Source organism: Podarcis cretensis, assembly GCF_951804945.1.
Source record: "Podarcis cretensis genome assembly, chromosome: 11".
Taxonomy (NCBI): Eukaryota; Metazoa; Chordata; class Lepidosauria; order Squamata; family Lacertidae; genus Podarcis; species Podarcis cretensis.
Window position 1 is genome coordinate 16,790,810 of NC_137180.1, and position 144,179 is coordinate 16,934,988.

Here is a 144,179-nt window from a genome sequence, read left to right on the forward strand (position 1 = left end):
GTTGGACTAGTTGACTCTCGGGGTCCCAACTCTCCTACTCTATGCACAGAAAGCATTACATGTCGGTCTGTGCCAAGAAGCAGCAGCAACTAAACCACACAGAGCAAGGCTGCAGACATGCGCTCAGTAAGTGGGCACAGATCCCTGCAACTGACTTAGCCCGGAGTCTCCATGGGCCATATTTCGGTTGCCATATTTCAAACAGTGAATATCCAGACAAATAAACTATTTTTTTGGCATAGCTGTTGAACTTTTTTTGCAAAATAAAAATAGAAAAAATGAGTTTTGCCATATATCCGGATTTTGCTGGACATTTAAGCGATTTCCGGCCAGATGCTGTTTGCGATGGCAGAAGACTGCCTATGCCCGGTAATTTCTGGATGTTATGTATGTCAACACTAAGTAATGCAACCAGGGAACAGAACTGGATAAATTGCATGAAAATGACAGCTGTGGACTGGAAATAGGCAAATGATTCCATCTCATGAGTTTTTTGGGGGCAAAAAACCCAGGCTTTCTATATTTCATAAAATTCCTGAATCAAATCTGTTTGAGCGTTTTTTAAATAGAAAACCCACCAAAATGGTTGAGCTTTCTTTTGGGGAACAATCCCAGATGGTTGGCCTTTTGCCATACCTCCTGCTTTCCCGGCCCAAATCCCCCCCCCCCCGATCCTCAGAAAACAGGGATTTTCCTGACTCGTGGCAAGCCTGCTTTTGAAGTTCTTTCCCTGAGAAACAGGCTTGCCGCGCGCCCGGATTTCCCCGGACCCCTGCTACTAGAGACAGCTGTGCCGTGTCCGGGACATCCCGGACGCGTGGCAACGCCCGGCGAGAAGGGCGTTGCCTTCCCTAGCGTCACCTGCCGGGACGAGGAAAGCTCCTGTTGCTCGCCTCGCCGCCGATTGGACGCGCCTTCGCCTGGTCTGTGGGCGGGGTGCCCTACGGGCCAATCGCCGCCGTCGGAATGTGTTTTTGGGGGCGTGGCGGATCCTCTCCCCCTCCGCAGCCTCCCGGCCGGCGCGCAGATGGCTCTGGGCGGCGCGATGCTGCGGACGACGCTCCGCCTCTGCTCTCTGTCGCGACGCGTCCGCTCGGCCTCCGCCGCTTCCAGCGCCTCCATGTCGACGCTGCTGATCAGCCAAGGCCGCTACTCGTGGCTCCAGGAGCTGGGGCTTCGCGAGGAGAACGAGGGCGTCTACAATGGCTCCTGGGGAGGCCGAGGAGAGGTAGGCAGCCACGGGCGGGAGCAAGCCTGAAAGTCACCGCAGCCAAATTTGGAGTCCAATCCGGATTTGCAGTTCTCCATGTGCATAGACATCTGACTCTAGCAGGGTTTCCCGAAACAGCTTTATTCCTGTTATTCTTTTCATTTATATACCTTGCAACCAGCAGTGCCGGATTTACGTATAAGCTAAGCAAACTATAGCTTAGGGCCCCACTCTCTTGGGGGCTCCCCCAAAAATAAATGAAAAAAAATAATATTAATATACTTCTTAATTGTATTTCAGTACAAATACATATTTTATGTGCAAGTGGCTTTAGATGCCTATTAGGTCCATAAATTACCATATAGCATATATTCAACACAAAAAGCAGCAAGAATTTGTTGTTGACAGAGGACAGCTGGACATATAAAGGGCTCCATTACCTTCAGTAGTCTCACCAAACCTAAATCCGGCCCTGATTGCAACAATGATATAGCGATAATTGTAACATTTTCACATAACTGTAACATTTTCATGTTAAAATGATTGTAAAATTATTGAAATGTATAAAATTGAAAATCATGAATTAAAAAAATCCTCTTATATCTAATATGTTTTCAAAACTGCAGGTTTTTACGATGACCATGCCAACATCTTGATCTGTTTGCAGCTTGTTATTATTTAAACTTCTTTATAATTTTCATTTATATACATTGCAACAATTATTTAACTATAATTGTAACATTTTTACTTTTGACTCCCTTCGCCCTCTTTCTGCAGTCCCTTGCGTTTATTTTCATCCTTTCCTGCATGCTCCGAATTGTCTTATTATTTTAATCCTCTCTTCTCATATCTTTCTTATATATATTTTCAAAACTTCAGGTTTTTGCAATAATCCTGCCAATGTCTTGATCTGTTTGCAGCTCTCTCTCTCTGTATACTACAATTCCCATCATCCCTAACCTCTGGTCCTACTAGCTTGGCATGATGGGAGTTGTAGTCCTCAAAAAAGAGCCGACTTTGGGAAACCCCGCTTTAGACGAAGGCTGAAAAGACAGTGAAGATTAGCTGGAAGCGAAATACAGTGATTTATTGTAGTTAATTAACATGGGAGCGTTGGTAGCAAGTTAGCCTACGCTGGGGCATGTCTAACATGCCCCTGCAGTGCGATTTTTATTTGTAACAGACATCATCCCGAGACAGCACAATGGTGCCACAATTGCATTTCCCGGTAAATTGCAATTTCTGAAGTTCTGCGATGGCCAAATCCGGCTACAACCAGGTTCCTTTTGGAAGTCGGAATGTCCTTAGGCTTATGATGTGAGATTTGTGCCCGTTCATATTCTGTGGAAAAGGAGCCTGCCTTTTAATGTGTAACCTTTCGGTGGTTTTGAAACACACTTGATTTTGTCTCTTTTAATAAAAATGTTCCCCTTTACCAGTTGCCATAGTCCGTTTCCTGGCCGGAATCAGCAGGAGAAAGGGACATGTTAATCATTCATATTGTTGGACTGAGAAAATGTTTGTCCTTTGGCTGTGCTCCTACCTTTGGACCGTCTCTTTCTGGAGATGTTTGGGTACCCTACTTGGAGGGCTCCCAAAGACATCTAGCCTGGCCACTGTAGGTGGATGCTGGTCGAGAGGGAAGAATTCCAGACCTCGGAGGCCTTCCTTAGTTATTTATCATGCATATGTATAGCTTAATAATATTATCTTTAATAATATCAAGATACTATAATATCCAGAATATCAAACCATAAGAATACGGAAACATGCTACTTAGGGTTCTTGCCTGGTCTCTTGGAACTGCTTCTGGATCACCAAGCAAGAAAAAATTCATAATTGGCTGCTAACTCTTGTGCACATCTGCATAATAATAATAATAATAATAATAATAATAATAATAATAATATATATTTATACCCTGCCCATCTGACTGGGTGGGCAGCTCCCAACAGAATATTAAAAATACAATAAAATATCAAACATTAAAAACTTCCCTAAACAGGGCTGCCTTCAGATGTCTTCTAAAAGTTGTGTAATTCTTGAAATCCAAAGGGAGGGCGTTCCACAGGGCGGGCGCCACTACCGAGAAGGCCCTCTGCCTGGTTCCCTGTAACCTCACTTCTCGCAGTGAGGGAACCGCCAGAAGATCCTCAGAGCTGGACCTCAGTGTCTGGGCTGAACGATGGGGATGGAGACGCTCCGTGTATATTGGGCCAAGGCAAGGCTGCTGTATGCGGTGGGCAGAACAGCCCTATGCATAGTCTTAATAATCTACTTAATAATCTACATTGAATTCGGCCTTAAATGCACTCGGGAGAAGAAATATAATTGCCTCAATCCAGGGACGGGCAGCCGAAGGTTGCGTGTTTTGTGTGATGGTCCCATCTCTCGCCAGAGCAAGGCCGCTTCATAGGAATCAAAACTCAGGATCTGTGTATCATCTTATGGGTTTTCCCCATGACAGTACTGCCCAATCTGCTCATGCATGTGCCCAAAGCCTCCTTTGGTGTGCAGATTGTGGTTCTCATTCTGCTGCAGATCAGGGTGAGTGTATTTAGATTGAGATATAGGACCATCCATACTATGTAGAAGTGACTCTTGAACCTTAATCCTTAAAGCTAGAGAAGAAGATATGTTCTTGGTGACTAAAGGGCACATCTTTCTCTCTTTAGGTCGTGACAACATATTGCCCTGCAAACAATCAGCCAATTGCCAGAGTTCGTCAGGTAAGGTTCTTTCTTTCTTTCTTTGATCAAGTCTATAGATAAATGCTACACTGGAAATTTTTGCAATACTCTTCGAATAGCCAAAGGCTAGGTTTGGAATGTCAGTAGAGCTAATTGGGGAGGGGCTGTGGAAAAGTAGCTGAGAGCAGTGGAAGATGGAAATTTTATGGTTGTATGCTCCCTTCCTTTGCTGGGTTTAAATCACATGTGTTGAAATGGTGGTTGCGCCACAGAAATGGATTCGTGGTATATTTCCTCTTTTATTCTAAAACTTCAGGCAAACTATTTCCAAAGGTTCTGAAGCTTTTTATGTCCAAATAGCACCACCACCTTCCATAAAACTAAAATTTGCTGGTTGGGTACATTCTTTTTCCATTGGTGTTTTCTACAAGAGTCAAAAAATTACAAACGTTGTGACTCTTGTTTATTTAAAAAATATATCATTACAGGCCAGTATTGAAGACTATGAAGAAACACTAAAGAAAGCTAAAGAAGCCTGGAAAATATGGGCAGAGGTAAGTTTGAATTCCTTAATATTTTTCTGAAATACAGGCAGCCTCCCGTTTACACAGGGGTTATGTTCAGAAGCACCTCGCAGGTCAGTGAAAGCATGTGTAATTGAAACCCATTGAAAAAGCTTTCAAACACCGACTCCCGTTCTGCCCCTTTAGTGACGACGACAACAACAACAACAACAATTTATTTATACCCCACCCACCTGGCTGGGTTTCCCCAGCCACTCTGGGCGGCTCCCAACAGAATATTAAAAACACGATAAAACATCAGACGTTAAAAACGTCCCTAAACAGGGCTGCCTTCAGGTGTCTTCTAAAAGTCAGGTAGTTGTTTATTTCCTTGACATCTGGTGGGAGGGTGTTCCACAGGGCGGGTGCCACCACCCTCTGCCCGGTTTCCTCATGTTTCTAAGTCACTTCTGTGTTACACACAGTTGTGCATGCATTGAATGCGCGTAAACGGGGGACATTCTTTGATGAGCCACAGACTCATTAAACTCATTTTTATTAAGCAACGCCGTTAGATTCTTATGCGTTTGCCTTAATTGGTGTGAGTCCTCTTTCTGATGCTTTACGCCTTATGCTACCACTGTAAGCAGTCGCTATTAGAGTTGTGCTTTACAGGTGGCAGTTTGTGTGGTAGATCTGTGACTTCATTAGTACTGGAAGACTAAACTGTAACACCAAAATTTCAAAAATGCGGGTCATAGAAAGGGAAGCCACAACTTTTGAAGAACTAAAGACGCATTTTGGCACACTTGCATTTTTGAAAAGCATCTGCATCTCTCGACACATTTATTTCAATTGTCTTATGTATTCTCACAAATACACACACACACAAAATGGGAAGTGTTCAGAAGCATCTGTAGTTTTTGAAATACCAAATAAATTTTCATCGGATTTCCCTGGAATTCAGACAAGTTGTGTCACTCAAGGAATCTCCCACGATACTTTTTTAACTGATAGGATAAGTTACGTTGATACTTTCAATGGTGTTAATAAAGATCACCTCATCTGGATGCACGTTATTTAAACATACGGTTTTGGACAAAGTCCACAGTGTTTCGTAAGACTGGGCTTAAACCAGTTTTTCTCTTCTTTGCCTAGGTTCCTGCACCCAAACGAGGAGAAATTGTGAGACAGATTGGCGATGCCCTGAGAAAGAAAATCAACGTTTTGGGAAATCTGGTACAGTTTGCTGCTGCGACAGTAATCGCTCTGGCTGAAAGTTTTGGATCCATGTCTAAAATACAGCCGCGTCTGTAAAATAAGAAATGATACAGTTTCGCTTGTGTGAATACTGTCGGGTTGCAAACCCCGACGATCGGCAACTGAGCATAAGTGCTTGCAAAGTGCAGAGCTCTGCTTTGCCCTCACAATTCGATTCCAAACTGCGTGGGCCAAAATGGACCACCCAGCGCCATTTTGACAGCCGGTGATTGACTGCCCGCCTGTCAGACTTGACACATGGGAACTGGGAGGATGGGGATCCAGCCCACTGGTCGGTGCAGTTCCTTGCCTCTGATTTATATAGCCCTTAGTAGAATATTTCCTATTCAGTGATTGAACAGGACCAACACATTTCCTTAATACCGTCAGGTTTCTTTGGAGATGGGGAAGATCTCTGCTGAGAGTGTTGGCGAAGTCCAAGAATATGTAGATGTCTGCGATTATGCAGTTGGCTTATCCCGGATGATTGGTGGACCTGTCTTGCCTTCGGAAAGTAAGCATGTATCTTTCCCCTTTTTCTTTCTGAATACTTAGGTAAAGGTAAAGGGACTCCTGACCATTAGGTCCAGTCATGGCCGACTCTGGGGTTGCGGTGCTCATCTCGCTTTATTGGCCGAGGGAGCCGGCGTACAGCTTCCGGGTCATGTGGCCAGCGTGACTAAGCTGCTTCTGGCAGTGCACGGAAACGCCGTTTACCTTCCTGCAGGAGTGGTACCTATTTATCTACTTGCACTTTGATGTGCTTTCGAACTGCTAGGTGGGCAGGAGCAGGGACCCAGCAACAGGAGCTCACCCCGTTGCGGGGATTGGAACCGCCGACCTTCTGATTGGCAAGTCCTAGGATCTGTGGTTTAACCCACAGCGCCACCCATGTCCCTCTCTGAATACATACTGGATGTTATTAAGTAAACCAGGGCAGGAAAATCTCAGCGCTGTCAACTTTGTGGCTGCATTTCATGACTGTTGTCTTGAGCGTGTTTGCACAGTGAAGAAAATTTGTATTTTCTTGTACAGTGGTACCTCGGGTTAAGTACTTAATTCGTTCTGGAGGTCCGTTCTTAACCTGAAACTGTTCTTAACCTGAAGCACCACTTTAGCTAATGGGGCCTCCCGCCGCCACTGCACCGCTGGAGCACGATTTCTGTTCTCATCCTGAAGCAAAGTTCTTAACCTGAGGTACTATTTCTGGGTTAGCGGAGTCTGTAACCTGAAGTGTATGTAACCCGAGGTATCACTGTATTTTCCTCCAAGGAGCAGGCTGAGCGATGCCTTCATTGGTTCCAGCGGAATAAGTTATCATCCCTGTGGATCACCTTGTATAACTCCTCAAAATGCACAAATAAATGGGTTGCAAGTGTGAGATTCTCTTCGCCAAACCTTGCTTCCCCCTCAGAATACAAAACTAGAAAGAAATAAGCTCTTCTGGCAGGATTGCAGCCTTGAGATAACAACAGATATAACTTTCATTGCATGGCTAACAGTTGGGTGTGGACTTTTCAATTACTCGGCTAGGAGTGCTCCAATTTTCAGTGAGCAGAGGTGGGAGGTTTAACCCTTCCCTTGCGTTGAGAGAATGAAGGATCACACCTCCACTTCCCCATGTACTGTGGTCCTAGTGAAAATCCATGCAGCTGGCATTATGATTTTTTCAAGCAGCACAGGTAAATAGGTTGAAATGGATGTATTGAATAGTACATGTGAAATATGCGGCATTTATGGGTAACACTGGAAACCATGGAAAGGAAGTCAACGGGTGAAGAAATTTATGGTTTTTTTTGTTTTTGTGAAAAATCAATAAGTAAGATTTACAAAAAATATGATTTTTTCAAGCAGGTAGCAGTATACAGTTAAAGTACTTTTTTATCTTCAAAAAGAGATCTTATTTCAGATTATATAAAAGATGCCTGTAAGTACATTTTGGCTCAAAAAGTAACGAAATCGTCCAGTAACTGGTGACCTCTTAACTTAAAACAGGTGTTGCACCTTTTGAGTATATTTCATGGCTGTTGGAAAGCTGTACACCATGCTTGTAAAAACCACTAAATTGGGAGCAACCATTGAATTAGGCTCCTTTCGTGCTGGTTTGCGCTCAGTGCTGAAACCTGGTTTAATGCACTCAAACCATGGTTTCTCAGACTGGCTTGTTAAGCTAAGCAGAGTCTGTTGAACCAGCACCTATGTTTTGAACACAGCAATAAGGTCAAGATTATTTTAAAAGCGGAAATTTACCAAGTCAGAGTCGCCCTCCGAAGTATGCTGGAGGAGAAAGGGAGGGAGGGAGGGAGCCTGACCCTTTATTCAAGCTGGTTTTGGGCTTATCCGCTTGCAGAGCTCATTCTATGCAAACAGAGCTATTTTGTGCTTTGATGCGAAGGGCTCTGCTGTCTGATTATTTACTAAAATAAGCTCGGTGCCTAAAAAAACTTATCACAATAAGCTTTACGACACAGTGTGCTTGTGGGGATGGAATTTGGCTAATTCTTGTGTACACTGAGTTCCTTGGATAATGAGAAGGATAAATAGAATAAATGGAATTCTGTGCTCATCAAATGTCCTCTGCTTGGCTTTTTATTTGCAGGGCCTGGGCATGCCTTAATAGAACAATGGAATCCTTTGGGATTAGTAGGAATCATCACAGCTTTCAACTTTCCTGTAGCAGTTTATGGCTGGAACAACGCAATTGCCATGGTCTGTGGCAACGTCTGCCTCTGGTAAGTTGATCTGTCCTCCTTTATGGTGACGGTTTTAACTGGTGGCGTCTAATTTAACAACGGGTGCTGCGCCGTTTGAGTGTATTTCGTGGTTGTTGGAAAGCTGTGCACCACAGATGCAGAAACTGGGCATTGATGGATTCCAACTCCCATGAGCTCAGTCAGCATGGCCAATGCTTGAGGATGATGGGAGTTGTAGTCTAGCAACTGGCCACCTCATGAGAAGAGAAGACTCCCTGGAAAAGACCCTGATGTTGGGAAAGATGGAGGGCACAAGGAGAAGGGACGACAGAGGACGAGATGGTTGGATAGTGTTCTCGAAGCTACCAGCATGAGTTTGACCAAACTGCTGGAGGCAGTGGAAGACAGGAGTGCCTGGCGTGCTCTGGTCCATGGGGTCACAAAGAGTCGGACACAACTAAACGACTAAACAACAAAAAACATCTGAATGGCCACATGTTCCCCGACACTTCCGTATGCTAAGTATTTATTCGCCTACACAGCAGTTTTCTGGAACGTACTTAAAGCAGCGACTGTTTCCATTTCTTATTGAATCTCTGTTCAGCAGCTAAGATAGTCGCCTAGAATTACTGAGTCATATTTTTACAATGGAAAGATTATGATGCTCTTTTGGTTAGGTACCCTAGCTATCGGGCACTTGGGACCAAGTGAAGATGCTGGACATCTCCACCCTCTGCCTGGGGATCATTAGATCTCGGCTGTTTTCACACACTAGCAACACATTCTGTAGAATTCTATCTGTTATATTTTATCTGCACAATCGGAATGAATTTCAGGAACCAAAATGCTTTTTCTGTGCAGCCTGAGCAGAAGTGAATGAGATTATAGTTAATTGTTCTAGCTTATTTTAACTTATCCTACCCCACTGCTGTGCTTGCAGTTGGGAAGAATTTTCTTGTATTATGAATGGTCCGCGTCACCACTAAGAAAGAGGTAGGAACAGGCCAATATATAGTTGGACTGTCCCTGGATCAAGTGACTTTTTTTCTTTAAGTTCTCGAAGTTCCTAAACTAGCTGAAGGTTGTCATTTGAACTAGCCAGATGCTTAACTAAGAATCACAGTCGGTCCATCATTTGAAAAATAAGACGTTAGAGTCGTCTCGCCCTGAAATGGCAACAAGACATTCCATTTTGGCGACTGTAACCTTGATTTAAGGAGACATTTGGCATGTAGCTTATACATATTGAGTTTCTAACACTGTACCCAAGTCTTAAGTAACCAAACATTGGTGGCCTGTTACTTCAAAGTTGCATGTTCAGAGCTCTCTATGATTTTAGCACCTGGTTAAAGAAGAAGATGATGAAAAGCTGGTAATCTATTGCTTTAGGTAATTTTAGGTGTTCTAATGTAGCAGTTTATTAAAATATCATGCAATGTTCATTTTAAAATAGTTGGGAAGAATAATATTTCATGGTTTGTTTCCCTCCAAAGGAAAGGTGCTCCCACAACGTCGCTCGTTAGTGTCGCCGTTACAAAGTGAGTTTTCACTTACCTCTGTCACTAGAACCTCTGTGCTTCCTTTCTGTCTCCTGTTCATTCTTCTGCATTGTTTTAAGAAGCTGGTTGAGTGCCGCCTTCGCTGCTACTTGCATTCTGGGCTTCTCTGTTAACGTCTGAAATGAGAGGTCTATGCCAATCTCCCTAATTTGGTTGCATTAGGGAGGGATGCTGACAACAACAATAATAACAATAATATTATTATTTATACCCCACCCATCTCGCTGGGTTTCCCCAGCCACTCTGGGCGGCTCCCAATTGAATATTAAAAACACAATACAGCATTAAACATTAAAAACTTCCCTAAACAGGGCTGCCTTCAGATGTTTTTTAAAAGTAGGATAGTTGTTTATTTCCATGACATCTGATGGGGGGGGGGGGCGTTCCTCAGGGCAGGCACCACTACCCAGCAGGCCCTCTGCCTGGTTCCCTGTAACTTTACTTCTTGCAGTGAGTGAACTGCCAGAAGGCCCTTGGAGCTGGACCTCAGCGTCTGGGCAGAATGATGGGGGTGGAGATGCTCCTTCAGGTATACTGGGCCGAGGCCATTTAGGGCTTTAAAGGTCGGCACCAACACTTTGAATTGTGCTTGGAAATTTACTGGGAGCCAATGCAGGTCTCTCAGGACCAGTGTTATATGGTCTCAGCGACCACTGGAAGGTCGTGTATGAGCTGCCTCTTCTCCACATAGTTCCACATCTCATTTTGGGGTGGTTTTTACAAACCCTCCAGAACAGATTCAGGGGGAGAATGTGGGGGAAGGAGGGGAAAGTCCTGTTGACCAAGCCGAAGTTGTTCTGTGCATGCTTCCAGCTAGCTCTCTGTTGAATATGACCTTTTCGTCTGTGCGTTTGGCAAGGTGATGAAAAGAAAAATCTCACTATGTCCTGCATGTGTTATCCCTTTGCCAATGAACCATCAGGACATCTAATGAATCTTCTTTCTTTGTTTCCTAGAATACTTGCCCAGGTTCTGGAGGACAACAAACTGCCTGGTGCTATCTGCTCTCTGGTCTGTGGTGGGGCAGATATTGGGTAGGTGCAACGTTTGGTATTTTTATGCACAGTTTGGGAATATAGTCTGGTGAATCTTGTTAAATCTCTGTTAACCTCTTAACGGTCCTTTTAATCTACCGCTGCAAATGTTTCCTACTCTGTTGACTCATTGCATCAGAACAACAATGATGCTTCGCTTAAACTGTGATCTCCTTACTAAAGGAAAACCCATCCCCTCCGTAGACATAGATTTGACACGACCACGCTGTCCCCTGCATATCTGATCGGAAGTAAATTCCCCTGGGTATGGGGGGGCTCACTCCAGATAAAGGATTGCATTGTGCACCCACTACCCCAAATATGATAGCTAGAAATGTCAGCTTCACTAGGAAGTTGAATTTACAGGAAGAAACCACACCTGTCCCTGATCACTGATTCTAAGAGCCATTCTGAACCTTCCTCAAGGTTCAATTTTGCACACTTAAAAGGAATAGCTGTCTTGTGGCAACTTTGATGTGCTTTCTCTCCAGATACAAAAACTTTCAAATATACGTGCTCCATAATCTTTGAGTGGCAGAGCAGAACGCTAAAGTGGTGGTTTCGAAATTTTACCCCTTGGGCCATTTGAAAATCGCTGGTGGTCTTGGTGACCGCTTAATGATCTTTCTTGTTGGACCAGTTTATGATCTTTCTGCAATTGCGATAACTTTGGGCTAGATCCGGTATGAATTTTAATTGCGTTTTATGGCTGATATTTCTTTCAATTTGTTGTTATTGCTGTTTGCATTCCATAGACTTCTGATTGTGATGCGATCGAATGCAGTGTAGGAAACAAAAGAAGCAAAATGCACACAAGGCATGGGACGGCAGAAGGAAGCTTGTTCATGCTGTTAAAAATTCAGACTTTCCTTTAGACAAAGAGCGGAGTTGATGGCTGAGGAGTGTCACAGGAATTATATATTTGATTGGCACAAATGCAACGTGTTTTGAGAGTGAAGGACAGGGCTCCCGCTTCCTCCCACCCTAACGTACTTTCTCATTCTACCTGTTTTGCCACTGACTAAGAATCTTCCTCTGTAGCAAAGCGATGGCAAAGGATGAAAGAGTGGATCTCTTGTCCTTCACTGGCAGCACCAATGTGGGCAAGCAGGTAGCGATGGTGGTTCAGGAGAGATTTGGTAAGTGGCGTATCGTGATCCAGTATCTCTTCTGAATTCAAGGAGTCTTACAGTTTTCTATGTTGTCAACTGCCCTGTGTTCTTCAGGTGAGGGGCAGTACACAAATTCTAATAATAATAAAAATAATAGTAATAGTAATAATAATAATGCTGCTGCTGCAAGTAGAAAGAGTGCTGGCTTTGTTCCAGCAGAACTCTTCCTATGTTCTTACAAGAAGCATGCACAAGTCCTTTGTATGCACATAAAGGAATTCTGAATTGTGGCCTGCATTAAGGGTTTTTTTCAGCTTACAGAAGAAGCTGCTTTTTAAAACAACAACAACAACTTTGACTCTCCCTTCTTCTTTTCTGATCCTCTTTATTTATTTAGTCCATAAATTTTACACACTGCTTGGTTGTTGTTTTTATTTAAAAAAAACCCCCGCTCAAAGCGGCAAAGTCATTATGACAACTGGGCGTGAGGAGGGCATATTCCTAGCTAGGAATTGTGGGTAATGTTCACATGGCTTACTGCTTTTTTATTTCAATAGGACGGTCTCTGTTGGAGCTTGGTGGAAACAACGCTATTATAGGTAATTAATATTTTCATTAAACGTTAAAGCCGGTCTCTGGCTGAGTGAATGTGCATGGCCAATGACCTTGCTGCACGTACTTAGGATTTTCCTGGAAATTTGAGTCCATGTGGTTGACTGAAACCCAGGCTCTGCTTCATGATGAGCTGCTGGTGTTTACATTTAAGAGGGTGCTCAAAATATGTTTTGAAGTGGCACTTAATAGCCTTTCCTTTCAACTTCACTCCACCAAATGAAGGTCTTTTGCTTCATTTGTTACTTGCCACATTCCTGCCCCAAAATCCGCAGAGTCCTCTTTGGCCTCCTAATGCCAGCGAATAAGATTCCAGTGAAAAAACTGGGGTACCCTTGTTTTTCTTGAGCATAAAGTCGGGGGTCAGATGGCACCTCCAATTGCTTTGCAGCCTTTGCTACAGTTCCAGATCAACAGTGGGAGCAGAATGGTTGCAGAGCTGTTATATGTGGATTGGAGTTGCAGTTCAGCAACATTGAGAAGGCCAGAAGTTCGCTATAGAAGACGTTTTCTTTATCTTTTTTGTGCAATGTGTGTTTTGCACTACCCAGTTAAACTTCACTGTGTACCTGTCTCACCAGATCTGCGGGGAACTGGGCGATTTTCGATTCAAAGCAAAAGGGGGTTTTCAGCTGTTACTCAGAGTAAAAATTAGAGTTGAAATCAGTGGATTGAACTTCATTATGTTTGGTGATTTTAACTACTACCTACAAGTTTGTTAATGTGTGTGGCTGTTGGCAGTTCTGTACTCTGAGGCCTTTCAGGTGTTTTGCTAGACACGGGTGGCACTTTGGGTAAACCACAGAGCCTAGGACTCGCCGATCTGAAGGTCGGCTGTTCGAATCCCCGCGACGGGGTGAGCTCCCGTTGCTCAGTCCCTGCTCCTGCCAACCTAGCAGTTTGAAAGCACGTCCAAATGCAGGTAGATAAATAGGTATCGCTCCAGCGGGAAGGTAAATGGCATTTCTGTGTGCTGCTCTGGTTTGCCAGAAGCGGCTTAGTCATGCTGGCCACATGACCCGGAAGCTGTACGCCGGCTCCCTTGGCCAGTAAAGCGAGATGAGCGCCACAACCCCCAAGTTGGCCACGACTGGACCTAATGGTCAGGGGTCCCTTTACCTTTACAAGTTTTTTTATGTGTGTGGCTGTTGGCAATTCTGTACTCTGAGGCCTTTCAGGTGTTTTGCTATTGCCTATAAAGGCCATTGAATGCTTTCAGAATCAAAACCTGCTTCTCTCTTCCCTAATGCTTCTTTCTTTTTTGAAATCATTTTTATTTGGTTTTACAAGTACAAAGTTATAAAAATCCACACACAGAGATTCCTCCCAATCTTGGGACTTTCCCCCACGCCCTCCATGGAGTCCCATTTTGAACATTTACAACTGCATATTCTTCCATACTCTTAACTTTTATATCAATCCATCTTGTCCATGGTATTTGTTATAATAATAATAATAATAAATTTTATTTATATCCCGCCCTCCCCAGCCGAAGCCGGGCTCAGGGCGGCTAACAATAATCAAATAATCAAACAATCAAATAGTCACACGTTCAAAAATATTTCATTATAAAAATTAATTAAAATCAAATTAATGGCAACCGATTAAGCGAGATTCTGTGCAGGTTGCCAGAGGAGGGAGTCAGGCTGCGCCCTGACCAAAGGCCTGGTGGAACAACTCTGTCTTGCAGGCCCTTCGGAAAGATGTCAGGTCCCGCAGGGCCCTAGTCTCTTGTGACAGAGCGTTCCACCAGATTGGAGCCGCAGCCGAGAAGGCCCTGGCTCTAGTTGAGGCCAGCCTAACCTCTCTGAGGCCTGGGACCTTGAGGATGTTATTATTTGCAGACCGTAGGTTTCTCTGTGGGGCATACCAGGAGAGGCAGTCCCGTAGGTACGAGGGTCCTAGGCCGTATAGGGCTTTAAAGGTTAAAACCAGCACCTTAAACCTGATCCTGTACTCCACCGGGAGCCAGTGTAGCTGGTATAGTACTGGGTGAATGTGATCTCGCAGCGAAGACCCCATAAGGAGTCTCGCCGCGGCATTCTGCACCCGCTGGAGTTTCTGGGTCAGTCTCAAGGGCAGCCCCACGTAGAGCGAGTTACAATAATCCAGTCTGGAGGTGACCGTTGCGTGGATCACAGTGGCTAGGTCAGGGCGAGAGAGATAAGGGGCCAACTGCTTAGCTTGGCGGAGATGAAAAAATGCCGCCTTTGTTATAGCTGTAATCTGCACCTCCATAGAGAGGGAGGTATCGAAGATTACACCCAAACTCTTAACGGACGGTGCTGGCACTAATTGCACCCCCGCAAGAGATGTGAGTTGCCCCCTCAATCCCATTTCGTCCCGCCCCAGCCAGAGGACCTCTGTCTTCGAAGGATTTAACTTCAACTGGCTCCAACGTAACCATCCAGCCACAGCTTCCAGACATCTTGCCAGTGTGTCTGGGGCCGAGTCAGGATGGCCGTCCATCAACAGATAGAGTTGGGTGTCATCAGCATACTGATGGCAGCCCAGCCCAAAACTCCAGACAAGCTGGGCGAAACAAAACAAAACAAAACAAAACAAGTGAAATCAAAATCTTGCCAATGTTTCCATCTGCTTACAGTGGTCTCCTAAACAACTTATAAAGATTTTCCCATTCTTTTATAAAGCTTTTGTCCTCTTGGGTTCTGAGTTTTCCGGGCATCTTTGCCATCGCTCTTCCCTCATGCTTCTTGACTGACTGCTTCGTCTCCCCAGTTACATCTGAATTCTCCCCTTTCTGTATCTTCTCAATGCCTTGCAGTCTTCGAAGATGCCGACCTTCAGCTGGTCATTCCGTCGGCCCTCTTTGCGGCTGTGGGGACAGCAGGCCAAAGATGCACAACTGCCAGAAGGCTGGTAAGAAGCGCTGGGATTTCCGTGTCTTCTCCAAACGCCTGTTTGGATGGTAGTCGGACGCCTGCAGTGGCGTTAGGAACAGTTGTGGCTTGTGCCCAGGGTTAGATTTAGGTTTGGTGAGGCCCTAGGCTACTAAAGGTAATGGGGCCCTTTATATGTCCAGCTGTCATTTGTCAACAACAAATTGTCACTCATTTTCGTGTTGAATATATGCTATATTGTAATTTATGGACCTAATGGGTATCTAAAGCCATTTGCACATAACAAAATACAGTGGTACCTCTGGTTACGAACTTAATTCCTTCCGGAGGTCCGTTCTTAACCTGAGGTACCACTTTAGCTAATGGGGCCTCCCGCTGCTGCCGTGCGATTTCTGTTCTCATCCTGAGGTAAAGTTCTTAACCTGAGGTACTACTTCCGGGTTAGCGGAGTCTGTAACCCAAGGTGTTTGTAACCCAAGGTGCCACTATATGTATTTTAATATTAGATAACAGGTACAACAGCTTGACCTACATTCAGCTGTGCTGCACTGCAGTCTGCAGCCGCATGCTACATGTTGCCATGCAGCCAGTCCGTGCAGAATGTAGGCACCCTATATATGGAAATGAGCAAACCAGTGATATTTTAGGGAGCAGGCAAGCAGGCGGGGCCCATTACTTCCATCATAGGAGCCTACACAACCCAAAACACTGTTGCTGTATGTAGGTTGTATTTTATTTGTTTTTTAACTTATATTTTGAAAATGTACATCCAGATTTTTTTCCCTTTAATTTTTTGGGGGCCCCCAAGATAGTGAGTCCCTAAGCTATAGCTTGTTTATATTTAAATCTGGCACTGCTTGTGCCCATCGGGGCTGGTAGGATGGCAGACCAAAGGCTTGGTGGAGCCAGAGCCCAACAGTAGACAGAGCCAGGTAGTTATCGCTTTGATCCCCTCTTGCCCATCCTCCTTGCTGGGATTGTGCAAAGGGTGACACTTCCACTAAGGAAAAAGAAGCGAGTAAGCCTGGCTGACGACAGGCTGAGCTTGGTTTGTCCTAATGCAGGCAAAGGCAAATCCGGCCCTCCATATGTTTTGGGACTACAGCTCCCATCATCCTTAGCTAACAGGACCAGTGATCAGGGATGATGGGAGTTGTAGTTCCAAAACATTTGGAGGGCCGAGTTTGCCTCTGTCTATCCTAAGGTACAGTGGTGCCTCGCAAGACGAAATTAATCCGTTCCATGAGGCTCTTCGTATAGCGGTTTTTTCGTCTTGCGAAGCAAGCCCATTGACAGCTTAGCGGATTAGCGCTATTAGCGGTTTAGCGGCTTTTAGCGATCAGCTGTTAAGCGGCTTATCAGCGGATCAGCTGATAAGCGGCTTAGCGGCTTAGGAAAAGGGGGGAAAAGGGGGGGAAACCCCGCAGGAACTCGCAAGACATTTTCGTCTTGCGAAGCAAGCCCATAGGGAAATTCGTTTTGCGAATCGCCTCCAAAACGGAAAACCCTTTCGTCTAGCGGGTTTTCCGTCTTGCGAGGCGTTCGTCTTGCGGGGCACCACTGTATCAGTCTCCACCGATTAAGAGCGGCTGTTGTGTTTGTGCATGCCTGTTGCTCCCCTTCTCCTGCCTGAGCAACACAATATCTGTCCAGTTCCAGGAAGGAGTTGTCGTCTGTGTGCATCAGCAGTTTTAAGCACTGCTCACTCTATAAAGGTCTGACTGCCCGTAGAAACTTTTCAATGACGGACTTCCTATTGGCCGCCCGTTATGCTGGAAGGGAGCTCTTTCGCTTGAAACATAAAAAATTAGAAATTACTTGAAAGAAAACAAATAGGCCTAGGATTAAATTAAGTTATAATTAAATAAATGGGATTTAGAATGTTAAGAAAACTGAATAAGATGGACTATAATTGGAAATTGTTTTAGTTTAATAATGATATTGGAAAGCTGTTACTTTTAACTACAAGGAAACTCAGAAGGGAGGGACTTGAGGAAGTCAACCAAGATGCTTAAAAGGTTGGATTTGTGAAGAATTAAGTTTGTTGTTATTGTTTATCTGTTTAATGTTCCTCTTTTTTAAAAAAAAGAAAAGAAAAGAAAAAAGAAACTTTTCAATGAATCATTACATAACTATTAGGTATGTTCCTGTTGCATTATTATGTAATTTATGTGAAAATACTCCACATCATAATGATGGAATGCTCCGTTTGTTGTCGTTCATGTATGCCTTCCATCATCATTAATATAATAATAATAATAACAACAATAATTTATTTATACCCCGCCCACCTTGCTGGGTTTCCCCCCGCCACTCTGGGCGGCTCCCAACAGAATATTAAAAACACGATAAAACATCAAACATTAAAAACTTCCCTAAACAGGGCTGCCTTCAGATGTCTTCTAAAAGTCAGATAGCTGTTTATTTCCTTGACGTCTGGTGGGAGGGCGTTCCATAGGGCGGGTGCCACTACCGAGAAGGCCCTTTAGCAAAGAATGGAACCAGAAGAACTCTGGTTAATTCTGAAGCGATTATCTTTCTTTAAATTTGTCTCCAGCACAGTTTGGATTGGTGCGGTTCTGTAAAAATGATACATATTTTTTTTCAATCTTTCAAGCATTGGATAAATTTTGTTTGCCAAATGAGCCATGCTTAGCCAACAGATCACAGGCTTCATAGCAGCCTGGGGAAAATCCCAAATGCTCTTTTAATACTCTTTTTTTTTATTCCAAAACCATTAGTTCTAAACTCAAAGGGGGATTTTTGTAGAACAATATTTCCCCTCCTTCCCCCCTGACCTGTCTTCCAAATCTCCTATGGAGGGTCCTTAAGCTTTTCACGGTGTATTTTGGGATGTTGGAGCTGCAGGAGGAGAAAGGAAAGACCGGTTCTATTAATGGATGTCTGCTTGTGCGTGATGTTTGATGTCTCCCGTTATTACTGCTCGCTTTTGAAATAAGGTTATTTAAATTCTGATCAGATCTCCCCAGTTCACAATGAATAGGAAAATACAGTTCTGAATTGCAGGCTTATGCAAATGAATAAAACCCAATAGGTGAAGCAGAAATGTTGGCACATCTCATTTAAGTCAGCAGTTACTTAAAATCTCATGGGTTTTAGAGAGATTTAGGAGAAGTACCTAGCTTTCTCTTGATTGTGCACAGTGAAATAATTCCACGTTTTTTCCTTAAAGACCAAAATGTGCACTGTATTCGAAGTTTTTGATTATATGTTTTGACTCAAAGTGCTATTATTTGGCTTTAGGCAGACCGAAGATCTTCAAATGCTGTTTTATGGTTTGCCAGACCAATTGCCGCCTAAAGAAGAGCCCTTTGTATGCAAAAGGAACTGGATTCTAGAGCCTTTTGCTGCTGCTGTTTGAATATGTTGGGCTTTGTTAATTTCCGCTTTAAACGTCTTGGCAATTTTACCCCGAGATGGTGGAAGAATTTGCCAGCTCTCAAAAACGCCATCTGGTTGAGAAATAGAATGTGCATTTCTCAGTATGTATCTGGGGAGAAAGAGGAACTTGCCATAACTTAGTTTGATATTGAGGACATCATAAAAATGGAAGTACTTTACAGTCATATCTTGGTTTTTGAACAGCTTAGTTCTCTAACGCTTTGGCTCCTGAACACCACAAACCCAGAAGTGAGTGTTCCGGTTTGTGAACTATTTTTGGAAGCCGAACGTCCGATGGGGCTTCCACGGCTTCCGATTGTCTGCAGGAAGTTCCTGCAGCCAATCAGAAGCTGCACTTTGGTTTTTGAACATTTTGGAAGTCGCACTTTGGTTTTCGAACGTTTTGGAGGTCGTACTTCCAAGGTACGACTGTATTGGCATTTTCAACATTCGGAACAAACTTTTAGCAGCCCCGCTGCTCTCTGTAGGACCTTGGAAGTTAGCGCCTCTCTTGCCAATCTTAAACCTATTTTTTCTTCTAATGTTTTCTTAGTTTTTGCATGAAAGCATCCATGATGAAGTGGTGGAGAAACTTGTAAAGGCGTACGCACAAGTCCGTATTGGAGATCCTTGGGACGGTAAGAGCTCCTCTTTGCTCTGGGAACCATTGTGTGGTGGTTCTTGGTTGGCATTGGAGTTTGGGAGAACTGAACAGTTGCCCACTTCCCAAACTGCCATTTCGGGGGGGGGGGGGCTTTCTTCATAGCTCTTCCTCTGCCTTATGGGATTACCTGTGAGGTGTCTGAGAAGAAACTCTGTGCGCACACATTTGTGGGGGTTTTGAACCACCCAAATGCCTTGCCCAAAATGTTGCTTCTCTTGCTTAGGAAGGAGAAGTTGCATTTTGGCGCAAGAAAATTGCTTCAAGCAGCTCCAGCTTGGGCCAAGCGTAGCTAATCCGAACTTCTCTCTATATATATGTATATAATGCTTGAAGATGAAAGCCCAGATGACCATGTTGGCCCCCTAAAGAGGACATGTCCAGGTTTCCCCAGACATATGGCAACCCCGTTCCTCCCCACCTAAGCTTCCTGCCCCCCAGCCAAGTGAGCCCCGATACCGCTCTCGCGAGCTGGAGGGACTTCATTAAGCGGTTTAGCGGAGGCAAGGAAACCTTTTTGTGAGAAAGCTTCATCATAGCTAGAGGAAAGTTCCTGGTTTGCGCCTGTTCTCTAATATATCTCATATATATATCTCTAATTAATAATAGTAGCATAACTTGTTCCTCCAGTTTAATTCACTCTTATAAGCCTTAATTTTAACTCCCCTCCCACCCTTTCTCTGGTTTCGTATCTGTTGTCTTTTTGACTGCATTTTCTTATTTTACTAAATTATGTTCATTACTTTTGTCACGTCTACAGCTGAGTATTTCTTTTCCCTGGTCTGTTACACTTATTTTCTTGTTATAATATTTCCCCCATATAGTCTTTATATCATGTCCAGCCCTCTTTTAAATTCTTAATTGCCTTTTTTTCGAGAGAAGAATGGCCCCTTAGAATATTGGAATATATAGAACTTGGCGGCATAAAAAATAGATGAAGAAATATAGTGCAGTTCTCAAGACGACACAGCGGTAGGCATTGTGGTAAATGTGAGCTGTGGGCCCTGCTCAGATACACACTTTTCTTTTCTTTTTTTGCAGCGAACACCCTCTATGGCCCTCTGCACACAGAGCAAGCGGTGAAGTTGTATGTCGATGCCGTGGGTCAGGCCAAACAGCAAGGTGGCTCTGTGGTCTATGGTGGGAAGGTGATTAATCTCATAAATACTTGAAAATCTCTCTATATTTTCCCTGCAATTACAAAAAAAGTTAAAGCTGTCATCTTGAACGTGTTTCTCCCAACAATGGTACAGTGGTGCCCCGCAAGACGAATGCCTCGCAAGACGAAAAACTCGCTAGACGAAAGAGTTTTCCGTTTTTTGAGGTGCTTCGCAAGACGAATTTCCCTATGGGCTTGCTTCGCAAGACGAAACGTCTTGCGAGTTCTTGCGAGTTTGTTTCCTTTTTCTTAAAGCCGCTAAGCCGTTAATAGCCACTAAGCCGTTAATAGCCGCTAAGCTGCTAAGCCACTAATAGCCGTGCTTCGCAAGACGAAAAAACCGCAAGACGAAGAGACTCGCGGAACGAATTAATTTCGTCTTGCGAGGCACCACTGTACACTTTTTGTTTCTTGGAGGATAAAAGCTGCTTGCAGGATGGGTCGATGATTAGTTTTATTTCTGATCAGGGTTTTCTGGATGACGGATAATTTTAAAACAAAGCCCCACCGTAAAGCCTAAAAGGTGAAATTCCTTGGTAGTCGTACTCTGAATGCACCCACTGATATCCATGGGCTTTTCAAAGTTGATGGGGAATCGGCTGTCTTTGTGAGAGGTTACGAGTTCTGCTGAAAGCAAGCCATTTTAGTGAAATGCTCCAATGCAATCGCATTGGACCATCGGGCATTTTATGTATGACCTGTCTTGCCCGAAACCAGCTGGTGCCATTTTCTTCTCCACCTTTTCCATTCCAGGTTATAGATCGTCCCGGAAACTATGTTGAGCCGACCATTGTGACTGGCCTTCCACATGATGCGACGATCGTGCAGATGGAGACGTTTGTCCCTATTTTGTATGTGATAAAATTTAAGGTAAGTTTGGGTGTTAAAGACTCTCTTTCTTTACATGTTCAAAGGTGGTAGCGTCATGAAGAAGGGAGGGGAAATGAACGGCCCATAAAAATGGTGCTGAATTGCATGAGTCGGCCTCCAAGTATTGGAAACCTTGAAGTCCTTTCAAGTTTTGATTGGCAGCTGGCAACAGAACATTGAGTTGGTATATTTTTAAGATGACATTTATGCAGGGACATTAGTCACCAAATGGTGTTAAATATGTTGGCCATAGCATGGGTTGTGTCAGGCAATATATATTTTTTATAATAATTTTTATTAGATTTTCTGTTTTACAATTTCAAATAAACATTTTACAAACTGTAAAATACCCAGTGACTTCCCTTCTTCTCTCTTCATGGTTCATTTTACATATCCTACGTCCCTGTATATTTTACTATAACCATTCAACTCAGTTTTCCACTTCTACATCCATCTAAAATTATTTAATCTGTTGAATTTATCTTAATGCTGCCAGCATTTTCAGCTGTATACAGTTATTTTCCATATATTCAATAAATGTTTTCTAGACTTCTTTAAATGTGTGTTCTTCTTGCTCTCATATTCTATATGTTAAATCTGCATATTTTGTCAAATTGCTAATCCTCTTTAGTTGGGACCTCACTCACTTTCCATTTTTGGGCTAACAAAACACCGGCCGCATAATACATACATACATACATACATACATACATACATACATACATAAATGACCCTTTCTGACCCGGGAATTTCAGTCTGGGTTATCCCCAACAAAAAGGATTCTGGGGTTTTTTTGGGGGGAAAGTATTTTTAAACATTTTTTTCAATTCATTATGGATCATTTCCCAATACCCTTTTACCTTTTCACATGTCCACCACATGTGGAAGAACGTTCCCTCCGCTTCGTTACATTTCCAACACTTATCTGATTCTTTTTTTATAAATCTTAGCTAACCTACTTGGAGTTAAGTACCATCTATGAATCATTTTCAAATAGTTCTCTTTCAATGAATAACATGCAGCAAAGTTCAGGTCACTTTTCCAGAGTTTTTTCCCAGAGGTTCAGATCTATATTGTGTCCTGCATCTATTGCCCAGTGTGTCATTGAAGCTTTAACAAGCTCGTCTTTCGTTTCCCATTCTAATAGAAAACTATAAATTTTAGACAAAAGTTTATCCTTATTTTGCAAGAGTTCTTTTTCAAATTGTGAGCTTTGATCCAAAAATCCATTCTTTCAATCTAATTTAAACATATTGTGTAACTGGTGATCTTGCAACCAATCTGTAACCCAAGGTTTTCCTTGGGTTGTGTCAGAGATTTTGGGGCATCCTTAATTTTCCTCTCTGGAAAACCAGAGCTCAGGGTGAAAACTCTTGAGCTCCAACACACAAGCAGGAGGACTATGAAAAAGGAAGAACTGTGTTTTTGGGGAGGATGGAGCAGGGAGGAATTAGAGTGGTACTACTCTCACAAAACAACAACAGGAGGACTATGAAAAAGGAAGAACTGTGTTTTTGGGGAGGATGGAGCAGGGAGGAATTAGAATGGTACTACTCTCACAAAACAACAACAGGAGGACTATGAAAAAGGAAGAACTGTGTTTTTGGGGAGGATGGAGCAGGGAGGAATTAGAATGGTACTACTCTCACAAAACAACAACAGGAGCATTAAAAAAAGAGTAACATAAACTGATAATTTGGAAAGGAAGGGTGGGCTGGAAGAACAGGGAGCTGAGAAGCAAAGGAAATGAAGAAAATACTTTTGTCCGAAAGAACCCTTAAATGTTCAGTCCTCCAAGTCAGAGACAGAATTTGAAAAACCGCAAAGAGCCACATGAGACAAGGCTATATTCCTCCTCCAAGTAAGAGGGCTTAGAGAGTCTGGAAAATCCTTCCCTTCCCTCATTTATATGGAGATGTTAGTTTCATGTTGAACAGCTGCAGTGCCATGTTCATTTATAATAATAATAATAATAATAATAATAATAATAATAATAATAATAAAATTATTTATGCCCTGCCCATCTGGCTGGGTTCCACTCTGGGCGGCTCCCAACAGAATATTAAAAAAGCGATAAAGCATCATACCTTAAAAAATTCCCTAAACAGGGCTGCCTTCAGATGTCTCTTAAAAGTCAGATAGTTGTTTCCTTGACATCTGATGGGAGGGCATTCCACAAGGGCCCTCTGCTTGGTTCCCTGTAACCTCACTTCTCTACTCATTTAACAATGTGCACTTTTATTTCCAGACGGAAGAAGAAGTCTTTGCATGGAACAACGAAGTAAAACAAGGTCTCTCCAGCAGCATCTTTACCAAAGATTTGGGCAGGATATTCCGGTGGCTCGGGTATGGCTCTTCCCTTTTCTGTGGACAGAGGTGGGGATATTATATTGGAGGGTGGGATATTTACATCTGCTTCAAACATTGCCTAGATGAAATCTCCAACTCCAGATTCATTGTTGGAGATTGGTCCTTCTGGAGAATTGAGACTCACGTCTGCTTTGATAATCGATTTTCCTTTCTTTCCAGGCCAAAGGGATCAGACTGTGGCATTGTAAATGTCAATATTCCAACCAGTGGGGCTGAAATTGGAGGTGCCTTTGGTATGTCCCCCCCTTCCTGCTCCAAAAAAAATTGTTGAATGCTATTGGACCTACAGAAAGTTCCTAAATTTCCATGCGGGTCCATAGATAGGTGTGATCATAGTTCACCGATGACCTACACAATTGTGTCTGCTTTGGGATCACTCCAGTCTCCCAGCTTTAGTCCAGGGTATTGGTAGTGTATTTTGATGTACAGATTGATCCTGTCTGCCCCACCCCACCCCACCCCACCCCACCCCATGGTCAGGCTGGAATAAACTGGGCACCATCTAGAACAGTGATGGCCAAACTTGGCCCTCCAGCTGTTTTGGGACTACAACTCACATCATCCCTAGCCAACAGGACCAGTGGTCAGGGATGATGGGAATTGTAGTCCCAAATCAGCTGGAGGTTCAAGTTTGGCCATCACTGATCTAGAAGGAAGGGCTTCAGAGTTAGACATACATCAAACACAAATGTTCCTATTTATTCAACGCAAGTCAAAAAGATGCCTTATTCCAAGTTTTGGAGTAATTGTTTGTTGGAGTATTTGGAGTACAGTGGTACCTTGGTACTCGAACGGCTTGGCTCCCTAACAAATCGGCTTCTGAATGCAGCAAAAGTGAGTGTTTTGGTTTGTGAACGTTTTTCGGAAGCCAAACGTCTGACGCGGCTTCCGATTGGGTGCAGGAAGCTCCTGCAGCCAATCGGAAGCCGCGCCTTGGTTTTTGAACCGTTTCGGGAGTCGAACAGACTCCTGGAATGGATTAAGTTCGAGACCCAAGATACTACTGTACAATAGAACCTCTGTTTTTGAGTGTCTCGGAAGCTGAACAATTCAGAAGCCGAACGCTAAAAACCTGGAAGTGAATGTTTCCGTTTTCGGACGTGCCTGAGAAGTCAAACAGCTTCTGAGGCACGTTTCTCCATTTTTCTCAGTGGAATTTGCCGACTGCCTATTGTGCCTCAGTTGTTGAACGTTTTAGAAGCTGAACGGTCTTCCGGAACAGATTTTGTTCAACAACCGAGGTACCACTGTATTTGTAGAAAAAATATGCAGCCTAGCCACTCCTGCTCTTCAATGCAATTTCTGCACAGTGGTACCTCAGGTTACATACGCTTCAGGTTACATATGCTTCAGTTTAAAGACTCCGCTAACCCAGAAACATTACCTTGGGTTAAGAACTTTGTTTCAGGATGAGAACAGAAATTGCGCAGTGGCAGTGGGAGGCCCTGTTAGCTAAAGTGATGCTTCAGGTTAAGAACAGTTTCAGGTTAAGAACGGACCTCCAGAACGAATTAAGTACTTAACCCGAGGTACCACTGTATAAGGTTTTCGTTCTCTATTTGGAAGAATGTACTGAATATTGCTGGCTTCACGATGGAATCCCTGCTATCATGAGAGCTGTGAATTTGAGACGACGGGCATTTTCAGGAGGATAGAGGATGCTGAGATTGTTTAGCCTTCAGTGAGGAGAGGAAAGAGGCCGAATGTTTCTATAGTCTGTCTAGATGTGAGCTTCTTTGAGAAGTGCAACTGTGACTTTAAGGATGAATGGGAACCTTTCACAAAGTATTTGAAGATGCAACAAAGCGAACTGCACTCCTTGGCGGGTTTTGAATAAACATCCACATTTTTTTTTTTTTTTTTTACTGATAATAATTAGCTAAACAGTTGGAGGATCTATACAACACTGTGCAGAAAATAGCATTATTGGAGAAACCAAAGACTGGAACTGAGGGAAGTCGGGGGGTGGGGTGGGGGGATGGGTTTTGTGGGGGGAGGGGGGAGGAAAAATGGGGAGGGGAATAAGGATATGTTTTTGGAAAATATGTTTTGTTATAACTTTGAATAATTTTTTTTTTAAAAAAAGAGAAGTGCAAAGTGACATTCCTTGGTTTTCAACCTGCAACATCTCTTACCACCCCCTTCTCCCTAGGCGGTAATAAACACACTGGAAGCGGAAGAGAATCTGGCAGCGATTCGTGGAAGCAATATATGAGACGATCCACTTGGTAAGAGCTCAGGGGTTATGGCCATGTAAATATTATCCGAGTTGCCCTTCAGGGGAAAGCCAAATAAGCAAAGCAAATCACAATTTAGCCTTAACCGAAAGTCTAAAGGTGTAAAGGGGGGAAAGAACGCAAAAACGTAATTTAATTAACCGTGTAAAGATCCAAAATCAAATGTCAACATTCACCACTGCCTTCCTCCCTGCAGCTATTGTTTTAAAAGTAACAAACAAGGCATGCTAAACGCATGTGCGCATCCTCTAACCTGACCCTAATTTACAGAGAATTGGATTATTCTTTTGTGTCGTTTCTTTTCTTTTCTTTTTTTTAATGTCACATTCTTGGTTGAAAATAAAAAGTACAAAATCACAAGTGCACAGAGTGAGGTAAGACACGCAAAAAAGGAGAACAAGCAGGAAATAGTCCCGAGAGAAAACCAAACAGAAAAAGATACTGTGTTAAACAAAAAAAAGGGGGAAATTCTTATTGTAGTTAACCAGGCCTTAATTTCCTAGTGTTATTTCAATTAAGAAACCCCTACGCCTATATGCCAGAGTGTGGCTTGCTGTATGACTTGTTCCATTAGTGTGATAGCACAGCACTAGAGGGAGCTGTTATGTATAGCTTAATGTATATGCATAACTGAATTAATTATATCTGCATTATTCACGTCAGGAGTAAGTCCAACTTGTTTATTTCCATCTTACGTGTGTTCACGTGTACTTGTTATCCTGGCAACCTCAGAGTAGAGATGTGTACTGGCAGGAACTTTTCTGGGAGAAACTCTGTCAATGTTTCCCCCCCTAAACTTTGACATTAGTTTGTAGTTGCTTCAGGTTAATCCACATTCTCCTTATCTCTGTGAGAGTGTTTTTAGATCTACTTGGCTGCTGTGGGGAACAGGATTTTGGAAATAATAATAATAATAATAATAATAATAATAAAAATAAATAAATAAATAAATAAATAAATAAATAAATAAAGTCATACCTTGGTTTTTGAACAGCCTAGTTCTTGAACATTTTGGCTCCCGGATGATCGAAACCCGGAAGTGACTGTTCTGGTTTGCGAACGTTCTTTTGGAATCCGAACATCCGATGGACTTCCGCAGCTTCCAGTTGGCTGCAGGAGCTTCCTGCAGCCAATCAGAAGCCATGCTTTGGTTTTCAAATGCTTTGTTGTTGTTGTTAACAGCAGAGCAGCAACTTGCATCCCATTCAATGATACTAATTCAGGGATGGGGAGCTTGTGGCTTTCCAAATGTTGGGCCTCCCGATTCCCACCTGTCCTAGCCACCATGACCATTGGTCATGGATGTTGGGAATTGTAGTTCAACAAGATCTGGAGAGCTGCAGTTTCTCCATCACTGTGTCAGACAGATCAAGTGGTATGTGAGATAATCCTGAAGCCATATGATATGCTGAATGAAAATGCAAATACAATAAATGGTTTCTAAAAGCTGTAATGGAATACAGAATGGCAAAAGATGTTCTACGTTAAAAATGGCAGCAGAAAAACTAATGTTATACATTATTATTATTATTATTATTATTATTATTATTATTATTATTATTATGTTTTATTTCTTTATGTGAAGCATCCTGAAGTGATTTACAGTATAAAAATGTCTTTAAAAACAGTTAAAACAATTGCATATGCAACAATAATTTTAAAGAGCATCTAGAAACATTAAAAGCCCAATGTCTTCAATTTCTTTTTTTCTTTTTTAATATAATTTTTATTAAATTTTCTGTTACAATTTAGAATATTCATTTAAACCACCTTATAATATCAATGACTTACCTTTTTCTCTTTCCATGGTTCCTTTTGCATAGTATAAATCCCTGCATATTTTACATAAACTAAACCGTTCTGTATTCCATTAATACATTTATCAAAACTTATCTACACTGCTGAATTTATCTTAATGCTGCCAGCGTTTTCACATGTACACAATTTCCTCCCATATATTCAATAAACATTTTCCAGTCTTCTTTAAACATATGTTCTTCTTGTTCTTACATTCTGTATGTTAGATCTGCAAGCTGCGCATATTCCTTCACTTTAAGTTGCCATTCTTTGGTTGGGACCTTGCTTGTTTTCCATTTGGGAGCTAACAAAACACGGGCCACTGTAGTAGCATACATAAATAACCTTCAATTTCGATTGAATGGTTTGATCCACTAAGGTTATTCCTTGGCTTTTCCTTTGCTCCTATAACCTGCATATTTTAGTTAATGGCTGGGGCAACCCAGTCGAATGGGTGTGGTACAAATAAATAATAATAATAATAATAATAATAATAATAATAATATAATTATTATTAATAATAATAATATTTTTCAGTGACCAAATCTACTTTATCTGTTTATCTTTCAGCACCATCAATTACAGCAAGGATTTGCCTTTGGCTCAAGGAATCAAGTTCCAATAGCATCCTTGCAAATGTGCTACCCTGGCTGAACTTTGCGTTGAAGAATCAAGTCCCCGTCGATTTGAAATGTTGGACGGAACTCCCTGAAATCATGTGGCGTTGAGGAGACTTGACTGATCCAGTGTCCCCGGAGACATACCAAGGGTCCCTCGTGGCCCCTGGCCCCAAATCCCTTTGCCGTGATAGCCGTATCAAAAATGGAACCCCAAGTACTCAAAAGGGTACTCATTTTATGGAACCCCAAGTACTCAAAAGGGTCTGGAGAGGAGGAAGGCTAAAAAAAGCTGTCTTTGTGCTACAGTGTGAGGAGGACGGGAACATTCTCTTACTTCTGATCTCTCGGTGTATCACAACACAAATATACAGGCATACCTCGTTTCATTGCGTTTCAATTCAGGGCCCTTTGCATATATTTTTCCTGGCCACTTCCAGAGTAAGGAAGCCCCACACCCCAAACGCCGCCCCACTTTTGGCCGCAGAAAGGAGCTGAAGCCGTCCCCTCCCCCCGCAGCCAGGCGAGACGGCTTAATAGACTATAGTACGCTGCAAACATAGCTTTTATATGCACTGGGAAACTCCTCAGAATTGTGTGACTTGCTTTATATTGCAAATTTGGCTCGCCGCAATATCTCCGAGGTATGCCTGTATATCATGCACTCCGTAATCGTCTGCCTTCAAACCGCCTTGCCATTGCTCCTACTGCTCAGCTCCCCATCTTACACAGACGACTGGAAACAGATTTTGGGGGGTGATTTTTTCGTCCACCTCCTCCCCCCCAGGCCAATTTCGTCGACCCCCAGGTATGTCCCCGAGAGTTCCTTTCCAGAAATCCCAGTTAGGCAGAATATTTGCACACATTCTAATCATGTATCCTGGACTCTGGCGCTGTACTTGAGTTCCAGCGAAGCACCTGTATCTCTTTGAATCTTAGATCATGACCTACAAAATTCTACAACGCCGCCTGTGCCTGTTGCATTGGTCACGCACAACGAAACTGTGCCAAAGTGTATTGGAAGGGATTCCTGTGTAGCTGGTTGCAATGCAGAAATAAAACTTCTACATATCTTGCTATCCTGATCGACCTGCTTATTTATTTACATGGGATCTCCAGTGTGCTGAAAAGTAATAATAATAATAAAAATACTCTAGGATTAGGCAGAATTTTTGTGCTCACAGTGTGCTGCTTGTGGTGAGATGAAACTCCTTCCTTATTCTTAAAAAAACACTGTAAAACAATGGCTACTGAAGGCCTGTGATATTTCTATGCAGGTCCAGAACTGAGTTAAAACGAGTTCTATGTAAAAGTGTCTTCTTTGGCGATCACTCGTAGCCGAGTAAGATTGTCTTCCATGAACACAGTCTTAACAGTGAGTCCGTAAGTGACTGTGGAGGCCAATTCTTGATCCACACATCCTTCCACAGTGGGGAGATAGGTTTCTGGGTGGGAGTTGATCACAGTGAGGGTTTGCCAAGTGTGCCTTCCTCTTAGCACGTTTCTCCCTTTTGTCCTGAGTTTGAATGTCTTCAAAGCTCATGACACCTTTGGTCAAGGCTGTTCTCCAATTTAGAGTGCTCGCAGGCCAGTGTTTCCCAGTTGTCGGTGTTTATACTACATCTGTACAAAGCATAAGACCCAGGGGTCAGCAAACTTTTCCAGCAGGGGACCAGTCCACTGTCCCTCAGATCTTGTGGGGGCCAGACTGTATTTTGGGGGGGGATGAACAAATTCTTATGCCCCACAAATAACCCAGAAATGCATTTTAAATAAAAGCACACATTCTAGTCATGTAAAAACACCAGGCAGGCCCCACAAATAACCCAGAGATGCATTTTAAATAAAAGGACACATTCTACTCATGTAAAAACACACTGATTCCCAGACCGTCCGCGTGCTGGATTTAGAAGGCGATTGGGCCGGATCCAGCCCCTGGGCCTTTGTTTGCTTACCCGTGCATAAGACTAATGGCTGTTCACTTCAGTAGTAACTTCTTCCCAGTTTTTAATACCCCAGAGGGAAATACATACAGCTAAAGATACATTCGGAGGTGGAGATTATTATTGAACATGTGGTTGGGAGCAGGGCAGAGGAAGGAGATGCTTTGCCCCCCTCCCACATGTTTAATTGGGTTTCAAAAAAAAAAAAATCAGATTGGGTGGTGAGAGGGGCAAGGATGTGTTGGGTCCAGTCCTGCTGCTTCCTCAACAGATTCCCAGCACAGACCCTGCAGAAGCTGCCTGTTTCCCTGCTCCCTCACCACCCTTGGTCTCTCCAGATGGGCTTCCTCAACCCAATCCGGGCCAAGCCTGGACTGAACCCAATTTGGTTGGGGATATGGGCTTCAATCAGAATGGACACACAGCTCTAGGAAGGGACAGTCTTGCATACCCTCCGAGTGTCCTTTTTCAGGGACGGTCCTGGATTCACAGAAGCTGTTCCAGTTTCTTATTTGACCCTAGAATGTCCTGCTTTCCCTTAGGTAAAGGTAAAGGGACCCCTGACCATTAGGTCCAGCCGTGGCCGACTCTGGGGTTGCGGCACTCATCTTCCTTTATTGGTCAAGGGAGCCGGCGTACAGCTTCTGGGTCATGTGGCCAGCATGACTAAGCTGCTTCTGGTGAAACCAGAGCAGTGCACGGAAACGCCATTTACCTTCCCGCTGGAGCGGTACCTATTTATCTACTTGCACTTTGATGTGCTTTTGAACTGCTAGGTTGGCAGGAGCTGGGACCGAGCAATGGGAGCTCACCCCGTCACGGGGATTTGAACCGCCGACCTTCTGATCAGCAAGTCCTAGGCTCTGTGGTTTAACTCAGAGCACCACCCGTGTCCCTTGCTTTCCCTTAGGATGCCCCTATTTTCACCGGAGAAAGGTTGGAGGGTATGGTAGGGCGCTCCTATTTTCATGGGAGAAATGTTGGAGGGTATGGAGCTACGCAACCATACGGATGTTTTTAAATGCTTAATTGCATTTTTATATATATGTTGGAAGCTGCCCAGAGCGACTGGAGCAACCCAGTCGGATGGACGGGTTGTAAATAATAAAACTATGATCATGGTGGTGGTGGAATAGGACGTCCCTATTTTCATCAGAGAAATGTTTGAGGGTATGGTCTTGTTTGCAGAAAGTTTGGTTACCAGACCTTTAGGAGTTGAGGTTATTTCTGCATGCAGAGGAAGGAGGTGTATTGCGTCTAAAAAGCATTGCTGAAGAAATTCTCCAAGCTCAACATGCATCCAAAACTGCAGTTTGCTTGTCTTTGGCCTTCTGGTTCTCACTATTGCAGCTTTATCTATGCTTGAATGAATGCCTAGCAACTAGGTGAAGCCCAGGACATCTTTGTCACCATCAGTTTTTACAGTTCTTGTGGGCAATTCTGAACATCCTACAGTATCTGTAATTCTGATTAGGGATAATCAGTCCTTCTGATGGAAGGATGGTACAGTGGTACCTCGAGTTAAGTACTTAATTCGTTCTGGAGGTCTGTTCTTAACCTGAACCTGTTCTTAACCTGAAGCACCACTTTAGCTAATGGGGCCTCTTGCTGCCGCCGCACCGCCGGAGCACAATTTCTGTTCTCATCCTGAAGCAAAGTTCTTAACCTGAAGCATTATTTCTGGGTTAGTGGAATCTGTAACCTGAAGCGTATGTAACCCGAGGTACCACTGTATTTTTGCAGCTACATGTAAGCAAATTAGGCAGATGGGGGGGGGAATGTTTTGATTCTCAAAATTCCTTGGGGTGGATTTTTAGCACTACAATTCCCATTATCCATTTGACGGTTTGCCATCCTGGCTGGGACCAATGGGAGTCATCATCCGAAAAATCTGGAGGGCACTAGGATAGGGCAGGCAAATTCTACCTCTTGGCTTTACAGTGTCCTCAGGGAAGAACAGCACTTTGGTTTGCTAGATAGCTTTTGCAACCAGTGGGAAGAGCCCTTTCAAAAGCAGCCTTCAGCAAATATTCTTGGCGTGGATTCCAGCGTTACAGATAAGCTTTTTTAGAAGAGCAGTATTTATGAGGCGCTAATGAAACAAAGACAAGTTGAGAGATACTGTAAACAAGTTGATGATCCTTAATTTCTGGTTTAATTATCAGAGGCTATTGAGTAGATTATAAACTGCGGTTGCTGCTAGTTGATCACTGTTCCCCGAGGAGCATTGTTTGAGTAGTTGTAAAATATGTCCTAGAGCTGCGACTGTATTATGCGTTGCAAGGAGCTGCTTGCCACTTCGTGCAGCTGCTGTTTGCGTCTTCTGCTGTTGCTCAGTTGCCATTGAGCACATAACAGCAGTGAATCCAGAGTGTTGAATTCCACGGACGATCAATAATTCACCGGCCAGCACTGTATTTGCTCTCTGACAGAATGACCTTGTTCTCTTCCCCTGGCATCTTTTAGAGGTTGGTCAACGAAACAGACACTCCACCGTGTGCAACACAGTGCAAGAAGTGGTTTTGCACCCAGGAAAACTCTTGCAAGAAACTGTTTACCGGCTCGGTTACCTGCTAACACAGGCTTTCTCAACCTCGGCCCTCCAGATGTTTTTGGCCTACAACTCCCATGATCCCTAGCTAGCAGGACCAGTGGTCAGGGATGATGGGAATTGTAGTCTCAAAAACATCTGGAGGGCCGAGGTTGAGGAAGCCTGTGCCAACATTTTGTACATGCCAATGCCATGATTTATAGCACTGGGAAACATTTTTTTTCATTTTCTGTTGCATGAGATTTTTCTACTGTATGTTCCACTATATGTTCTTTCAATGCTGATTTCAAATCTGAAATATGTAAATATGACATCTCGGCAAAAGTCGGAAATTGAAAGATAACTACGGTATAGCATGTATACAAAAATTGATTTCAGATTTGAAATCAGTATTGAAAGAACATATAAGAACAGTTGAAAAATCTCATGCAAAGAAAATGAAAAAAAAAAAATGTTCCACCAGAATACTGTGTATCCCAAGGGAATACATTTTTTTGCATACCTCCAACTGTACATGTCATTTTCAATGCTATACATGTCATGTTCAATGCTATATGTCACTTACAATTATACTCATATTGTACTACTTTGGCTATGTGTTTAATAAAATATTGAATTCTTGCATTGTGAAAAACACAGATTATGGTGAAAAGTGAAAAACATGAATTGCAAAAAAACCCCACAACCAACTAGAGCTTACAGAACAAAACCAACTTCAGATATGAAATCAGCACGTCGAAATTAGGCGCCAACTCCTAGGTGCCAAGGTCCCTCCACCCCCCAATAAAATATTTGAAGGGCTAGGCCCCCCCCCAAGTTGATGGCCATTGCTATCCAAATAGTGTTCATGCACCATGTCATGTTATCAATGTGGTCTAGGGATGGGACAAATCTGTCTTCTCTCCTAATTTTTCCAACTTTAACATTCAGTTTACCGCATTTTCACATCCGTTTCTGAGTTTTAAAAAAATCCAAACACCACAAAATTTGTCAATAATTTAGTGTGCATTTCTCCTAATATACACATTTTGCAAGCATTTATTCCTAATAATGTTTTCCTCCCCTCTATTATTTCCATTGAGATACACACACACACACACACACACACACACTTTCCCATGACACAGAAATCTCCTTAGTTCCTATTTCTGGTTGGAGAACTGCTTTGCAAAATTCAGAAACGCGCACGTTTTGGAGGAAAGCTCCATTTTGCTTTGCACGTTTCAGAAAGTGTGAATTTAATTCCCATTAAAATGCAAACCACACTGACTTTCTTCCCCATCCCCAGTGTAGTGAGTAGGAGGCTGGTCCTCCAACACTGTTACGGACCAACAAGTCCTGCTTTCTTCATCCATGAAATTATAATTGTGCTAAGGATAGTTCCTCTCATTTCCCCAGAATATATATATATATTTTTATATTCCAGGTAGGCTGCAAATTATTCCCCTCCCCCCAATATTGCTGCCATATCCTTATTTGTGAACACTGAACGAAGCTATTGATGCAGAGAGCCCAGGAGTAATTATTATTAATTTTTTACAATCCTTTCTGCAGGTAGCAGCCATGTGCTTCAGTTTTAACCAAATCATTGGGCTGAATACATTTGTGGCTTGGAAGTCAATTTACATTGTCTCGATGTTGCAGCTGGTATGAAATTGCTGATCTAGAATGCACCGGCAAATTTAATTTTATTTAATTTGGGCTTAGTAGGTGCCATGGGTATCTTTCATACGGTGGATGTTAAGTTAGCATTGCTAGAAAGGCAGCCTTATAGCCAAGACTGGTTACTGAGGTTATGAATAGGCCACTTATCTGAGCCTGTACATTGTTGTATCTTATATTTGTGGGTTTGGTGGGTGTCACCGCTTACATTTTCGGAGTGAGCATGTGCATTTGAAAGAAAGGAAGAATATAACTTGCTAAATAACTGTCTTCTCCATTAAAATATCCTCCAGCGAAAATAGGGACATCATATTCCATACCCTGGGACTCAGGTGGCGCTGTGGTCTAAACCACTGAGCCTCTTGGGCTTGCTGATCAGAAGGTTGGGGGTTCAAATCCCCGCAACGGGGTGAGCTCCCATTGCTCGGTCCCAGCTCCTGCCAACCTAGCAGTTCAAAAGCACGCCCCAAAAGTGCAAGTAGAAAAATAGGTACCACTCTGGCGGGAAGGTAAATGGTGTTTCTGTGCGCTGCTCTGGTTTGCCAGGAGCGGCTTAGGCATGCTGGCCACATGACCCAGAAAAACTGCGGTCAAACGCCGGCTCCCTTGGCCTGTAAAGCGAGATGAGCGCCGCAACCCCAGAGTCGTCCGCGACTGGACTTAACTGTCAGGGGTCCTTTACCTTTATGCTTTATTCCATACCCTTCAACATTTCTCCAAAGAAAAGAGAGATGTCCTCTCCAACATGTTTCTGATGAAAATAGGGACGTCCCAAGGAAAAATGGGACATTCCGGGATCAAATCAGAAACCGGGACGGCTTCTGTAAATCCAGGGCCGTCCCTGGAAAATAGGGACACTTGGAGGGTCTGCAATAAATTTGTTACTCCTTAAGGTGCTACGAGAATCTCCCTCCTCCGCCTTCAAAATACATCTATCTAACACATCTATCACTCTAGAATAAAATAGGCAGTAGCTGCAACAATATTGTGCTGTTCCCCATTCATTCCTTTGCACAAGGTATTAGCGGACAGCTCCCAGGTCATTCCACTAACGTTTGAATGAGGATAGAATTTTTTTTTTTTGGGGGGGTAATATCCATAGATTAGATGAAAAATCAAGCTTAGAGGATGAGGATTCACCAGTCCTGCGATGTGCTAATAGTTTCTTCTGTTATTATTTTGTAGCCTTTAGGTGTCACTGTTGGTCAGTGGGAAATATATACCGTACTTTATCCGTAGGAGGAGGAATGTTAGTTTTCTCCGTTCTCTCTTTTTCTTCTCATGAGGTCAGAATGGATCAGCCTCTGCATTCATTAAGGCAGATGTGTGAAATGCAAGCCTCTACTTTTATGAGCTCTTGTACGTTCCAACACAGCTGGGGACATTGGTTTGTGTTTTTTTTTAGTTGATAATTACATCTACTTCAGTCAGCTTAAGTCTCAGTTGATTAATATCATTCTGCACATACCCGCAGCTCCAACAAGTAAGATGAAAATAGCTTTTTTAGGTTTAACTGCAATCTAGCAGCCGTTTTCCACCATGAACCGCACACCATATTGTTTTGGCAAATATACACAGGTGTGTTTGCTTACTCCCATGTAACAGGCAATCTGCCAGATTGTGCTGGTGTTAATATTATTGCTGTTTGTTCAGCAAAAGTCACCAGGCCTGTCTCGGTTCTGTTTCTGAGTTCTTTTAGAACACCAATTAATCCGACACCTTTCTTTTTTCTTCTTTTTAAAAGCCAGACACGTTTGCTTGACTGAGGTTAGAAAAACGAACAAATACATTGAGGTTGGTGACAATGCAAGCTGTGCCCCGAGGGCTTTGCTTCCTTGCAATCCTTTGCTTAGAAACTAATGACTGGGTTGGTGAACTGGGCAAGCATGTATTGTGCCTGCCTTTGCTATTGAAGAATTGATACGTTTCTGCAACATGGTGCTTTTCCGTACTGCTGGGACAAATGATCAAACCACTCCGGCAGTCTCTGTGGAGCTATTGGCAGCGAGTAGGAATATAAGAGAATTCCGATGGAAATGGGAGCGGACTTTGTGTACTAAGTCCAGAACGGAAACCAACCCAGTGAATACAATTGGTATTTGCTGTTTCCAGCCTGCAAACAGTGTGTAATTGATGACTCCCCACTACCCCATTTGCATGGCATGGTCTAAACCACTGAGCCTCTTGGGGTTACTGATTGGAAGGTCGGCGGTTCGAATCCGTGTAACGGGGTGAGCTCCCGTTGCTGTCCCAGCTCCTGTCAACCTAGCAGTTCGAAAGCATACCAGCACAAGTTGATAAATAGGTACCGCTGCGTCGGGAAGGTAAACGGCATTTCCGTGCATTCTGGTTTCCGTCACGGTGTTCCAGAAGCGGTTTAGTCATGCTGGCCATATGACCCGGAATGCTGTCTGTGGACAAACACTGGCTCCCTCGGCCTGAAAGCAAGATGAGCGCTGCCACTCCATAGTCGCCTTTGACTGGACTTAACCAGTCCAGGGGTCCTTCACCTTTGCCTACCTTTGCATCAAAATAAATGTTGTGGAATAATGTAACAGCTATGTAAAATTCCCCCACCGTGGGCAGCGAGACAAACGGCATAGTTTTTGTTAGAAGCTGAATTGCAGCACAGGAGAGACAGCGCTGCATGCAATGAACATTGGTGAGAATGGAAATTGATGCCTTCTTACATCCCTGGCCTGCTGCCAACCTAGCAGTTCGAAAGCATGTCAACGTAGAAGTAGATAAATAGGTACTGCTCTGGCGGGAAGGTAAACGGCGTTTCTGTGCACTGCTCTGGTTCGCCAGAAGCAGCTTAGTCATGCTGGCCACGTGACCCGGAGGCTGTATGCCAGCTCCCTCAGCCAATAAAGCGAGATGAGCGCCACAACCTCAGAGTCAGCCACGACTGGACCTAATGGTCAGGGGATCCTTTACCTTTTACATCCCTGGCAGGGAACATCTCATGGTTGGGGAGCGGGGGAAAGTTGTTCAATGTGTGTCTGCAGGTTAGGTCCAAGTACGAGGTGGAGGTAGTGGGTTATATAAGGGGTGCAGGGGTCATGTTCTTGTTTGCCCTCTTGCCCTGGGCAAGAAGACTCACCCGAATCAGTTCGATCATGTTTCCTTCTCTGCTGAGGTCTGTAATTTAAATGTCACTTTGGTCCATTCATGTATTGTGCTCTGCCTCTTTTTATTACCTGTTCTGGTTGCAGATGAATCTTAAAACATTGCGGCATAAACCAAAGACTGCCACTCCTTATTAATCGGCTCTCCAAGGAAGAGAGGCAAGAGATGTCTCCTTTACCACTGTAACTAGCTCCAAAACCCACAGCATGGTAGAGCTCTGCAATATGGAAAAAGCAGCAAGGACAGACCTCTCCGTACCCTAGTTTTCGGCTTGCAGTGTGCATTCCGCATTCGAACTTCCTGAAATGGTGGACCAAAAGCAAATTGAAGGATTACTCAAGGATTTACTGACTGTATTTGTACAGGAGCAGCAGCTAGTGAGAATTCTGTATATGAACGAGCCAAACGCCCTCCTTAGGCTTGCTGAGGCAAATTGAAGCTTTCAGACTGCTTTGCAAACATAAAGGTAACTCTTGATTAAAAGCTTGCATCTTTACAGCAAGAAACAGCATCAAATAGAGAGAGAGAAAGTATAAGGTACAGATATTAAGTGGTTTATCCGTTGTCAGCACAATCCTATGCCTGATAGCAGAAATCCCACAGAATTGCTGCCTGCACCTCGGTTACACAGATTCAAAGTCCTAGACTTTAATAGATATAACAACCATATTTATGGCACTCAGCTGATAAATATAGGGGAACATAAGTAGCCAGAAAGAGGAAATGTAAAACATTATTGAAGGACTTAATTTCCCTAAATAATTACAGTCGTACATTGGTTGTCGAATGCCTTGCGACTCGAACGTTTTGGCTCCTGAATGCCGAATGCTGTGAGTGTTCCAGTTTGTGAATGTTCTTTGGAACCCAAACATCCGACACAGCTTCCGATTGGCTGCAGGAGCTTCCTGTAGCCAATCAAAAGTCACGCCTTGGTTTCCGAACGTTTTGGAAGTCGAACGGACTTCCAGAACGGATTCCGTTCACCTTCCGAGGTATGACTGTACTAGGTAAGGTAAAGGTAAAGGGACCCCTGACCATTAGGTCCAGTCATGACCAACTCTGGGGTTGTGGCGCTCATCTCACTTTACTGGCCGAGGGAGCCGGCGTACAGCTTCCGAGTCATGTAGCCAGCAGGACTAAGCCGCTTCTGGAAAACCAGAGCAGCGCACGGAAACGCCGTTTACCTTCCCGCCAGAGAAGCACTTTGACGTGCTTTCGAACTGCTAGGTTGGCAGGAGCTGGGACCGAGCAACGGGAGCTCACCCTGTCGCGGGGATTCGAACCGCCGACCTTCTGATTGGCAAGTCCTAGGCTCTGTGGTTTAACCTGCAGCACCACCCACGTCCCCCTGTACTAGGTAAAACCCCTCAAATAGAGCCTTCCCAGGATGATGTTACTTCTGTGTCAAGACATATTTAAATATCTGCTCATTTTATGACACTTTTGCCTCGGTGGTTGTATAATATATTTTTATGACATATTATCTCAAGACAGCGGTGTTTGAAGGCAATGTTCAAAGTTTCCAAGCAGACTGATTTCAGCCAGTCTGAAGCGGTACATCTGTTTTTATGCCTTTCGTAATATGTAGCTAGGTAAGTGCATAAGGAAAATCCTGCTGAATCAGGCGAATGGGTCATCTTGTCCAGCACCCTGATCTCACAGTGGCCAAGCAGACGCCTCTTTTGATAAACCCATAAGCAGGATCCGATCCCCCACACAGTTCCTTTTCCCGTGGCTTCCAGAAACTGGCATTCAGAAGCATCAAAGGGATGGATACCAAAAGTGTGTTTGTCTCCCTTTCTTTTTTTGCTGACTTTTGACCATGGAAGGGTCAAGTTGCCAAGGGTTTTATTGTGTTGTTATGCATTCTAGTATCAACGAGTAATAAACACGAACAATCGACCAGAGTGCAAACTGTTCCCTTCTCTAAGCAGTTGGTCCCTTACCTTTCCCGCCCCGAACTGGCTACAGTGATCCATGCGATGGTCACCTCCAGGCTTGACTACTGTAATTTGCTCTACGCGGGGCTGCCCTTGAAACTGTCCCAGAAACTCCAGCAGGTGCAGAATGCTGCAGCGAGGCTCCTCACGGGGTCTCTGCCATTGGAGCATATTCACTCAGTGCTTTACCAGTTGCACTGGCTCCATGTGGAGTATCGGGTCAGGTTTAAGGTGCTGTTTTTGACCTTTAAAGCCCTTTGTGGCTTAGGGCCCTCGTATTTACGGGACCGTCTCTCCTGGTATGCCCTGCAGAGGACCTTAAGGTCCATGAATAATCATAGTTTAGAGGTCCCGGGCCCTAAGGAAGTCAGATTATCCTCCACCAGGGCCAGGGCCTTCTCAGTGACGGCTCCGATCTGGTGGAATGCTCTGTCCCATGAGACCAGGGCCCTGCAGGATTTAACTTCCTTCCTCAGGGCCTGTAAGACAGAGCTATTCCACCTGGATTTCAATTTGAACTTAGCCTGATCTTTTATTCCCCTTCCTTCCCTCCCCCTCCCCTTTTTATGAAGATTACCCGCTCTGGGATCCCAGCTAATTCTCCCCTGGTCTCCTTGCTGGCCCAAATAGGACTAATTTAGCCAGCTGGCCCTGGTAATCATCTAATGTTTATTGGATGGATTTTCTCCCTAAATTGATTTTTGAATTCTGAATTTACTGTTATTCACGTCTTATACTGTATTTTATGCTGTTTTTTGTTGCATTAAGTGTTTTAAATTTGTTGTTAGCTGCCCTGAGCCCGGTTTTCTGAACCGGGAAGTGCGGGGTATAAATAAAAAAATATTATTTATTATTATTATTATCCATTGTGCCACATTGGTATTCAGTTTCTTTATTTTGACGCACAGATGAATCTTGGAAAAATTAAGTTGTGAAATAATTCACCTCCCTTATAGCATACCAATCTGTCTTTCGTACTATTACAACATTGTGGCCTGAAGGGTTATGTCTAATTCTACACATTTATTTCAGGCTAACGTTCGGCATAGGTTGCAGCCTCCAGTTCTTTCGCTTTTATATTGGAAAGACCCATTTTCTACATATCTGTGACTACCACAAAGGAGAGAGTTAATTTTTAATTTTTCACTTGGCAGCACATTCAAATTATTGCCTTCCAATCTCCTGCTAAGCACTGGCAAGATGCCTTCTCAATGGAAAATTACCTCATCAAATCCTATTATTTAAGAGTACAGGAACTGGCAATTGCCTTAACATTCTTGACCTGCATCTGTTCTATCTATCCTGTCAAAGCTCAACACAGTTGTTTAGGGAGAGTGGATTTAGTCCCCTGCTGAAATAAACTTGCTTAAGCGAGGTAGCATTTTGCTCCTTGCTTATCCTACTTTTCTATTAAAAAACAATCAAGCCTGGTAATATAAATAATAAACCCATGCAACTAGCTTAAGGGGGAAAAAAGGAGTTATAAACAGAACAGCCTAGCAGACAAATGTTGTATAATGATAGCAGTAGTACCCTAAAAACACTGATCGGAAAATAAAAATTGTTGGTGCCCACGAAAAAGCAAACAGAGAATGAAGTGTGGGGTGGACCATTCTGGAGAGAGCATCATGCTAAATGGTAGTAGTAGTAGTAGTAGTAGTAATAATAATAATAATAATAATAATAATAATAATAATAATATATTTATACCCCGCCCATCTGGCTTGGTTTCCCCAGCCACTCTGGGCGGCTTCCAGCAATAGATTACAAATACATTAAAACATCAGTCATTAAAAACTTCCCTAAATGGAAAGAGAGCTGTCCGCTGTCAGGATTGTCCATCTATTTTATTTATTTTTATTTTATTTATTAGATTTATATCCAGTTCCTCTCGGAAGTAATGAGAAATAGAAGCCCACATGCTCCGGATAAAACATAGTGACCACCTTCGAAAGCTTTCTCTGTAATTCTCTTTTCTTTTGCTTTTGAAAATGCTTTTGTGGGTCTTTGGACACCGATATAAAGAATGCATGTATATACATCAAAAGATCTCAGGGTAGTCCCCAAGATAAAAATACAATAAAAAAAGCACAAGTAAGGAGTTAAAACAGAAACAGCAAAACAATAACCTTCAGATTAAACATCAGGAAAAGACTTTCTGACAGTCAGAGCTGTTTGGCAGTGGAACGGTCTCCTTCAGAAGGTTGTGGGCTCTCCTCCCTCAGAGCTTTTTAAGCAGAGTTTGGGCGGCCATCTGTCATGGATGCTTTAGCTGAGATTCCTGCATTGTAGGGGTTTGGACTAGATGACCGTTGGGTCCCTTCCACCTCTATGACTCCCCTCCCACAATGACCTTTTTTAAACTGAGAAACGGGCCAATTTTATTACAAAGCTTTTTCTTCAAAGAAAAGAAAAGAAAAAGTTATTTTTAAAAAACCCCACAATATTATTATTATTAATAATAATTTTTTATTTATACCCCAGCCACTCTAGGCAGCTCCCAATAGAATATTAAAAACACGATAAAATATCAAACATTAAAAACTTTCCTAAACCTACACAGCATCTTAAAAAGCAGAGACATCACCCTACCAACAAAGGTCTGTATAGTGAAAGCTATGGTTTTCCCAGTAGTGATGTGTGGAAGTGAGAGCTGTACCATAAAGAAGGCTGATCGCCGAAGAATTGATGCTTTTGAATTATGGTGCTGGAGGAGACTATTGAGAGTCCCATGGACTGCAAGAAGATCAAACCTATCCATTCTTAAGGAAATCAGCCCTGAGTGCTCACTGGAAGGACAGATCCTGAAGCTGAGACTCCAATACTTTGGCCACCTCATGAGAAGAGAAGACTCCCTGGAAAAGACCCTGATGTTGGGAAAGATGGAGGGCACAAGGAGAAGGGGACGGCAGAGGACGAGATGGTTGGACAGTGTTCTCGAAGCTACAAACATGAGTCTGACCAAACTGCGGGAGAGTGTGGAAGATAGGAGTGCCTGGCGTGCTCTGGTCCATGGGGTCACGAAGAGTCGGACACGACTAAATGACTAAACAACAACAACAACAACAACAAAAACAAACATAGATAGATAACTAGATACAGTGGTACCTCGAGTTACAGACGCTTCAGGTTACAGACTCCACTAACCCAGAAATAGTACCCCGGGTTAAGAACTTTGCTTCAGGATGGGAACAGAAATTGCCCAGCAGCAGCGGGAGGCCCCATTAGCTAAAGTGGTACCTCAGGTTAAGAACAGTTTCAGGTTAAGAATGGACCTCCAGAACGAATTAAGTTCTTAACCTGAGGTACCACTGTAGAGCTTTCCTGCCTCTTCCCCAAAAGACACAAATAAAGTGTAACAGAACCTATTAATAAATCACATTATAAAGAGAACAAAATGCAGCAAACCACAAGATTGCAATGTTTGGTATTAAATTTAAAACGTACGGAAGTCAAGGTGGGGTGGAAGGAAGCAGTCGTGATGGCCAGTCATGGGGGTGGGTACAATTCTTGTTTGTGTAAAAAGTAGTTTATTTTTTATCTATGTGTTTCTATGTTACTTTTTTCACTTTTTGTATTTATAATAAATAATAATAATAATAAAAAGACACAAATACAAGGATCAGATCACATCGAAAATATGAGATTACGCTTCTGACCATTTCCCCCTCAGTTGCCTGCCTGTTGTGATGTACCGGTACCTGAAAGATCATCTCGCACCAATTAATCATTGTGCTCTTCAGGTACCATTTATCAGGTCTACTCTGTACAATATAGGAATCAGGGCAGCCTTTCAGCAGAGCTCTTTCCCAGTCTGCATCTCTATTGCAATTGCTTTTAGTTGCTGCACAGCTATCGAAGGTCAGCATCAGAGACATTTCTGAAGCATCTTGTGACCTGTAATATTGCTCCAAGTCATGGCTGATGCAACTCACTTCCATCTAGGTCATGGGTAGGCAAACTAAGGCCCAGGGGCCGGATCCGGCCCAATCGCCTTCTAAATCCGGCCCATGGATGGTTCGGGAATCAGCGTGTTTTTACATGAGTAGAATGTGTCCTTTTATTTAAAATGCATCTCTGGGTTATTTGTGGGGCCTGCCTGGGGTTTTTACATGAGTAGAATGTGTTTTTATTTAATATGCATCTCTGGGTTATTTGTGGGGCATAGGAATTCATTCATTTTATTTTTCAAAATATAGTCCGGCCCCCCACAAGGTCTGAGGAACAGTGGACCGGCCCCCTGCTGAAAAAGTTTGCTGACCCCCGATCTAGGTCCTACCTAATCAGTCCATGTTTACCTCGAGCTGAGCAACTGATGTCAACACCTGTTACCTCCTAGTGCCAGTATGTAAGCAGTAAAAATATGTGATACCAATTAATTATTTCTGTGGGTGCGGCAACAGGGTATAATTTTAAAGCTTGACAGCCAAACCCAATATTGGAATCTGAGTTTCGATATGAGCATTGTCATATTACAAATGCCAGAAGAGAGACTGGGGTCAAAATACTTGATGGCAACCAAGTTTTGAAACACCTCAGTTTCCAAGTTGTGCTGCCCAGTTTGTGGAACTGAGTGCCATATGGAGATCTGGAGAGCACCAACAATGGGGTACTTTTGCAAATAGCCATAGATATTTCAGTTTACCCCAGCAATTTCAGACTGTTGATACTGATTTTTGTTGTTCTGGCTGCTGCTGCTGTTGGCATGATGTGACTGTTTGGATGTTTTAACTCGTTATTTATTGATTTTAATGGTTTTGTGCATACTGTGAACTGCTTTGAGATTTTTAAGCAAATAATAATATAGATCTACATAAAAACAACAACAAATGCCAGAAAAAGCAGATCTTACCGGTCGTGAACGGTAAGAAAAAGCACAGCAGAATCCCGTCGTAGGTAGTTGATAGAGAATATGGTGGCGCAGATGAAGCAATGTTTTCATTTTGGAAGGGTTCAAGGAGAGTAACAAACCCAGCACAACTACCACCAGTCACATGTATTTAGTGCGGCGGCTGCAAGTAATCTACCAGGTGCATCCACTTCCAGCTACAAAGGTGGTCCACAGTAAACCCAATCAACAAAACCTCATTCTTATGAGATTGGCCTCCAAGATAGGGGCCAGAAAAATAATAATATCCTGGTTTATGAAATGTATTGTGAGGTGGGCTTCAGAAGGCCTGCTCTGTTTGCAGAAGAGAACATGGGTAGGGTTCTATTTTCTTCGTCGGTTTCCAACACAGTGGGTTGCTGCTGCTTACCAAGACAGAGAAGGGCCAGGCATTGGGAGCTCAGTAAAATCCATCATGGCAGGAGCATCAGGCCACCATCGCTGCCATACTCCACAGCTCCCTCCCTGTGCCCTGCTTCTTCTCTCCGGTGAGCAGCAGGGATCTGCGATCTTGGGAAGCAGAGGAGTGCTATCTGCACTGCCTCACTGGCCACATTTGGTCTAAAGGCCAAACTGCCTAGGATTCTAGAATTGTAGAATTAGAAAGGACCCCCAGGGTCAGCTCGGTAGTGGCACCCACCCTGTGGAACGCCCTTCCGTCAGATGTCAAGGAGATAAATATCTACAACTTTTAGAAGACCTCTGAAGGCAGCCCTGAATAGGGAAGTTTTTCTTTTTAATGTTTAAAGTCTTATTTTTTTAAAAAAATAATCTTTATTAATTTAAATTACACACATATACAAAGAAATTACAATCTTATACTACAAAAAGAAAATTAAAGAACAATTAAGAAAAAAATACAGAAAAAAGAAAGAAAAAGCAGATTTATGTGCATAAAAAAGTAATCATCCTAATTAATACTTAAATAAAAAAGACTTCTGACAAAGTGAGTCTTCCAATCATTCTCATTGTACTGTTTATACTGTCGTCCCCCCCCCCACAGTTTTATATTCTTTAATATTGTTCCAGTCTACTCCACAAACGGTATTTGTTGTGTTTACAAGTATCACTCAAGTTCTGCTAATATGGTGTGGTTGGTACAATATGATCTTATATAATCCTTAAATATTCTCCATTCTCCAAACACAGTGGTGCCCCGCAAGACGAATGCCTCGCAAGACGAAAAGCTCGCTAGACGAAAGGGTTTTCCGTTTTTCGAGGTGCTTCGCAAGACGAATTTCCCTATGGGCTTGCTTCGCAAGACGAAAACGTCTTGCGGGTTTGCTTCCTTTTTCGTAAAACCGTTAATACCCGCGGAATCCGCGCTCTGCAAGACGAAAAAATCGCAAGACGAAGCGACTTGCGGAACGAATTAATTTCTTTTTGCGAGGCACCACTGTATTTTCTGGTTCAATACTCCTCTAACTCTTCCCATCAGTTTTGCTAGTTGTAAATATTCTAACATAACGTCTTATGTTTTTATTGATGATAGAAGCCACCCACAATTGCTGGGGCAACCCAGTCAAATGGACAGGGTACAAATAATTATCATTATTATTTAGTCCAACCCTCTGCAAGAATCTCCGCTAAAGCATCCATGACAGATGGCCACCCAACCTCTGCTTAAAAACCTCCGAGGAAAGAGAGTCCACCACCTCCCAAGAGACTGTTCCACTGTTGGAACAGCTCTTTCTGTTGGGAAGTTCTTCCTGATGTTTAGTTGGAATTTCTTTTCTTATAACTTGAAGCCATTGGTTGGAGTCCTACCCTCCAGAGCAGGAGAAAACAAGCTTGCTCCCTCCACCATGTGACAGCCCTTAAGATATTTGAAGGCTATCCTATCTCCTCTCAGTCTCCTCTTCTCCAGGCTCAACACACCCAGCTCCTTCAACCGTTCCTCATAAGGCTGTTTCCAGAGCCTTGATCACCCTGGTTGCCCTCCTCTGCACACGTTCCAGCTTGTCAACATCCTTCTTAAATTGTGGTGCCCAAAACTGGACACAGTATTCCAGGTGTGGGATTCTCTGAGTGGAATTGTCAGTGCCCTTTATACAAGGAAATTGAGAGATATAGAGTTGTGTTTAAATAGGGTGGTAGCTTTTTTAAACCAAAGAAGTCTACACGCTATTACCTTTAAGTGTATTTTGTCTGCTTCTGCTGGGGCTCATGCAGTTTGTTTAAAGTGCAACACACCTGCAAGCTTAAATACATAACGATTAAGTCAGTGTCCAGATCTTGCCATTGCACAATATCCTTACCTAACATGTTTGCTCCCATTTGGACTTACCTTTGCTGGAATGTTGCCATGTAGGACAAAGGCCACTTTCTACACCCAGTCCTGGTTTGCTCAACAGCAGCAAAATGACATCTTGGAAATCCACAATGTGACTTGCATGTGACTTGCATCAGTATGGTAAAACCCAGTCAGGTGCAAGGCATCTTGGGTTTCAATGATGGGAAGGCAATAGCATGAAAAGAAACATGGCTCCCAGGCGAACTCTGTTCCACCTGCAGCCTTTGTGTGACTCAACCTATTTTTTAAAAAATAACTTTAAAATTATGTGCCAAGAAGAGCCAAATTCTACAGCTCTGCATAGCTGTCCCCCCCCATTAAGCTGATTTACATAGCTTTTGCATTACTCATTCTGTCTTTGATGGCCATGTAAGGGGAAACTAATGAGACTATTGAGTCAGCAGGCATCGGAAATCCTGTTTAAACTTTGTAGTCCAAAACTCTTGTTATTTTACCAGGTGATGCCAGCACACTCTCAAGCCTGTCCTGGCAAGGTTTTAAAAAGAGGGAGAGCAGGGATCTTTAGAAGTCTGAATTTTGCTCCCAATGCCACATTCCACACCTTTGTTGCAATTGCACAGAATCCCAGTGTGCTCACAGCTGCTTGTGAGCAGAAATCCTCGAATCCTAGAGTTGGAAGGAACCATGAGAGTCATCTAGTCCAACCCCCTGAAATGCAGTAACCTTTTGCCCAAAGTGGGGTTCAAACCCACAGTCCTGAGATTAAAATTCTCATGCTCTATTGACTGAGCTATCCCAGTAGTCCAATAACAGTATCTGCAATATTTGTCTTCGGAAACCATTTCTCTAAAACTGTGGTTACATAAAATTGCCTGGCATCCACATATGACTTTATTTGCAAGTAGAGTATTACCCAAGGCCTCTATTACACTTCATATCTCCGTATGACCCAATGCTACAAAATCAAAGAATGGGGTGGGGTGGGGTTGTCCAACTCCCCGCTCCATACAGGAAATCCAGAGCTCAAGCATAGCCAGAGGATGTTTCTTCATCCTCTACTCAACACTTTGCAGTGAGGGAGATCTCATCACCTCCCTAGGTAACTGGACCCATTGATGAACTGCTCTTATCGTGAAGAAGTTTCTCCTAAGCTTCAGCAGAAATCCATCCTCCTGAAACTTAAGCCTCTTAGATCTAGTCCTGTCCTTGGGGGCAGCAGACAGCAAGTCTTTGCCCTCTTCTATATGACAGTCCTTTAGGTATTTGGAGAGTGCTGCTAACATATTCCCACTCTCCTCTTCAAGCTAAGCCTTCTCTGTGCCTCCAATGTTTTCCATAGTGCTGACCACCCTCGGAGCCCGCCTCTGAACCCCTATTTTTCAATATCCTTCTTAAAGTACAGCAGCCTGAACTGGACACAGTACTTCAAATGGCCGAATCCCTGCAGCGGGGTGCGCTCCCGCTGCTCGGTCCCAGCGCCTGCCAACCTAGCAGTTCGAAAGCACCTCCGGGTGCAAGTAGATAAATAGGGACCGCTTACCAGCGGGAAGGTAAACGGCGTTTCCGTGTGCGGCTCTGGCTCTGGCGATGTCACGCTGGCCACGTGACCCGGAAGTGTCTCCGGACAGCGCTGGCCCCTGGCCTCTTAAGTGAGATGGGCGCACAACCCCAGAGTCTGTCAAGACTGGCCCGTACGGGCAGGGGTACCTTTACCTTTACTATCACCCTTCTATCTCATGTTCAGATTGTGATTAGCTAACCACGTGCAGAATTAGCTTCCAGGTTAGACACACTTGAATACATACTCGCACACACACTGCAGTTTTAGAAAGTTTATTTTAAAAATGAATAAGTTACATTTCACAGAAATGATAAGGTAGTTTCTCTACTATGTAAAGAAAACACTGTATTTTATAGATCAGAGTTATTTTAAATAATATTAATATGAACCAACTCAGCTGGCTAAAACTAATGAATTACCAGGTTTTTCACTGGTAAGGCACTGTGAAGACAGTAGTATGCGGCAGAATATGGGCTATGGATATTCTAGTGGCAAAAAGTGTTGCTGTGTTGCTATTTGTCCTTCAGTTTCTCAAAAATTTGTTTCCTATGTAAAAGAAGCTTCCATTTTTCTGTCCTATTCTTAGGGTACTTGAAAATTTCTGTAGAATTTCAGTCAATACAGGGTTTTGAGCTAATTTTAAGGATGGTGCATGTGGAATTTTTTTTCATTCCCAGGGAACATTTCTTCAGCACTCTGCAGCCTCCCTGGCTGCCTGCACTTATTGATGAAAAAGTCCCATGTGAGGACTTACCTCATGTCTTACCCTGGGCTTTAATTGAAGTGCAGGCACCCAGGAAGGCTGCAGAAGTGCAAACTAGTGTTGAGGTGGTTTGCGTACTGAAAGACACTTGCAAACACCTCAAAAGTAAGGTAAGCACATCCGAAGCCTGTACCCTTCTCCCAAAAGTATTTCATCAAAATTTCTTTCATCCATTTGGAAAAGTCCTACTGCAATTCCTTTTCATATTGATGGGAAATGGTTGGAATAAATGCAGGAGAAATTGCCAACACAGCACTAAAAATAATGGTTCCATCGTAGATCAAAATACCATGGAGTTACCATTAATAATAATAATAATAATTGAATTTATACACCATCACATAATCTTTGAGAATTTGTAATCACTAGCTAGCCATTCTTCCAACAGAGTGAATGAAAGCAACACAATTGAATGACAGATTGCAATTCTCAAACCTAGTAACACATGTACCTAGAGTCAATATGATTTAATTTTTTTTTAAAAAAACCCTTCCTTTGGAGTACTTCAAGTGCATTTTCAAAAATAAATACGGTAATTAGGTGTCAGATATCCTGATACAGAAATTAAGTACATGAAAGCAATTATTAATTTAGGTATCTGCAGACCAGTTAAATGGGCTAAACTCTGCTGGTATATTTCTGCTCCAGTAAAATTTATGGGTTAGGCCCAGACCAAGTTTAACACACCCATCCATCATCTGGACCAACCCTATGCAACTAGGGTTGTCAGCTTTTCAATTAGCCTTGCTAATGAGCCTTCAAGAACATTCTGACTTGGGGGGTGGCCCATTAGCAATGGACACTATTCCAGAAAAACTTTACTCATTACTATATTTCTTTGACAGCAGAATGGCATGCAGAATAGGGCCATTTGGCAAGTCTGCACGGAATGTGTCCCCTCCTACCAGTGAAGAACATGAGCAAAGTGGGAACGGTGTTTTGCTCAGCACCTCGCAGAATGAAGCCCATTGGGTCCTGCTGCTTAACACGTTGGTGACGTGCCCAATTTCTGTTTCGGCAAAAAAAGGAAAAGTGAAACAAGCTGGGCAATACATGCATGTGAAAGCCACATAACTTTCCAGACATGATTGTACAGCAAATGTTACATCCGCACCAAGCATTACTCTTAGTCACACAATATTAAGTCTGAAAGTCACACAAAGAAAGTAGAATTACTGTGGATTTAAGTAATATAACAAAGCACCAAGATCAGTCTTCCCAGTTATTCACAACGTTATAGGTAATAGAAAGGCATCATCCTCTGAATAGAGACACTTTATTGCACAGATTCAAACTTCCACGGTCAAGTGGAGAGTGAAGTTTTTGGAGTCAGTTGAAGGACATAACACCCTGGCCAGCAGAGTCTGATGTCACATTCAGAGTTGCTTATCAGGAAGGAAACGAAGCACGAATGAAGGTAGCTGGCAATTCATTCACCATCTTCAAGTAGCTTTTGTAAATTGCTTTGGATCTTTAATAAGGAAAGAAAAATACAAGAGAAAGGATTTGAATAAAACTTGCAGCCACTTGTACAACAGATGAACAGCCCAGTGTCATACGCTTTGCTTAACTGGAGTATGTTCTATGAAGTCAAGGCACTCAATCCAGTTAAATCCAAGCAGCCTGTAAATTAAATTCTATAAACTCTGTAGCAATGGTTTGCACAAACAGTTCTTATCCATCCTCAGGGATGCTTTTAAATGGAGAATCACTGGGGAAAGTATCCTGAGGTCAACTAGCATGCTTCGAGTGCCTCTTCCCCAAGGTCTATGAAGATTCTGTTCGTCTTCGTGTGATGAGTATTTGTTGATGGGCAACAGAAATACCTTAGCGTGTTTCTGTTGTCTGTTTCAGGAGTGAAGAATCTGTGGCCTTTTGAGATGCTGCAACTCACCACTAGTCCTGCTGGCTTGGGCTGATGGAAGTGGAATCAGCAACATCTCAAGGGCCACAGCCTCCCTATCTCTGGTCTATTGCCTCTATACTAGTGAACACATTGCAGAAAAGCAGCAGAAAATAGACGTGTTCTGTGGTTTCTGAACCACGTCATCATGTAACTTTTTGAATTTTGGATGTGGAACTATTCTTGGGGAAGTACAATACCGAATAGAAAAGAACTCAGGGGAAAACCTCTCGGTCTGAATTAACTTGATTGTAACAGAGATTTGTACATTGCAGTGTGAAGGGGCCTCCACACCTAGTTTTAGGCTCCCTGGTAGAGGTTAGCAAGTTCATCTGTTTCGACTGTTAGCAAATGAACCTAAATGGGTACCATCTGCAGGGAGCAGGAAACTAGACAAGCAAATCTCCTGATAACAAATGGCAGAAATAAAGCCCCTATCCATTGGAAGTACAACATTGTTTGGGAAACAGAGTGACTGATTAAGGCTTTTCTTTTAAGTAGAAAGGCAGGCTTTGCAGTTTGTCATATAAATATGAAGGGCTCGTTTGCACATTGCAAAAGGGCTTAACGTGTGTATGTGTTCTGTTCCAGCTGTCCACAAGGGCAAATTTTCTGTCCTCCGTAGAAGCCTCAGTGCCATGGTAATGATTAGAAGCTCTGTGTAAGTCTTATGATGCATTTTGCTAATGCAAAATCATTCCCACAAAGAGCCCTTTTATAGTGAGCCATAAGAAATTATGAAAATTATTTGTAAATAAAACTCACGAGAGCTTTGGGAGCTAGGGCAGGTGTGTGACAGGTAAGGATGCAGCTGCAAAGGAAGAATCTAGCCATCTTAAAGTGCACCTGAGATTGTTCCTTGTCAAGCAGGGCTTGTATCTGCTGCCATTTAAGTTGGCACCAAATGCAAGCCCCACTGGGATTAGTGCCACTCGGAGCTGCTATGTGGAGCCAATTCTGGAAAAAAGTGAGACTTGCAAGCCCTGATTCCTTTGCACAATTCAGTTTCATATTTCCTTTGACCACCATGGTTTGAAATCAAGACATATAAGCAAAGGAAAATGCTTTGCCTGTCATGGTGAGATCAGGCAACTGACAGGTAGGCAGCCCTACCACCTGTCAAAGTAGCCTGTGGATCCAGTTCCCCTAACCTTCAGGTAGGAATTTCCCCCACTACCAAATGGGCTGGCACAAAATCAGTGCTAAGAGTTTGGGAATGGTTGCTAAGTACCATGCCACCCTTATAAAGATTAATTTCACTTTCCATGCTCATGCATACCAGCAGCTGTTTCTTAGGACAGGAATGGGGAACTTTTTGCCCACCAGATGTTGTTGGACAACAACTCCTGCCGTCCCTGATTGTTAGCCATGCTGTCTGGGGCTGATGGAAGTTGGAGTCCAACATCACAGGTTCCCCATCCCTCTTCTAGGACTTGGAAGGTCTGGCTACCTTGGGAAACTTTTTTAAAAATGCAACAATTCTTAGTTACAAAGTTCTCTATTAGTCACCTTTTCCAGTTTGATAAGATTAGCTGTTAGCTCCTCAGAGAGACCAACAATGTTAAGAGGCAGTTGAGATCCTAGACCTTCTTTTATTGGATATCTGAAATGGAGAGTAAATGCGGGGAAAGGGAAGCAGAAGAGAATTTAAAAATGCACAAAGGAGATGTCTGGAGTTTTGTGTGATAGTGAGGTAAGCAACTAGAATGAGAATGTACAGAAAGATAGCACTGGATTAAATTTTACAGTTTTACCTCATGTCAGTTAAAGATCAAAACGCCAAAAATAATGTGCACTATGCACATGCAATCGTATACATGTCTATTCAGAAAAAGTCCTATTAAATGCAACGGGAATTACTCTCATGTAAGTGCAGATTTAAAATGACTGCTTGAAGAAGAGAATGAAAGCCTAACTCCAGGGGAGAAACTATGGGATAGATGATGATGAAGCTAGGTCTAGCAGGATGACTATAGTATTAAAAATGGAAAGATAAAGAAGATTCCAACAACAAAATCATTCTTACACGTGGGGATGTGAATCCACATAGGAAGCCATGGTGCCAAGCTGCTCTTCCAGAATGTAGATTTTATATCTCATGTAGAAAGTCGAGAAAATGAGTACACAAACGCTGTAGGAGAGGTGGATTGAGGACAAAAAAACCCACACTTGATCACCACACACCAAACTGCTGTTACATTCATTTAGCCATGTAACGTTATTAGGAATTTAACAGTTAAATTTCCACCCCATTAAGCTGATGTGCCTCAATTTCAGACAGCAAAGCTCAATCGTGCAAGAAGACTTTCAAAGTGACATTGCAGGTATTTTTCCTCAAGTGTTTTCCATTTGGGAATATAAACTCATCCAGATCTTCACCCTTTACAACAGAGGTGGCTAATGTGGGGAATATAAGGTTGGACTAGAACTCCCATCAGCTGTAGCGAGCACAGCCAATGGTCAAGAATGATGGGAGTTGTAGTCCAATGACATCAGGAGGGCAGCAAGGTGGCTATGCCTTATTTAAAAGATGCAATGGTGCTTAACCCTCCACTGCTTGCTGCAGCCAGGGAACCAGCTGATATCACTCCAGAAGACAGCAGAATGTATAGTGAAGCTCTACTGCTGTCGACTCCACCAACCTACATATCTGCAACCTGGTTTGCAATGTTGTTGGCTGTTTCAATTCACCCATGGTCTTTTAAAATATCTCTCAATCTCCTTTCAGTTAGCCTCCAGGAGTCCGGCAAAATGCTTTTAGAAAATCGCATAAGCCTATTATCCATATGACACAAATCTGAGCAATTTATAAAGGTCACACATTTTTTGCTTCCATTTTCCGCAATGGAAACTTGTACTGTGGAACATATTCAGATTCTTTACTGGTGTGCAGCTAATGTGTGTGGGGGGGAGAATGTGCAAGCCATTTATTTAGCCACAGGAAGCCCAGCATTCTGAAAGCATCCCAGATTTAAGCCAGCAAAGTTTCCCAGAGTCTTGCTTTTGCAACCTTGCAGTTTGGGGAATGGGTTATATATACTTACAGAATTGCATAGAGAATAAGTATGTGGTTCACAGTCAAAAACTTCTGGTAATTCACTCTGTAAAGGACTCCAAGGATTCTAGGAGGAGGAGCTATGAGAAGAATAAAATATTTATTGAAGCATCTGAAAATGATACGACCAGACACGCTCCATAAGACAACAACTGCCAAATGACTGTAGGGTGCAAGTTGACTGTTGTTGTTGTTTCTTCCTCGCTAATTAAAAATATTACAATATGTTAATTCAGGTTATGCTCTGAAGCCACTTAATGAAGGGTAACTGGCTTGGTCTATTATGCAATATGATTATGCTCTAAATCAACTGAGCACATTGTTTAGAGTGAAGCCATCAGCACTGGGCACCTTTATACCTAAGGAAGCCTTGATTAAAAACTACAGCTTAAATATGTGGTTAATCGACTGATGAGCTAATGTTCTCAGCCATATGTAAGATAGCATTCCAATCTGTAAGTTGATCTGAATGGAATATTATTTAGAACAGTGGGGCAAAGAAAGGAATTCTAGAAATATGCAAGGCTATGATTGTACTACATGGAGCGGATCTGGTGTCATGAGTAGACTCCAGCTGTAAACCAAAGGAACACATAGCTGGGAGAAGTTTCCAATTATGGGTGCAGTCTTTGCCCATTCCTTCCTCACTTCCTACCTACAACAGGCATTCTCCCTACCGAAATGCTGATTTTCACCTTTCTGCTTTGTATGTCATATTCTATCGGGAGGTTTGCATATGTGATCATCTCCTGCATCTTTCCAGAATTTTGCCTCAAAAATTAAGATCAAATAAAACTGTGAAAGTCTGGTATACATTATTATTTTTTTGCCACTGTCAGCTGGATCCACAAAAATGTGAGCAGAAGAGAAGCAGCTGCTAGCTTTGTTTGACAAATACTTTCATATGAGTTAGTGCTATCAGAGGTAGATTCTGTAGCAGTTCTCTGGCTTCTGCTTGGGCAAGAGGTTGCGTAAGTTCTTGCATAAGTAGAAGAACACCTGCAGAAGTACAGTGGTGGCCCGCAAGACAAACGCCTCGCAAGACGGAAAACCCGCTAGACGAAAGGGTTTTCCGTTTTGGAGGCGCTTCGCTAAACGAATTTCTCTATGGGGTTGCTTCGCAAGACGAAAAAATCTTGCGAGTTCCCGCGGGTTTTTTCGCTCCCCCCCCCTTTCCTAAGCCGCTTATCAGCTGTTCCGCTGATAAGCCGCCTCTCAGCTGATCGCTAAAAGCCGCTAGACCGCTAATAGCGCTAATCCGTCAATGGGCTTGCTTCGCAAGACGAAAAAACCGCTAGACGAAGAGAATCGCGGAACGGATTAATTTCGTCTTGCGAGGCACCACTGTAATTTCACTTTTCACTCCCAGTGTTCTGCACAATGTGTAATATAGGGAGCCTCTCTGTGAGCAGGAGATACTTTCCACATATAGAAGGCCATTTCTGGGTTCAACCTATGGTCATTTTTAATTGCTGAAATCCAACCGTGCCTGGATCTATCAGCCTAGCCCGCACCACCAGCTTCAAATGGGGATTTGCTCTATTTACCATTTCTTGGAAGATTCCTGATTTTATCATCACACAAATATTTAGCCTTAACATCTGTATGGACAGCCTTTGATTCCACCCTGGAGGTTTTCAGATGAGTCTGGGTCTCAACAACATGGTAATCTGTTGAAGAACAAGCATTTCAAACTAAAAACAAATGCATGCAGTATTGGGATAACCAATGCGGTGTACTCCAGATGTTATCAGATGACAATTCCCATCATTCCTGGCCAGCATGGCCAATTATCAGGCATAATGGGAGTTGTGAACAACTCAAGGCATTGCATACCACCACAAAGTGCAATGCAGGTGCATAAAAATTACTGTGAAGTTAGCCTCATTTCAGTAGGACATGTCTTACATCCATAATTTTTGTGGTTGTCAGAACCATGGATCAGATGCTTAACAACCAGATTGATTAAGATTTTAGTGTAGTCCGCATAATGCTTCAGCACAGGATTCCAAGAGGCAAAAATGGTTTGCCTGGATTCTGCACATTTGTGGGGGGTGGGAAGAGAGGAGATGTCCGATGGTGGTGGCTTCAAAAAGTATGAAGGTGCTTGATCAAAACACTGACAAGAAGTGGCCTGTAGCTCAGTGTAGTGTACATGTTTTGTATGGTCCCAGGTTCAATCCCTGGTGTCTCTGTGCAGGGTTGGGAAAGGACCTGGCAGAAATCTGGAGATCTACTGCTAGTCATTATGTAGACAACTCTGCGCCAGAAGGACCAATGGTTTGACATGGTATAAAGAAACTTCCAGCGTTCCTGATCAGCATGAATATGTTGAGAAGACATTGATTTGGCCTAAGTGCTCGAAAAATGAATTTGCAACCTCAAGATGAGGCTTCACACAATTATGTTCTCTTGGTGCTACTGAATAGCTAATACTTCAATCCACAGTGTGATTTTACACAGAGCATGTTGGGACTAACCTATTAATTCTCTTGGACAAGTGCCAATATGTGTCAAACTGTGCCTGACCCTCCCCTCCATACAATAAAAACCAGGCCTTATATGGGCAGGTCTTACACATGTGTTGAAACCACTACAAAGAATTTAAAGCTTTTTGCACATTAAAAAGTACTACATAAACAACAACCACATTCCCCACTCTTTGGCTGCATGCACACCATACTTTTAAAGCATATATAAAGCACATGGCATCTCCCAAAGGAAGCTGGGAAATGCAGTTTACCCCTCACAGAGCTATAATTTCAAGCACTCTGAACAAAGCACAGTTCCCAGGACTCTTTGGAGGAAGTAATGAGCTTTAAATGTACAGAGTGTATGTAGCCTCTGGGAAAGTGCTCTAAATTCCTAGATAAAAGGCTGCAGTTTTTGCTTCTGGATAGTAAAGAAACGGTTTATTATTCAAACCTTGAAAGGCTTCCAGTTCTGGAGTTTGAGAACCAGTGCTGCTGGATTCTTCCATCTCTTGTCTGCGCTGTTGGATGATGCCATCCAATTCAGAAAAATCTTCATTGAAATCCTGAAGAAAAGATGCATCAGAAATGTTAGTTAAGAATTAACGGTCTGTTCAATATTCTGCAGCCGCCACCCCCAAATGTCACTTTCAGTAATATGGATCAATAACATCACAATAGTAACAAATATTAAGCATATCTAAAGCAATGTGGTGCAGTAGAAAATAGAAAACCTAGGTTGCAGTTCCTTAAAGATTTTGATCCGTCAAGTCAAGCTCTCTCAATCTAATCTAGTTTTCAAATAACTTAATTCATCTGAAACTCTTGGAATACAGTTGGAAAGGATTCCAGAGCTTCACCAGATGTTATTTAACATCTTAGTACAAATGTACCAGAAGGTACAATTCTCCTACAACTGGCTTAGCTTGTTGTCCAAACTAGGGCTCCTGGTTAAGTTCTCTTTCACCAACCACAAGCCTGGGTTCAGATGACCCATTAAGCCACACCTGGGCTTATTTCAGGGCATCATAGAAGTAAAACAAGGACTGGGGAGGGGGCAAGTGGCTGCAAGCTTTTCTCCAGGAACCCACATTTTTGTGTGGTCCTGGAAGCCTATGTCTTGAGAACCAGGCCACAGTGAGAGATCTATGATAGCTTTCTGCTCAATTTATATGGAGACTGAAAATTCTGAATAATTATTGCTTTTATATCTGAAGATATTCATGTAAACCTCAAGTTTAAAATCTGGTTTGCCTGGGAAAAGGGCAGAACTAGATCGAAAAAAAGTGTGATCCACCTTACTCAAATATATAAAACACTGATTAGCTCATTTAAGGGGAAAATGCATCTACATTTGATACGCCACATTGAATTCATGAAAAAGGATGTATCTTTGATGTCCACATACTCACAATGACATCTGAAAGGAGAAGTCTCTGTGAGCATCTACTTGTCCATGCAATCAAAACTGTGGACTGGTATCAATCATGTGGAAGCCTATGCATGAACAGCTGTTCATGGGGAAGCTTCTCTTTTCAAATCTCTGTACAAGTTACTCATGATGAATGTTGGAATAGAGCTCTAGTGACTTGCCAGAGGTTGACCAGGGAGCTTTACAAGTAAGCAATTAGTGAAGCATTTGATTGCAGTGAGCTTTCAGTAATCATAAAGACATCAAGTCTTCAACATTCTTAATATCAAATTCAGCATGTACATGCAGGTGTGCATCATGCATGAAATGGTCCATTAATGCCTTTGTCAGCTCACTGCCCTCCAGATGTTTCTGACTACAGTTCCCATCAGCCCCAGCCAGCATGTTCTGGCTGGGATTGATGAGAGTTGTAGTCTGAAATGTCTGAAGAACAGCAGGTTGGCAAAGGCTAGTCCATACCAGAACTGGAGCAAGGAATTTCTTACAAAGCCTCCAATACTATCTCAAAACAAAAATCTTATTATTGAAAATTATATTGGCTCATAGCCATTCCATATTGTTCCTCATCAGTTCTTTGCTTTTAATTTTATTAAAAAACAAAACTTACCAGTGGTAAAGTTGTCGGGCGATTTGCCCGGAAGCTATTTTCTGGAGAAGGAAGACTGGGACTGTTGCCAACACTAACATCCTGAAAACACATTTTGAAATGACACCATTTGATCAACTACTAATACTGAGAACAGACACAGACACACCTGAAAAAGGTTTTCACTCACCTCTAGATGTTGACAAACTGATTTTAATAGTTTGTAAGCAGTGTCTCTGGACAGAAAGGACACGAACATGTACTGAAAAGAAAACCACCAAAATTATTATTCAGCATTTGGGAGGACTGCCATAGCTTGCTTTAGCTAAGAACAAAGGCACATAAAAGGCATTGTGTGTCATCCAACATGGCAAGCTACTTTTTATCATCTGCCTTGATTATCTGTATCCAACACTGATGCTGTCCGTATTGAGTTCCCCCTACAAGCTGACCTCTACTAGCATATCTCAATCCTATGGTCACACTCAGATAAGCCTGCCCAACAGCTAGTTTTCCTAGACATACGTGGAGGGGCAAAATAGGCCTGTATCTCTATTACCACTGATTCAGTTGACATGCTTGCATTCCTGAGGGCCCCAGCCACCACCATACCACATAGCTCGAAAACTATCTTGGTTAGACAACTGCAGAGAATGGCTCTTGAGTGGCTGGATTTTGCCGAGGGACCACCAGTTGTAAATCTCTGCATTACAGGGGGAGTGTTACTCTTTCCACAACGTTGGTTCAGGGTATTTTTAATTTTATTATTTATTAAATTTGTACACTGCCCTATATCCGTAGATCTCAGGGCGGTTCACAACATAGTCACAATATAAAAAACAGAAAATACATAATAAAAGCAACCCAATACCCCCCCACACACCACACTTTAAAAGGGTAACAGATGTCAATCAGCTGAAGGCCTAGGTAAAGAGGAACATTTTTGCTTGGCGAAAACACTTCTTTTGTGTTAAAAGTTCCAGATATTTTCTTGGCAACTGCTCCCTGATGTTTCCAGTAACTGGGGCTAAGGATGGGTAAAAACATGAGGGGATGAAGAGCAAGCTGTGTGTTTATTTTATTTGAATCCAAGTTAGATCTTGCTTTTTTTTTCTGTATAAATGCAAAGTGATAATAAATAAAAAATAAGTAAAAATTTAACGTTCAATAAAACCAGGACAGCCAATTAACAAGACAAACAGCTAATTGAAAAGGACAGGGAAAGGGGAGGAAAAACGAAAAAAAATGGGGAATTAAAAGGTGCTAAGAAGCTTCTCCCAAAATGTGCACTTACCCTATCAGAGACTGTTGTTATAACCAGGGCATTTGGCACTAGAAGGGCGGTCTTAGTTTTCTTTATCAGTGTCACTGACAACACAGGTATACTAATCTGAAATGAGATTGTATCAGTTATTAGAGTATAAAGATGGCAACTTCGCTCCAGTACTGAGAAATAACCCATTGTGAGAAAGCTGATTCTTGCATAGACCTGTCACAAAGCAGCTGACATCTGCTTCCTGAGATACTTTGAGATATATAACTAAACATGCAAGTCACACCCTGCTCCATCTCCAATTAAACCCGTGCTTAGAAGGGAAGCAGTATGCTGCTTCCTTAACTCCGCTTCTCCAGAGAGAAACATCTTGAACTGAGAAGACTAGTCAAATTACGTTACCACCACCAGGTGATTTTTGGTTCTTTTTGTAGACCTAATGCTGCATTAACAATTGATATAGTCACTTCTATTAATAAATTCAACATTATTTTACCCAGGGTTGTGGAGTTGAAACCACTGGATCATTTTTAATTTTCTAAATCTACAAGTGTCCCATTGTTTCCATTAACATTTATATCATCACCCCCAACCATATTAAAAAAAGAATTAGGCAAGAATAATCAAGTCCAATGCATCGTAACACTTGACTTCATTTACCTTAGTGTCTTTGCCAAAGACCTTAGAATGGAAGCAAATCCAGTTCTCCGATATGAATAGCTTCCCTTGGTACAAGATTTCTTTTTGTAACGCACAGGTAAAATCTGAAAGGGTCACAAGTACAATATTATCTAACAGCTGCACTTGTGCAATGCTGTAAGCAATGTATTAAATACCGTCTATGAAATGTAAATGCTGTTATTCATGGAGGGGGAATCACTCTGAAAAAGTCAAATAGTTTTAGATCATATCCTAAATCTCTTGTAGCTGAACTCTGATCTATTAGGAGAAAGCTACTCAATACAAGATAGTCGTTGAATTATATTTAGGAAAGAAAACATCTTGGCTATGAACTAGAAGAGACTATCAAAAACTAAACATCCAAATTCACGTGTCAATGGCCAGAAATCTCTCACTAATATTTTAGCTAGTAATAGAATTCCTTGCAAAAACTTTGAGGCATGCCAAAGGGTTAGTGTGACAGAAAATTCAATGTAACAAAACAGGAAAAAATATAGCATTCAACTTACTTTTTCTCAAGGGTTCGTCAATTGGGACATCCAGAAACAGCTTGTGAAAGTGAGCATTTGCCTTAAACTAAAGTTGAGGAAACAAATACATTTTGGTTATTGCTGCATAAACATTACTATATATACCAGCTGATGTCTATCTTTGCATTAAGCAACTAACTGTAAGTCCCTTTTCTGCAGAAGATGCAGGAACTGGGGTTATATTATGCTATTCAGGAACAGAGGTACAGTTTGAGGGCCTAATATTATTGGAAGGGAACAAAGTCCCAGGCAATGGATAACAGTGGCAGTGGAAACAGATTGGGTCAGAGGCCCAAAATGCCACTATTATGTCTGAGGGAGAATTATTTTGATACTTTGCACAAGGTCCAAAAATACTCGAGGTCATCGTTGTAGTTTGGCACAATAATACAGCCAACTTAAACATGCAATACACTTTGCCTAAAGTGGGTATTTATTAAAAATAAAAATTAATACTGCTCTTCATCAGAAGATCACAGGGCAGTTCACAACATAAAAATATAAAATGAGAATACAAAATACATTGTAAAACAAAAACAAACCATGGCCACAAACACATTTAAAAGCCCATACAAGAATGTTTAATCAGCCAAAGGTCTGGTTATAGGGAAACACTTTCGCCTGGCAATTAAAGATATGTAATGATGGTGCCAGGTGAGCCTCCTTGAGGAGAGCATTCCACAAACGGAGCCACCACAGAAAAGGCCCACTCGTGTTGCCACCCTCCGGACCTCTTGTAGAGGCATGACTGCAGGGTCTGGATCCCAAACAAGTAGATTCTCTCCAGTACCTGATTTGAGGCACTCTTCTTCCTTTCGGGCTTTGAGACATTCTTGCCATCTGTTGCCAAGAAGGTATTATCCACTATTGTCTTCGACCTAGAGGAAGGCAACATCCCATGCTGTTTATAACATTGTTTTCAAAATGAGGTTTTTCTTTTTTAAAAAGCTCACAGGCAGCATTTCTGCAGCAGGGATGGGGAGCCTGTGGCCCTCTAGATGTTGTTGGAAAACAGTTATCATTCTTGACCAATGGCCATGCTGGCTGGAGCTGATAAGAACTGAAGTCCAACAACACCTTACCCTTAAAGGTCTCAGGGAGTGTTCTTTTACATAATCAGCTCACTTTTGATACCCGTGTTCACCACACTTTAAAAATAAATAAATCCAGAGAAATAGTAGGTAGATCTGGAGCCAATATGCTTATTTTGAAGTTTTCAAATGACTGCTACTGGAAGCTTTGCAAACACCCGGTCAGTCACAAGAACCATGCACGTAAATTACACATTTTAAGGAAACCATCATTGAAGTACAATGTGGCCTATGGTGTGCTGGGGAGACTGGACACCAGGTCATGCCAAGCCTATGACTGAAGACTCCTCCTTTACACAGGCAACATTCATCATATGAGCTCAAATGAATTCAAACCCAGAGCCCTAATTAACTGATAATGGTCCCTTACTTAATGATGCATAGGAATAGGTTTAGTTCTGCCCTGGTATTTATCTCATCTGGGGGAGGGGAGAAGAAAGCTAGTTGCTCCATCCATAATGGAGGTTTTTCCATCAGGGAGCAGATTGAGGATGAGTGTAGCTGCATGTAGAGAAGAAGGAAGGAAATACAAATTGGGCAGGGAGGAATGCATTTACAAAAACTATGCTGATGACAATACTGTGAAATGTATATGCAAAATGGATGTACAGAAAGATGAGCATGGTAATGGCACACATATATTATTACATAGGTGCAGTATAGAATTTTGGGCCAGCTTATGATAGGACAAACTGAAGAGCTATCAGCCAGTGAGATCTTATGTTAAGAACCCAGAACATGAATATCTATCTAACCAACTGGCAAAACACCAAATCCTATTTCCAGATTTGTATGGCATTATTACCCTTGTTTCTAATTACTAAGCTATGACTTTGAAGAATTAAGTGAGAAGCTGAAGATTATTTATAGATTGAGACTCACTGGTTACTCATATGATATCAATTTCAGGTTTGTTTATGTGTTCAAGAGAATTTAAACCAGATGTTTAATAACTGAGAGGAATGGGATGTGTCTGTGGTTAGTTAGGGACCCTCCACTCATCTCTATTTACTACAGTTTGTAGCAGGGACAGGTAACCAGTGGCCAGAGTCTGGATCTGGTGGCCATCTGGACCAGCCTTTCAAACTCTCCTGAACCCCATACCACATTGGCAGTGGTCCAAATGGGACTGCAAAAGCAACATCCTCTTGAACCGTGTGTTTAACAGCTTTCTTTGGAAGAGTTACTGTAAAGTTTGTCTATTTGGATTCTTTATTACCGTGAAGTTATAACCTTCTTCTGGTCTTCAAAACATTCAAGATCACTTGGTGATGTCTGTGACAGCCCAGGATATGGTTTCCCACTCTTCTTTTTTTCTTCTGTCCCATTTTCACTTTCTGAACTGCAGGAAAATGATGTTTATTATCAGTGCCACTGCATAATTCCTTAAATTCCAAGCCATCTACATTTTAAAAGCAAACTTTAATAAACAAAGCAAATCCCAACCCATCACCCTAAAATCTAATACTGAAATTGTGCACCTGCCTGCCTGTTTATCTAGCTGGGATTTTGCACCATGCTTTCATAACAAATGTAACATTATTATACCAACTGCAGCATGTACACACCAGCTAGTTCAGTTCTCTTGTTGCTAGCTGGAACTTTGCACTACTGCTTATCACTGTGGAGATTTGCTCCTGCCACCTTTGATCTACTCTGGTTCTATGATCCGAAGCACTTTTAAATATTTATATAATCTAAAATATCAATGTTATCTAATACTGCAGACCTAATCATATTTTAGTTGGGCATAATCCAGTTGAAATCAATGGGATGTTCAAAAAGAAACGTGGAATGGGGCCATCATTGTGAAATATAAATATGCTTATTCTTGGGAAACGTGCAGTAGGAAGATTTTTTGTCTGCTGCTGCACTGAAGACAACAGTTGTTCTTGGATGTAAGACAAAAAAAAAGGAATAAACAAGGCCAGCCCAAGACATTTTGCTGCCTGAAGCAAAAACTAAATAGTGCCCCCTCCTGCTGCAGAACTCAGACACCAATTCCTGCTTTCATCTATCATCCCCCCCCCCCCCGCCCCATGGTGCCACCTTGGCAGGGCAAGTGCTAAAACAATAGCCTTAGAAGTCACAGTGTGCTATCATAGCAGAAAGACCACTGTCTATATATCTGTAAAGAAAACATTCTGGAGTTTGTTGTGTGTGAATATTGCTAAGCAGGATATTGCCAAGCAGGATAGAAGGTAAAATGACTTGTGGAAAGACAAATAAAGCAAGATACTGGGTGTGTTGAAATAAGACGGCTTTGTTTTGCTAGTGTAGTGAACAAATATTGTATCTGTCCCAAGCAACATGAGCTGCCGGTTGCAATTCCCAGCAAAGATCAGAGAAGAGATAGCCGCCTCACTAAGTCTGCAGCCTATAAAGGTTGTCTGCAGCATATAATCACTTTACTAATTTGAAGGAGGGAAGGAGCAGATCCAGACTGAAGTGCAGTTAAGGCAGCAAAAAGCTTGGGATAAGCACTATGCTCAATGCTAATGCATTTATTTACACGGAAGCAAGCCTAACTGCTTTCAGTGGAACCTACTACCAAAAAGCATTCTCGCGAATGCATCCTTAAGTACAGCCTTCTTCAACTTTGGGTCCTCAAATGTTGTTAGAACTATAACTCCCATCATCTCTGATCACTGGCTAAACTGGCTGGGGATGATGGAGACTGTAGTTCAACAATATCTGGGGACCAAGCTTGAATAATTCTGCTTTAGTGACTGGTAAAGAAACATGGTAAAATGGAGCATGTTAAATTTTTCTGTTATGATTAAATGAACTTTGGCAGGTTCTGCTTACTTACGGCTTTCAAATGGTCATTCTTTTCACAGTCAGGGTGGTCATTTCAACCAACAGGGACAAAAAAACCAACCAACCCATTTATCTCTTCCTCCCTAACATTTTCATTCAGGTACACTGAGTCAAGTTCCCTTCAACAAAAGAGCTGAAGCTCAAGAATTCATCATACTTGCACTCAATGACAATGAAAAATGATAGTGCTGTCCTCTGGAACTTGACAGCTCGCATCCTTTTTTACCAATAGAAATTGATTCAGTGTTTCTCATTCTCTAGGAACAAAACAACCAACAGTTCAGAATGAGAACTGTCACTGAAAAGCAGCTTCTTTACATTTTCTCTTTCCCCTTTCAGATCTCTTGAGATAGAAAAGCTTTAACAGTTCCACTGGCAGACGGTCTTTCATCTGTGGGATTCGTAACCCAAGTTGCAAATGGCACAACGTCAAAGCTGAATATTTTCATTCTCACTAGACAATATGATTGCCATTGCTTCAGAGAGTATGTTTTCTAAGGTGAATAAAATTAGTCTTCTTACTCATTCAAAAGCAAGCCCCATATTGAATTTAATGGGATTACTTTGTAACTGCACAAAGGATTGCACTGAGAGTCAATCATATCCGTGGCATGTTTGTTGTATTGTTAGGCTTGGGTGTTTGTTTTGTTTTGTTTTTTTGAAATCTTGAGATTAAATTTTTTATTGCAAGCTGCCTACAATTTGATTTTGTAACTGGAAAACAGGATAAAAATGTCTTAAAAAATAAATACAGCAATTGAGGACAGGATACCACAGTAATCCTGATGGGAGACATCTAGGAATGCCATGTACGTGGCCTCAAAGATGGGACATAAATGTACAAAATGAAATGTACAAAATAAAAACATGATGGCCCCAATCACATCCAATTTGTTTGTACTTTTTAGAGACCTTCTGAATGGGTTGGAGCTACTTAGTTATACTGCAGTCATAAAAAAATAAGTTTATTTTATTTTGAAGGGCTGCAGAGTAGCTTCTTCTTCAGGGACTTCAACTGAACTTTGTGACAATAATTTTCATAAGCATTATGAGAAAGCAGAACTGAGATTTTGATTTTTGCTTGATGCTTGTAATGCAACAGAAGGGAACGAGAAAAATCACAGGAAACGTATTGTAATTTTAAGATATGCACTGTGAAAAAGAATGCCTCAACTTTAAGAGAATGCTTCAACTTCAATAACAACAGTTTTTTTAAAAAATATTTTATGTATTAAGAAGTTTTTGTTTGTTTCCCATATGAATAGAAGTTCATATTTAGGATTTTTGCAGCTTCAGAATGATTAGGTGATATAAGGCTGTAAATGTACCACTTGTTGGAATTAGTACAGTGGTACCTCGGGTTACATACGCTTCAGGTTACAGACTCCTCTAACCTAGAGATAGTACCTCAGGTTAAGAACTTTCAGGATGAGAACAGGATGAGAATAGAAATCGTGCTCCGGAAGCATGGCAGCAGCAGGAAGCCCCATTAGCTAAAGTGGTGCTTCAGGTTAAGAATGGACCTCTGGAACGAAATAAGTACCTGAGGTACCACTGTAACTAAAAAGTCTGCAGACAAGTAGTTACCAAGACTAGGGTGTTGGCTCCTATATATAAAGAATCTGCTTGATCCACGTTTGGAAGAGATGGCATGATAGATGGGACAAAGGAAGTTATGGCTTCTGGTAAAACAACCAGAATTACATTGAAAATGCTTTGCCTTCCACACCTATCTTTGAACTGGCTTGAGAGTGCTGCAGGCTATCACCTACCTTTGACCTATCTCTTACTTTTTCTGCTGATGCATAGTGATGCAGAAGCAATGAAGTCACTGAATAGAATCTACTGGATGTCATGGCGCAAAGCCTAGGATGTTGCTGCTTAAGGGCTTGTGTACACTTGCTGGAATCCACATTTTCTCCCTTTGAATTTGACCTTATTAGTCAAATTGAAGTTGAAGATCAAACCTGCTTGATCCTGTCCAGACCAGCAGCTATTCCCTTTTGTCTTTGTCTGCATTTTACAATCTGTTAATTTGAATGTTTTAGTTTTGCACAACCAGGGCATGAACATAAGAATCAGCTGAAAAATTGTGTCTGCCAAGAAATGGCACACATCCAGGAATGGGGGGGGGGGTCGGGGGTCAAGGCAATGCATCCACTGTTGGAAAAGCAGTATGGATATATTTTTCAAAATGTACCGCTGGAATAGGGAAATCTGAATTTACAAGTGAAAACCAAAGGGACAGGGGCTGTTTGAGGGTCATGTCGTGTGGTTGTCGCTACTTAAATGGGAATGCAAGCAGCTTAAAGTGCGTATTAAAAGGAGCTCTATTCCCTTCTCAGAGGCTCATACACATGGTGGGTGGTGCAAGAAATAAAAGTGGGTGGAGCAATGGATTTAAATTTTACCCCTGTGCAGTGAACTAGTTTCTACACACACCTCTCTATCCTCCATCCAGGAAGCAAGAGTCATTATCAGAGTTCAGTGATGCATTCCAGCCCAGGAGGGTGTGAAGCAAGACCAGTGAGACCTGTGGCTTGGGGTGAGAGGTTCTCCATCCCTGCTCCTTTGTAGCAGCCTAAAATTGCTCAGGGGAAGGGATGGAGTAAAGAGCAATCAATGAAGGAAAAGGGATGAGCAAGGTTGAGGGCAGAATCTTGAAGTGGAAGGCCCTTCCTCCTACCCATGGATTCTCTCCATGAAATTTCCTTGCCCTTCTGCTAGCAGCTAGCTAACACCTAATCAGTCAATATCAGGATTAAGAATTTTTTTAAAGCACATCTTTGTACAGTCTAGTCAACAATACTGGAAGTAGCCAGGGCCTTTTTTCAGTAGGAACTCACTGGAACTCAGTTCCAACACCTCTCAGGTGGGCGCCATTGCCATTATAAGAGAACAAGGGAGGTATTCATGGTGCTTCTGACACCTCTTTCTCTTACAAAAATTGTGCTGGAAGCAGCGTATCATAACTTACAGATGGGGACAGGCAGGTGTACCCCTGTGCAAGAATTAAGATCCAATGGAAAAGATACAGACATGTAACCCTTAATTTGTTATTCAAACCTGCAGTGCAAATCCCAGCGATTCTCATTGAAAAGAGACAAGAAAATTTGCATTTGCATCCTGTCCTTGATTCCATTAAGTCAAAACAGCTTGATTTAGACCTGGTTGACCTTCTCCACAAAGAGGCATGCTGTTTTTCACAGTGGAACCTAGCTGATAATGTGTGGATTGTAAAACATGCTGGATTAATCATGCAGAAAATCATGCAGAAGAGGAGGAGGGCGACACCCCCCCTCCACCCCCTGGTTTATGCACATGTATGCTGAAGGCTCTTTAGCTCTTTGGAACCTCTTTTATGCCTTTTGTACTATAAACTGGAAATCCATGCCTGACATGGCATTTAAATAGGTAAATAAATTAGGGGGTGTCCTTAAAATACAAAAATAAGTTGGAAATCCATTCCTGAAACCCTGATAGCTCAAAGAATGCCCCTGCTTCATGAAATGTAATCTTTATCCAAAACTAATGTTTTGTTTTTAAATATAACCCCTGCATAAATTAATCTTATTGCTCTGCATATGAGGTAACTTGCTCTTAACCTTCATTAAATACCTTGCAGGATAGGCACCTATTTGTCCAGCAGCTGTATGTGTGAAGCTGCACATACTAACTCACAGATAACTATCATAATTTAAAATGATGACTGAATAATTAGCTGATCCAAGAATGGGAAGACATTTCTTCACTTATAGAGTAACATTAATGCCAGGATTACAAGGATTACAAAAGCTTTTGCAACAGCAATCTATGTGAGCAATTAAAAAATCAACAACAACCCACAAAATTATCTAAACAGGAAGTGAAATTTATATCTCATACAAAATAATGAAGTATTTTGTAAAAAGAGGAAATTGATTCATCATGGGTAAATCTTGCTCCAGGATATAACTGTCAACTATTTCCAAAGACTTACATGCCACTGTTGACAACCAATCTATAATGAAACACTAGCCTTTCACATCCTAATACAATATGTACGTTGCAGATATACTAGTTAGTGGAAACATGCCTACAGTGAAGATGCGTTCACTAAAAGTTACCAGTTTTTTTTAACCAAGGCTATGAAAATAACAACTCACTAACTCTTTAATTTTAGAAAAGCATCAGGAACTATAAAATCTATTTTATATTAAGACACCTGAAAAGAATGCTAATAATCTGATGTGTGAATAAAAGGAGGACTATTCAAAAAATGACATCCATATACATTTACAGGAGGCAACAAACTACAAAGTGAAAAGCTTTCTTCAAAGTTAAGATTTCAGTGAAATTTGCCCACAATCCAAAATTTATGGATTTTTAAAAATAGTTATCCAAACTATAATGAAGTAGCCTCATGGTTCAGGTAGCAAATGAGAAGACTGGCAAGCTGCATTCCCATCCAACACAGATGGGGCTGCCTGTCACTGCCACCATCACCATAGCTGGCTGCCTCCCCACTGGCTACTATAGCCACTGACACCCACAAGGAAGTGCCATCACCAGTACTCTAACAGGGCTCTCCTGAACCACCATTCCTCACTCTGAGGAAAGCTTCCTTTCTCAGAGCAAAGCATTGTGGGGATAGTGGCTGTGAAGATTCCTGGATCCACTTCTACATTGTGAGGGTGGCAAATCTTGGTTCAAATTTAAATTTCAAGATGCATTTGACACTGTCATGGGAAACTAGCGGTGGCAGATGTGGTCTCCATGGCCACTTCACCAATAATGCCTCACTCTGAGGAAGGACCCCATCCTCAGAGTGAGGCGTCCATTCATTCATTGAGGCCCTCCTCAAACCTGTTGCTTTCCCTCCTTTTTCTTAGGGAAGATCTAATATATAATCCATGCCACTGTCAGTGTATCATTTTGGGTTCCTAGTACAGACTTACAACACAAGCACCATGATTCAATTCAGTGTTAGAAACTCAGATACATAAGCTAAACACTAAATGGCACCTTAAACCTAGGTTACGGTCACCACAATGGAATGTCTATGCGCCTGTTCCTGCCCACCCGATGGAAATTATTGGTTGTTGTCGTCGTTATCATTTGTATGACTTTATATTTTAGAGAACGAATCTCAAAGCCATTTAAAACACATTAAAACATCAAACAAAACAATCCAGAATAAAACAAATTCAAGCCTCAAGGAAAATATTTCAGATCCTTCTCTAAGTGACGTTTTGCTGATTGATTGATTGGTTTATTACGGCCATTGGCCCATATCTAAAAACAATACATCAAAATTTATCCATAAACAATACAATTTAAACAGTTCCAAGTTAAAACACCCCTATAAAACCAATTTTACTTCAATTAAGTAAACTATACACAATAAGCTCCCTCTATGTCAACTGCAATTCAAATCCCTCAGATTTTGGGGGATATGCGTCTTAGTTCTGGCACTTATTGATGGTTCTTAAGTTTGGCTAAGCTGTCAGAGTCATACAGTGATCCATTTCTCCTCTTATGAAATAAGACATTAATCAGGTATCTAGCGACTGCAAGGGATCTACTTGAGTCTTCGTCGTTTAATAAGTATATTATTTGGGCTTCCTGAGGTCTGTCAGCTATTCTCGATAAATATGGGGCCAGAAACTTGGACCGTGAAGCCGAATGTATAGGACAACAGAAGATTATATGATATAACGATTCTATAGATCCACTTTTACAGTCACAGAGGAGTGAGATCTGTCCGTTGGAGAGTCTGTTACCCAACACATTTGATGGGAAAACATTGAATCTAGCCTTTATAAAGGCATACCTGTGCATCACCACAGATAAGGTAGTTAAATAAGATGGAAGCTTCGTTGGTGGTGTTAAGCCAAGGTTTATCGGCGAACAGGTGCCACCACCTGTCGCAATATTAAATTAAATCCATCTCCTCTAATTTGTGAGTTATAATTCTCTTGGCAGAAATTAAATCCAATTTTAGTAGTTCAGATGGAGATAGTCCTAAGGACACAAGTTTCCCATGTATTATTTTTGCCCAAGGGCTAGGGAAGTCGTCTCTCCAGAGACACTGTATCAAGTGGAGATTTGGAAGTTTATGCCATAATGCCAACCAGTAACAGATGATGCATTTCCATAATGTGGTTTCTAGAGATGTAACATTTACTTCGAGACGTATAGCAGTATTGCCTACACACCTGGGTAATTTTAGCAACCTTCTTAGCAGCTGGTTTTGGATTACCTCCAATTGGGTTAGATTAACAAAGGACCCCCATATTGGGATTGCATATGCTATTGTTGCAATCACCTTTGCCTTGAAAACTTTTAACACTGATGGAATATGGAAAGCCCCATCTGAAAAGAAAAAACGCAGTAGCGCAAAGGAAAGGGCTTTAGCTCTATTTAATACATATGCCAGATGGACCTTCCAGCCCATGTTGTGTTGGAGAAGGACTCCCAAGTATTGAAATTTAAAGACTTGGTCAATGGCTTTTCCGTCTATTCTCCAATTATAGGTTTTTCGACTCTTGGTGAAAATTAGAACTTTGGACTTGGCATGATTAATTGTAAGAAAATTTGATTTGCAGTAAGCATCAAAAATTTTCAGTGCCCTCCTAAGGCCTACTCTTGAGAAAGATAGGATCACTGCGTCGTCTGCGTAGAGTAGAAGGGGGCAACGATATTGGGCAAGGCGGGGGGCATGGATCGTTTCTTGAGAATCTATCAGAGGCGCCCTCATATCACTTATAAATAGATTAAAAAGGGTCGGAGCAAGGATACATCCTTGACGGACACCTCTATTGATGGTTACTGAATTTGAGACGTTTTGCTTTCCCCAGTCTTTAACCTGGCACTCAGAAATCTCTACACGGTCGCAACTGGACCTGTGCCAGTCACAAAATGAGCCTCACACCTGGCTAATTTCTAATACTGATCCAATCCCATTCAATATTACAAATCTTGAAAGAAAAGTTTCTCTTGTGATTCTTAAATTATATTTTCCACATTTCTGGTATTATACCATGGCTCACAACAGGTCTGACTATATCCCTTTTCAGGCATTCAGACTGAAAAGTGCAAAGGGGCCAGTGGGAATTTATGCGGGGAGTCCCACCCCTTTGATGTTGCTGTATCAGCTGGGCTCATTCCCCAACCAATACGTGATCAGTGTTAGTCTTCAGGGAGCTATCTTACTTGCATATAGGGCTTTCAACATGGGGATGGGAACCCCAACTGTCATAGTGATATTTTTGTTTATGCTGCTTGACTGTTACATTGGTCTCTGTAGTATACATGTTCAAATCTCTACTGAAATTTATTTTTGTTTCTCCTCTGTAACTCATCCGGTACTGTAGATGAACAGGAATTTATTTGTTTGCAAGATGGAATACAGGAAGTGACCCTTTTATTTGTGTGACAATGTCAGAGCCAAATTCAGTATCCATTATACAAGCCGATCCTTTGAAACATGCACAACAATTTAGCATGCCCTCTCTCTGTAGGAAAGGAGAAGATGAAACAACCTGATGGAAACACATAACAATTTAAGAGATTGGTTTTGTGGAGGTGGTTTCAGGAATTAAGTGGGCAGCTGCTCATTAGATGCACAGCATATTAACTACATTATAGACACATAGTAATTAAGCAGCAGGAGTACCTCTTAATTCTTGACCTGGGAAGGCACTATTCATGCATTTACTCATGTGTACTCCTGGCCCCACCTGCAACCTTTGCATGTTGAGCATGGAGATCTGAAAACCTTTGCACAAGCATCTGCTTGTGAATAGGGACTCCAGCTGAGTGACATACCCAGCTGCTTCCATGGATGCCCTCTAGGCAAACAGTTGTTTTCATGAAAGATTCCGTTCAGACCTTTGCACTTGGCATGCAAAAGTAGGGAGAAGCAACAGCGTTACAATGCATGTGCAAGGCTATAATCACAACTCCACACCACCTGCTGCACACAAAAGTCCTACATGTAAGTAAATGCATGACTAGGGCTATATGTGCATCCAAATGCAGATATAAATAAATAACTCATTTAAAAGAACACAAATCAAACTAACAGTGCAATCCTGTATGTGTTTATTCAGAAGTAAGTTCCATTATGTTTAGGATTGCAGTGTAATAGTTCATGTTTGTTGGGATTCTCCAGACTGAATGGATCAAGGCAGTAGGCAATCTGCTTGAGTGATATATGCAAATACAAACAAAAACAACACCTCAACAAAACTTTTGAAACCAGACTCACCAAAAAATGTCAAAGCCAGTGTGGCATAGCAGTTACAGAGTCTGTCTAGGACCTTGGAGATCAGGGTTCAAATCCTCACTTGGATGTGAGGCTCACTTGGGTGACCTTTGGCTAGTCACTAGCCAAAGGTCAGCGTAACCTACCTCACAGGGTTGCTGTGGGAATTAAATAAGGAGGGGTGAACTCTGTATGCCACCTTGACCTCCTTGGAGAAAAATGTGGGATATAACTGCAACAAACAAGATACAGTGGCACCTTGGTTTAAGAACAGTCCTGTTTACGAATGATTTGGTTTATGAACTCCGCAAAACTGGAAGTAGTGTCCTGGTTTGCGAACCTTACCTCCGTCTAAGAACGGAATCCGAACAGTAGAAGGGCACCAGTGGTGGGAGGCCTCTTTAGGGAAAGCGCGCCTCGGTTTAAGAACAGTTTCAGTTTAAGAACGGACTTCCGGAATGGATTAAGTTCGTAAACTGAGGTACCACTGTACTGGTTTCTGTGTAAAACCACACCAGACAGACACTAAAACAACTTTTCTGTCTCGAAACAATGAAGTGAGCCTCTTAACATAGAATTAGCAAAAGCTGAGAAGTGTGCCTGTGAGTAATGGGTCAATGGAATCCCATCTGCTCAGCTGACTAATGTGTTCCCATGATCTGCAGGAAATGCAGCAGAATAAAGCTCTGATATTCACTGCAGTGCTCTCACACCAGCTCCTGTGACCTGAATGCTAAGGTGTCCTACTCCAGGGATGTGTAATCTGTGGCCCTCCAGATGTTCTCACAATTCCTTGTCATTGTCCATGCTGACTAGGGTTGATGGAAGTCGGAGTCCAGAACCACTGGGAAGTCCCCAGGTTCCCCGTACCTGCTGACTGTTCTAGCAAGAATGGCAGACCAAAATGAGCACAGGCATCAGATCCAATCATGCAGGCAGATGTTGGCGCTCCAAATAAAATACAATGCTCATATGACCTGATTATTTTTAACATAGCAATTATTTAATATAGTCAACGTATCACTATAGGTGGATAGAATATAGAATATTATGGAATATTTACAGTAAACATTGATATAGCAGTGCAGTCAAGTGATTTAACAGAATTAGAGAGAATGGTTTAAAGAAATTCTAACAAGGACCCTTATGTGTGGAACCCCATGAGCTGAGTTTCCACTTGCTGTTGTTTGACTTTATAAATGGAATTTCTGTGTGTATCTGTGGTGGGGTTGTTTTTTCACAGTTGTTTACTTTTGCTCATATGACAAGAACAGAGCCTGATTCAAAACACTGTTAGTAGGGTAGCAGACTGCATAAACAGCAGAATTTTCCTGCTTCAAATGTTGCTAGACACACGGGGCGGAGGGAAGAGGTTGGCAAGCACTCTTAAGATCATTTGTGCATAAACCAATCTACACGCTACTAGGTTTGTGGAAATATTTGAGATGCAAATATGTATCCTAGCTACTCTCATGTCTTCCTCTCCCTGTTGTTGTTTCCCTTCCCCAACTTCCGTCTTTTTCACTATCAACTTTTAAAGTCCTTGACCCAGTGACTTCGTATGTTACTTGTTAAATATCCATGTATATTCATAGCACCTGATACATAATAACATGAACATGGGGAGTTTTGTTTGATTTATATGCCAAATTAATTGTGATGTTTCTGTCCTGGTCTTTTTGGGTGGTAGTGGTTTAGTTTCTATATTGGAAAGAGGACTAGCTCAAATACCAAATATATTATTAACTTATTTCAGTAAGAGTGTCTTCTATAGTGACAAATATTCAGCAAAGGACTGTCTGTGGCCTTTTCATGTGCCCTGTAAGTGGTGCCCCTAAATTTAGATCAATATTCAAAACTCCTATTGTTCTAGGCGCATTTTGCAACAGGGAATTTCATTAGTGCGAGCAGTTTTTGAGCTTTGGGCGCAGTACTATGCCTAAGATTTCAGATTAAAACTGCAGAGTGGAAGTAAAGGAGGACCCTTTTCTGCTTCCCCACTTCCAGCTACTTTCCAAAGACCGGAGAAGAGACCCTCTTAAGAATATTAGGGAGGTGGGCAGGGGAAAAATGAACATAACATTTTAGCTGTAGTTCATTTTCAGCTTTGTATTCTTGTTATTAAAAAAGCGCACCCAAACATTCTGTTGTTCTGCCCATAACCTAGTGATCCTTAAAATATTGCAGGACCACAGTTTGCATCAATCACAGACAGCATGTTTAATGGCCAGGGATGATGGGAGTTGTGATTCAACTATGTCTGGTGTGCCACAGGTTCCCTAACTCTGATCTAGATTAGCCTAGAAATTTGCACGATAAAAATAAGTAAACAGCCTGAGCACAAACCTCTGATTATGGGGATGCATCCAGTTACTTTCACATCTAGGGCACAATGATTCCTGACTGCAAGTATGACAAGTTAAAAGGTGTTAAGAGACAATGTAAACTACTTACACTGGATATTTCACATTAGATATAATTTGCCTGCTAATTTTGCCCTCTGTTCGGTTTGGAAAATTTACTTTCAATTTTTATCAAGTATTTTTCAGTTCCTTAGAGCAGGTGTAGTCAATGTGGTGCCCTCCATTTGCTGCTGGATTGCCACCCCTGATCATTCACCATGTTTTCTGGGGCTGATGAGAGCTGGAGTCCAATAGCACGTGGGTGGCATCAAGTTGGCTACTCATGTACATGTTGTCTAACAGTGCAATCCTGTGTATACCTACCTACTTAGAGGTTAAGCCTCACTGAATTCAGTAGGATTTCCTCAAAGTTAGGGATCAGGGAGAAATTCAAATCAGTTCACGTTTAAAGCTGAATTTATCAAATTCCCACTTTCCAAAGCAATACAAGAACTAAAACATAGCCATCTTTCAAAATTTGCATTTATCTAAATTTTGCAATCCAGTTCTCCATTCCCCCCATGCAATATTAGGAGAAATTGTGCACAGAAATGAATATATTAGTTAAAATAACATATATTTGAAGAAATTGGTGGCAAAAATGTGTACATTAGTCAAAACTGCATACAATAAATGTGTTTATTTAGGATAAATTCATACTAAAAACCTGAAGAATTTGCATGAGGAGTTTAAAAAAGAAAGTTTGCAAATTGCTGCAGAAATGTACAGAACTGAATTTAAGGTTCGAAAAACGATAAACTGAAATTGACAGATCCTTCCATTGCTACTCTCAGCTAACTGTGCCTAGGATTGCAGCCTAAGTAGGCCATCTCTACAGAATGTGCCAAGCGCTGATCAAACTACAAATTGACAGCAGCATGTTTAATATTATTATTATTATTATTTGCTCCAAGGCGACATAAAAGCTTAGTTGTGTATGTAGTTCTCCGCACAACCTGCCAGGAAAAATATAGGAGGAACACAGCCTGCAAGTAAACACCTGCCACTTTAGATGACACCTGGAATTAAACTGGTGATCTCTAGTGTGAGGCACGATTTGCTGTATTTAGAGTTTAAACGCCTACCTCTCTCCACCTGAGGCTGTAACCTCATCTGGACTGGACACAGAGGTGGAAGCCTAACATGATTGACCATACGTTACAACAACAACAGCAGCAGCAGGGCAAGCCACTAAATTTACAAGAAACTTTGAAGTTCTTCACATTCGCAGAGAGAAACTGACCTTCAAGTGACAGGTTTTTTTACACGGTTAAGTTTCCTGAGACAAATATGTTAGGCATTCATACTCTTTAAGAGGTTTTTTCAGACAAGTGGAAGTCTTCTATATGACAGGTTTTATCCGGATAGAGGAGGAAATGACAAGAGCTAGATAAAAGATAAAAGGCAGAGCAGTAAGCTATGAACCTTCTGGCTCTTTCACCATCACCACTAATCTAGTGCATGCTTGAATAACAGAGTAAACAGGGGACAGAAATTGACAGATGTGATCCTCTACCAAACTCCATTTTGAAGTTATCTTCTTAGAAAACCTGGAAGTGCTGATGCCCCACCTGATGTCTAGAAAGGTATAGGGATGCACCATTTGGCCCCATCTACATCCAAGGACCCTATATCTCCCCGCCCTGCAAGGATCTTTCTACCACGTCTCCCTTTGTAAGAAGGGCAATCTGGTCTCCAGATCTACACTGCTTCACTTATTCTGGCTGCCTATCAAGATCCACTAATGTTCAGGGCTTGGATTACAGGGGAGCTAGAGATGGATGGGCCCTCTTATATTTTGTGGTTGCTCCTTTATAGGCTGCTTATAGCCTGTGTTCGCATAGGGCATTCATGCATATGCGAGCTACTGTTTCCATCTGCGCATGCATTTGTGCACCTTCTTCTACACACAAGCTCTTTAAATTTCGTGTCTCCGAAATCTATCTCAGTGGCTCCCATCTAGTGCTTGATGAGATATATTTGTGCTGTGAGTATTAGAATCTTAATACACTGGCACTACTAAGCCCATCAACTGACCCCATGCAAATAATAATAATAATAATAATAATAATAATAATAATAATGGAATACCCCACCCATCTGGCTTTGTTTCCCTGGCCACTCTGGGCAGCTTCTAGCAAACTATAACAACATAATAAAACATTAAACATTACAGGTCTGCCTTCAGATGTCTTCTAAAAGTTGTGTAGTTCTTTATGTCTTTGACATCTGATGGGAGGGCATTACACAAGGTGGGTGCCACTGCCGAGAAGGCCCTCTGCCTGGTTCCCTATAACTTCACTTCTTGCGGTGAGGGAACTGCCAGAAGACCTTTGGAGGTGGACCTCAGTGTTCGGGCTGAATGATGGGGGTGGGGACCCCCCCAAATAATCAATTATATTGATTATTTCACCATCTCAATTTGTGTGTGTGTGTGTGTACAGGATACAAAAACTGACCTATTAATTTGAACTACCTCCATTAAAAGAAATAACACATGGTAGTTCTTCGGAAAACACAATCCAAGATCCTGCTGCAAACAGCACTGGATGCAGTGGGGGTATTTTGCCCCATTGTCCCTGCATCAGTAGCTAGTCTCTCCCCCTGAATTACTCTTCAGCACTCTTGCAGGATGCCCACCACAACATTACAAGCAATACTCAAAGGCTCTCTCAAGGCAGGTTTCTACCAGTCCCTCAAATCCTATCCTGAAGGTTGCCAGACAAGCATTTGACCTAAGCCTTGCAGACTAAGGTGTCAACCATGAGTTGTACCAAAGAGACTTTTCCTTGGGTTGCCTGGCAAATGGAATGGAAGTGTGCAAGTCTATTTTATTTGCCTCTTCTAGATACAAGCCTTTGCTGCCAGACAATGTGTTTGGGGCTATCTAAAACAAGAGCACACATACAGTATAGAAACTGTGTGTCTCTTTTTAAACAAAATTAAATGTAGAAACTATTAAGCTGTTTTTAATGGCAGAACTTAGCCAGGAAACGGCGAATTTATCAAATGCCTCTACTGAACATGCCAAGTAGAGGAGTAGCAAGCAAGGCAGAAGGCAGATTCCAGACAATCCTGAATCCCAGCCAGTGCCATATCTCAAATTAAGCTCTGTCGATGATTTAGAAAATTACATCTTACAACTGGGTAGAAATCCTACAGAGAATGCAAGATTTAATTCCTAACTTAATTATAGCTGAATTAGCCATTGACATGAACGTCAACTATCTAGGACATGTCTACACACGTATTTCCTTTGCTGTCACAGTTTTAAATCAGTGTCCAAATAAACGAGGCATCCTGTTGCATCAATTCAAGCTGCCATACTACCTACCTACCCACCCAGAGCTTTGTATAGTGTAGTTTTCTTACGCTGTGTTCACCTATATGTCCGAATATAAAACAAATCCCTACGATGCCACCCAGCCCAATCCAAGCCTCAGTTCTCTATGTAAGAAACAGACCAAGGAACAGCACGTTTGTGTCTATTTATTACTAAGTGTTAAGTGGCGACTGGCAAACGTGTGAGATGGATCATAAATCAAGCCACAGTCTGAATGCTTATCACCTGGTAAATACGTACAGTGCTTATGATGGAGCCAATTTGCAATGAAGAACTATCCAGTGAAAAGTTACTGATTTATGTACATAACATGTGGCAACAGACTGAACCAAACTTAGTATAATGGACTTTTACACGCCATCCCACTACAGTGGTGCCCCACAAGACGAACGCCTCGCAAGACGGAAAACCCGCTAGACGAAAGGGTTTTCCATTTTGGAGGCACTTTGCAAAACGAATTTCCCTATGGGCTTGCTTCGCAAGACGAAAATGTCTTGTGAGTTCCTGCGGGTTTCCCCCCCTTTCCCTAAGCCGCTAATCAGCTGATCCACTGATAAGCCGCTTAACAGCTGATCGCTTTTTAAACCGCTAATAGCGCTAATCCGCTAAGCTGTCAATGGGCTTGCTTCGCAAGAAGAAAAAACCGCTATACGAAGAGCCTCACGGAAAGGATTAATTTCGTCTTGCGAGGCACCACTGTACAAGCTTGGAGCACCACTGTTACAGTCATCAAACTACCTAAACCATCTTGTTGCAGCCTTTTTGGGGGAGAGCACCACATCCCATTTCATTGCTGTGACAAATCAAAACCATTCTGTACTAACCAATTTGGGCAACCTTTTGAACTACACAAATAGCCAGACAGGGCTGTGGCCCCCAAACGAGTTAAATATAAACATGAACAAAAATTGCCACGACAACCAATTCCCACAAACACTGGCAAAACCAGCATGAGAGCGCTGTGGCTTAGTTCTGAGAAGTTACTTCTGTACAAAGAACACAAACGTCAAGTCAGACAAGTGGCAGAGTAGTCCGCAGAAAACTTGTCTGAGGATTGGCCTCAGCTTTGCCGTTTAGCTTTCTTTCTTTTGCAGAACATCTGAAGAGCCATTAGAATTGCACAAAAATGTGAGCAGCATTTGAAATATCAGCAACAGTAGAGAGGCATTAAGGCTAATAACTCAGGATGTATGTGTGCATGTGTGTGTGTGTACATACACACATAGAAGGAGTGTTAAAATACACAGCATAAAAGGATAATCATAGACAGGGTTGCCATATTTCAAACAGGGAAAATCCGGACAGAAAAGTTGGCAAATTGTTGAGCTTTCTCTTGTTTTGGGGGGTGGGGCTTTCTTAGTTTTGCTCAGTCATTGAACTTTTTCCTTTTTGGGGGGTGGGGGGCACAGTTGTTGAGCTCTTTTTAGTTATGTTTTGCGCAGTTGTTGCAAAATCGCAAAAAAAAAAGAGAGAGCTACCTAACATACACCACCATGCAGGGGTGTGTGTGTGTGTGTGTGTGTTTAATGGCCAACCATGATTCATCAAAGCTATTGCTAATGGCAAAGTATTTGCATATGGTTTTTGTTTTTTTAAAAATAACTTTTCCATAAAGTCCCCCCCCCTCAAAAAGGTTCCTCTCTCCCCCACCCTCCCAAAAAGAAAGCGCACATCCCCTTGTGACAGGGTGGCCATGTGTCCCCGTCCCCCACATGTCCCCCTTTTCCCCCCCAGGGGTCCAACTTGGAGAGAGACTTATTTTGAGCGGCCGTCCGAAGCGTCCTGTGGGAAAAGATGGCGAGGGGGGAACAGGTGGCTGCAGCTACGTGGTGGTGAGGAGAGGCTACTTACTGGGTCAAGGCAGCTTTTTCCTTTTTAGCGGCGGCCGCCCCGTCGTGCTGGAGGTCAGTCATGAGGAGGAGCACCATTCGGAAAGGGGAAGCCGAACTCCCGTTTCGCCCTTTTCCCCTCACGGCCAACCCACTCCTGGCGGGGGCTAGAAACTTTCGCCCCCTTTCCCCTCCTCCTCCCTGCTTCCTGTCACCTCACGACGCTCCGCATCCTCCGAGGAAGAAAAGAAAGAAGGAGAGAAAGAGAGAGGAGGAGGAGGAGGGAGGAGGAGGAGGAGAAGTTTCGCAGCCCCGCCCCGCGCGCGCCTCAGCCTCGCTAACCTGAGCGAGTTTCGACCGGTCTCCGTTCGCGACCGAGGAGGAGAAAGGGAGGGAAAGCCCCGTCCCATTCTCAACCCGCAGAGCGAGTCCCGGCGAGGCTGGAGGGAAAGAGGAGGAGGAGGAAGAAGGAGAAGAAGAAGAAGAAGAAAGGAAACCGGCCCGACGAGCTCCTCCGAGAGGGAGCCGCTGGCCCAAAACGTGCCCGGGAAGAGCGCGGCAGCGCGGGGCATGTCGGGTATTCACCGCGCGAGAACGTTCCAGAAGGCGGCGGTTTTTTTTTTGGCGGGGGTGGGGGGGGGCGAGCTGTCCCCGTTGGCTGCGGAAAGGCCTCGTGAGGGGAAGCGCCTTCGTTCGGATTTTCCCGCCTTTTTTTTTTTTTTTTGAGGAGGGGGATGGCGCTTTTGAGGGGGAAAGAAAAGAAAAATGCTCAACAACTTCTTAGGGGTGGGCCTAAAAATAAATAAATAAAGCTCGAAAGCTTTCGGGGGTTTCCTAGAAAGATACTAAAGCACAACCGTTTTGGGGGCTTTTCCAGAAAAAAAAAACACCACCATAACTCAACCATGTTGGGGGGGGGGCTTCCCAAAAAGAAAAAAAAAAAACCCTCAACAACTTTTGGGGTGTCCTGGTTTTTACTTTTAGAAATACGGCAACCCTAGCTGCTTATTTCGTTTGGTTTAGGGTTGCCATATTTCCCAAAGTAAAGTTCCAGACACCTGCAAAGTTTCCTTTTTGAAGGGTGCCAACAAAGTTGATGAGCTTTTTATTATTATTATTTTAAGGAACGCACCACCGAAACTGGGTACAAACCCAAATCTCCCACCAAAATGGTGGTTTTCAACTTCCGGGTTTCCCCCCCTGACGCCGTGTTTACACACGAAAACCAGGAATTACTGACATGTGGCAAGCCTAGTTCCATTTCTGGATTGCTTTCAGTGAAACACCTGGAAGCACTTCCACAATATAAGCATGGGGACATACCCTCCAGTTGCTCCAGCCGCTCTGGGCAGCTTCCAACAGAATTAATAACACAATAAAACATTTAAAGCAACCTCCCCGTACAGATGGCATGGAGGTGGGATAACTCCATCCCTCCAACATTTCTCAGAAGAAAATAGGGATTTTTGGAATTTTAATTTGGACAAAGATGGGAAGTATTACTAAAGACACTTGCTGGTTTGTCCAAAATTACTGAATATTTCGGATGATGCCAATGCAGATACATTGTCAAAAGAATATATATGATATTGGCAGCACAAATAGTAATTGTGACTCAGTGGAAAACAGCCCAAAATCTTGCACTGGACTGGATGCTTGATAACACTCAATCTGGAATATAGCCATAACAGAGAAAATCACACATTATTTGAGATTTCAATAAAACACTTTTTATACAATTGGGCATTCTTTTGTGACATATAACCCTCATGGCAAATCTGAAGCTATACTTGATGATCTGATAACACCAATAGTCTTCACTTGGAGTTTGTTATTTTAACTCACATGCAACTCATGCCTATTTTACAGTTTTTCATCTTTGGATACTCATTTGTTGTTAACTGTTGATTTAAAAAACCTTTATCAAAAAACAAAACAAAAACCCTTTACCAAAACACACAAACAGGCATTTAAAAACATGGTATGTCATGGGAAGACGTTCCAAAATGTAAGCTCAGTTTCTCCATTCTACAGAGTAGACCTTTTGATAAGATGCTATCTTCAGGAGACCGTCTCCTGCGGAGTAGAGTAACCCCTTGGATATATAAGGCGTAAGATGATCTTTTAGATAACCTTGTCCAAAGCTGTATAGGGCTTTGTATACCATCAGCACCTTGAACTTAGCTAAACTGGTAGACAGTGCTCACATCCAACTTGGCTTGAATGACACAATGTCAACAGACGCATGTGTATTGATGCTGCTCTCAGGCTAAGTGTCATTAGCCTGGTTTCATTATAAGTCCATTTCTCCCCTGCCCATGCATTTTGCCTCTCTAACAGCTGCTAGAGAACCAAACGCTTTTTAAACAGGTGAATTTCTCCTTTTTAAAATATCTCTATGCCAGAAAAAGCTTGACTCACTAACTGCTTGTGCACCAGGGGGCTGTTAAGAGCCCTATGAGAAATCAAAATAGGGGCCCTTGTGTCTTTTCTTAAGGAATCCACAAGGTTGCATTTTCTGATCCCCAACCCCACTCCACTCCTTGATGAATGTCATATCTGATCATGCTACTGTTTCCTGGATTACATTACCTTCAGTTGCTTCAATAACACCAGGTTGCATAGCTTCCACAACACCAGTTTGAGGATGCTTGTGGAATTCATATATTGCAAATTGAACTGACCCAGCCCCCAAGCTCCTCAGCTAATGTATGAACTGAAAAATAGTTCTCCATCAGACTTTTCCTGAATACAGGTGACTCTCGACTTATGCTGGGGTTATGTTCTGGGCATAGTGCCTAAAGCCAAAACCAGGTATTGTCATAACACATTGGGTTCAAAGGCAGGTGGGATTGCTAAAGTCTTTTTTCCTTTTTGATTTTCTTCCCTTTTTTGCCAAGCCTGTAAAGCTGAATGTGCACAAATTAAATGCGCTTAAGTTGCGGGTTACTTCTACTGCAATAGTTCTTCGCCCAAAACATTATGAAAACAACTTTTAAAATGTTTATTTTGGGATAAAATATATATATATAAACCTGTTTGGAAAGTCATATTTGATACATATGTAAATACAAATTATTGTTAATATTTTATTTATTAAAATATTTATAGACCACTATTTCATAAAAAGTGCCTTACGACAAGAATACTTAAAACTATATTGTAAAACCATATTAAAAAGTTAAAAACAGACATTGATTAATTGTGGAGAGATTTATTCTTTATTGCCTGGATAAGCTTGACGGAATAGAAAAGTTTTCAGCAGGTGTTTAAAAGCTAAAACAATTTAAAAATCTGCAGATGAATGTGGGCATAGAATGGAATGGACTTATGGCTGTACACATGTGAAAGTGTGAATAACGATGACAAAATTATGCTCCGCAACATGTCCGTTGAATGAGATGTGCTCCCAGGAAGGTGACTATAGGACTGCAGCCTTAGACACTGTGGTTGTATTAATCTTGGGTAAAACCTGGCAAATCATTTTAATCTTGAGATTGTGCCAGCAGCGACAAACAGGAAGCAGAATCCCCAGTACTCTATTTGCATTACAGTGGTACCTCGGGTTACAGATGCTTCAGGTTACAGACGCTTCAGGTTACAGATTCCGCTAACCCAGAAATAGTACCTCGGGTTAAGAACTTTGCTTCAGGATGAGAACAGAAATTGCGGGGCGGCAGCGCGGTTGCAGCGGGAAGCCCCATTAGCTAAAGTGGTACCTCAGGTAAAGAACAGTTTCAGGTTAAGAACGGACCTCCAGAACGAATTAAGTTCTTAACCCGAGGTACAACTGTATTGTATCATCAAGTTAACTGACTTTGTTCACTGAATTAATGAAGCACTGACATATGCTGAAAAGAATAATTCAGCAATTTCTCCTCATCCCATACAGGGGAAAAAGCACTATAAATAAATCAGAATTTATAAGAAGACAAAAGGAAAAAAAATGCTATGTAAAATTGCAAAGAAACATTCTTTGCTCTCCGATGCCATCTGGTTTTGTATGTTTATAGCACATTCAAAGGGCTGGATTTTTTTTTATTTTTATTTTTACTAATGTAGCTGAGCCCCTAGTCTGTTTTATTCCAGATTAAAGAATTTGGGAACGCTCTCACATCCAAAAATAGGGTTTAAGAGGATTGCCAACTTTTCAACAATATTTCATTTATTTATTTCTAAAGCTGGCATCTTACTGACTGGCTCGAGAGGTTCCCATGATGTATTAACATACAGTATTAAAATGGTATTGAATTAATGTAAAAATAAAAATAAATTTAAAGGAACCAGCACCCAAATCCAGCTGGCAGGTGAATATACTGTTGCTTGTGAATGACTCATTAAACACTTGAAGTTCCTTAAAACACTTGTGTAACTTCATTGAATCCATTGCAGAGTCACGCATATCCTAATGTGCAATTTCCTGTGGCTCGTTTTTCTTGTTCTCCTTGTATGTGGCTTGTTCTTTTAACGTGTCAGAACATACACTTGCATATTCCTGTTACATTTATTTATTTATTTATTTATTTATTTATTTGTTTATTTATTTATTTATTTATCTTTAGTCCCTGTCTTGCAATAAAATGTATTTCCCCTGCATAACATTGAGCAACTACAGTATAATACAGTGGTGCCCCGCAAGACGAATGCCTCGCAAGACGAAAAACCCGCTAGACGAAAGGGTTTTCCATTTTTCGAGGCGCTTCGCAAGACAAATTTCCCTATGGGCTTGCTTCGCAAGACGAAAACGTCTTGCGAGTCTTGCGATTTCCCCCCTTTTTTCTCCCTTTTTCTAAGCCGCTAAGCCGCTAATAGCCGCTAAGCCGCTAATAGCGCTAAGCCGCTAAGCCGCTAATAGGGTTGCTTTGCAAGACGAAAAAAGCGCTAGACAAAGAGACTCGCGGAACGGAATATTTTCGTCTTGCGAGGCACCACTGTAACGGTATTTCCCTTAGCATGCATAAGTCTCCAAAATACTTTTTTTGTGCTATGGTTGCAATGGACAGCGGAAATGTTCATTCTTCACCATCCGGCCTTTCGGATTCTGATGTCACATTGTTATTCTCCCCCTCCTCCTTCACAAATTGTTCTTTGATGACAGTATATTGAGAGGCATCTCTGGTGAGGACGGGGTCTCCTCGTTCTGTGATAATAGATTCCTCAAGTCCTGCTGCTGTCAGCTGGGTTTACGTTGAAGGACTTAAAACAACTTCGCTTCATTCTGATTTGCTTTATTCTGCTTCGCTGTATAGTTGCAATTCTATACACTTGGGGGTGTTATTGTTTTCATTTTGATTATGTATTTTGCGGTTTAATATTTTGATTTCGTACTGTGAACCGTCCTGAGACCTCTGGGTATAGGGCGGTTTATAAATTCTAATAACAATACACTTAACTCTTAAGCACTCCTCGTGCATTCAGCTGAATGTGTGAAACGGCAAGTGGGAGCCATCAGCCCTTCACCCTCAGTGATGCTCGTGAATGCCCTTCCCTGCTGATGCTGATTGGTGCATAGAGTTTCCAACATGGGAATGGGAACCTTCAACAATGAGGAAACCCTGTGTGCAGTAGCGCTGGTTTTTAACATTGTGGCATAGCACCTACCCACCCTAATTTGCAATATAAAGATAAAGGTACCCCTGCCCATACGGGCCAGTCTTGACAGACTCTGGGGTTGTGCGCCCATCTCACTCAAGAGGCCAGGGGCCAGCGCTGTCCGGAGACACTTCCGGGTCACGTGGCCAGCGTGACAAAGCTGCATCTGGTGAGCCAGAGCCTTCCCGCTGGTAAGCGGTCCCTATTTATCTACTTGCACCTGGAGGTGCTTTCGAACTGCTAGGTTGGCAGGCGCTGGGACCAAGCAGCGGGAGCGCACCCCGCCGCAGGGATTCGAACCGCTGACCTTTCGATCGGCAAGTCCTAGGCGCTGAGGCTTTAACCCACAGCGCCACCTGCGTCCCTCCAATTTGCAATATAGTCCAGGTAAAAAAGTATGAAATATGGACTTTGAACCAGTTTGGGATGATATATCGCCCAGTCCTAACACACATCATGATTTGCAATATATTGCCAGGTCAGAAATTATGAAAACGATATCATGATATGGACTTTGATCCTGTTTGGGATGATTTATCGATATATTGCCCAGCCCTAATGGGCAGGTGAAGCAGCTCCATTCTAAAGTTGATTATGCATTGGTCAGGGGTGTGCCTGGTGCATAGCATCATTGAGGGGGAGAGTTTACCCTGTGCTTTTCCCCTTTGCACATTCAGACTGAGTGCCTATAAAGTTTCGCTTGGAAAACCCTCTGAGCTTCATAGGAGAGCTGGGAAGCTGGGCCATTCCATATCTACAAAACAAACCCAATTGAGCTCTTCCTATCCCATGGCGTCAACTGACTGGATATTCAGTGAAACCTACCTGGCCTCTTGAAGCCAACATTCAGCCTGCAAGGCTTGCAGTCAGAAGACAGTGCTGGTGACACAGAAGACAACGTTTGGTGTCTGACTGCTAGGAGCCCTGGTCAAGATGCCCCTACCCCCAGCACACTGCATTAGCAAAATTATCCTATTTGTTACAGGAAACAACTTTTACTTTGCACGCGGGCTCAGACCTGGCGCCTTCTGATTCCAAGTCAATAAACCAGAGTACAGATGCATAAAAGAGTCTTTGCCCTGGGCCTATCAGAATAGTTTAATTCTTAGTATATTTGCTTTGTCCACTACGGTCCTGCAAAGAACTTTGAAACTTAATAGTCTGCACAATTGTACTATTGGTCCAATAAAACAGATTAGCTAACTCTGCTTTATCTCCATTGTGTATGTATATGGATTCATTGAACTCACATGAAGTCCATCCAAATACCTCTCTTCCCTTAGGAAGCTAAGCATTGGAGGTAATATATTAACAGTCCTTGCAGTGCTCTCTGACAAACAGAGGCTGTAGGCAGCTTTTGTGTAGTATATTATACAGCAGGGGTAGTCGGCATGGCATATGCCAACATTTCTCTGATGATAATAGGGACATCCTATCCCAGAATAATAATGACAATAATTTTATTATTTAAACCTTACCCATCTGAATAGGTTGCCCTAGTCACTCTGGGTGGTTTCCAACTTATATAAAAACATTAAACATTAAAAAACCTTCTGTATACCAGGGCTGCCTTCAGATGGGACACCCTACCATACCCTCCAACATTTCTCCCATGAAAATAGGAATGATCTGAGGAAAAGCAGGACATTCCAGGATCAAATCAGAAACTGGGACGGCTTCTGAAAATCTGGGGACTTTTCTTGGAAAACAGGGACACTGAGAGGGTCTGGCATGGTGCTATACAGATGTTGTTGGATTCCAAGTCCCATCAGGCTCAGTCGGTCTGGCCAAGGGTATGGTACAATGGCTGCATCTGGAGTACGCTGTGTTTGCTACCCCTGCTATACAAATAACTGAAAGCTGGTGAAAATACACAATCTGTGAAAATGCATAATTAATTTGGTCTTTGCTTGTTGGGAATATGCAAAGACTAAATCCCTATGAACGACAAAAGCAGAAAGATCATGCAGATTGCAAAAGCGGCTATTTGTCCTTAGAGAGACCCTTTTCAATTGCTCTTCGGGTATCCATACTCTGTGTAGCATGGAAGATTCTTGGCTCATTTGGATATTACTGCAGGCCCAATCAATTTTGGACTGCTTCTCATTCATTAACCAGAGGCCGTTGCTCAGGAATGGGCTATGGAATGGGCAGGCTTGCTGGAGCTGATGTGGTTTGTATCCCGCAATGTCTGGAGGGCATCAGGACATGTGCTTATTCTTGCACAAAGTATGTGCTTCAACTACAGACGACAAAAGGTGTGAAGGGAGAGTCTAAGCCCATCCATCTGACATGTTGAGACTCTTCCTCTTTGTGTCTTGCTCATTGCTGATATAAACCTGATGCCCCCCTTTTTGGACAGGAGGGGAATGGGCATAGCCAGGATTTTGGGGGGGAACAGAGCCTCAGTTAGCCTATGCATTTTTTATTGATTAAGGGAGGGCAGCTACCCCTCCCTGTCCCCACTTGGCTGTTTCCCTGTGCTCGCTCTATGGTTTGAGTTCTCATACATTAACCTCGGGTTAAGTACTTAATTTGTTCTGGAGGTCCGTACTTAACCTGAAACTGTTCTTAACCTGAAGCACCACTTTAGCTAATGGGGTCTCCTGCTGCTGCTGTGCCCCGGAGCACGATTTCTGTTCTCATCCTGAAGCAAAGTTCTTAACCTGAAGCACTATTTCTGGGTTAGCGGAGTCTGTAACCTGAAGTGTATGTAACCCAAGGTACCACTGTACCTAAGTTTAATAAAGGGTCATAAAACCATAGAATTGTCAAGTTGGAAGGGACCGCAGGAATATTTTGCCCAACATGGGGTTCAAAACCCAGAGATTTAAGAGTCTGGTGCTCCACCAACTGAGCTAATCCAGCTAGGGTAAAATTTAGCTGCTTTTTGGAATATGAAGGGAAGATGCCAGGCCAGTGAAAAATACAGGCTGAACCAGTTCTCTTGTTCAGGAGATTGCTGATAGCGATGCCCTTATGAAAAACACAAGAAAAACGTAAGTACTGGGCCATTAAGAACGATGGATCATGCAGGCGCCTGTTTTCCCCGCAGCTGAGAAGTGGACAGAAGCAGAAGAATTGAGAGGGGCAGGTTGTCAGGGTCACAAGGGGCATGATACCACCCCAGGAAAAGAGGATGTCCTTTTTACAACAGAGGTTTGGGGAGCAAGGATTTCTGGGAAGAAGGAGCAGGAAGAACTCCATGCAGAGAGTGAAGGGCGGCAGAAAAGCTGGCTGGTTGGAGCAGGCTGTTACAGAGTGATATGGCGATGGCGCTTAGGATGCCTCTCGATCCAATTTTTCCCTGCTGGGGAGGACAAGCTCCTCTGGGGATGTAAATGTTGTGAACTCTCTCTCTGTGTATAAAGATTCAGGTTCTAAATAGTGTAAAATAAACTACATTTTTTTACATTTCATAAAGACCTGAGTCTCCACTGTGCCTCATTTTCTGCAAGAAACACAAACCCTGGTTAAGTGCCAAGACCCCTGGAATCCTGCTACTGCCCAGCAGCAATTGGGGTGGCCAGTAACACTATGCATGCTGGATAGGGCATTGATGTCCCTGTTGGTGTTAATAACGGATTAGGGCTAATCAGGTCTCTAAATTAACTGAATAGCTGAAAAGACTTCGAAGGAGAGTAGGAAACAAGTGTGCAATCCCACAGCCTGTTCTCAGTTTCATATCCAGAGTTATGGATGCGAAGCATTTCCACTGGCACTGGTCCTCTGCAGGTACTGCAAAATAGGCACAAGACATGCAGAATTGAAGTGGAAACTGCCAGGCCCAGATCCTGAGGGAGATTCTTTAAGTGATGTACAGACGAGACAATTCAGCCAGGTGCAGATTTCCTGGCTCCTGTGGCAACAAAGAGAGAAGCCACGCTTGGTGACGTTCTCCCTTCTCTCTGTGCAACCTGTAAAGACTCAGAAGTCCTCTTAGAGTAGGGTTACCAGATTTTTTCCAATGAATCTAGGGACACTTAAAATAATACATACATAAATAAATAAATAATACACGTTCGGGACGTTGATGCTGCAGCGATTGCGGTGGCAGAGGGTATGGCTGCTGCTTTGACCTCAACCTCCACGTTTCCCCTTTGAGGCTTCTATCTCCTTTCTCCATGAGCCTGGGCACCCCTGAGTTGTTGGTTCTTTGGTGGTGGTGGTGGGGAAGCGGTGTGCGTGGGTCAGGCATGGAAGGTGGAGAAGGAGGGCCAAGAGCAGCGGCGGTGGCGAGGTTCAGGGAGCGAGATGCCTCCTTTCCCATCGGAGCAGACCCAATCCCATTCCTACTTGCGTCCAAGCAGGAGGGGGCGGGGATCCCTCAGCTGGGAAGAGAGGCTTCCCGTTGGCTAACTGAGAGGTCTCTGCCCTCTCCTGCTTGCACGCAAGCTCTGATAGGCAGCGTGAAGCCTTCCTTCCCAGAAGCTGGGAGGCTGCTCCGATAGGCTGCATTTCCCGGGGACATTAAATGAAATCCGGGGACATTCCGGGGATGGAATTTGTCCGGGGATTTATTCATAAATCTGGGGACTATCCTTGGGAAACGGGGACGTCTGGTAACCCTATCTGAAAGGCTGAACCTGGCAACTTTATATGCAATGCCACCACTTGGAGAATCCATGGATTGGAACCTGTGCAAATTTGGACAAGATGGATTCTTACATGGGGTTCCAGATTTTTGAGGAGTGAAGTCAACGAACTACTCCCCATTCAACGGCCATTAAAAAATTAATGTTTTAAAGGGGCCTTAAGTTTCAAACCCGCAGAGTCTTATAAAAGATAAATAGGAAACTGAGCAGTTGCCAATGCAGATGGAAAATCTTCTCAAACTGTGAGCTTTTATTCTGCGGCAAGATCTTGTTACGCAACTACGCAGCTCAATAGTAGCTGTATTATTATGTAGTCTTAATAGCCTATGTATTATGGATGCGGGGAAAACATCTCTGTGAAAAGCCAATGCAGCACAATTGGAAGCCCCTATTCAGTAGAGCAATCCACACCCTAAACGGCCCATCTAGATGATTAACAAAATTGCATCTCGCCCACTTAGCATGACATTGTAGCCATGATTTAGATTAGAATATAGCAATGCTACATACAGGGCTGAACAGTACCCGCTTGAACAAATCTACCATTGTTACATTTTAATTCTTTTTTTACTTGTACTGAGATCCGTTCTTCATATTTTTCATAGCCGTTCTGAAATCCTGCATAATTTCGGATCTTGAGGTCTTAACCCATCTGCTCTGAACTTTGGAGAATGTTAGATTGGCACAAAGTCCTGCTTCTCCCCGAAGCCTTCCAACATACGCAGAGAGTTAGCAACAGGAATTTCTATCATTCACACAGCACTTTGGAGAATGTTAAGCAGCTCTTTCTTATCTTTGTGAGACTGCCGTCAAATCTCCTTCTTCCCTAAGTGCTTTGTGCATACCAGAGGGAGGGAGCTGGGGGTGAGGCCACACAGAGGAAAGCCAATATTTATAGGGTGTTATGTACATGGATAAATTGGCATTTTATATTCAAATCAGACAAGGCAGAATTATCAAGTCAGTCTTTGATAGATGGTTTGTGCCTTAAGGGGGACGCAGGTGGCGCTGTGGGTTAAAGCCTCAGTGCCTAGGACTTGCCGATCGAAAGGTCGGCGGTTCGAATCCCTGCGGCGGGGTGCGCTCCCGCTGCTCGGTCCCAGCGCCTGCCAACCTAGCAGTTCGAAAGCACCTCCGGGTGCAAGTAGATAAATAGGGACCGCTTACCAGCGGGAAGGTAAACGGCGTTTCCGTGTGCGGCTCTGGCTCTGGCTCTGGGCAGAGCAGCGATGTCACGCTGGCCACGTGACCCGGAAGTGTCTCCGGACAGCGCTGGCCCCTGGCCTCTTAAGTGAGATGGGCACACAACCCCAGAGTCTGTCAAGACTGGCCCGTATGGGCAGGGGTACCTTTACCTTTACCTTTACCTTGTGCCTTAAGGAATAACAAGGGCTTCTGCAAGGATGTTTTGGGGAGGGGGAGATTAAAAACAAAACCAAAAGGGGGAGCAGGCTAATTTCTTTATCTTTTCTTTTTCGTTTTTGAATATTTTATTAGTTGAATATAAGAACAACAAATAATCAAATACAAGCAATCAAATACAGTTTTTTCCTACCCCCCCCCCCCCAAAACCAGCCCCAACTATGTCCAGGTAATTACGTTAGTAATATAATCAAATAAAAAATTATTTATACAGTTGCTGGTTTAAAAAATATCATTCCACATGCTCCCATGTGTCTTAGGTCGTTTAAATGCATGTTCTGTCTTTGATGCATAGCTAATAAAGGAGACCACGTTATGTAAAAGTTAAGTAGTTTCTCACGTTGTTTTCTTTCACGTACTCTTTCTGTTAACTTTTCCATCAAAATTAATTCCCAGACATAAGCATACCAAACTTCATATAGGTTCACGTTTAATGTCCTCCAGTGTCTAGCAACAGCAAGACATGCTGCAGTTATAAGATGCACAATTAAGTCTTTGTCTCTAAGATTTTGTGAGGCTAATTTCTCAAAAAGAATGAGAAGAAGAAATGAGTACCTTTTGTCTCATCTCAGGTTTTTCAAATGCTAGAAATCTATCGTATTTAAAACGTGAAATTTGGAGGTTATGGTTCACCAAGGGAGAGACTAGCTCCACTGTAGACATCTACAGTATGAGGAATAATTTAAGGCAAGCTAAAGGACTATAAAATGCCAGGTATCATTTCTGTAAATTTGTAGCTAATTTTGTAGTGCGTTTCTTCTTCCTCCTGTTGTGGATATATTCTAGCAAACTTTCTGAAGTCAAAACCGCAGCATACAGTGCTGGAGAAATGTGATTTTGCTGCACTGCAAGTGCTGCCTTCAGGAATGGCGTTTATCCCATGCTGCATTTGAAAAACCGCTGCACAGTGAATGAACAAAAAAGGGCATCATCTTGAAAGCTCTTGATCAGTTTAATTGGGGTCCTGTTTCTCTGCCAGGATCCGAAAGAGCTGCTTTAGGCACATCAAGGGCTTGGGACACATCTGGTGAGATTCTCCGTCCTTTTTTCATTGAACAGCAGGTTTCTGTGCTGCATCACACAGACAACCTTTGAAAGTTGCAGCTGCGAAAGTGATTTTCTGTGCCGCATGGGGGTACAGACTGTTCCAGAAACACAAGCTGAGCCACCACGCCACCTCTGGCAGGCTGAACACTTTGGTTCTCAGGCATGGTTTTCAAATGGATCTTAAATAAAAATTCTGCCATGCATTTCTAACTTCAAGTGCACATGTTTTCAAATAGATACACACAAACAGGATATTGCAATGTTTGGTCACAGAACTAGGTTTGTTTCCTATTCTGAAGATCGCCTTTCTGTTCTGTTTATATTCCTGGAGCCCGAGGGAGATATAACACAGCTGCTGGTGACAAATTCTGACTTTAACATTTCACGGTTATTATTAGTTTACTACAAACTGTTTCTAGAAACTAAGAAGCAAACCATAATAGCCAACCGCAACCCAAAAGGCTGTTTAAGGGGATGCCAACTGGTTCCATAGGAAGACCTCTCCTCATATGTTTTCCCCATATATGACAATGCCAGTCATGGTTTTTCTTCACCTAGCAATTATTTTACCTTCCACGTACCGTATTTTTTGCTCTATAAGACTCACCTGACCATAAGACGCACCTAGTATTTAGAGGGGGAATGCAAGAAAAAAAAATTATTTAAAGGGAGCGCTGAGCAGAGCCTGTATGCATCCCAGGCTTTGCTCAGCGCTCCCTTTCACGAGCTGTGTGGAGTGCAGGTGTTGCCCTTCTCCCTCCTTGGGGAAAAGCCCCCAAGAGCCGCACACATGCTCCATGTGGCTCTTGGGGGCTTTTCCGGGAGGTGGGGGAAGGGACTGAGGGGCTAAGCCAGAAGCTAGAACAGCAAGAGGGAGCACTGCGCAGCGATCCCTCTTGCTGTTCCGGCTTCTGGGAAAGTTGCGCAGCCTGCATTCGCTCCATAAGACGCACACACATTTCCCCTTACTTTTTAGGAGGGAAAAGATGCATTTTATAGAGTAAAAAATACAGTATATGGTATTTCTTACCATGTATGTGTTTCTCCAACCCGAGATATAACTCCTGATCCAGGTAGCCTAAATGACCTTGCCCAGGGATGGAGAATCTTTCTTCCTGCCTGAGGGCCAAAGCCCTTCTGAGCAACAGCCTTCAAAGGGTCAAATGTAAAAGCAGGTAGAGCAACAAATGGAAACTCTGCAAGCTACACAAACTCCATCCTTCATCCAGGCAAATAAAAGCCATTATCAGAATTCAAGGACACATTCCAACCAGGCAAAACAGGGCCAGTGAGGGAAATAGCCTGGGTAGAGATGATGTGGCTTGGGAAGAGGTATGGTGTTGGAGGTTCCTGAGGGCCAGATACAGAAGCATGGAAGATTGCATCTGGCCCCCAGGCCTGAGGTTACCTACCCCTGATCTAGCCCTAGTGGAACCTTCTGATGTACAGCCTTCATACCAGGAGGCCTTCAGCAGGAAAATCCTATGTCTTGTGATGGAGCCCATTCCCATTTGTTTGCCAGGTCCCATCACGTTGATCGTGAGTTCACTGAATTCTGTCCTAGATTATCATACCCCTCAAGAACCCCGATTAAATTGGGTCATCCCATTTTGGGGTTTCGTGTGCCCATGTGTGACAGCACTGCGCCCCAAAAACATGTGTTTGGGAGCTCCATACTCTCGTGTGGATCACGTGGTTTGAGCGGAACCCAGAAGATGGGAGTCCTAGTTTTTAATCTGGATACATTGGAGGGTATGTTCACATTGTACACAATGGAAGTCTTTGTATTCTTTTCTCTTGACCTCTTTTTTTGGGGGGGGGCATTCTGCCCTCCTTGGAAAGACACAGAGTGTTTGTGCACCCGTTTGTTAAATGCTTCTTTAAAGGCCCTGGCAACCTGAGGTCCCCTGTAATAGGCTCGGGTCTGCATTGGAGTTAGTCCTTAGTTCTTATCCAATTGATATGGAAACACTTTGAACCTATGTCTACCTGCGACCTTTGTCTCCTTTCTTTCAAGTTAGTGTTGCCCATATCTAACACCTTTCCCAGGAGGGCATGTGACCTAAGCTTCAGACTCTCTTACTCACCATAGCACTGCATCTACCAGGGAAAAGAGTTTTGACATCCAGTTCACTGTTGGTGTTGACCTGTAAAGCCCTAAACGGCCTCGGTCCAGTATATCTGAAGGAGCGTCTCCTCCCCCATCGTTCTGCCTGGACACTGAGGTCCAGCTCTGAGGGCCTTCTGGCGGTTCCCTCACTGCGAGAGGCCAAGTTACAGGGAACCAGGCAGAGGGCCTTCTTGGTAGTGGCGCCCGCCCTGTGGAACGCCCTCCCATCAGATGTCAAAGCGATAAACAACTACCTGACATTCAGAAGACATCTGAAGGCAGCCCTGTTCAGGGAAGTTTTTAATATGTGACATTTTAGTGTACTTTTTATCTTTGTTGGAAGCCGCCCAGAGTGGCTGGGGAAGCCCAGCCAGATGGGCGGGGTACAAATAATAATAATAATAATAATAATAATAATAATAATAATAATTCCTAAAATCATCTCTATTTTTCATTTAGTCTTCTCCTTCCAGTTTTCCTGCCTGGCTCTAATAATCAACATGCTCTCCAGACCCTAGGCTCTGGGCCTTATGACAGGATGGAACCGTTCCAATGACAGGGAAAAACCCTATTGATTTGTTATGGTGAGCCATAAAAGGTTCATCACACTTCTCCTGAATGACTTCTCCTCAGTGACTTCCCTCCCACTGGACTGTTTCCACTATCACATGCTGTGAGTTGGCAGAACAACCTCTCCTTGCCTCGTTGGAGGACATTCCATTAACAACCATGAAACATTTACTTTACCCAGAACAGTCCTAGTCATGGAGCTCTGTAGGAAGGCTGCTTGATCAAATCTATCTAAATCTGTGAAACACTGCGCATTGGACTCAAACGCATAGACAAATGCTCTTCTTGATAGGGCTGTCATCCATAAACTGCTCTGCTCCTTAGGCATTCCAGATTTCCCGGTTTTGCCTGCCCAGAAAAATGAACACCTGGAGGGGGGAAGGACAGTTTGCTTACCTGCAATTTATGTTCTTTATACTGTCATCTGTGCAGTCCCCTCACCCTCCTTTCCTGTCTCCTTTCCTTATGTGGGATAGGTAAAGGCAAAGGGACCCCTGACCGTTAGGTCCAGTCGTGGCCGACTCTGGGGTTGCGGCACTCATCTCACTTTATTGCCCGAGGGAGCCGGCGTACAGCTTCCGGGTCATGTGGCCAACATGACTAAGCCGCTTCTGGTGAACCAGAGCAGCGCATGGAAACGCCATTTACCTTCCCGCCGGAGTGGTACCTATTTATCTACTTGCACTTTGACGTGCTTTTGAACTGCTAGGTTGGCAGGAGCTGGGACCGAACAACGGGAGCTCACCCCGTCGCAGGGATTTGAACCACCGATCTTCTGATCGGCAAGTCCTAGGCTCTGTGGTTTAACCCACAGCGCCACCCGCTATGTGGGATACTCACATGGTAATGAGAATGGAACTGGGCAGAAGAATGCTCACCCTATTCTTTCAAGCAGACTTTCTCTAGATGTTGCCCTCCAGATGTTGTTGGACTACAATGCCCATCACCCTAACTATTGGCCATGCTGGCAGAGGTTGATGGGAGTTGTAGTCCAAAATTATCATGAATGCACCAGGTTGAAGACAAAAAAAGCTACTTAAAGGCATGCACAAAAGGAGAAGAATGTTCCCTTCGGAAGTAGAAGCAAGGCTTGAGATGTCAGCATCTAGGCTTTTGGCCTAGAAAATGCACAGACATTACTCATGGATTCTGGAGAAGAGGAACTGATACGTGTGACTGAGGAGACGTTAGTTAGATATATGCGGTATTTGAATACCAAGAATACTACAGGAAGAGAGCTGGAGGAGTCTTAACCTTATTCACCATCACCACTCATATCTCTTCAGCAGCACTAATCAAATATATATGAGAAATGAATACCTTTCTCTTCCCTCATTGGCTCCTGATTGTCAGTTTTCAGCTGTTTATCTAATTACTGCCTCGGATCATTTGCCTGTCGCATAGCTGACAATGGTATGCATTTTGGCCAGCCTGAAATCCTCTCATTAAATTACTTAGAAGATCAAAGATTTGCGAATACAGTTGTGTGGAGTAACCACTTGCATAGCAAGAAGGATATAATATATATATATATATATATATATATATATATATATATATATATATATATATTAGCGGTGCTTCTGAGTAACTGGGAAAACCAAACTCTTAATCAGCTACACTTCAAAGAATGGATGTGACTGCCAACAGGTAATATAAAAATAAGAGGAAAGGGCACCACACCTGAACTAAAACTAAAACTAAAAAAAACTGTAGTTTCAGCAGAATGCATTGAACATTTAGGGTGTACCTGTTCATGCACTTAATGCCACAGATGGATATGGGCATTGTTTTCTGTATACCTGAAGGAGCATCTCCACCCCCATCGTTCTGCCCAGATGCTGAGGTCCAGCTCCGAGGGCCTTCTGGCGGTTCCCTCACTGCAAGAAGTGAGGTTACAGGGAACCAGGCAGAGGGCCTTCTCGGTAGTGGCGCCTGCCCTGTGGAACGCCCTCTCATCAGATGTCAAGGAAATAAGCAGATACAGTGGTATCTCGGGTTAAGTACTTAATTCATTCCGGAGGTCCATTCTTAACCTGAAACTGTTCTTAATCTGAAGCACCACTTTAGCTAATGGGGCCTCCCACTGCTGCCGGGCTGCTGGAGCACAATTTCTGTTCTCATCCGTAATCAAAGTTCTTAACCCGAGGTACTATTTCTGGGTTAGCGGAGTCTGTAACCTGAAGTGTCTGTAACCTGAAGCGTATGTAACCTGAGGTACCACTGTACAATGGTAACTCTGGGTGCGAATGGGATCCGTTCCGGAGCCCCGTTTGTATCCTGAAGCAAACGCAACCCGTGTCTGTGCATCTGCGCATGCATGGGTCACGAATCACTGCTTCTACGCATGCGCGTGACGTCATTTTGAGTGTCTGCGCATGCACAAGTGCCAAAACCCGGAAGTAACACGTTCCGTTACTTCCAGGTCGCCACGGAGCGCAGCCCGAAAATGCTCAACCTGAAGCTACTTCAACCCGAGGTATAATTGTATCTTATTTTTAAAAGACATCTGAAGGCAGCTCTGTTTAGGGAAGTTTTTAAAGATGGGCGGGGTATAAATAATAAATTATTATTATTATTATTATTATTATTATTATTATTATTATTATTCTCTGTACTGTAAGATCCTGAGAAAATCCATGACTGGCTCTGGTTTCCTGCAGCATGAGTAATTGGCATACATGTAGCAAGATGAATTTATGAAACAGCATCACATGCTATATATTGGCAGATCACGTTATTCATTCACTTGCTCCATTTACAGCCCACCTTTCCTCGAAGGAGTTCAAGGCAGCAGCATCCCATTTTATGGTCACAATAAGTCCCGTGACGTAGGAGTGGCTGAGAGAGAACGACTGGCCCAAGGTCACCCCGTGATTTTCGTCATTGAATGGGGGTTGGAACCTAGGTCTGAGAATCAACCTCCACCACATGTTGTAAGGATGCCCAAGGGGGTTGTGGGGTCACATTGCAAATCCCTGCTTACTGCGGCCAATCCAAGCACTGAATAAATTCCAGCAACTAAAGCTTATCCTGCCTTAGAGACAAACCAACTGTTTCAGGAAGCACAAATAAATCTACAAAAATAATCTTTTGCAGTATTCCAAAACAGGATAGGGACGCGGGTGGCACTGTGGTCTAAACCGCAGAGCCTAGGGCTTGCCAATCAGAAGGTCTCAGTTCGAATCCCCGCGACAGGGTGAGCTCCCGTTGTTTGGTCCTGGCTCCTGCCAACCTAGCAGTTTGAAAGCACATCGAAGTGCAAGTAGATAAATAGGTAACGCTCCGGCAGGAAGGTAAACGGCGTTTCCGTGCGCTGCTCTGGTTTGCCAGAAGCGGCTTAGTCATGCTGGCCACATGACCCGGAAGCTGTACGCCGGCTCCCTCGGCCAGTAAAGCGAGATGAGCGGCGCAACCCCAGAGTCGTCCGCGACTGGACCTAATGGTCAGGGGTACCTTTACCTTTACCTATAAAATATGATTATGAACTGGACGGGGATGTCTCCATCTTTTCAAAAGTATTTTTAGAAGGTTTTTTCCCCTTTTTTAAAAAGGAATCTGCCTATGTTAAAATACAAAGAAAACCAAATGGGAAAACATACTTGATACAGAATGATGAGGACCCTACTTCGAATGCATTTACCAGCAGGAGAATCTTAAGAGGTTTTCAAAATATGCTGCAGGGTTTTGTTTTTTGCTTTTTGAGGAATTTTATTGTTTTGTATTGTAGTTTACCCCCGATTAATTGATGTTGGTATGTATGCACATGTATAATATATATATGTATTTGCAGAGAGAGACAAAGAATTCATTATTTTTGTAAACCGCTTAGAGGCAGTTTCAGTACTGAGCAGTATATAAATAAACATATGAAACAAATAGATCAGAATGGTTGGCTGTTTGCTGCAACGCCAGCCAACATGATTAGCCCCCTTGAAATGAGATCAGAGTGCAGCAGAATCGATTTTCACACAGTAAGTCTCATTATTTGGGACACAGGTCAGCTGGGCATGATCCAGACAAATATTGCTTGCTACACCACAGCCATTTTAGATTGATTCTGTCTCCATCCCCGAGTCACAGATACTTCATCATCGTGGAGACATGTCAAGATGTGCACTTGTATAAATGATAGTGCCTTTGCTAGAAACATCTTTTGGGTAAGGCCAAAACAGCAACGTAAACTCTGCTAGATGCTGAAGGTAAAAATACAATCCAGGAAGCAAACCTGATGGCCTCTTTTTCTTTCTATCTTTCTCAGGTCACAATCATGATGATTCCCAAGGGTATCTGTCTGGTGGCACCGTGTGGATAGCTTTCAAATATTATCTGTATAGTTAAATGATCTAGATAGCATCTTAAAAAGCAGAGACATCACCTTGCCAACAAAGGTCCGTATAGTAAAAGCTATGGTTTTCCCAGTAGTGATGTATGGAAGTGAGAGCAGGACCATAAAGAAGGCTGATCACCAAAGAATTGATGCTTTTGAATTATGGTGCTGGAGGAGACTCTTGAGAGTCCCATGGACTGCAAGAAGATCAAACTTATCCCTTCTTAAGGAAATCAGCCCTGAGTGCTCACTGGAAGGACAGATCGTGAAGCTGAGGCTCCAATATTTTGGCCACCTCATGAGAAGAGAAGACTCCCTGGAAAAGACCCTGATGTTGGGAAACATGGAGGGCACAAGGAGAAGGGGATGACAGAGGACGAGATGGTTGGACAGTGTTCTCGAAGCTACCAGCCTGAGTTTGACCAAACTGCGGGAGACAGTGGAAGACAGGAGTGACTGGCATGCTCTGGTCCATGGGGTCACGAAGAGTCGGACATGACTAAACGACTAAACAACAACAGTTAAACGATTTCTAGAGTTATAGCTGTCTATCCCAGGGGTCGGCAAAGTTTTTGTGGCTTGGGCTGGTTCACGGTCCTGCAGACGTCGCGATGGGCTGGAGAGTGCGCACGCACGCATGCGCGAATGCTATTTCTGGTGCTCCTTCCAGTGCGGAGGAGGCGTGCGCAGCTTCCTATTGTCTGCAGGACCTTCCTGAAGCCAATGGGAAGCCAGCCAGCATCGCAGAATGCGATCCCCGCTCTGCTCTATGCCGGTTTAGCATGGCACACGGGAGCCGACTGAGCAGGTGGTGGGGGTCCCTGAGTGGGCAGCGGGGGTCCATGGGCTGGTTAAACAACCCCCATAGGCCGCTTGTGGCCCATGGGCCTGAGGTTGCCAACCCCTGCTCTATCTGTTATAGGAGGGCTTTTTTTCAGCCAAAACTTGCAGGAACACAATTCCGGCACCTCTCATGTAGGAGCCATTCCAAGAGAACAAGGGAGGTGTTCATGGTGAGTTCCGACACTTCTTTTTCTAGAAAAAGAACACTGGTTATAGGATCCAGAGCAGGTCAGGCATTTGCTATAATGAAACAGGATTGTTGGGCAATAGAAAATATCAACAAATTAGTGTGCATCTCTCTCTGTGTGTACATGTATGCCTTCATTCAGAGAAATCCAAGTCTTTTGATGAGAAGGCATAGGATAAAAATGCTATATATTGATTAGCAGGGGGAAAGGGGAGCCAAACACGCTGTTTTGATTGGCTATTACGCAACTCTAATAGAATTGGTTTACTTTCCCAAGGTGGGATTGCAAACGGCGTTCTGAGAGTACTTTGAGCAGCTGGAAGTTGGGGAAGGAAGAGAAAGAGCGACCGTATGGAAGAGTTCACCCTTAACTAATATGTAGGGTCCGTGACTTGTAGTTTAAGGGTGAAAGCAACATAACAAAGATATCTACCAGGAATCAGAGGACAGGGTTTTTCTATTTTATTTTGATTACCTGCTCAGCTTGGCTGTCTGATTGCAGAATTAAAATTGCTACTGCTAGAGAATGAAATACATGGCTGAACGTGCTTTTCTAGTGCGGTTTGGACAAATTCAATTCCCCTTTTCAAGGTTAACAGCTCTCACGGCAACAGCTAGGTTACCTTTTTATACTTGACGGTACAGGGTAACAGAAGGAAATTCATTAAGTGGTGGAGGTAGACTGGTATATATCTCATTCCTTTCAGGATGAGTTGTGATAGTCCCAAGACTGGCAGAAGGCCCAAACAACACTGCGTTGCAAACTTTACACAATCCACTTCCATAAGTACCTCGAGAACGCTGACTGTCCATAGGTACAGAGAATACACCATACAATACAGTCATACCTCGGGTTACAGACGCTGTGAGATTTCGGGTTGCGCACCGCGCTGAACCTGGAAGTACTGGAACTGGTTACTTCTGGGTTTCGGCGCTTGCACACACACAGGAGCGCTAAATCGTGCTTTACGCATGCGCAGAAGCGGCGAATTGCAACCCGCGCATGCGCAGATGCAGCGCTGCAGGTTGCGAACGTGCTTCCCGCACAGATCACGTTCGCAACCCGACCATCCACTGTCCTTTAAATATACCACAAGCAGATCAGAGTCTAAGGCTGTGTATGCACTAACCCATCTGTAGCACAAAAATGCGTGTTTTTTTTAATCAATCCAGAATTATACATGCTCATCCTCAACATATGCCCCGGGTGATGCCAAGCGAAATGAGACAGGAATGGCAGCATCTGCCCAAGGGCAAGGAGGATTCTTAGGTGAGGGTGGAGATAGCTCAAGTGGCGACTGGGAGAAGCATTTTAAAACAAGTGGGAGGGCTGTGTCCAGTGCTTAAAAAAAAAAAAAAGTTTAAGGGTACTCTCATTTTGACTCAAGAAAACCACCATTTTATAGTTCAAATCGGGAAAAGTGAATACAATAAAAAAACTGTTGTAAAATTGAGGAATGCTAAGATGTCAAGGGGTAAGAAACAGAGAATTACAGCTGTAACTAAAAAAGTAAAGGAAATTTAATGAAAGGGAATCAAGATAAATTGACCAAGGGTTGCTAAAGAACCATAAAACAAGGATGCAGGGATGGGGAGGTACGGGGAAGTCGAAGGAAAGAAGGTGTATGAAAATACAATTATGAAGTTATACTTGTTTAAATGTTTTGTATGTTTTTGTTTTGTGTTTTGTTTCTATTATGTGTTTGAAAAATGAATAAAAAATATTTTTTAAAAAATAAAAAACCCCCACAAAAGCTGATGCAAAGGTCATGTGCTAACTTCCTTGATACAACTATCAGGATTTCCTGAACAGTGAGTCCAAGTCTTTTGTTTGAGGGTAGGAATCAGGACCTTCTAGATCCTGCTGCCCACAAGGTGTGGTTACTTGATATTGAGTTGGAAACCCTTCCCATGATTAGGTCATCCATGCCTTTTCCTTCTTACACATGCCCCAAGTGGAGAAAGGAAGCGGTGATTGTGGTCTTGGTATATTCCCACCTACAGCATCAATGGGCAGGTGCGCCCATTTCAAAAGGACACACCATGGGGTAAAACAACGAACTTTTATTTTCACAGCAAAACTAGTTTTTTAAGGAACACTTTTCAAGAGCAAAAATATGCAATAGAACTAGATTTTGTGCGGACTACGATATAAAAAAGCAAGCACTCAGTTTCTAATGATTCTAGAATAAAATGTTGTGTGGCTGCAGCTTCTATCAAGATAGCTGGTGCCCATTTTATTTAGCTTGACTTAATTGCCCGCTGCTGATTCAACACAAAGCACACAGAAATGATTGCATTTCTCAGCGTTATTGGCAGTTGTTGATATTCAATAGCTGATTCGAACGAGACATCTAATTTGGGAGGGCAGACGGAATATTTGCTTCTGTACAATTTCTCACATTTGCTACGTCAGCAATATCAAAGTGTCTCATCAACAGTTTGACAGCATTATGTAAGGATGCCAAAGTTCTTGCTTGTGGAAGCTTCACGGTGCAACCGTGAAACTGATTAGTGCTACCTGTGCAGTAGGCTTAGATCTCATTCCAAAGTTGATTTAAAGTGCACTAGAAAGTGCCAGCTCCAGCATTTTTAGGGTGTGAGGAGAGGGTCTTGGGCAAGGTACCCCCAGTGTGTCTGGTAACCTGGGATATCCAAATCAAAAAATCTTTTGGTCCACATCTCATCTTTTGGGTGCTATGGCAGTACTGTGGGTTGGGGAGCTAGAGCACATTAGCTCTAGAGATGGGATAATTTGCCTATTTCCAATCCACTACAGTGGTACCTCGGGTTACGTATGCTTCAGGTTACATACACTTCAGGTTACATACTCCGCTAACCCAGAAATAATACCTCGGGGTAAGAACTTTGCTTCAGGATGAGAACAGAAATCGCGCAGCAGCAGCGGGAGGCCCCATTAGCTAAAGTGGTGCTACAGGTTAAGAACAGTTTCAGGTTAAGAACGGACCTCCAGAACGAATTAAGCACTTAACCCGAGGTACCACTGTACTGTCATTTTAATGTATCTTACTCAGTTCTGTTCCATGGTTGAATTACTTAGGGTTGCCATATGTCTCGGACATAGCTGGTATTTGGCCTTCGCAAACAGTGTCTGGGAGAAAAATGGTTAAATGTCCGGGAAATCCAGACATATGGCCACCCACGTTGGGAATGTCGTTTTGGGTGAATTTAATAATAAAAAAGCTCAACAACTCAAAAAGATCAACAACCTTTGTGTCCGGATTTTCACTTTTTGAAATTTGGCAACGCAAATGTACATTATACATTTTTTTTAAAAAAAGAAACCAGAATGCACATATAAATGCATACTATTTATATATTTAAAGCCCCAAGAACTGTTAGAACAGCCAGAAAATGACAAAATCTAGTTGCAAGTGTGATTCCCATCTGTACATTAGTCTGAGAGGTGTGGATTGGTTCATTTCATGTAGGAATGAATAAAGATCAAATTCTCCATGCACCCCTATTTCCGTCATATCTACTATGGTAGTGAAAATGAAGCTTGTGTGGGAAATGTAAAGAAAAATAAGGTACTTTCTATCATATCTGGTGGACCTGCCCCAAGGTGAAAGACTTCTGGGAGAAGATTTATAATGAATTGAAAAAAATGTTGAAATATACATTTATTAAAAAACCAGAGAGGCCTTTCTTCTTGGAATAACAGGTCTGGAAAGATGTTAAATTATTTTTGAAAGATGTTAAATTATTTTTGTATGCCACAACTGCTGCTCAAATTTTATTAGCTAAGAATTGGAAAACACAAGAAGTACCAGCAGTGGAAGATTGGCAGATGAAGATGATGGACTTTTCGAAGCTAGCCGACCTGACTGGAAGAGTCCGTGACCAGAAGGAGGAGGAGTACCAGGAAGAATGGATGAAATTTAGTTAAATATGTTAAGTTAAACTAATTGGAAAAATTTGCAAATACCAGATAGGTTTAGGATTTAAATACATAATGTGATGAATCAATATGTTTAATGTTGAATTGGAAAGAAAGAAAGATGTTAAGCGATTAAGTTAATTTTTTAAGAATATTGGATTTGGAAAACCGTTAAAATGATATACATTGAAATTCAACCCGGGGGGACACGAGGAATTCACTTAACTATGTAACTAAGTTTGATTTAATACGGTGGAGGTTTATGTTTGTTTGTTTATATGTCTGTTCGTTTATTATTATTTTTTGGAAAATTAATAAAAAATGAAGCTTGTGTGAATCCACTTTGCGTCTCATAACTGAGACTGAACTCTCTAAAACTGCCAATTAGATTAAATGGGGTGTGCCACAAATGCTTGCCTCTATTCGGTTATCCCAAAAGTGACCCTAAACATTTTAATTATGGGGTCTGCCTTTACAGAATCTGAGCTTGGCCGGACCTGATCCTCGATGCAAAACTGAAACTTCATTAACGTCCCAGGAGAAATGTATCAGCTACACTGAGTGACCCACTTAGAAGCAGTAGATAATAATCCATTGTGTCATCGGTAAGGTCATAATTATAAACCATTAGGTCAAAATACTCATGGAACGATTGGAAAGAATCTTTTAAACATACCTGATGAACACCGAACCAGTGCTCTCGGTAGCGCTGAGCGGAGGAGGGTCATCGCTTGACTTGCGGGAGCGAGACTGTCGCTTAAAATGAAAGTCCAAGTCTTGGAGATCATGCATCTTCTTAACCATTTTAACAAAATTAAATGGCCGTTGGAAAAAGAATAAATGCTTCTCATCTGTCCCCAGACATATCCTTTCGCAGCACAGGTGTTTGCTGATATTTGACGTCGATTTTTATGCTGAACCTAGTTCAGGAAGGAGTTTTCTTTATGAGTTAATAAGTTACTTATTTGAACAATGTCACATGCTTCTTGTGTACCTGTCTGAAGGCAGCCTTATTTACTTAGTACTAAAACCTAGGTATTAGTAATACTAATATACCGCTAAGGTGGCTAAGAAATCGAGCTATTTAAACATATATTCCTTTGGTAAACGAAGCAGTATTTGAAAGCCGTACTCTGGCAACATGGCTCATTAACCCGCTTCTATACAGAGCGGCATTGCTAAACACAGTTTGCCAAATCTGTGCAGTAAACTGAGTCTGGGGTATTGGAAATGGGTTAAGTTTCTAAGCACTGGTAAATCCTGCCTCCCACTGAACCCTGCTAAATCCGCTGATTTCGGTGAGATCAAGGCTAAGTAGCAAAGTACATGTTGTATCAAAGGTTGGCACAGGGCTGGGGAAAACCCCTACCAAAGAATTTGAGGAGCTTTCAGAACTCAAGGTCAGACTCAATAAGCTACAGGAGATGCACAATTGGATTCCTCATTGCTTTCTATTTTTTCTTAAGAGCAGCCCTGAGTTGGAGCCCTTCCTTGCTTGCCATCCCCCAAATTCCAACCTTTCCCAACCTTGGGTCCCTAAATGTTGTTGGACTACAGCTCCCATCATTCCTTGCCAGCATGGCCAGTGGTCAGGGGCAATGGGAAATGAAGAATACCTGGGACCCATGTCAGTCACAGCGATGGAGCAAGCCGATTGGGTGCCTGGGGCGGCGCTTGTGCCCTGCACCCACGGGCAGGGCCAAACGGGGCAGGGCGCTCCGTAGGGCCTCCGAGGAGTCTGTCCTGCCTCCTCCCACTCAGCTGCCCTACAGCTGAGGGGGAGGCAGCGGGCAGACCGTGTGGGGCAGCGTGAAGCCTGCAGACGCCCAAGCCACCGCGTCACTTCCAGGAGAGACGCGAGGCTCGGGCATGCTACAAGCCCCGCAGTGAGTGCTGCCCGACATTTTGTCACCCCCTCAGTGGTGACCCGCTCCCACCCTCTTCCTCCGCCCCTGGTCAGTCAGTCAATCTGTCTTTATTTAATCTGTATACCACCCTATAACCATAGATCTCAGGGCAGTTCACAACATATTAAAAACAAACAAACAAACAGAAAATACATAATAAAAACAAAAACGGCCCAATAATTCCCCCTTCCACAACACATTTTAAATGGGCACTGAATGTCGATCAGCCAAGGCCTGGTTAAAGAGGAACGTTTTCGCCTGGTGCCTAAAGGTGTTTAATGAAGACGCCAGCCAAACGTCATTGGGGAGAGCATTTCACAAATGGGGAGCCACTGCAGAGAAGGCCCTGCTCTCGTGGAGGAGGCACACGAAGAAGGTGTCTAGAAGATCAGCAGGGGCTTTCTTAGACCTACCCATCAATGCCTCAAGACTAGATGTGGCGGACAGGAGCCCATCTTGAGGACTGGCTTCTGTATGTGGAATAGGGAGGGAATGCCATCTTGTCCTTTACTTCTGGCAGAAAACTGTTTTGGGGCCTAGCCATGGAGTCAGAATGTGAGGCGACTATGCTTCAAGTCGTTGCCTTTTGTCAAATTGCACAAACCTTTATGTGACGCGGAGTTGAGTTTTGACTTGGCTGGTATATCTCACGACAAAGCTTGCATGAAGGTATCTTCAAGGAAAGCAGGCATGGGGAACCTGCTGTGCCCCCCCCCCCATGGTCTGGGAGGAGAGGAGTGTTGTAAACAAAAATTGCTCTTTTCCCTTATGGGGTATCCAAGAGCCCATATAGAGTCCTTACATAGGTTCCCTATTGGTAGAAGATAACAGAGGCCAACCAGAGAATATTGAGAAGCAAAGCAGCTAGTAAGCTTGATCTTTATTGAACTGTTGCAACAGGGTGCTCCCCTCACATGCAGGAAAGGAGGAGGAACCCAGAAAAATGGCGCACAAGGCCTTATAAAGACTTTTGAAATTGCCACCCTGTAGATCAAGACCACTGCCAGAAACATCGCACATACATCACAGAAGGGGTGTAACCTAAGACCACCCCTCGGATACATCATACCTACATCACAGAAAAGGCTGTCTTAAAACAGAAATTTGAATGTTGTTTTTCTCCTGTCCTTGTTTATCTCCTGTCTGGCAGGTTACTTGATTGGATTTCCTGGGCAGCCTGACTAGTCTTTTGTAATGATAAATACTTAGTTCCTGGGCCAGGTCACAGGCTCACACCCTATTCATATCTTAAATGTGCCCTTAAGACAGGATTTGTGAGGAAAGAGACAGTGGGGAGGTTTCCCACTTTGAGCTTGCAGAGAAAACATTTGCTCAGTTTAGGAATCAAAATGGTTCCAGGTTGGTCTTTCTGGGCTGATCTATGTATGTGCTTGGTTAGTACACTTATGAATATTACCATATATCTAAGACCATAAAATTCCTATCACAGGAGCCATCGCCTAGCATCATCTAGAGGACCACAGGTTCGTCACACCTGAAGTAAAAAGACATGGTTTTTAGTCCTGACTTCACGACTGTCGAGATAGAGAGAACTTCCATTAAGGAAGGTATAGAGTATAGAGAAATGTTTTTTTCTGGGGCCAATATACAAGCACAAGACAGCAGCAATAAAACAATGTCTGTCCAATAAGATGAATCATGTGTGCAGCTGTGTCTGTGTTCTTGGTTGTTCTCTCTCTTTCCCTCCCTCTCACACACACGCCTTGAGGAATTGGAAAGCTGCATCACCTTCAGCGATCAATATCAACACAGTTTGAAAGAGCCAGAGGTTCGATTGCATTTATTCCGTGAGGCTGGTAGCATTTCTGAGCATTTAAGCTGGCTAGGAAGTTTCCACAATGTGGAATGCTTTCCCACACAAAACATCCCTTGCTATTTGCTCGTTTCGTTCCAATACTTTAAAGCCCTTCATCAGCTTTGTCTCAAACATGATACAAATGAAGATTAAATGAAACAAAACACCATGCACACAAAGTATCATAAACCAAACGGCATTAAAAAATGCTTATTAGTATTCACAATGTTTTGATAGAATAAGTCCAGCTAGTTGCATTGTACAGTGGTACCTCTGGTTAAGAACTTAATTTGTTCCGGAGGTCCGTTCTTAACCTGAAACCATTCTTAACCTGAGGTACCACTTTAGCTAATGGGGCCTTCTGCTGCTGCCGTGCGATTTCTGTTCTCATCCTGAGGTAAAGTTCTTAACCCGAGGTACTACTTCAGGGTTAGCGGAGTCTGTAACCTGAAGCGTTTGTAACCTGAGGTACAAAGAGAGCCTGAGACCTGCTCTCTTTTAACACTATAAGAACTCTGGGCTGGATCTACATTGATCTCCTAAAGGTTATTAAATATAATGTTCTATAATGTTTAATCACAAGTGGTTCCCAGGATGTCTCTAGTCCAGGCACTGATGAGACCCAGACCTGCTTAGCTTTAGCAAAGTGGTGGCTTCATAGAATTGTAGAGTTGGAAGGGACCCCGAAGGCCATCTAGTTCAAAGTGCAACCCCCTGCAATGCAGAAATCTCAGCCAAAGCTTCCATGACAGATGGTCATCCAACCTCTGCTTAAAAACCTCCAACGAAGGAGAGTCCGCAACCTCCCGAGGGAGACTGTTCCACTGTTGAACAGCTCTTCCTGTCAGAAAGTTCTTCCTAATACAGTGGGACCTCGGGTTAAGTACTTAATTCGTTCTGGAGGTCCGTTCTTAACCTGAAAGTGTTCTTAACGTGAAGCACCGCTTTAGCTAATGGGGCCTCCTGCTGCTGCCACACTGCCGGAGCACGATTTCTGTTCTCATCCTGAAGCAAAGTTCTTAACCTGAGGTACTATTTCTGGGTTAGCGGAGTCTGTAACCTGAAGCTTATGTAACCTGAAGTGTATGTAACCCGAGGTACCACTGTATTTAGTTGGAATCTCCTCTCTGTCAGGAGGTCCTACACACGAGTAGGAGTCCAGCAGAGACACATGCCCGACTGGCATGTCTCTCCCTCCTGGTAGCTCGTTCGGAAGATTTAAAATCTTTCTCCAGCCCAAACATCACAGCGACTGATATCTCAGAGGCATCAGCACACTTTAGGATCAGCAGAGTATAGGCAGTCAGCGTTCAGACTCAGTAGCGCAGCATTTTGGCTAAACTATGTTTATTTACATATACACACTTGGAGCATCGTAACTCAGCTCCTTCCTCTTCAGCATCGGACAGCAAAGATAGAGAGAACAAAGGACAAAAGTCCTACATCATGGAAACACAGTAATCCAAACATTCTGTCTCCATCACTTCCCACAATGTGGAATGAAAACATACACCGTCATGTGATAAAAACAATCCCATGACTGCAACACAGGAAAAGAATTCTAACACTTCCTTGTAACTTGAAGCCATTGATTCGAGTCCTACCCTCCAGAGCAGGAGAAAACAAACTTGCTCCCTCCACCATGTGACAGGCCTTAAGAAATTTGAAGATTCCTATCTCCTCACAGTCTCATCTTTTCCAGGCAAAACATCCCCAACTCCCTCAACCATTCTTCATAAGGCTTGGTTTCATGTGCCTTGAGAGCTTACCCATATGAGGCAATGCTCTGCTTTAACTCCCAGATAGGTAGAGAGGTTACCCTGTGGCAGCAAAACAACAAAGGTTGTGTTATTTGCACAACAAAGGTGGCACAAATATTTTACATGTATTGCTGTTGTCCATTAATTCACTGATTGATTGTTTTGATCGTTCTGATGCTGTTGGCTGCCTTGATTTTTTATATATAGAAAGGTGGAATACAGATATTTTCAATACACAAGCCTAGCTTGACAATCCTATGTTGCACAGAGACAAAGACTTATGTTTACTTTGGAGGGCAAATTGCAAGTTCTACCAAATGGTAGAATCCATGTCTCTGCTGGACCTGAGATGCTTAAAGAGAAAACGTACCAAACAGTTGCAGGATCAAAGAAACACCCAACAAGAGGGCAAGGTCTTGCGTCAAAACTGTGAAGGAGTGATTTGAAAAGCCTGCCGGTATCAATCTATCTAGACAAACTGCACACTGTTGAAAAGAAGCTGACATATAGCAGAGTATTTATCCATCAAATCTGATGGTTATGACATCCTGCGGTTTATCAAGCACTGTTTGGAGATGAATATGTCCTAGGGAAAATAATAAAGGGGATTTTCAAAGGATTGGACAAAAATAATACCCAATGACTTACACAAAACTTAATCTTCTATTTATTTTGAAGAGTGGTGGGAAGATTTCGTTTTTAAAAATAATAATAATAATCCCGTTTCTTCTGTAGGAAAGGTGAGTCCTAGTTGTCAGCTGAGTTATATGCCTTCTGAAACAAATCTTTCATGTTTTTTGGGGGGTGTTTGTGTGCTCACCACCTCTGTAAGCAGTGACTCATACAAAAGCCTCAAAGCGTTGCATAGTATGACTGATTCATCAACACATCTGATGATCATGAATGGAGTTATTCATAATGAATTGTGATAACAATCTCGAAGTCTTAGCTGATGGAAAGCTTATGCTCGATCACAGTTTCCCGTTGGTGATAATGTACTAATGATGGATTTGCTTCTAGTTAGGAAGGAATCCAATTCATTATGAATTGTGCACAATATAATGCAATTATCTAACACACTTGATTGTACTTTGTCCACAATATGCATTTTCAAAAATAATTCTAATTTTGTAAAGAGATGCAAGCCTAGACCACCAAGGAACAAGAGGAGGAGAAACAAATAGGTGATTTTAACATGTTTTATGCACTTGAGAACTTGTGAACTTGGCTGAAGAGGCATGCCAGGTGTTAAAGTGGCTTGTCTCTTCTGCCAAGTAGCTAGCTGCAGTAGAAACTTCTCAAAGCCATTTGGCTCTTCAGGTTAATTTCCTTTCCATGTGAATTGTCAGTCTTGCATTATGCCACAGGGAGTACAGTTACACCTAGAGCTCCAGAGTTTCCACTGATGCTCGCACAGGATGAACTATTGAAATTTGGGGTAATTAAATGAGCAATAATGCCAAGAAAGCAATACATACTCATGTACAAAGAATGCTTAAATAGCTGGAATCCACATTAACATGTATTAATATAAGCTTTAAATTAAGGATAGAAGGATGTGCTGTCAATATAATGATGATATAATGGATAGCGTTTATAAGTGGTCCATGTTTCACAAGCATATAGTAAGGTTGTCAACAGTGTCTCTGAAAAATTTTACACATCACTTGGGAAGACAGGCGAACTAATATCAGTGTCCTGGAAGAAGCAAAGATCACCAGTGTTGAAGCAATGATTCTTCAACATTAACTTCGTTGGACTGGTCATGTTGTGCGGATGCCTGATGATTGTCTTCCGAAGCAACTACTCTATTCTGAACTTAAAAATGGAAAGCGTAATGCTGGTGGTCAACAAAAGAGGTTTAAAGACTGTCTCAAGGCAAATCTAAAAAATGTAGTATAAACACTGACAACTGGGAAACACTGGCCTGTGAGCGCTCCAATTGGAGAACAGCCTTTAACAAAGGTATCATGGGCTTTGAAGACACTCGAACTCAGGACGCAAGGGAGAAATGTGCTAAGAGGAAGGCCCGCTTGGCAAACCCTCACCATGATCAGCTCCTGCCCGGAAGCCAATGTCCCCACTGTGGAAGGACGTGTGGATCCAGAATTGGCCTCCACAGTCACTTACAGACTCATTGTTAAAACCGTGTTTATGGAAGACAATCTTACTCGGCTACGAGTGATCGCCGAAGAAGAAGAAGAAGAAGAAATAATGAATTCATAATAACTCAGCTCTCAAATGCTAACATTTTGTTTCAACTTTCAAAAATGAATTGCATTAAATATATGGACAGCTTTTGTTTATGTAAAATCCTGAGCTTTTTCTTTCTTTCTTTTTTTAAAAAAGGAAAATAGTTTCGTGCTCTATATTGTGTACATAAGGTGTTGTTGGGAGTAGGATACAGTGCTTATGAAAAGAAGCCGTTTAAAACAATGCCTGTCTTTGGGCAATTTATCAGTAATAAACCTTTAGGCATTTAAATGGCCATTAACCCACTGAGCACTCAGGGCTGATTTCCTTCAGAATGGATAGGTTTGATCTTCTTGCAGTCTATGGGACTCTCAAGAGTCTCCTCCAGCACCATAATTCAAAAGCATCGATTCTTCGGCGATCAGCCTTCTTTATGGTCCAGCTCTCACTTCCATACATCACTACTGGGAAAACCAGAGCTTTAACTATACGGACCTTTGTTGGCAAGCTTTTCCTTAGGATGTCCCTATTTTCATCGGAGAAATGTTGGAGGGTATGGAGTTATGTGACCCCCGAGCCAAGGAGATAAGTAACTATACACCATTTAGAAGACATCTGTATAGGAAGTTCTTAATGTTTTATAGCATTATCATATACATTGGAAGCCGCCCCGCGTGGCTATGGCAACCCAGTTAGATGGGTGGGGCATTATTCTTATTGTTATCATTATTAATGAATAGGATGTTCCTATTTTCATTGGGACACGGGTGGCGCTGTGGTCTGAGCCTAGGGCTTGCTGATTAAAAGGTCGGTGGTTCGAATCCCCGCAGAGGGGTGAGCTCCCGTTGCTTGGTCCCAACTCCTGCTAACTCAGCAGTTTGAAAGCACGTCAAGTGCAAGTAAATTAATAGGTACCACTCCAGTTGGAAGGTAAACGGCATTTCCATGCACTGCTCTGCTGTCGGTGTTATGTTGCGCCAGAAGTGGCTTAGTCATGCTGGCCACATGACGTGGAAAAACTGTCTGCAGAGCGGACAAACGCTGGCTCCCTCAGCCTGTAAAGCGAGACGAGCGCCGCAACCCCAGAGTCATTTGTGACTGGACTTAACTGTCAGGGGTCCCTTTACCTTTACCTTTATTTTCACTGGAGAAATGTTGGAGGGTATGGTATTTGATTTGGTAGTCTCTATGCCTGGTTTTGGGACGCGGGTGGCGCTGTGGGTAAAACCTCAGCGCCTAGGACTTGCCGATCGTCAGGTCGGCAGTTCGAATCCCCGCAGCGGGGTGCGCTCCCGTTGCTCGGTCCCAGCGCCTGCTAACCTAGCAGTTCGAAAGCACCCCCGGGTGCAAGTAGATAAATAGGGACCGCTTACTAGCAGGAAGGTAAACGGCGTTTCTGTGTGCTGCGCTGGCTTGCCAGATGCAGCTTGTCACGCTGGCCACGTGACCCGGAAGTGTCTTCGGACAGCGCTGGCCCCCGCCCTCTTAAGCGAGATGGGCACGCAACCCCAGAGTCTGGCAAGACTGGCCCGTACGGGCAGGGGTACCTTTACCTTTACCTTTATGCCTGGTTTTATTCTCAGTGACTTGCCCAGGGTCTGTATGGTTCAATGAAAAGGAAAATAGTTTTGCAAACAGTCCAGATAAACTGTTTAAAACTCCTATTGATTTCAATGAGAGAGTTAAGTCCATGCTCAGTTCTCTCCTATGAGAATCAACAAGACTTGAAAGTGGTTAGTTATTCTTCCTATTGAGAACAAGAAGCAGTGCCAAAGCTTCCCTCAACATCACAGTGTAGTTATGCCATCTACTGTTCTCTTCAAGTATCACATTTAATTTGGCTTGGCAAAATTGTGTGGTGAGCCAGTTTATTTGAATTGTGACGAATTTGGATTTGAGAGGCAAATTTCATATCCCGAACCAAAGATGCAAAAAGAACCTTAGGTGGGGCAACAGCACAGTAATACCAAAGAAGTCCAACCCGGCAAAATAAAAACAGTTCTGGCTGATGTGTTGAAAATTAGCATAAATCCATATCAAAATGCGCCAATTGTTGGTAACAAAAGGCCAATTTGTAACTGAAGTGTCAACGCATCAATCGTTAGAGTCAAATTGATAACGAGCCAAAGTCTAGGACATGGCATACTAAGGCCCAGGGGCCGGATCTGGCCCAATCGCCTTCTAAATCCGGCCCGTGGACAGTCCAGGAATCAGCGTGTTTTTACATGAGTAGAATGTGTGCTTTTATTTTAAATGCATCTCTGGGTTATTTGTGGGGCCTGCCTGGTGTTTTTACATGAGTAGAATGTGTGCTTTTATTTTAAATGCATCTCTGGGTTATTTGTGGGGCCTGCCTGGTGTTTTTACATGAGTAGAATGTGTGTGTGCTTTTATTTTAAATGCATCTCTGGGTTATTTGTGGGGCCTGCCTGGTGTTTTTACATGAGTTGAATGTGTGCTTTTATTTAAAATGCATCTCTGGGTTATTTGTGGGGCATAGGAATTCATTCATTCCCCCCCTCCAAAATATAGTCCGGCCTCCCACAAGGTCTGAGGAACAGTGGACAGGCCCCCTGCTGAAAAAGTTTGCTGACCCCTGGTCTAGTACTATAGACCGCTTCAGTCTGTACATTACTGTAGTGAAAGAGTCCATACTTGCAACCAATTGATCTCAGATTTTGCTAGTAAAGCAGTGGTCTACTGTATGTGTTACTATTGTAAGGCATGTTGGGGTGCTGATCATCCAGTGGCCAGCTCTCTCTTGCTTTGAATCAGGCACTCCAATTCTAGGGGGCAGAGGTGTCACCAGCCCCCTCAATATTCCGCATCAGAGGGCTCAGCGGGATTGGCACAGTCTAGCAGAAAACTGCAGCAGCCTGAGTGCCATCTCCCGACACTGCAGAGGCTGGGGCAGCTGTCCTCTAGGAGGCACCAGTCTGGCCAGTGCAGCATTGGAAGACACCAATTTTGAGAGCCTGTGCTCTCAGTGATGCTCAGTCTATCTCCTTGTCTCAACAAAGTTACCTCCAACTCCTCAAAAGGTTCCATCAACGGAGTCCCCGAAATTCTACACATCACTTGGGAAGACAGGCGAACTAATGCCAGTGTACTGGAAGAAGCAAAGATCACCAGTGTCAAAGCAATGATTCTTCACCATCAACTTTGTTGGACTGGTCATGTTGTTTGGATGCCTGATGATCGTCTTCCAAAGCAACTTGAAAATGGAAAGCATAATGCTGGTGATCAACAAAAGAGGTTCAAAGACTCTCTCAAGGAAAATCTTAAAAAAGTAGTATAAACACTTACAACTGGGAAACACTGGCCATGTTGTGCGAATGCCTGATGATCGTCTTCCAAAGCATCTACTCTATTCCAAAGTTAAAAATGGAAAGTGTTTAAAGAGGTTGAAAGACTCTCTCAAGGCAAATCTAAAAAATTTTTAGTTAAACACCAATACCTGGGAAACACTGGCTTGTGAGCGCTACTATTGGAGAATAGCCTTTACCAAAGGTGTCATGGGCTTTGAGGACACTCGAACTCAGGACGAAAGGGAGAAATGTGCTAAGAGGAAGGCACGCTTGGCAAACCCTCACTGTGATCAACTGCCTTCCAGAAACTCATGTCCCCACTGTGGAAGGACATGCAGATCCAGAATTGGCCTCCACAGTCACTTACAGACTCACTGTTAAAACTGTGTTTATGGAAGACAATCTTACTCAGCCTCCTTGTCTCAACAAAGTTATAGTCCCCCTCTCCTTTTCTAACATTCACTGCACAATTTTAAAAATCCAGTATATTAAAAAGATTCCGATTGTGTACCTGCAACAGATAATGCATTATTTTTAAGTACAAGGAGGATGGTGTAAATCCATGTGGTTTATTCTAATCAGACACTATAGGGCTCTCAGTGATTAAAACCAGCTTTGGAAAGCACAGTTAGAGATCTTTCCATTGTATTTTGGAGGAGTTATAATAAGTGTTGGCAGAATAGCATGCAATTCTCACCGCTTACGTTTAGCTTTGGTTATAGCTTCAAATGTCCTTGTACCTCACACGACAGGAAACGAATGCAGAAAAGAGAAATCAGTGACAACTGCCGATAGCTTTTATGAACCGGATGGCACCTCCATGCAACTGTAAAATGATAGGCTGCAATAAAGATTTCCAGTGAATAGGGCATAACTATGTAATAGCAACAGAAAAGAGGCTAATTGTTGAGCATGTAAAGGTGTTTTTCGGGTTGATTTACTTTTCTCGCTCTCTTTAGCTCTGTGCTGCCTTTTCTTGCCTACTGAAATTCAGAGGTTTTATTGTATTTCCATTGACTGCCAGACAACCTGCTAATGAGGGCAGAAGCGAAACGAAGCGGACTCGACTCAACCGAACATATCCAATAAGCTCTTAGTGGCTTCAGCAGATGATGCATTTGCATTTAGACAAATGGAACACAATGGGTTTTTTTCTATTAAGAGCTACAGCCAGCTTGAAAAAGATGCCGGGCAGCTTCTGAGCATCAGGTGCACAAAATTCATGAGCTACAGGAGAGGATTATTATTATTATTTTAATCCAAATGAGATCTAACAGCATTCATTGCTGAACAAAATGATTTCCACCATTGTTTTCCGATCTGGGCAAGACTTGCTCCCAATATGTTAGGAGTCAAAACAACGACTCCATGAATCAGCAGCCTTGTGTACTCAAAGACATGGACAGGGTTGGGTTGGGGTTCAGATGTGTTGATGTAGTGTATGGCGACTCTTCACAGCCCTGTGTTGATGGAGGACATAGCAACAATTGCCCATTAGTGGCCATATACAGTACCACCCAAGGGAACAGGGGAAGCTATAGAAAGTGACCTTTAGTGTGTATGGCCTGTCCCTTAAAAAAACCACATGTCTGATTTATGATAGCAACTCATACCCTCCAACATTTCTCCAATGAAAATTGAGACGTCCTAAGGAAAAGCACGCCGTTCCATGATCAAATCAGAAACCTTGGTGGCTTCTATGAATCTGAGACTGTCCCTGGAAAATAGGGACACTTGGAGGGTCTGGGAAAACTCCATGTCTCATTGGGAACGATTCTCTCTGTAGTTGAGTGGAAATGAGTTGGACACTTAGCCTTGCCTGTCTAGCAAGTCCTAGATGCTTTGCTGAGCCACTGATTTGTTTTTTAAGATACAGTGGTACCTCAGGTTAAGTACAGTGGTACCTCAGGTTAAGTACTTAATTCGTTCCGGAGGTCCGTTCTTAAGCTGAAACTGTTTTAACCTGAAGACCACTTTAGCTAATGGGGTCTCCTGCTGCTGCTGCGCTGCCGGAGCACGATTTCTGTTCTCATCCTGAAGCAAAGTCCTTAACCTGAAGCACTATTTCTGGGTTAGCAGAGTCTAACCTGAAGCGTATGTAACCTGAGGTACCACTGTACATACAATCACTGAAGTTGACCTGACTCCTGCCTCTTCTTGGTTATTAGGAGGGCACAGTGTTGCAAGATTTCCTCGCTCAGGGAATACCCTTCCCAAACCTGCAGGATGCTATCCAACCACTCAAGCGCCATATTTCTCCACCCCATGTTTCTTTTCTGTTTTATTGAAAGACGAGCTCGAAGATTTGGCAATGGGAGGGAATTGTTTCCAGGCAGCTGAACACAATTAGACACTAGCGCTGTTAATGTTCACTTTGAGCAAATCGAATGCTGCTGGACAAGACCAACGAATAAGGCAACATCCCTCCCCTCTGCTCTGGGCCGCTCTTATTTATGGTGGCCTTAATTGGTTCTGTGATGCTGAGAGAGTGCTTTGGCAGCCAACAGGACGATTCCAAGCAGATTGAATTGTAAATAACCAGATGTTAGTGGGATTTCAGACAGAGGTCACTGTAGGAAAACACAAAAGCCGCTGCCTTTTAACTCCACTGTAACACACTCGGCTGTGTGATGTCGATGCCTTGTCTAATTGATGTGCAAAGACCAAGACGCTAATTTAGTGTTGTCTTGCAATCAAGCAACGGAAGGAGGGGGGCTTTGCGGATTTCTGCGAGACAAATGGATTCCCTCTCTGTGGGCGCTTTTACTGTTTTATCTGAATCACAGAGGCAGGCTCTCCACGATTTACAAGGAAATGTAGCACTAGACGGCGTGATTTAGAGCTCAAATGAAATTTGATCTGGACATTGTCAAAAGCCAACAGACACCGAAAAGCAAAAGCAGCCGCAACGTTAAAACTTCAAAATGTGATGAAATCCGAATGCTTTTGGACTGCAGAGGCCGTTTCCTTGGCTGAATTGTTGTCACCTGGCTTCAAGAAATCCCTTTTTATTGTTTCAGATTGGGTTCCTGACCTCATTTTTCCATTCCTCCATTGCCCGTCCAAGAAAGACAGTGGGCCCACTGAGCAAAATATAGCTCAACTACTATTGTGCATGCAGTGCCTAGAAGACTGTTGGCAAACAATATAATATAATTCAACAAGTGGATGTTACTGCAAGGGCTTGTCCATACAAAATAATTCCTCCCAATCAAGAGGTCGAAAAGCTGCAAGGGCTCTTTTGCAAAACCTGCTGGCAGCTACGAAATAATGTGAAACGACATTCTAAAATGTATAAATGATTTTTGGAACGGTTTGTCAAAGATGAAGACGTTAAATCAGTTATGATCCAATGGGCAAGAGATTTTGGGTATAATATACAGTTTGCAGCATGGGAAAAACTATGGAGAGAGGATTTGAAATTTACAGCATGTTACATGAAAGAAAATTATATGAAATTGATGTATCGCTGGTATTTAACCCGTAGTAAATGAGCGAAAATGTATAGGGCAAGTTCAAAAGTCTGTTGGAAATGTAAGGAAAAGGAGGGGAACCTTTTACCATATGTGGTGGAATTGTAAAGTGGTAAAGGAATTCTGGGAAATGATATATAATGAATTGAATTTTTTTTAAAAAAATAACCTTTGTTAAAAAACCAGAAGCCGATACTTATACTTCCAGTTTACTTGGTAACCCCCCTCCCCGGGAAAAGTTAATGTTTGAATAGCAGCTGGTTAAGGAACAACATTGGGCAGACGCCAGGATTTGATTTTATCTGGACTGTGTGTCGATATGGCAGCTACCTGCAGTGAAAGGCTCTTGGACTGATTTGGCAGAAACACCAGTTTTTGAAGAGAGGATGTGAATTTACAGAGGGGAATCTTGGACTACAGATTTGGACTATAAAGAAGAAGAGTAAAGACAAAATCCACACAGAAACATTTTATTTGGACTTAAACTCACTTGCAGAATGAATGCAGAGGCTGTTGAAAATAATGAAGGATTAACATCAGAATGTATTAAGGGAATTATTGTAATATTTTGAAATGCAGTAGAAATATGAGATGATTAGGATTCCCTCCGATCTCGAAGCATGGGAAGATAGCTAAAAAATAATAATAATTTATAATTAGGCATAGCATTGGGATTTGTTTTATTGGATAATTTGTATAATTTGGAATATATAATTTGGTTTGATTGGAAATTTTTAATAAATATTATTTTTAAATTAAAAAAACCCAGAAGCCTTTTTGTTAGGAATCGTAGGCGCAGAGAAACCAAAGGATCTGAAAAGAGTGTTTATGTACGTTACAACAGCTGCAAGGATGCTGCTATCCCTGAGCTGGAAGGATGACAAGAGACCTACGAGGGCAGACCGGCAGATGAAATTTTTGGATTATGCAGAGATGGCAAGACTGACCGGGGAAATCAGAAATCAGGCAGATCAAAACTTCAGCAGAGAATGGGACAAATATAGGTTGTCTTTAAAAGACCACTGTAAACACTTGAACTCTTTGGCAGGCTTTAAATATAGTGGTCAGGGACGCAGGTGGCGCTGTGGGTTAAAGCCTCAGCGCCTAGGGCTTGCCGATCGAAAGGTCGGCGGTTCGAATCCCTGCGGCGGGGTGCGCTCCCGCTGCTCGGTCCCAGCGCCTGCCAACCTAGCAGTTCGAAAGCACCTCCGGGTGCAAGTAGATAAATAGGGACTGCTTACCAGTGGGAAGGTAAACGGCGTTTCCGTGTGCGGCTCTGGCTCTGGCTCTGGCCAGAGCAGCGATGTCACGCTGGCCACGTGACCCGGAAGTGTCTCCGGACAGCGCTGGCCCCTGGCCTCTTAAGTGAGATGGGCGCACAACCCCAGAGTCTGTCAAGACTGGCCCGTACGGGCAGGGGTACCTTTACCTTTTTAAATATAGTGGTACCTCTGGTTAGGCACGCTTCGGGTTACGAGCTCCGCTAACCCGGAAGTAGTTGCTCCCGGTTGCGAACTTTGCCTCGGGATGCGAGCGGAAGTTGCGTGCCAGCGGCGCGGCAGCAGCAGCAGGCGCCATTAGCAAAAGCGCACCTCATGTTAAGAATGGTTTTGGGTTACAAATGGACCTCCAGAACAAATTAAGTTCGTAACCAGAGGTACCACTGTAACTCTTGCAATGATACTGTTATGTACTGAAGTTCTCACCCTGGGCCAGCAGGGGGATACTGTAGATAGTTATGCAGATGAAGGATCGAAAGTGACATTTAGTGATTGGATAGTTTTAGAAAGTTGCTACAGTAACGTTGTACTGGAGCTCTATATAAGCAGGCTGACTGAGCCCTTCAGTTCAGTTCTGTTCTGGCCTCTGAATAAACAAGAGCTGTTTGAAGAATCGCTGTGTCGTCTGATATGTTCACCCACAACTTAACAGATACAAAGACTTTGGATATACTGGAGAACTGTAAACGGGATGGACTTAAAATATGCAGTAGAAAAAGTTACTTAAAGAACCCACGGAGGGGAGGAGGGAAGTCCTAAGATTCGGAAGACTCTTATGTAAAATTCTAATATTTGCAAGAATATCATCGGTGTGAATGAATAATAAAATAAAATAAAATAAAATAAAATAAAATAAAATAAAATAAAATAAAATAAAAATGCCTCATTGAGTTCAGTGAGGCGTATTCCTGTATAAGGGTGTATAGGATCTCAGCCAAGCGGCCTTTTGTTTCCAGGATTATTTCACTGTTCAGGTTGGTTCACAACTTAATGTACATGGAATTTGTGTTTACAAAGTAGGCACAATCCTGGCATCCAATTTGGATGGAGGGTTGGGAGTAAGGGTGGAATGCCCTTCCCTCTCTCACTTTGCCTGTAATGTTGTATGTAAAAAAGAATGGGTGGGTTGGAATATGGTACAGAGCAGAAAAAAACACCTCTTTCTTGCTGTTTCGTGGTCAAGGTTGTGGGTCACTGATGTGATGCCCGCAGGTGTACATTCGCCCTTCCCTGATGCCCACCAAATCTTCTCCGCCACCCATTACTCTGCTGAAATTAGACTTGGGGGAAGTATTCTCTTGTAGCCAATTTATTTATTTGATTTATTTAAATATGTATACTTCGCAGTTTGGTAAAGTAAGTCAAGGCGGCTTACAATATTCAACATTTAATAAAAAGGTAAAGGGACCCCTGACCATTAGGTCCAGTCATGGCCGACTCTGGGGTTGCGGCGCTCATCTCGCTTTATTGGCCGAGGGAGCCGGTGTACAGCTTCCGGGTCATGTGGCCAGCATGACTACGTCGCTTCTGGCAAAGCAGAGCAGCGCAAGGAAACACCATTTACCTTCCCGCCGGAGCAGTACCTATTTATCTACTTGAACTTGGATGTGCTTTCGAGCTGCTAGGTTGGCAGGAGCAGGGACCGAGCAACAGGAGCTCACCCCATCACTGGGATTCGAACCGCTGACCTTCTGATCGGGAAGTCCTATGCTCTGTGGTTTAACCCACAGTGCCACCCTATAACATTTAATAAAATCAATCCCTAAATACCCACAAAACACAATTTAAAAAAACATCAACCGTAAACATCTCTGGCATTCATTGGTTTAATTGTTGCTAGGATGCAGTGCTTGGCTTAGCTGCTTCGTATTAATCTGTGCGGTGCATACCATAATTTCTCCACTTTGCAAATGCGCTCATGGGCCCTGTGTCGTTGGCAGTCCTCAGACCAGGCTCTTGAAAATGCGTGGACAAGCTTTTTTTTCATATGTTACATTCCTGGTACAAATGGAGATGCTGGGAACAGTGGTGTAGCGTGGGTTGTCAGCACCCGGGGCAAGGCAAGTAATTTGCGCCCCTAACCCCTAACCTGCCACCGCTGCCAGCTTCTTCTTGCTGCTGCCTGGGCTGGGGTATTTACGGTAAGGTAGTCACAGCGACGGCAGCGGGTCCGTGTCAGGTGATCTGAGGCGAGTTGCCACTGGCGCTGCCGCCCAAACGACGCCACTTGCCCGGAGGAGGAGGGCAGAGAGGTGAGGAAAATGCAACATGGCCCGGCAGCTGCAGCAGCAGTGGCGGTGACGGCGAGGCTGTGAGGAGGGGCTGCCTGGCGCGCCCTCCGCGGCCCTGACGCGCGGGGACCGCGGCGAGCGCTGAGAGCTGCTGCCTGCCGGACGCACAGCTCGTCGGTTCCGCGAGACATGGGGCTCTGCTACAGCCTGCGCCCGAGGCTCTTTGGCGACTCCGGAGGTGGTGAGCACGCCCCTCCCCGATGTTGCGCCCGGTGCGGCCGGCCCCCCATGCACCCCCACGCTACGCCACTGGCTGGGAACATCTGTGTGAGCAAAAAGTGGCTCGGTGTGACATCGGAAGTGCTTTGTTTTGCTTCACTGGAAGAGATCTGGCCGTAATATGGCACCAGTTCAATATTAAAATGAAAAAATAATAATCGCTTGACTAGCTGATATATGTACTTATTAGGTAGCTAAAGTGGAAGAACTGCTTATGTACCCGAAGCAGAAGGTGAAATTCAGGGGGCAGAACTGTGTGTCTGTTTTCTAACAGCTCTTACCAGCTTCTGACCTGTATTCCCCAACCCCATATGCAAAGCTGTATTCCTAGATGTTAACTCCTGCCTTTGCAAATCGCAGGAGGATCTGCATGGATATTAGGAGTAAAAAGCTCGAGTATGTAAACCTGGTGTTATTTTATTCTAAACTTATTTGATCACCACAGATTATTACCAGTCAATTTGTACTCCGTCTAAAACAGCCTGATGACCTGTAATGACTAGGATTTGAGTCCCGTAATCTGAATTTACTTAACAAGATAATTAAATATTTAAAGTCAGTTCATTTACAGGCAGGAAGGGATTACCCCTCAGCACACGTAGATTCCTGTCCTTCCATTAGTATGCACGGCTGCACTCCCCCAATTTTTGTTACAGCTTGTCTTTCACATCTCATATCTCTGTCTTTGGCATAGCAATTAGGGCCGTAAAAAGCTTTCCGTTGTCCTAGGAACGAAAGCAGGAAAGCAGGAAATGCTGAATAAGGCAAAAATGGATCCAGCCTGCAACACGGTGGAGAAAAGCACTCAGAAAAGTTAATTAAGCCCGGGAAACAGGCAGCAAGATAATTAAAACGAGGCTTAATTTTATACGGTATGCATTCTGGGCTGGTTCCCCTCTCTCCCCCCCCTCAAAGACTGAAAGGATGTCACAGAGAGTGGGAAACTCCACACTTTTGATCAAATTCTCAGAAAATCGTTATGTCTGATGTTAAGCAGTTGGACGTATGAATGTGGCAAGATAAGTGCTCCTTTACATTTCTTAACAATGTTGCCATAGCTGTCAACAAACAGGAGCGTGTAATTTGCTGCTGCTGCGGGCAAAGAAATGTTTAAGTCGACTCTTCGCTAAAATAAATGTTTTAAAGAGGTGCCGTGGTTAAAACCTGACACGCCAGATACAAATGTGTGCTACAGGCTGCGGAGTTCTAGGAAGGGATTTGAGTGAAATGGAATTGGAGAGAATTAGATGGGACCAGAGCAGTGGCAGACCCTGGGGTCTTAAATGTCAGGGGCACCCTGTGCAACCTTCCCCCCCCCCAAGGAAATCACCAAAGGAAAGTTTGAAAGAATATTGGAAGTTAGAAATTCGGGAACAGATTTTAGGTGAAGAATCGGAAAGAATCTTTCGGCAACCACCCTTTGTTGCGGCCTCTAGGATAATGCAAGAACAGGGCTTGAAGTTGGTACAAAAATGGTATTATACACCTGTAAGGTTATATCATATTACAAAATCTGGAAGCAAGAATTGTTGGAGGCAATATGGAGTGATGGGAATGTACAGTCATATGTAGTGGTTAGTTAATGAATTTTGGAAACAGATTGGTATAGAAATATCGGGAATTGTGGGTAGGAAGGTGGGAATATTTAAATTAATTGTTCTTATTAGTCTGAGTAAGGTAAAGGTAAAGGGACCCCTGAACATTAGGTCCAGTCATGGCCAAGTCTGGGGTTGCAGCGCTTATCTCACTTTATTGGCCAAGGGAGCCAGCGTACAGCTTCCAGGTCATGTGGCTAGCAAGACAAAGCCGCTTCTGGTGAACCAGAGCAGCGCACAGAAATGCTGTTTACCTTCCTGCCGGAGCGGTACCTATTTATCTACTTGCACTTTGACGTGCTTTCAAACTGCTAGGTTGGCAGGAGCAGGGACCGAGCTCACCTCGTCACGGGGATTTGAACCGGCGACCTTCTGATCGGCAAGTCCTAGGTTCTGTGGTTTAACCCACAGCTCCACCTGTCTCTCTATTAGTCTGAGTAGCACTGAGTTAAAAACAAAAGAGGAATGTAAATGGGTAAAACTGATGGTAACTGCAGCCAGACAGGTTATAGTGAGTAATTGGAAAAATGCAGAAGAGCTAGGGGTGAACCAATGGAGGAAAAAACTGAATAATATTATAATTTTAGAATATCTAACTGTGAAGATACACAGAATGAAAGGATTTAAGATCAGTGGGAAAGAGGAGGGTTGGTTTGCGAAGATATTGAATTATTTGGGTAGTGTCAGGGAACTGCCATTAGTGCTGGAGGGAGAGAGCAAAAGCCAGATGGATTATAGAGTGCCTCCAGGGATCGGGATAAGTAGCTCATCTTCTGGGGAAGAGAATCAACGCAGCTCCAGTGGAGAGGAGTTGCAGGAGTTGGACATGGCGATGCGGTCCCAGGACTCCTTGCCTGGGAGAAGCGAGGAGGGAAGGGGTCTTCCGCTGCCCATGCCCTCGTTGCGCAGAAGGCATTCGCGCAGAGAGGGGAGGCGCAGACTGGGCGTAAAACAGCTTCTTTGATGGGAGAAGTTTAAGAGCCGCCCAATCACGGATTCTGCCAGCGATTGAATCAGCCACGGGTGAGTGGCGCTCCGGACAGACAAAGTTCACTTTGGCAGCCCAGCCAGGTATTCGTAGCCAGCCAGGGAGATATTTGCCTGCTTGCTCACGAGCAACCCCTTGGAAACATAACAGGTAGGTTTGAACATTTTGGGGCATTTAAAATGTCAAAAGTTAAATAAACCTTGTGGAGGGAGGAGTGTTGATGTATATAAAATTGTACATATGGTTGATTTGAATATGTTGTTATTGATTATGTACACCCAATGTATCAGCTGCCTGGGTGGTGTCACTGTTTGTGTTTTGGTTGTTGGTAAAAAATGAAAATTTTAAACATTAAACAACAACCACAACAACCCCAAATTCAGCGCTCCCTGTCACTCTCCCTGCATTCTGCATCGTACCAGTGGCGTAGCATGGGTTGTCAGCACCCGGGGCAAGGCAAGTAATTTGCGCCCCCTAACCCGTGGATTTGCGCCCCCTAACCCGTGGATTTGCGCCCCCTAACCCTAACCCCCAGATGTTGTGCCCGGTGCGGCCGCCCCCCTGCACCCCCCCACGCTACGCCACTGCATCGTACTGTAGTTGTGGAGTCCCCAGTGGTACTCGCGGGCGAGTAAGCCTCCCTTAGAATAATGTTGCTCTGATGCAGAAACTGGGAACCGCTGTCCCTGGACCCTTTCTTTCTTTTTTTTTTAAATAATTTTTATTAACTGGCCAATCACATCAAATTAAATCACATCATATAAATTCCGAATTACAAAGCCAAATTTTTAAATTTTGTTGGGGGAACCCATACTTCAAGATCCAAAGGGGAATTCAGATCATCTTCTTATTACTGTGTTAATGTCCAAATCAGTCGCAATCAGTCCAAACAAAGTTCATAATTCTATCCAGTCTTATCTTGGTGTTGCCACATCATATCTTGTTCGTATAGTTTCTCTTTTTCCTTTACGATCTCTTCTGTTAGTCTCCTTAAGCCGATAGCAAGTGTAATAATCCTGTGTGGATTTCCTGTTCCTTCACTAAGTCCAGATGGTTTCCATATATCTCCTTCGTAGATAACATCACTTTATCCATCGTAAATTTTGGCATTTGTCGCTCTTAAGTCCCACCGAGGAGTTGATTCACGATATGTAAACAACTCTATTTCTCTCTTTCTCCTCCCAGACCCAAGAGCTCCCACAATGCCTCACAAAATGGCGAACGGCATTTTTTCCTGACTGCGTCACTCCAAAACTCTTAGCTTTCAAGCTTCATCTTGAAACATTGCTTTGGATTGAAAGTTTATCTCCACACAGCCTTAAATCCACAGCTTAAGTCCTTAATTTCTGACTCATTAGGGGAGGGGGATTCTTGTTAAATCACATAAAAAGGTAGAGGCAGGTTTTTCCCCCCCTCCCCCCTCAGTCATTACCGTATCTTGACGTTCTTCTCGTATTTTATTGTTGGCTTGTTATCAGAGATCTCTTCTGTCAGCAGTATTTACTCCCCTTTTTCCTTGATGTATGTGCAATTAATCATGTCCAAATTATTTCTTTTAAAGATCATTGCAACCAGCGGCGCGAATCGGGGACGGCGTCGAGGAGTGCCGAAAATCCCACAGGAGGGCTTTGTGCCTAGTGCCCCCACCCCCACAAATTCGGGGGTGGTATAGGGCACAGCAGGCAAGGGCCGTCCCCCCCATAATCCTGGGGGGGGGGGTTAAGGAGGCTAATTACCCCCATCATAGCCTCCAAATTACCTCGTGTGGGTCGGAGAGATGTTATTGTCAGCCATCTTCCGATGCGCCACCTAGTGGCCCCCCCGTCCCTGGACCCTGTCATGCATTTCTGTCTGGCCCTTGGGACTTTTCTCTGGCCACCCTTTCCTTAATTTCCTGCACTCTTTGCAGGCAACACCAGCCCTACTTCCTAAATTTCTGGGGTATTTTTATCTGGGTGGAATGTGTCCTCATATATTTATTACATTTATATCGTACCCTTTTCATTTTCATTTTCAAATAAAATTTCCAAAATACAAACAGAAAAAAGAAAAAAAGACAAGAAAAAAAGAAAGAATACGGTTGACTTCCATTCCATCCTTCCATGGTTTCCTTAAATTAACAGTTGCTGCTCTGCATTTCTCCCTAATCAATCTTACATCTATATTTTCCTCCATACAATGATTAACTGCGGAGCTTACTCCAAACTGACTCATTTTTAAAAAACATCTTTACAATGATTTTTCAAATAATCTATGTAATCATAGTTTCCAATCCTCTTTAAACACTGTCTTTTCTTGATATCTAGTTTTACTTGTTAGGTTTGCACTTTCTACACCCTTCATCCCAAGATCATAGGGTGGTTTACAACATGAAAACGCAAAATGCATAAAATAATAATAATAATAATCAGTGAACCCACCCCCTTCCCTTTGAACTATAATACGACAATACCTCCCACTTGCTTGAATGCAGTATAGAGAACTACTGAGATACTGCAACAAAGGAAAATTTACATTTGCTGTTTCCCCTGCTTTGGCCTCCAGTTTTGCCCACCACTGCTATGTGGCCCTCAGAAGCTTTCACAGATGGGAATGTGGCCCTTGTCCTCATAAAGTTTCCCCAACCCTGCTCTAGCTTGTAGCTGTTCTGCAATGCATGACAATGCTCCCGGTTCATTAAGCCTACATATTTCCATTATAGTTTTTATCCTGGATGCCTAGCGCTGTTCAGGGCAAGGCCACAGATTAATGGCAAACGAAGTGCATGTTATGAGAGGAGTCTTGCCAACGATATTACATTGGGTTCGCTGTGTCGTTACTGGTAAAAATATCTCCTCATCTTCTTCTCAGGTGCACTTGGTTGCAAATTAAAAGAGGAACTCCTGCCTTCAATTTTGCTGTTGTTCTTTTAGCTGATTATATCTTTTGAGAACAATGTAGCCGGTCCAGCCTTATTTCCTGTGAAGGAATAGCAGATATGCAAATTAAATCAGAAATTCAGCCGTTGAGGGGTGGGGGAAGATGATGAATACCTACGGTTCACAGTCCATTGTGACAAGTTATTAATTTGTAAGATGAAATATAAGGTTGCACAAGAAACCACCTCTCTTAGATGATTATGCTAGGGTCAAGAAGTTCATATGCTTGCCTGTGAGAGGAAGGATGCTCACAGCCCAAGTCCTTGGTCTGCCAAGTTTCGTCCTGTACAATGACTGGTGGTGGTTCTCACACTAAACGGCCTCGGCCCAGCAGACCTGAAAGAGCATCTCCACCCCCATCATTCATCCCGGACACTGAGGTCCAGCTCCAAGGGCCTTCTGGCAGTTCCCTCATGGTGAGAAGTGAGGTTGCAGGGAACCAGGCAAAGGGCCTTTTCGGTGGTGGCGCCTGCCCTGTGGAACGCCCTCCCATCAGATGTCAAGGAAATAAACAACTATCTGACTTGTAGAAGACATCCGAAAGCAGCACGGTTTAGGAAAGTTTTTAAGGTTTGATCTTTTATCATGTTTTTAATATTCTGTTGGGAGCCGCCAGAGTGGCTGGATAGGCCCTGCCTGATGGACGGAGGATAAATAAATAAATAAATAAATAAATAAATAATAATAACTCCTCCTACTACTTCAGGAATCTTTCCCAGGCCTGGCCTAGAGATGCCAGGGATAGAAGGGACTTTCTGTGTACAAAACAAAGGCTCTACCATTTAGCTATGACCCAGTGGATAAGTTTTCTCAGCAGTAATACCCATACTTTTTATTTGGGGTGGTGATGGGGATAATTAGTGCTGTCAAAACAGATTTTTTTCTATGGAAAGATTTGTGGACCTCATGACCTCTGGATCAGGGGTAACATACAACACTGAACTTACCAGATGTCAGATGGCTGGATGAGGAGGAATGGTGGAAACTACCTGACCCAGAGCTCCCAGAGCTCCTGGTGGTGGGAAACCAGCCACTCACCAGAGGAGGGGATGCACTGGGAGGTACTGGGGGCTGGGAGCATGAAGGATGATGAAGAGGAGGAAACGGACAGTGGCCCCAGCACAGGGCAGAGACAGGAATCATGCTTGGCAACTCCACCACAGAGCCACGCTTGACAGCTCTTCTGCTTAGAGCAGTGATGGCCAAACTTGCTGTTTTGGGACTACAACTCCCATCATCCCTGACCACTGGTCCTGCTAGCTAGGGATCATAGGAGTTGTAGGCCCAAAACATCTGGAGCGCCGAGTTTGAGGAAGCCCGCTGTAGACAGATGGAGGGGCCTGACACAGAGGGATAGAGATTGCTGGTGCTGGGGAAGCTGCCAGCCAGTGCGAGCAACTCAGAAGTCTCTGTATGTTCACTGTTCTCCTTCCTTAATAAAGAAACCAACTGCAAGTTAGCTGGTGCTTCCCTGTCTTTCTCTGATCTGTGAACAACCTGTTCTCCTTGTCAGCTCCCTGACACCAGCCACGGATAAAGTAAATGTCTATTCCGCCCCCTCCCCAAGATTCAACAGGAAAACCATTCCAACACATGTTTAAAAAACGATAGACCCTTTTACTCTCCATTATCTGAGCCTTTGAACAGAGCGATTTTTTTTTCGTTTCTAGTTTTTGGCTGTGATCATAAAGGCTAGAAATTAATAACAATTAAAAAAAGCGATTCCTGCTGTTGTAACTTGGGGCTTAGCACATGCAACTCTGCTCTTTAAAAAATAATAATAAAGAAAGGAAAGGCAGGATTTCGGTGCTCTAACGGGAGGAACAAGAAAGGTAATCTTTATGCGCTGATGAAGTGACATTGATTTAGCAGCGATACATGAGCAGATACTAAATTTAATCAGGTTTTATGTAAATCAAACCCCTGGTGTATCATTTTAATGATAACTGAAAATAACTCACTCTCCTCAAGCAACACTCATTTCCATGTGCAACACTCCCTCGTCAAGAGAGCCTCGGTTTTGCACCAGACAAAAGGGAAACTGTCAGGGAGATCACTGAATTGTGCTGCCTACTAAGACATCACTTCTTTCTCCCACTACATTCAGTTAAGCGGCAGGCACTGTGATTTTCCATTTTAATGAATACAGTATTTTCTGCTGAAAGGAAAGCTGTTGAGGTGGTGTAACTTTAAATAGTGTAACTAGGTGGGGGTGGGGTGTAACTTTAAATAGTCTAACTAGGTGGGGGTGGGGTGGGAAAACCCACAAGCATTAAGAACAACTGCAGGGCAGGATGGCTACCCCCCCCCAACAAACTACATATATCTTTTAAGTCATTGGTGTAAGCCATGGTTGGGCAAACTAAGGCCTGGGGGCCGGATCCGGCCCAATCACCTTCTCAATCCGGCTTGCGGACAGTCCGGGAATCAGCATGTTTTTACATGAGTAGAATGTGTCCTTTTATTTAAAATGCATCTCTGGGTTATTTGTGGGGCATAGGAATTCATTATTATTCCCCCCCCCCCCCCCAAAAAAATATAGTCTGCCCCCCCACAAGGTCTGAGGGACAGTGGACTGGCCCCCTGCTGAAAAAGTTTGCTGACCCCTGGCGTAAACAATGAAAAACTAATGTGTTTGTTATGGTTCCATTTCCTTGGAATGAAGGTTAATGGGGAATGTGGTGTCATTAGGATTTTGGATTTTATTTACACACATATACAACCTGAGCATAGGATTTGGGGGTGGGTGTCACAGCATTAACACTCCAGCAGATTCCACCCCCAATTAAGTTCCCAGGGAGACCCCCAAGCCACAGCTTTGGGGTCCTGCACAGAGCAAGAGAAGGCCTTGTGCCTCCATTTTTTGGCATCAGCCAAAACTTGCACACTCTCATCCCCCGCTTGGCCTATTCTTTCCCATCCTAGGGTGATGTGGCCTCCAACCTGGTGAGGAGAATTGAGGAAATGCCTATAATGTTTCTAGAGCACCATCACTTAGCTGTCGCTATGGCAACTAGCGGAGTTTTTGAGATGCTGATGGGAGCACTTAACTGGCCAGCTAAGGCCATTACCTGACAAAGGGACTAGTCTGAGTCATTCAGCAGGTTTCATTTCATAGATTCTAATGTCACACAAATCATCATCTAGACTGCTCCTGCACCCCCTGCTATAACAGTATTAAGGCTGTCACATATCAAACTGCATAAATTTTCACAGCCACATTCCCAGCTTCCTCAGACGTCCGAATTTTACCACGGCAAATACAGCCACACCCATACTTAGAGGGGTATATATAACCCCACATTCCACAAATATTAAGATAATGTTCTTTAAATAGTGTAACTAGGTGAAACCATGGCCGCTTCACTATTGCATCCACCATTTCATAACACGGCAAATCTTGCAGCGTGTCGAGAAGGTTTCTTTTAAGGAGCTCAAAGTGGTGTACAAAGTCTTCTTCTTCCCCCTATTATCTTCATAAGAACCCTGTGAGGTTATATAAAGCTTTCTGCAGTCATGCTTAATGGTCAGAAAACATTTGCATGACACCCTGTAGGTAAAAGGTAAAGGTACCCCTGCCCGTACGGGCCAGTCATGTCCGACTCTAGGGTTGCGTGCTCATCTCGCTCTAGAGGCCGTGAGCCGGCGCCGTCCAAAGACACTTCCGGGTCACGTGGCCAGCGTGACGAAGCTGCAGCTGGCGAGCCAGCACCAGCACAGCACACGGAAACGCCATTTACCTTCCTGCTATAAAGCAGTCCCTATTTATCTACTTGCACTTAAGAGTGCTTTTGAACTGCTAGGTGGGCAGGAGCTGGGACCGAACGTTGGGAGCTCACCCCGCTGCGGGGATTCGAACCGCCGACCATGCGATCGGCAAGTCCTAGGCACTGAGGTTTTACCCACAGCGCCACCCGCGTCCCTATTATGACACCCTGTAAGATAACCATTAAAAGGCAGCAGAAGACAGCTTCGAACATGACAACAAAAGTGTGCGATACCTAATGAAAGCTCCAGCTCTCACAGGATAAATCAAGAGCAATTCCCATGAATTCACCCTTTGCCACTTTGCAAATCTACAAAAGAAAGGAATTCAGTCTGCATTTAGGAGAAGATGTGAGCAGCGTTAGCCAATATATTCTGCTATGACATTTATGGCCCCAGTGAACCATCTCAGTGCACTGCAGTAATTAAAAACTCATTTCATAGGAGCGTATTATTCCTTGATTCACAATTACTGTGTCTTTCAAGAGCCTCCAGGACCCAGGCGTTATGAAAACATGACGCTTCCTTTACTCGCGTGATTCCTAACAAATCTTCAAAGGAGCTGTAAAACCTTTCTGAAGCATGCTGATAAGAATCATGAATTTTAAAAAAAGAGGATGATACGAGCATTTTAAGTGAAAATAATTAGGCCACAGTGGATGCTTTCAAAGATGGAAGAGTATGAAAGAAACTACCCCCCCCCACCACCACCATGAACTAATGTGCCAAGGAGCCATGGAAGTCGGACAGAAACATTGCATTCATTCCGGCACCAAAATATTAGATCTGCGAAGATTGCATCGGGCCCTCTCCCCCTTATATGATCCATTTTTGAAACACAAACAGGCAAGTGGACCTGGTGATTCTGGAGCAATTGTCTGCAGTATGATCTCTCTAGTGTGCAATGTTACATTGTTTGATTGATTTTGTTCCTTTCCAGCTTTTTATTCAAATAAATCCCAAAGCGGCTTGCAAACAAAAGATAAAAATAACATAATGGAACATCATGAATACAGCATGAATCGTATAGAATACTTAACAAATAATCAGTAAAACAATCACAAATAAAACAATTACCATCTATGTAACACTGTTAACAAAACAACTAAACTATGCAGCATGATGGTACATAACAGGCTGCTCCCTGCCCCTTTTAAATGTTTATCAGTTCTGCACCAGTTTCCTTCAACTATTGCCAGCTATACAGTCATACCTTGGTTTATAGACGTTTCAGGTAGTGTGATTTCGGGTTGTGCACCGCGCCAAACCTGAAAGTACTAGAATGGGTTAGTTCTGGGTTTTGGTGCTTGCGCATGTGCAGAAGCGCTAAATCGTGCTTTACGCATGTGCAGAAGCACCGAAACATAACCCGCTTGTGCGCAGACACGGCACTGTGGGTTGCGAACGCTGCGGGTTGTGAACGGGTTGCGAAGAACCCGTTCAGGAGGACCTTAATGGCTGACTGCTAGCGTGATAAACAATTCCACATAAGTTGCAAGTGCAGCAAAAAAAGAGAGAGGGAAGAAGCTCGGATTGAAGAAGTGATTTCAAGAACTATGCTTAGCTGAGAGATGTTGTGGTGGCAGCAGGTGGTGGGCTGGAAAAGAAACAACTAAGATGATATACAGAGGCACCAACTCGTGAGGAAGATTGGGAGGGGCCAGGGAGCGGAGCTGAACGTGGCGGCAACAGGACTTCCATGGCTGGAGGTTCTTCCACCACCACTGGCCGGGGCAGGGGGTACTTTCCACTCCTCCTCCTCCTCCTCCTCCTCTGGAGTCATAGAATCTTAGAGTTGAAAGGGACCCATGGGTTATCTTATTGATTGATTGATTGATTGATTTGATTTTTCAACTTAAAATTTTACAGAGATATATCAAACATAAATCATAAAAAGAAGATTTCAAGGAATCTCCTGGACTTCCATCCTCCCCTTTGTGGGTCCTTTTATTAATCAATTCCTCCCGCATCTTTTATGATAATCCAAACAGTTTACTTCTTCCATTATGTCCAGAATTCAACCTTAAACTATGAGTGCTATTCCAATCCTACTTACGATTTTAACTGTTTAGAGTAGTCTTTAAAATAAGTTATAAATTTTCCCCATTCCTTATTAAAATTTTGATCTTCCTGATTTCTCACTCGTCCAGTCATTTTAGCCTTTTCGGCATAGTCCATTAACTTCATCTGCCATTCTTCTCTGGTAGGGACTTTATCTTCTTTCCATCTCGGACCCATGGGTTATCTAGTCCAATCCCCTACAATGCAGGAGGAGCCAACTGCTTTGCCCCGATTTTTGAGAATCTCGGTTTACCCCCAAAAGAGTGGGGCTCCCAGGAGTTGGCACCCCTGATGACATATATTTCCTATATATAGGGTGTGCGCTAATGGAATGCTCTCACAGACTCTATCCCTTACCTTTCCTGCCCCGACCTGGCCACAGTGATCCATGCGACGGTCACCTTCAGGCTTGACTACTGTAATTCGCTCTACGCGGGGCTGCCCTTGAAGCTGTCCCAGAAACTCCAGCGGGTGCAGAATGCTGCACTGAGGCTCCTCACAGGGTCCCTGCCATGGGAGCATATTCACCCAGTGCTTTTCCAGCTGCACTGGCTCCCGGTGGAGTACAGGGTCAGATTTAAGGTGCTGGTTTTGACCTTTAAAGCCCTTCACGGCCTAGGACTCTCGTACCTACAAGACCGCCTCTCCCGGTATGCCCCACGGAGAGCCTCAAGGTCCATAAATAGCAACACCCTAGTGGTCCCGGGCCCTAAGGAAGTTAGATTAGCTTCAACCAGAGCCAGGGCCTTTTCAACTCTGGCTCCGGCCTGATGGAACGCTCTGTCTCATGAGACCAGGGCCCTGCGGGATCTGATTTCTTTCCGTAGGGCCTGTAAGACAGAATTGTTCCACCTGGCCTTTGGCTTGGAGCCAATTTGATTCCCTCCCTCTCTTTCTTTTTTCCTTTCCTTCTCCTCCTGCGATGAGGCTACATTTTAATATTTTAATGTTTCAATATTTTAATGTTGTTTTTAAGTTGTATTCATTCAACTTATTTTTATTATTGCTTGTTAGCCGCCCTGAGCCCGGCCTTGGCTGGGGAGGGTGGGATATAAATAAAAAAATATTATTATATTATTATATCTGGTAATGCATTACTGGATAAAGTCTGGCTCATTGAGAATTTGGTATGAACCCTCCATGGGAATTTTATCTCACAGGGGTGCATACCCCAGTCCTTACACCCCAGATTTAGGCTCACTCATCATGCTCAAAAAGAGACCGGTGAAGGCACTTGAGGCCAGTGTGCAACATATTGGGTAATGTTGATGAGACTGAGAACTGAATTCCGACTGAAACACGGGATGGTCTCTGCCATGCTACAGCCTCTGAGCCTAATCTGCTTCTCCATGGGATCTGCTCATGGAACCTGTGCACGTTAAACTTAACAAGTTAAACAACCCAATTGTGAGCGGTTTTGTGCTGGTCCCGGGGAAGGGGGGTTACCATGCGGCGTGGTCTAAGTCCGGTCCCAGGTCGAGGGTAAGGAGGCTGTCCGTCAGGGGCGAAGCAAGGTCCAAAGCGAGGAGTCGGGCGTGGTCAGGAACTCAGGAGAGCAGGTCAGGGTGCCGGCAGGAACAGGTTACCAACGATGTTGCTCCCGCAACCTGGGCCTGGGGCTGACTGTCCTTTATGTCCTCTGAGGCATAGGGCGGTCCCAGCCCACAGGTGACTCACCTCTCCTGGCCTTAAGGCAAGCACTCCTCCTGTGAGAACTTAGTTCCCTCCGCCTCTCTGCCCTGAGCCTCTGCAGCTCCGGAGAGGCTGGAGGGTTACTGGACCCAGAGGCAACCTCACCTTCCCTTGACAGGGCTGGGAGAGGAGCACCTGCAGGCAATGGGTCCTCGATCACCTCCGGAGCCAGAGTGGATTCAGCTGGTGTCTGCTCCTGAGGATCCGGCACAGATGAGAGCTCTTCAGGTTCAAGCCCCTGCCCCAGCTCAGCTGGCCCTGGAGGTGGGCACTCCTGTGCAGGCTGGGATTCCTCAGGTTCAGCCTCTGAATCGGATTCCCAGGCCATCACAGGTTTACATGGTAAACATTTAATAGGTATGGGGAGGTGGGGAATGATGCAGGCCTCCGTCATGCAAACAGCGCCGCAAGCCCATAGTCACCTTTGACTGGACTTAACCCTCCAGGAGGCCTTCACCTTTTACCTTACATGTGGAGAAGCTTCTGTCCCACTGAGCTACAGCCCCTTCTTGGATCATCTCTGGAACCTTTGGAACAAAAAGATGATGACATTATGAGTCCCCCTCCCAGATAAACACATCCCATTTGGGGGAACCTCAAAATGTTGGCCAGAAACCAGAAAAGAACCCCTATTATAAGAAGGCCTTGAAATGGATGTTTTCAGAAATTACTCAGCCTTAATATACAGTAGATGTCCTTCAAACCGTTTGAGTTCACTTCAGCTTCATTAAAGGTGTGCATGAAATAAACTACCACTAACTACACTGTTTAAATATTGATTTAGCCATTTGAATTAATGTAATTTTCAGTTTTCCCTCCTTACTTAATGCACTGCAGGACTTTGGTGACCCAGTCAATAAGATCAATAGTCCTCAAATGAAACAGCAGTTGCTTACCTTTGCCCTTCTGTCTGCTTATTTCAGCAGGGGGCCAAAGACAGCTCTAAAATAATCTGAGCCACCTATGAAAGGTTTGGAGATAGCCCAGCGCTTGAATTGATGTTTTCAAATTGGTACTGAAATTTTTTCCCCCACCCCAACCAGGAATATACAGGACTCTACTCGCCAGTACTTAGCATGAATATATTGTTACAAAAGCTGGGTGCCACCCCAACTCTCTGCAAGATTCCAGGGGGTTCCAGGTACTCGCCCAGAGTCTGTGTTCCTTTGGGGAACTGAAACACAATGGAGAATGTTGTAGGATGTCGGATTAGATGGGGCGTTAGTCAGATCCAGCAAGACTCTTACTATGTTCTCATATCTTTGGTGTTCTTTTGTGTGTGTGTTGCTTGGAACCCTTGTACAGTGCCCGCATTTCCAGTGTCAGCCTCATCTGGAGAAGATTAGGTGGGTATTTGGTCATTGAGGTGGGTTTCTCTTCTCTTCTTGGACCTAAGTTAGCCAACAGTTCCACAGACCCCAAAGGGAAAACAATAACGTGTGCTGAATATTTGAAGTATACTGCTTTTCTTATAGGTCTGCACAGGGCAGAGATACACACCCAGACCTCCTAAGCAGGGTTGCTTTCTTGCATATTATGGGAACACTGTAGCATACACCGCTTGGTCTTGAATTAGAAATCTCTTGTGCTTGGCTCATGCAGTGATTACAGAAAGCAGCAGGGATAACCCAGGTGCCACCTTCCCATGTCTGATGTATGCAGTCCAATCGTAGAAGGGGAGCCACATTTTTACGATTACATTGAAGACTTCTACAAACTCGCAACATACTGTATGAACAACTTGCATATCTTCTTCTTTGGCGATCACTCATAGCTGAGTAAGATTGTCTTCCATGAACACGGTCTTAACAGTGAGCCCGTAAGTGACTATGGAGGCCAATTCTGGATCCACACATCCTTTCCACAGTGGGGACATAGGTTTCTGGGTGGGAGCTGATCATGGTGAGGGTTTGCCAAACGTGCCTTCCTCTTAGCATGTTTCTCCCTTGTGTCCTGAGTCTGAGCGATTTCAAAGCCCATGACACCTTTGGTCAAGGCTGTTCTCCAGTTGTAGCGCTCCCAGGCCAGTGTTTCCCAGTTGTCAGTGTTTATACTGCATTTTTTAAAGATTTGTCTTGAGAGAGTCTTTAAACCTCTTTTATAAACACAGACTTGCCATGGACAAATTCAGTAATATTTGGATTCCATTCTTACAAATACTGTGATAGGTTAAGATCTGGTGAAGTACAATAACAATTTTGTAAAGTATACAGTTTTGGGTTCCCCCCCTCTCCCCTTTACTTTCCCTTCTACACGGGTATTTTTTCTCTTTTTCTCTTTTATTTGCGTCTCATCATGTTTAGTGCACATATAATTATGTACTTTTAAACTTTCAAAAAAGATGTCTGAGTGGGAGGGGGGATGTTTGATGTCCACCCTCCCCACCCCCGCTCTCTGTACTGCATAGTGGCCGTGATTAGAAAACAATGGCTTAAACTGGGTAAGAAGAATTAAATTAACCGGAACAAAACAGCAAAGTGGAAGCAGGCCTCCTGTCCTAGATCCAGATTACACAATGGAGCACGGCGATCAATAATGCAAGCCTCATGCTTTTCCCGCTGTGCCTTCCCACCTCTGAGAATGAATTCAGATAACAACTCCTTGGTTATTTTATTCACTTCACGCAAGCCTCTTTGGAGCTTATATCGCATCTCGGGTAGGTAACACGAAATTGCATTGCCACCAAGTGATGCAAAGGAGACCAGCGAGCATCATCATTAAACAGTTCGGCTGTATGTACGGCGTGTGTGTGCGCGCAGAAAATCATAATATTAACATCTCATTTATCATCCGGACCACTTACCTAAGGGTTACAAAGGCTGCCTAAGTAATCTTGATCGCCGATTGGTTATAGAGCTGTGGAGGGCGAGGGAAGGGGAGATAATGTAATTCCAGTTTGCAAATGCATTCTTATGTAAAGCTAATCTAAATTTGCTTTTGTGCTTAAATAAACAGCCTACTCTCCAGATAGGAATAGCCGGGCTTCTTCTGTCTTCCCTGGTTATATTTTCATTCACTTTGTAACCTTCTCTATTGTATGGGAGTGTAACAGATTAAAAACAGCTCCAGGGAAGCTTCTTTCCAAACTGCCGATTTCCTTGTTTGTTTTGAAAAGGCCTTCTCATCAATGAGGGAAGGAAGCACGTTGGTCTCATGAATATTCCCCTTTTCCACATCCTCTGTGTCCTGCTCTCCCTCCTCCTCCCAGCACTTGGCTCCTCTCTCTCCCCTTCCATTGTTTTGCAGGCACACACTGAAAAGATAAAGTGACGATTAAAAATGCTCATCATGACCATCTGCGTGTGTGCCCTGTACATTGTCAGTCCGCTGTTGGGTATCAAAGCTGTATCATCAATGTTCTTTGAAGACTAAGCAGGTTGGACATGCAATTTAGATGAAAAACAATTACGCCGTGTTAGCTTGCTTTTGGCAAGAGTAGTGGGGCTCATCTCAGAGACGGGAAACAAAAGCAGCACTTCATCTTCATGAATTTCAGATGAGGGGGAAAGAGAGAAAGCGGGACAGAGAGCGTTGTCTGCCAGGAGTCATTCTGTATAACCTTCGCCTAACTAGCTCCTTTCTCAGAAGAATATGCATTGCTTCTGCCACCGACTTCAGGGAAAGGGAGCATTTATTTCATCTCCCCAGCCCCCAGCCCTGCTTCCTGAAGACAGATAATGCTAATCATTCCACTGCGAGGATATCTTTGTAGTCACCTTTTGTCTGAGTATTTACATTTTAAAAGGCAACCACAACTGGGACTAAATTCATCGCTGGAAAGCAAAAGGAGCCATTCAACTTTAAACAGCATGAATGTTATTATAAAGACACAGAGGCTGGTTTTGGGTGACCTCATGGCGGGGGGGGGGGGAAGCACACACACACACACACACACACACGTGAAGAAAACTTTCCTGCAGACACAAGTGGTTGTTGTTTCTTCCTTTAAATCAGCACCTTAACCTTTGAGAATCAGCTGAGTAGCTAGTCAGCAGTGGCTGGCAGGCATATCCAGTCTCTAAATAGTATTTTCAAACACCTGTCTATAGCTGGTGGGCTGTGACCAGGGCCGTCTTTACCCGGGGGTGCAAGGGGTGTGGGGCACCCGGGTGCCAAATTCTGGGGGGCGCCAGGCACCCACCGCTGAAGTCGCCTATGCTCTTAATTATCTACCTGTTATGAAATAATAAATAATTCTGATCAAGCTAGAAAAACAAAATACATATATACCTATGTATTACCGAAATGTATGCCTACTGTTTCATTAAAGGACTTTTGACTTTGTGCGCTCATTTACCAAAGACGCACCTCGCCAGTGGCAGCGCTTGTCATTCACGGCGGCGCTTGTCAGACTCAACAATGGCACGTGTCATTCACAACGGCGCCATGCACGCGAAATTAACTCTTACTTCAAAATATTATGATACGTATTTAAAGCCCTAAATGGCCTCGGTCCAGTATATCTGAAGGAGCGTCTCCACCCCCATCGTTCTACCTGGACAATGAGGTCCAGCTCCGAGGGCCTTCTAGCAGTTCCCTCACTGCGAGAAGCCAAGTTACAGGGAACCAGGCAGAGGGCCTTCTTGGTAGTGGCACCCGCCCTGTGGAACGCCCTCCCACCAGATGTCAAAGAGAACAACAACTACTAGACTTTTAGAAGACATCTGAAGGCATTCCTGTTTAGAGAAGCTTTTAATGTTTGATGTATTATGGTATTTTAATATTTTTTGGGAAGCCGCCCAGAGTGGCTGGGGAAGCCCAGCCAGATGGGCGGGGTATAAATAATAAATTATTATTGAGCTGCTATGCAGCAGCGGGGTCAGCAGCACCTTTGACACGACTGATGTTCCTCCTAAGGAGGTGCCTAAACAATACTTATAAGTTTAAGTGTGGTGTCGCTGTATACTTAAATATAATTGTATTGTTAATTAATGAACAAATAAAAAAGTTTGTTTCTTTTTCCTCCCTTCTTTCGTAAACAAGAGATAAGGCGTAAGCGTGGTGTCTGACATAAGCATAATAAAAGTTATTTTGGGGGCTAAATAAATTTGGGGGTGCTGGGCGGATCTTTGCACCCTGGTGGCTCATATGCTAAAGATAGTGCTGGCTGAAACCATTAGTGGATCACAGCCTGATCCAAAGAAATGAGAGCATGAATACCCTGCAAATAAACGATTAGGAAATGGGTCCCTGAATGAATATTTGGGTTAAAAGTGGGTCCTGGGTCTGAAAAGCTTGAAGGTACCTGTTTAAATGCATTTCCTAATGTTAAACCATTTTGCATATAAGCACTTGCAACATTTGTACCCTGAATGGTATAGAAAGCTCAACATGAGGCCTTGCAAGGTGTAGGGTGGTGAAGGCTGCACAGGGTGCTGGGTCAAGGGGGCCCAAAATCAGGAAGACCCATTTTGGGGCACCAGATTTTGGCCTCGCACAGGGTGCAATATTACCAAAGATTTCCCAAGTCCGCCCCTGAATAAGGAATCCCTATTGGACCTTAAGGTATGAAGTCAGGGCCTCATCAGGGTATGGATGGACCTTTCATTCTCTTTTTTAGATGGACGTCCTTGATGCTTTTAGAAACCCAGATTTCATACTGTCCAACTTTTTAATTTCAAAAACTGGGACTCTCATTTTCCAGGACACACCCCTGGGCAAGTCATGTGACTCGTGCCTATGTATTACCAAAGCATTTTTCGGGGAGAGTGCACGGCATGCAAAAGTGCAGCATAGGTGACAGCAGCACCCAAAATGGTCACTGTATTCTTGCATGCAAGAAATGGGATGTCCCATATTTTCCAGGACACTTGGCGGGTATGAGATTTCAGTTATGCATTCTGCTGATTTCAACAATTCCGCCCCCCTTCTTCTTTTAAAACCCCTTTTAATTTTTGCGCAGATAAATACGCAAAACAGGCATCCAGAAAGTGCTTTTTCCTGTTTATTGCTGAAGACAACCACAGTGCTTCCTGTACTGAAACTTAAATGCATACATTTTTATTCCACAGCTGTGGTTTTATAAATACTTCTAGTAATAGCCAGATACTATTTTATGTTTGACAGCTTGTAACTGTGTTTTTTCCCCTGGCTCTTAATAATTTCTGTAAATTTACTTTTGACTGTTTCCCATGGGAGTGCAATGCCATAAAAATTCCAAATAGTATTAAAGACTCTTCTTTTTAAGAGCACTGTAAAAACTGGTTGGCGAGTATGGACTAGACTAATGGAGTGGGGGTGGAATTTAAATGTTCAAATATTTACTAATTCCTTCCTCCACCCTCACCTTTTAAGACTCTTTCCTGAGGAATAAAGGAGCAAAACAGTTCATCTGAATATGTAAACATACACATTTTCATAAAAATGAACCAAACTCCAAGAGAAATGATGTCCTATCATTTCTTCTATTTATGAATTCCAGGAGTGACTTCTGATCCATCTGTAAGCCAAAAAGATATCATATAAGGGCAAGAGGGAACTACTAGCAGACCAGGGGAAAAGCCTAGGTCCCCCCCTCAAAAGAACAACTTTGTGGGGGAGAATCAAGAGGCCAATTATTCAAAAACAGCCCATTGAGGAATCATCACAGGAGAGAGAAGGCAAGGACCACAGAGGGGATAAGTTCTGTCTCTGTATCTTTTCTACCATTGTCCCTTGTTCCATTTCTCTCCTTCTCTTTGTCCTCCAAAGGAAATGAGGAGAAGAGAATGGAGGAAGAGATATGTTCATAGAAAAAGTATACAGGGAACTATCTCCTTGTATGGCTAGCTCATTTATTGGTTCACACAGCGAATATATTTTTTTAAGTGAGAAAGAAAGGTGTTCCTAGAAACCAACAGATAATCCAAGATGTTTATGCAGCTGGGACTGAGCCATAGCTGTCAACTGCCCCTTATTTGGCGGGAAAGTCCCTTATCCCAGTGCTGTGTCCCGCTGCCATCCCTTATTGATGATGTCCCTTAAATTTCCTGGGTTTCAAAGGAAGCAGCTCCTCTCCCTCCCTCCTTGCTGGCCAGGGAGGAGGGAGGCTCCAACAGTGTTGCTTGGCTGCGTTGCTCACCCAGTAAGGAGTCTAAGAACGACTGGGGGGGTGGAGCTTGCATGCCTTGTGCCGATCAAGTTGGCCACATTGCCTGGGGACTCGTCTTTGCTCAGCACTTTGCAGCGGAGAAGTGACGGTGGTTTTCCTTGCTGCATCCCCTTTGCCGGGTTGCTGCGCTGTGGGAACCACAGCTTGAGGCTTCGTTTGGCTGCTGGCTGGGCTTTCTGCCTTTGGCTTGGAGGAGCTCAGAAGTTGAACATACCTGTGCCTGG

At 43.2% G+C, this 144,179-nt stretch overlaps 2 protein-coding genes across 6 annotated transcripts; one reads left to right on the forward strand and one right to left on the reverse strand.

The window, feature by feature from the left end:
- Nucleotides 1–1,024: 1,024 nt before the first annotated feature.
- Nucleotides 1,025–29,726, forward strand: ALDH7A1 (aldehyde dehydrogenase 7 family member A1). Its single transcript, XM_079995600.1, has 18 exons — nucleotides 1,025–1,228; nucleotides 3,886–3,939; nucleotides 4,389–4,454; nucleotides 5,562–5,642; nucleotides 6,054–6,177; nucleotides 8,263–8,395; nucleotides 9,850–9,894; nucleotides 10,872–10,949; nucleotides 11,991–12,088; nucleotides 12,619–12,660; nucleotides 15,459–15,553; nucleotides 19,490–19,574; nucleotides 20,639–20,745; nucleotides 21,510–21,626; nucleotides 23,875–23,972; nucleotides 24,156–24,229; nucleotides 26,149–26,224; nucleotides 28,601–29,726. The coding sequence occupies exons 1-18, from the start codon at nucleotides 1,028–1,030 to the stop codon at nucleotides 28,653–28,655; spliced, it is 1,629 nt and encodes a 542-aa protein (XP_079851726.1). The 5' UTR covers nucleotides 1,025–1,027; the 3' UTR covers nucleotides 28,656–29,726.
- A 19,105-nt stretch (nucleotides 29,727–48,831) lies between these two features.
- On the reverse strand, nucleotides 48,832–106,474 carry GRAMD2B (GRAM domain containing 2B). Of its 5 annotated transcripts, XM_079995633.1 has the most exons (15): nucleotides 81,345–81,607; nucleotides 75,775–75,831; nucleotides 63,580–63,702; nucleotides 62,060–62,147; nucleotides 61,249–61,315; nucleotides 60,719–60,822; nucleotides 60,080–60,175; nucleotides 58,976–59,047; nucleotides 58,807–58,887; nucleotides 57,222–57,333; nucleotides 55,844–55,966; nucleotides 54,286–54,376; nucleotides 53,268–53,372; nucleotides 52,751–52,844; nucleotides 48,832–50,809 (listed from the first exon to the last, which is right to left on the reverse strand). In XM_079995633.1, the coding sequence occupies exons 1-15, from the start codon at nucleotides 81,572–81,574 to the stop codon at nucleotides 50,768–50,770; spliced, it is 1,485 nt and encodes a 494-aa protein (XP_079851759.1). In that variant the 5' UTR covers nucleotides 81,575–81,607; the 3' UTR covers nucleotides 48,832–50,767. The 5 variants fall into 5 exon arrangements, with proteins under 5 accessions (XP_079851759.1, XP_079851762.1, XP_079851761.1 ...); XM_079995636.1 differs by lacking the exons at nucleotides 75,775–75,831; nucleotides 81,345–81,607 and adding an exon at nucleotides 106,276–106,474; XM_079995635.1 differs by lacking the exon at nucleotides 55,844–55,966 and having other exon boundaries at nucleotides 81,345–81,611.
- Between the last annotated feature and the right edge of the window lie 37,705 nt (nucleotides 106,475–144,179).

Excerpts from the sequence above, each read along its gene's own strand:
- ALDH7A1 (XM_079995600.1), top strand. The coding sequence starts at position 1,028 with ATGGCTCTGGGCGGCGCGATGCTGCGGACGACGCTCCGCCTCTGCTCT. Across the intron at positions 4,455-5,561 it reads CCTGGAAAATATGGGCAGAG|GTTCCTGCACCCAAACGAGG; the intron begins GTAAGTTTGAAT and ends TTCTTTGCCTAG. Across the intron at positions 12,089-12,618 it reads GGTGGTTCAGGAGAGATTTG|GACGGTCTCTGTTGGAGCTT; the intron begins GTAAGTGGCGTA and ends TTATTTCAATAG.
- GRAMD2B (XM_079995633.1), bottom strand. The coding sequence starts at position 81,574 with ATGCCCCGCGCTGCCGCGCTCTTCCCGGGCACGTTTTGGGCCAGCGGC. Across the intron at positions 62,148-63,579 it reads AAGAAGGTTATAACTTCACG|GTCGAAGACAATAGTGGATA; the intron begins GTAATAAAGAAT and ends GCCTTCCTCTAG. Across the intron at positions 55,967-57,221 it reads AGAACTGGAAGCCTTTCAAG|ATTACCATGTTGTTGAGACC; the intron begins GTTTGAATAATA and ends GTTCTTCAACAG.